Below are 117,972 nucleotides of genomic sequence, written 5' to 3'. Positions count from 1 at the left end.
AGAGAGAGAGAGAGAGAGAGAGAGAGAATCAGCCAATGAGGGAATGTGGTGTGAGAGAGAGAGAGAGAGAGAGAGAGAGGGAGAGAGAGAGAGAGAGAGAGAGAGAGAGAGAGAGAGAGAGAGAGAGAAAGAGAGAGGGAGAGAAAGAGAGAGGAGAGAGAGGGAGAGAGAGAGAGAGAGAGAGAGAGAGAGAGAGAGAGAGAGGGAGAGAGAGAGAGAGAGGGGAGAAACAGAGAGAGACAGATGAGTGAATGTGGTGTGAGAGAGAGAGAGAGAGAGGGGAGAGAGAGAGAGAGGGAGAGAAACAGCAGATGAGTGAATGTGGTGTGAGAGAGAGAGAGAGAGAGAGAGAGAGAGAGAGAGGAGAGGAGAGGAGAGGAGAAGAGAGGAGAGGATGTGGTGAGAGACACAACACCCTGAGTGCTGAAACACAGGCAGGATGATGAGAAACAACGAACGTGTACCCTTCCATCTCACCACAACCCAAACCACCCCTCTGCTCTGCTCAGGTTTCTGCAAACACAACCGTTTGTCACAGGGCTGTTTGACGCGGGAGAATGTTCCATTTCTATCTGTGTCACACCTGTTGTCACAGTCACATACACAGCTGTTCCTGTTGGATCTGGTGCAAAGAAATGACAAGTAGTGTAGCCTATCTAGTTTAGTATAGTGCCCAATGCACATACTGTGTCGTATCTCTCCTGGGTCATGTCTCTATGTTCTATGAATGTGGTTGTACATTATATACAGCTCCCTATACTGTTCTGAAATCAAGGAGTTTCTGAGACTCACGTCTCCAGTAATGTTACTGTGAGTCCCTGGGAATATAGTGTTCTGGCTACAGCAACGGTCATGATGCCATCTGTTGATGAGTCCCTGGGAATATAGTGTTCTGGCTACAGCAACGGTCATGATGCCATCTGTTGATGAGTCCCTGGGAATATAGTGTTCTAGCTACAGCAACGGTCATGATGCCATCTGTTGATGAGTCCCTGGGAATATAGTGTTCTGGCTACAGCAACGGTCATGATGCCATCTGTTGATGAGTCCCTGGGAATATAGTGTTCTGGCTACAGCAACGGTCATGATGCCATCTGTTGATGAGTCCCTGGGAATATAGTGTTCTAGCTACAGCAACGGTCATGATGCCATCTGTTGATGAGTCCCTGGGAATATAGTGTTCTAGCTACAGCAACGGTCATGATGCCATCTGTTGATGAGTCCCTGGGAATATAGTGTTCTGGCTACAGCAACGGTCATGATGCCATCTGTTGATGAGTCCCTGGGAATATAGTGTTCTGGCTACAGCAACGGTCATGATGCCATCTGTTGATGAGTCCCTGGGAATATAGTGTTCTAGCTACAGCAACGGTCATGATGCCATCTGTTGATGAGTCCCTGGGAATATAGTGTTCTGGCTACAGCAACGGTCATGATGCCATCTGTTGATGAGTCCCTGGGAATATAGTGTTCTGGCTACAGCAACGGTCATGATGCCATCTGTTGATGAGTCCCTGGGAATATAGTGTTCTGGCTACAGCAACGGTCATGATGCCATCTGTTGATGAGTCCATGGGAATATAGTGTTCTAGCTACAGCAACGGTCATGATGCCATCTGTTGATGAGTCCCTGGGAATATAGTGTTCTAGCTACAGCAACGGTCATGATGCCATCTGTTGATGAGTCCCTGGGAATATAGTGTTCTAGCTACAGCAACGGTCATGATGCCATCTGTTGATGAGTCCCTGGGAATATAGTGTTCTGGCTACAGCAACGGTCATGATGCCATCTGTTGATGAGTCCCTGGGAATATAGTGTTCTAGCTACAGCAACGGTCATGATGCCATCTGTTGATGAGTCCCTGGGAATATAGTGTTCTGGCTACAGCAACGGTCATGATGCCATCTGTTGATGAGTCCCTGGGAATATAGTGTTCTGGCTACAGCAACGGTCATGATGCCATCTGTTGATGAGTCCCTGGGAATATAGTGTTCTAGCTACAGCAACGGTCATGATGCCATCTGTTGATGAGTCCCTGGGAATATAGTGTTCTAGCTACAGCAACGGTCATGATGCCATCTGTTGATGAGTCCCTGGGAATATAGTGTTCTAGCTACAGCAACGGTCATGATGCCATCTGTTGATGAGTCCCTGGGAATATAGTGTTCTGGCTACAGCAACGGTCATGATGCCATCTGTTGATGAGTCCCTGGGAATATAGTGTTCTAGCTACAGCAACGGTCATGATGCCATCTGTTGATGAGTCCCTGGGAATATAGTGTTCTAGCTACAGCAACGGTCATGATGCCATCTGTTGATGAGTCCCTGGGAATATAGTGTTCTGGCTACAGCAACGGTCATGATGCCATCTGTTGATGAGTCCCTGGGAATATAGTGTTCTAGCTACAGCAACGGTCATGATGCCATCTGTTGATGAGTCCCTGGGAATATAGTGTTCTAGCTACAGCAACGGTCATGATGCCATCTGTTGATGAGTCCCTGGGAATATAGTGTTCTAGCTACAGCAACGGTCATGATGCCATCTGTTGATGAGTCCCTGGGAATATAGTGTTCTGGCTACAGCAACGGTCATGATGCCATCTGTTGATGAGTCCCTGGGAATATAGTGTTCTGGCTACAGCAACGGTCATGATGCCATCTGTTGATGAGTCCCTGGGAATATAGTGTTCTAGCTACAGCAACGGTCATGATGCCATCTGTTGATGAGTCCCTGGGAATATAGTGTTCTAGCTACAGCAACGGTCATGATGCCATCTGTTGATGAGTCCCTGGGAATATAGTGTTCTGGCTACAGCAACGGTCATGATGCCATCTGTTGATGAGTCCCTGGGAATATAGTGTTCTAGCTACAGCAACGGTCATGATGCCATCTGTTGATGAGTCCCTGGGAATATAGTGTTCTAGCTACAGCAACGGTCATGATGCCATCTGTTGATGAGTCCCTGGGAATATAGTGTTCTGGCTACAGCAACGGTCATGATGCCATCTGTTGATGAGTCCCTGGGAATATAGTGTTCTAGCTACAGCAACGGTCATGATGCCATCTGTTGATGAGTCCCTGGGAATATAGTGTTCTGGCTACAGCAACGGTCATGATGCCATCTGTTGATGAGTCCCTGGGAATATAGTGTTCTGGCTACAGCAACGGTCATGATGCCATCTGTTGATGAGTCCCTGGGAATATAGTGTTCTGGCTACAGCAACGGTCATGATGCCATCTGTTGATGAGTCCCTGGGAATATAGTGTTCTGGCTACAGCAACGGTCATGATGCCATCTGTTGATGAGTCCCTGGGAATATAGTGTTCTGGCTACAGCAACGGTCATGATGCCATCTGTTGATGAGTCCCTGGGAATATAGTGTTCTGGCTACAGCAACGGTCATGATGCCATCTGTTGAAGAGTCCCTGGGAATATAGTGTTCTAGCTACAGCAACGGTCATGATGCCATCTGTTGATGAGTCCCTGGGAATATAGTGTTCTGGCTACAGCAACGGTCATGATGCCATCTGTTGATGAGTCCCTGGGAATATAGTGTTCTAGCTACAGCAACGGTCATGATGCCATCTGTTGATGAGTCCCTGGGAATATAGTGTTCTAGCTACAGCAACGGTCATGATGCCATCTGTTGATGAGTCCCTGGGAATATAGTGTTCTGGCTACAGCAACGGTCATGATGCCATCTGTTGATGAGTCCCTGGGAATATAGTGTTCTAGCTACAGCAACGGTCATGATGCCATCTGTTGATGAGTCCCTGGGAATATAGTGTTCTGGCTACAGCAACGGTCATGATGCCATCTGTTGATGAGTCCCTGGGAATATAGTGTTCTGGCTACAGCAACGGTCATGATGCCATCTGTTGATGAGTCCCTGGGAATATAGTGTTCTGGCTACAGCAACGGTCATGATGCCATCTGTTGATGAGTCCCTGGGAATATAGTGTTCTGGCTACAGCAACGGTCATGATGCCATCTGTTGATGAGTCCCTGGGAATATAGTGTTCTGGCTACAGCAACGGTCATGATGCCATCTGTTGATGAGTCCCTGGGAATATAGTGTTCTGGCTACAGCAACGGTCATGATGCCATCTGTTGATGAGTCCCTGGGAATATAGTGTTCTGGCTACAGCAACGGTCATGATGCCATCTGTTGATGAGTCCCTGGGAATATAGTGTTCTAGCTACAGCAACGGTCATGATGCCATCTGTTGATGAGTCCCTGGGAATATAGTGTTCTGGCTACAGCAACGGTCATGATGCCATCTGTTGATGAGTCCCTGGGAATATAGTGTTCTGGCTACAGCAACGGTCATGATGCCATCTGTTGATGAGTCCCTGGGAATATAGTGTTCTAGCTACAGCAACGGTCATGATGCCATCTGTTGATGAGTCCCTGGGAATATAGTGTTCTGGCTACAGCAACGGTCATGATGCCATCTGCTGATTTGGAAAGTGGAGAAGATAATGATTCCTGTAATCAACTCACTGTAAATAGCAGCACCACATTTAAACACGTGCTGTAACATTTAGTCCCTGTGAGAGTTAATGACTCTTAATGATAGTGTGTGTTTGTGATGGTTGGTTTTCGTACAGCGCCCTTTGCTGATCTGTCATAGTGTGGGAGCTGGCAGCACAGTACTAGACAGACCATACAGTACTAGACAGACCAGACAGACCACACAGTACCAGGCAGACTAGACAGACCAGACAGACCATACAGTACCAGGCAGACTAGACAGTACTAGACAGAATAGACAGACCAGACAGACCAGACAGTACCAGACAGACTAGACAGACTAGACAGACTAGACAGACCATACAGTACTAGACAGACCAGACAGACCACACAGTACCAGGCAGACTAGACAGACCAGACAGACCAGACAGTACCAGGCAGACCAGACAGTACTAGACAGACCAGACAGACTATACAGTACTAGACAGACCAGACAGAACATACAGTACCAGGCAGACTAGACAGACAGTACTAGACAGACCAGACAGACAATACAGTACCAGACAGACCAGACAGTACTAGACAGTACCAGACAGACTAGACAGACCAGACAGTACCAGACAGACCAGACGGACCAGACAGTACCAGACAGACCAGACAGACCAGACAGACCAGACAATACCAGACAGACCAGAAAGTACCAGACAGACCAGAAAGTACCAGACAGACCAGACAATACCAGACAGTACTAGACAGACCAGACAATACCAGACAGACCAGACAGTACCAGACAGACCGGACAGTACCAGACAGAACAGAGGGTACCAGACAGACCAGACAGACAGTACCAGACAGACAAGACAGTACCAGACAGATCAGACAGTACTAGACAGACCAGAGGGTACCAGACAGTACCAGACAGTACCAGACAGACCAGACAGTACCAGACAGCGCCAGACAGACCAGAGAATAGTATACAGACCAGACAGTACTAGACAGACCAGACAGTGCCAGACAGTACTAGACAGACCAGACAGACCAGACAGTACCAGACAGACCAGACAGTACTAGACAGACCAGACAGACCAGACAGTACCAGACAGACTAGACAGACCAGACAGACCATACAGACCAGACAGTACCAGACAGACCAGACAGTACTAGACAGACCAGACAGTACCAGACAGACCAGACAGTACCAGACAGACCGGACAGTACCAGACAGACCAGAGGGTACTAGACAGACCAGACAGTACCAGACAGACCAGAGAGTACTAGACAGACCAGACAGTACTAGACAGACCAGACAGTACTAGGCAGACCAGACAGTACCAGACAGACCAGGCAGACCAGACAGTACCAGACAGTACCAGGCAGACCAGACAGACCAGACAATAGTATACAGACCAGACAGTACTAGACAGACCAGACAGTACTAGACAGACCAGACAGACCAGACAATACTAGACAGACCAGACAGTACTACACAGACCAGACAGTACCAGACAGTACTAGACAGACCAGACAATACTAGACAGACCAGACAGTACTAGACAGACCAGACAGTACCAGACAGTACAGACAGACCATACAGACCGGACAGTTCCAGACAAACCAGACAGACAGTACCAGACAGACAAGACAGTACCAGACAGATCAGACAGTACTAGACAGACCAGAGGGTACCAGACAGTACCAGACAGTACCAGACAGACCAGACAGTACCAGACAGCGCCAGACAGACCAGAGAATAGTATACAGACCAGACAGTACTAGACAGACCAGACAGTGCCAGACAGTACTAGACAGACCAGACAGACCAGACAGTACCAGACAGACCAGACAGTACTAGACAGACCAGACAGACCAGACAGACCAGACAGTACCAGACAGACCAGACGGACCAGACAGTACCAGACAGACCAGACAGTACCAGACAGACCAGACAGACCAGACAATACCAGACAGACCAGAAAGTACCAGACAGACCAGAAAATACCAGACAGACCAGACAATATCAGACAGTAATAGACAGACCAGACAATATCAGACAGTACTAGACAGACCAGACAATATCAGACAGTACCAGACAGACCAGACAGTACCAGACAGACCATACAGACCAGACAGTACCAGACAGACCAGACAGTACTAGACAGACCAGACAGTACTAGGCAGACCAGACAGTACCAGACAGACCAGGCAGACCAGACAGTACCAGGCAGACTAGACAGACAGTACTAGACAGACCAGACAGACAATACAGTACCAGACAGACCAGACAGTACTAGACAGTACCAGACAGACTAGACAGACCAGACAGTACCAGACAGACCAGACGGACCAGACAGTACCAGACAGACCAGACAGTACCAGACAGACCAGACAGACCAGACAATACCAGACAGACCAGAAAGTACCAGACAGACCAGAAAGTACCAGACAGACCAGACAATACTAGACAGACCAGACAGTACTAGACAGACCAGACAGTACCAGACAGAACAGAGGGTACCAGACAGACCAGACAGACAGTACCAGACAGACAAGACAGTACCAGACAGATCAGACAGTACTAGACAGACCAGACAGTACCAGACAGACCAGACAGTACCAGACAGCGCCAGACAGACCAGAGAATAGTATACAGACCAGACAGTACTAGACAGACCAGACAGTGCCAGACAGTACTAGACAGACCAGACAGACCAGACAGTACCAGACAGACCAGACAGTACTAGACAGACCAGACAGACCAGACAGTACCAGACAGACTAGACAGACCAGACAGACCATACAGACCAGACAGTACCAGACAGACCAGACAGTACTAGACAGACCAGACAGTACCAGACAGACCAGACGGACCAGACAGTACCAGACAGACCAGACAGTACCAGACAGACCAGACAGACCAGACAATACCAGACAGACCAGAAAGTACCAGACAGACCAGAAAGTACCAGACAGACCAGACAATATCAGACAGTAATAGACAGACCAGACAATATCAGACAGTACTAGACAGACCAGACAATATCAGACAGTACCAGACAGACCAGACAGTACCAGACAGACCATACAGACCAGACAGTACCAGACAGACCAGACAGTACTAGACAGACCAGACAGTACTAGGCAGACCAGACAGTACCAGACAGACCAGGCAGACCAGACAGTACCAGGCAGACTAGACAGACAGTACTAGACAGACCAGACAGACAATACAGTACCAGACAGACCAGACAGTACTAGACAGTACCAGACAGACTAGACAGACCAGACAGTACCAGACAGACCAGACGGACCAGACAGTACCAGACAGACCAGACAGTACCAGACAGACCAGACAGACCAGACAATACCAGACAGACCAGAAAGTACCAGACAGACCAGAAAGTACCAGACAGACCAGACAATACTAGACAGACCAGACAGTACTAGACAGACCAGACAGTACCAGACAGAACAGAGGGTACCAGACAGACCAGACAGACAGTACCAGACAGACAAGACAGTACCAGACAGATCAGACAGTACTAGACAGACCAGACAGTACCAGACAGACCAGACAGTACCAGACAGCGCCAGACAGACCAGAGAATAGTATACAGACCAGACAGTACTAGACAGACCAGACAGTGCCAGACAGTACTAGACAGACCAGACAGACCAGACAGTACCAGACAGACCAGACAGTACTAGACAGACCAGACAGACCAGACAGTACCAGACAGACTAGACAGACCAGACAGACCATACAGACCAGACAGTACCAGACAGACCAGACAGTACTAGACAGACCAGACAGTACCAGACAGACCAGACGGACCAGACAGTACCAGACAGACCAGACAGTACCAGACAGACCAGACAGACCAGACAATACCAGACAGACCAGAAAGTACCAGACAGACCAGAAAGTACCAGACAGACCAGACAATATCAGACAGTAATAGACAGACCAGACAATATCAGACAGTACTAGACAGACCAGACAATATCAGACAGTACCAGACAGACCAGACAGTACCAGACAGACCAGACAGTACTAGACAGACCAGACAGTACTAGGCAGACCAGACAGTACCAGACAGTACCAGGCAGACCAGACAGACCAGGCAGACCAGACAGTACCAGACAGACCAGGCAGTTCCAGACAGACCAGACAATAGTATACAGACCAGACAGTACTAGACAGACCAGACAGTACCAGACAGACTAGACAGACCAGACAGACCAGACAATACTAGACAGACCAGACAGTACCAGACAGTACCAGACAGTACTAAACAGACCAGACAGTTTCAGACAAACCAGACAGTACTAGACAATACCAGATAGTTCCAGACAGAAGAGAGGGTACCAGACAGACCAGACAGACAGTACCAGACAGACAAGACAGTACCAGACAGGTCAGACAGTACTAGACAGACCAGAGGGTACCAGACAGTACTAGACAGACCAGACAGACCAGACAATACTAGACAGACCAGACAGTACCAGACAGACCAGACAGTACTAGACAGACCAGACAGACCAGACAATACTAGACAGACCAGAATGTACTAGACAGACCAGACAGTACCAGACAGACCAGACAGTACAGACAGACCAGACAGTTCCAGACAAACCAGACAGTACCAGACAGTACCAGACAGAACAGAAGGTACCAGACAGACAGTACCAGACAGATCAGACAGTACTAGACAGACCAGAGGGTACTAGACAGACCAGACAGTACCAGACAGACCAGACAGACCATACAGACCAGACAGTACCAGACAGACCAGACAGTACTAGACAGACCAGACAGTACCAGACAGACCAGACAGTACAGACAGACCAGACAGACCAGACAGTTCCAGACAGTACCAGACAGAACAGAGGGTACCAGACAGACAGTACCAGACAGATCAGACAGTACTAGACAGACCAGAGGGTACTAGACAGACCAGACAGTACCAGGCAGACCAGGCAGTTCCAGACAGACCAGACAATAGTATACAGACCAGACAGTACTAGACAGACCAGACAGTACTAGACAGACCAGACAGTACCAGACAGTACAGACAGAACTAAACAGACCAGACAGTTCCAGACAAACCAGACAGTACCAGACAGAACAGAGGGTACCAGACAGACCAGACAGACAGACAAGAAAGTACCAGACAGATCAGACAGACAGTACCAGACAGACAAGACAGTACCAGACAGACTAGACAGACTAGACAGACTAGACAGACCATACAGTACTAGACAGACCAGACAGACCACACAGTACCAGGCAGACTAGACAGACCAGACAGACCAGACAGTACCAGGCAGACCAGACAGTACTAGACAGACCAGACAGACCATACAGTACTAGACAGACCAGACAGTACTAGACAGTACCAGACAGACTAGACAGACCAGACAGTACCAGACAGACCAGACGGACCAGACAGTACCAGACAGACCAGACAGTACCAGACAGACCAGACAGACCAGACAATACCAGACAGACCAGAAAGTACCAGACAGACCAGAAAGTACCAGACAGACCAGACAATACCAGACAGTACTAGACAGACCAGACAATACCAGACAGACCAGACAGTACCAGACAGACCGGACAGTACCAGACAGACCAGAGGGTACTAGACAGACCAGACAGTACCAGACAGACCAGGCAGACCAGACAGTACCAGACAGTACCAGGCAGACCAGACAGACCAGACAGTACCAGACAGTACTGACAGACCAGACAATACTAGACAGACCAGACAGACCAAACAGTACCAGACAGACCAGGCAGTTCCAGACAGACCAGACAATAGTATACAGACCAGACAGTACTAGACAGACCAGACAGTACTAGACAGACCAGACAGACCAGACAATACTAGACAGACCAGACAGTACTAGACAGACCAGACAGTACCAGACAGTACCAGACAGACCAGACAGTACTAAACAGACCAGACAGTTCCAGACAAACCAGACAGTACTAGACAGTACCAGACAGTACCAGACAGAACAGAGGGTACCAGACAGACCAGACAGACAGTACCAGACAGACAAGACAATACCAGACAGATCAGACAGTACTAGACAGACCAGAGGGTACCAGACAGTACCAGACAGTACCAGACAGACCAGACAGTACCAGACAGCGCCAGACAGACCAGAGAATAGTATACAGACCAGACAGTACTAGACAGACCAGACAGTGCCAGACAGTACTAGACAGACCAGACAGACCAGACAGTACCAGACAGACCAGACAGTACTAGACAGACCAGACAGACCAGACAGACCAGACAGTACCAGACAGACCAGACGAACCAGACAGTACCAGACAGACCAGACAGTACCAGACAGACCAGACAGACCAGACAATACCAGACAGACCAGAAAGTACCAGACAGACCAGAAAGTACCAGACAGACCAGACAATATCAGACAGTAATAGACAGACCAGACAATATCAGACAGTACTAGACAGACCAGACAATATCAGACAGTACCAGACAGACCAGACAGTACCAGACAGACCATACAGACCAGACAGTACCAGACAGACCAGACAGTACTAGACAGACCAGACAGTACTAGGCAGACCAGACAGTACCAGACAGACCAGGCAGACCAGACAGTACCAGGCAGACTAGACAGACAGTACTAGACAGACCAGACAGACAATACAGTACCAGACAGACCAGACAGTACTAGACAGTACCAGACAGACTAGACAGACCAGACAGTACCAGACAGACCAGACGGACCAGACAGTACCAGACAGACCAGACAGTACCAGACAGACCAGACAGACCAGACAATACCAGACAGACCAGAAAGTACCAGACAGACCAGAAAGTACCAGACAGACCAGACAATACTAGACAGACCAGACAGTACTAGACAGACCAGACAGTACCAGACAGTACCAGACAGTACTAAACAGACCAGACAGTTCCAGACAAACCAGACAGTACTAGACAGTACCAGACAGTACCAGACAGAACAGAGGGTACCAGACAGACCAGACAGACAGTACCAGACAGACAAGACAGTACCAGACAGATCAGACAGTACTAGACAGACAAGAGGGTACCAGACAGTACCAGACAGTACCAGACAGACCAGACAGTACCAGACAGCGCCAGACAGACCAGAGAATAGTATACAGACCAGACAGTACTAGACAGACCAGACAGTGCCAGACAGTACTAGACAGACCAGACAGACCAGACAGTACCAGACAGACCAGACAGTACTAGACAGACCAGACAGACCAGACAGTATCAGACAGACTAGACAGACCAGACAGACCATACAGACCAGACAGTACCAGACAGACCAGACAGTACTAGACAGACCAGACAGTACCAGACAGACCAGACAGTACCAGACAGACCGGACAGTACCAGACAGACCAGAGGGTACTAGACAGACCAGACAGTACCAGACAGACCAGAGAGTACTAGACAGACCAGACAGTACTAGACAGACCAGACAGTACTAGGCAGACCAGACAGTACCAGACAGTACTAGGCAGACCAGACAGTACCAGACAGACCAGGCAGACCAGACAGTACCAGACAGTACCAGGCAGACCAGACAGACCAGACAGTACCAGACAGTACTAGACAGACCAGACAATACTAGACAGACCAGACAGACCAAACAGTACCAGACAGACCAGGCAGTTCCAGACAGACCAGACAATAGTATACAGACCAGACAGTACTAGACAGACCAGACAGTACTAGACAGACCAGACAGACCAGACAATACTAGACAGACCAGACAGTACTAGACAGACCAGACAGTACCAGACAGTACCAGACAGACCAGACAGTACTAAACAGACCAGACAGTTCCAGACAAACCAGACAGTACTAGACAGTACCAGACAGTACCAGACAGAACAGAGGGTACCAGACAGACCAGACAGACAGTACCAGACAGACAAGACAATACCAGACAGATCAGACAGTACTAGACAGACCAGAGGGTACCAGACAGTACCAGACAGTACCAGACAGACCAGACAGTACCAGACAGCGCCAGACAGACCAGAGAATAGTATACAGACCAGACAGTACTAGACAGACCAGACAGTTCCAGACAGTACTAGACAGACCAGACAGACCAGACAGTACCAGACAGACCAGACAGTACTAGACAGACCAGACAGACCAGACAGACCAGACAGTACCAGACAGACCAGACGGACCAGACAGTACCAGACAGACCAGACAGTACCAGACAGACCAGACAGACCAGACAATACCAGACAGACCAGAAAGTACCAGACAGACCAGAAAGTACCAGACAGACCAGACAATATCAGACAGTAATAGACAGACCAGACAATATCAGACAGTACTAGACAGACCAGACAATATCAGACAGTACCAGACAGACCAGACAGTACCAGACAGACCATACAGACCAGACAGTACCAGACAGACCAGACAGTACTAGACAGACCAGACAGTACTAGGCAGACCAGACAGTACCAGACAGACCAGGCAGACCAGACAGTACCAGGCAGACTAGACAGACAGTACTAGACAGACCAGACAGACAATACAGTACCAGACAGACCAGACAGTACTAGACAGTACCAGACAGACTAGACAGACCAGACAGTACCAGACAGACCAGACGGACCAGACAGTACCAGACAGACCAGACAGTACCAGACAGACCAGACAGACCAGACAATACCAGACAGACCAGAAAGTACCAGACAGACCAGAAAGTACCAGACAGACCAGACAGTACCAGACAGTACCAGACAGTACTAAACAGACCAGACAGTTCCAGACAAACCAGACAGTACTAGACAGTACCAGACAGTACCAGACAGAACAGAGGGTACCAGACAGACCAGACAAACAGTACCAGACAGACAAGACAGTACCAGACAGATCAGACAGTACTAGACAGACCAGAGGGTACCAGACAGTACCAGACAGTACCAGACAGACCAGACAGTACCAGACAGCGCCAGACAGACCAGAGAATAGTATACAGACCAGACAGTACTAGACAGACCAGACAGTTCCAGACAGTACTAGACAGACCAGACAGACCAGACAGTACCAGACAGACCAGACAGTACTAGACAGACCAGACAGACCAGACAGACCAGACAGTACCAGACAGACCAGACGGACCAGACAGTACCAGACAGACCAGACAGTACCAGACAGACCAGACAGACCAGACAATACCAGACAGACCAGAAAGTACCAGACAGACCAGAAAGTACCAGACAGACCAGACAATATCAGACAGTAATAGACAGACCAGACAATATCAGACAGTACTAGACAGACCAGACAATATCAGACAGTACCAGACAGACCAGACAGTACCAGACAGACCATACAGACCAGACAGTACCAGACAGACCAGACAGTACTAGACAGACCAGACAGTACTAGGCAGACCAGACAGTACCAGACAGACCAGGCAGACCAGACAGTACCAGGCAGACTAGACAGACAGTACTAGACAGACCAGACAGACAATACAGTACCAGACAGACCAGACAGTACTAGACAGTACCAGACAGACTAGACAGACCAGACAGTACCAGACAGACCAGACGGACCAGACAGTACCAGACAGACCAGACAGTACCAGACAGACCAGACAGACCAGACAATACCAGACAGACCAGAAAGTACCGGACAGACCAGAAAGTACCAGACAGACCAGACAATACTAGACAGACCAGACAGTACTAGACAGACCAGACAGTACCAGACAGAACAGAGGGTACCAGACAGACCAGACAGACAGTACCAGACAGACAAGACAGTACCAGACAGATCAGACAGTACTAGACAGACCAGACAGTACCAGACAGACCAGACAGTACCAGACAGCGCCAGACAGACCAGAGAATAGTATACAGACCAGACAGTACTAGACAGACCAGACAGTGCCAGACAGTACTAGACAGACCAGACAGACCAGACAGTACCAGACAGACCAGACAGTACTAGACAGACCAGACAGACCAGACAGTACCAGACAGACTAGACAGACCAGACAGACCATACAGACCAGACAGTACCAGACAGACCAGACAGTACTAGACAGACCAGACAGTACCAGACAGACCAGACGGACCAGACAGTACCAGACAGACCAGACAGTACCAGACAGACCAGACAGACCAGACAATACCAGACAGACCAGAAAGTACCAGACAGACCAGAAAGTACCAGACAGACCAGACAATATCAGACAGTAATAGACAGACCAGACAATATCAGACAGTACTAGACAGACCAGACAATATCAGACAGTACCAGACAGACCAGACAGTACCAGACAGACCAGACAGTACTAGACAGACCAGACAGTACTAGGCAGACCAGACAGTACCAGACAGTACCAGGCAGACCAGACAGACCAGACAGACCAGACAGTACTAGACAGACCAGACAGTACTAGACAGACCAGACAGTACTAGGCAGACCAGACAGTACCAGACAGTACCAGACAGTACTAGACAGACCAGACAGACCAGACAATACTAGACAGACCAGACAGTACCAGACAGTACAGACAGACCAGACAGTACTAAACAGACCAGACAGTTTCAGACAAACCAGACAGTACTAGACAATACCAGATAGTTCCAGACAGAAGAGAGGGTACCAGACAGACCAGACAGACAGTACCAGACAGACAAGACAGTACCAGACAGGTCAGACAGTACTAGACAGACCAGAGGGTACCAGACAGTACTAGACAGACCAGACAGACCAGACAATACTAGACAGACCAGACAGTACCAGACAGACCAGACAGTACTAGACAGACCAGACAGACCAGACAATACTAGACAGACCAGAATGTACTAGACAGACCAGACAGTACCAGACAGACCAGACAGTACAGACAGACCAGACAGTTCCAGACAAACCAGACAGTACCAGACAGTACCAGACAGAACAGAAGGTACCAGACAGACAGTACCAGACAGATCAGACAGTACTAGACAGACCAGAGGGTACTAGACAGACCAGACAGTACCAGACAGACCAGACAGACCATACAGACCAGACAGTACCAGACAGACCAGACAGTACTAGACAGACCAGACAGTACCAGACAGACCAGACAGTACAGACAGACCAGACAGACCAGACAGTTCCAGACAGTACCAGACAGAACAGAGGGTACCAGACAGACAGTACCAGACAGATCAGACAGTACTAGACAGACCAGAGGGTACTAGACAGACCAGACAGTACCAGGCAGACCAGGCAGTTCCAGACAGACCAGACAATAGTATACAGACCAGACAGTACTAGACAGACCAGACAGTACTAGACAGACCAGACAGTACCAGACAGTACAGACAGAACTAAACAGACCAGACAGTTCCAGACAAACCAGACAGTACCAGACAGAACAGAGGGTACCAGACAGACCAGACAGACAGACAAGAAAGTACCAGACAGATCAGACAGACAGTACCAGACAGACAAGACAGTACCAGACAGACTAGACAGACTAGACAGACTAGACAGACCATACAGTACTAGACAGACCAGACAGACCACACAGTACCAGGCAGACTAGACAGACCAGACAGACCAGACAGTACCAGGCAGACCAGACAGTACTAGACAGACCAGACAGACCATACAGTACTAGACAGACCAGACAGTACTAGACAGTACCAGACAGACTAGACAGACCAGACAGTACCAGACAGACCAGACGGACCAGACAGTACCAGACAGACCAGACAGTACCAGACAGACCAGACAGACCAGACAATACCAGACAGACCAGAAAGTACCAGACAGACCAGAAAGTACCAGACAGACCAGACAATACCAGACAGTACTAGACAGACCAGACAATACCAGACAGACCAGACAGTACCAGACAGACCGGACAGTACCAGACAGACCAGAGGGTACTAGACAGACCAGACAGTACCAGACAGACCAGGCAGACCAGACAGTACCAGACAGTACCAGGCAGACCAGACAGACCAGACAGTACCAGACAGTACTAGACAGACCAGACAATACTAGACAGACCAGACAGACCAAACAGTACCAGACAGACCAGGCAGTTCCAGACAGACCAGACAATAGTATACAGACCAGACAGTACTAGACAGACCAGACAGTACTAGACAGACCAGACAGACCAGACAATACTAGACAGACCAGACAGTACTAGACAGACCAGACAGTACCAGACAGTACCAGACAGACCAGACAGTACTAAACAGACCAGACAGTTTCAGACAAACCAGACAGTACTAGACAATACCAGATAGTTCCAGACAGAAGAGAGGGTACCAGACAGACCAGACAGACAGTACCAGACAGACAAGACAATACCAGACAGATCAGACAGTACTAGACAGACCAGAGGGTACCAGACAGTACCAGAAAGTACCAGACAGACCAGACAGTACCAGACAGCGCCAGACAGACCAGAGAATAGTATACAGACCAGACAGTACTAGACAGACCAGACAGTACCAGACAGACTAGACAGACCAGACAGACCAGACAGTACCAGACAGACCAGACAGTACTAGACAGACCAGACAGACCAGACAGACCAGACAGTACCAGACAGACCAGACGAACCAGACAGTACCAGACAGACCAGACAGTACCAGACAGACCAGACAGACCAGACAATACCAGACAGACCAGAAAGTACCAGACAGACCAGAAAGTACCAGACAGACCAGACAATATCAGACAGTAATAGACAGACCAGACAATATCAGACAGTACTAGACAGACCAGACAATATCAGACAGTACCAGACAGACCAGACAGTACCAGACAGACCATACAGACCAGACAGTACCAGACAGACCAGACAGTACTAGACAGACCAGACAGTACTAGGCAGACCAGACAGTACCAGACAGACCAGGCAGACCAGACAGTACCAGGCAGACTAGACAGACAGTACTAGACAGACCAGACAGACAATACAGTACCAGACAGACCAGACAGTACTAGACAGTACCAGACAGACTAGACAGACCAGACAGTACCAGACAGACCAGACGGACCAGACAGTACCAGACAGACCAGACAGTACCAGACAGACCAGACAGACCAGACAATACCAGACAGACCAGAAAGTACCAGACAGACCAGAAAGTACCAGACAGACCAGACAATACTAGACAGACCAGACAGTACTAGACAGACCAGACAGTACCAGACAGTACCAGACAGTACTAAACAGACCAGACAGTTCCAGACAAACCAGACAGTACTAGACAGTACCAGACAGTACCAGACAGAACAGAGGGTACCAGACAGACCAGACAGACAGTACCAGACAGACAAGACAGTACCAGACAGATCAGACAGTACTAGACAGACCAGAGGGTACCAGACAGTACCAGACAGTACCAGACAGACCAGACAGTACCAGACAGCGCCAGACAGACCAGAGAATAGTATACAGACCAGACAGTACTAGACAGACCAGACAGTGCCAGACAGTACTAGACAGACCAGACAGACCAGACAGTACCAGACAGACCAGACAGTACTAGACAGACCAGACAGACCAGACAGTATCAGACAGACTAGACAGACCAGACAGACCATACAGACCAGACAGTACCAGACAGACCAGACAGTACTAGACAGACCAGACAGTACCAGACAGACCAGACAGTACCAGACAGACCGGACAGTACCAGACAGACCAGAGGGTACTAGACAGACCAGACAGTACCAGACAGACCAGAGAGTACTAGACAGACCAGACAGTACTAGACAGACCAGACAGTACTAGGCAGACCAGACAGTACCAGACAGTACTAGACAGACCAGACAGTACTAGGCAGACCAGACAGTACCAGACAGACCAGGCAGACCAGACAGTACCAGACAGTACCAGGCAGACCAGACAGACCAGACAGTACCAGACAGTACTAGACAGACCAGACAATACTAGACAGACCAGACAGACCAAACAGTACCAGACAGACCAGGCAGTTCCAGACAGACCAGACAATAGTATACAGACCAGACAGTACTAGACAGACCAGACAGTACTAGACAGACCAGACAGACCAGACAATACTAGACAGACCAGACAGTACTAGACAGACCAGACAGTACCAGACAGTACCAGACAGACCAGACAGTACTAAACAGACCAGACAGTTCCAGACAAACCAGACAGTACTAGACAGTACCAGACAGTACCAGACAGAACAGAGGGTACCAGACAGACCAGACAGACAGTACCAGACAGACAAGACAATACCAGACAGATCAGACAGTACTAGACAGACCAGAGGGTACCAGACAGTACCAGACAGTACCAGACAGACCAGACAGTACCAGACAGCGCCAGACAGACCAGAGAATAGTATACAGACCAGACAGTACTAGACAGACCAGACAGTTCCAGACAGTACTAGACAGACCAGACAGACCAGACAGTACCAGACAGACCAGACAGTACTAGACAGACCAGACAGACCAGACAGACCAGACAGTACCAGACAGACCAGACGGACCAGACAGTACCAGACAGACCAGACAGTACCAGACAGACCAGACAGACCAGACAATACCAGACAGACCAGAAAGTACCAGACAGACCAGAAAGTACCAGACAGACCAGACAATATCAGACAGTAATAGACAGACCAGACAATATCAGACAGTACTAGACAGACCAGACAATATCAGACAGTACCAGACAGACCAGACAGTACCAGACAGACCATACAGACCAGACAGTACCAGACAGACCAGACAGTACTAGACAGACCAGACAGTACTAGGCAGACCAGACAGTACCAGACAGTACCAGGCAGACCAGACAGACCAGACAGACCAAACAGTACCAGACAGACCAGGCAGTTCCAGACAGACCAGACAATAGTATACAGACCAGACAGTACTAGACAGACCAGACAGTACCAGACAGTACTAGACAGACCAGACAGACCAGACAATACTAGACAGACCAGACAGTACCAGACAGTACAGACAGACCAGACAGTACTAAACAGACCAGACAGTTCCAGACAAACCAGACAGTACTAGACAATACCAGATAGTACCAGACAGAAGAGAGGGTACCAGACAGACCAGACAGACAGTACCAGACAGACAAGACAGTACCAGACAGGTCAGACAGTACTAGACAGACCAGAGGGTACCAGACAGTACTAGACAGACCAGACAGACCAGACAATACTAGACAGACCAGACAGTACCAGACAGACCAGACAGTACTAGACAGACCAGACAGACCAGACAATACTAGACAGACCAGAATGTACTAGACAGACCAGACAGTACCAGACAGACCAGACAGTACAGACAGACCAGACAGTTCCAGACAAACCAGACAGTACCAGACAGTACCAGACAGAACAGAAGGTACCAGACAGACAGTACCAGACAGATCAGACAGTACTAGACAGACCAGAGGGTACTAGACAGACCAGACAGACCATACAGACCAGACAGTACCAGACAGACCAGACAGTACTAGACAGACCAGACAGTACCAGACAGACCAGACAGTACCAGACAGAACAGAGGGTACCAGACAGACAGTACCAGACAGATCAGACAGTACTAGACAGACCAGAGGGTACTAGACAGACCAGACAGTACCAGGCAGACCAGACAGTACCAGACAGTACCAGACAGACCAGACAATACTAAACAGACCAGACAGACCAAACAGTACCAGACAGACCAGGCAGTTCCAGACAGACCAGACAATAGTATACAGACCAGACAGTACTAGACAGACCAGACAGTACTAGACAGACCAGACAGTACCAGACAGTACAGACAGAACTAAACAGACCAGACAGTTCCAGACAAACCAGACAGTACCAGACAGAACAGAGGGTACCAGACAGACCAGACAGACAGACAAGAAAGTACCAGACAGATCAGACAGACAGTACCAGACAGACAAGACAGTACCAGACAGGTCAGACAGTACTAGACAGACCAGAGGGTACCAGACAGTACCAGACAGTGCCAGACAGACCAGAGAATAGTATACAGACCAGACAGTACTAGACAGACCAGACAGTACCAGACAGTACTAGACAGACCAGACAGACCAGACAATACTAGACAGACCAGACAGTACCAGACAGACCAGACAGTACTAGACAGACCAGACTGTACTAGACAGTACCAGACGGACCAGACAGACCAGACAGTACAGACAGACCAGACAGACCAGACAGTTCCAGACAAACCAGACAGTACCAGACAGTACCAGACAGAACAGAGGGTACCAGACAGACAGTACTAGACAGACCAGAGGGTACTAGACAGACCAGACAGTACTAGGCAGACCAGACAGACCAGACAGTACCAGGCAGACCAGACAGTACAAGACAGTACCAGACAGACCAGACAATACTAGACAGACCAGACAGACCAAACTGTACCAGACAGACCAGGCAGTTCCAGACAGACCAGACAATAGTATACAGACCAGACAGTACTAGACAGACCAGACAGTACTAGACAGACCAGACAGTACCAGACAGTACAGACAGAACTAAACAGACCAGACAGTTCCAGACAAACCAGACAGTACCAGACAGAACAGAGGGTACCAGACAGACCAGACAGACAGACAAGACAGTACTAGACAGACCAGACAGTACTAGACAGACCAGACAGTACCAGACAGTACAGACAGAACTAAACAGACCAGACAGTTCCAGACAAACCAGACAGTACTAGACAGACCAGACAGTACCAGACAGACCAGACAGTACTAGACAGACCAGAGGGTACTAGACAGACCAGACAGGACCAGGCAGACCAGACATTACCAGACAGTACCAGACAGACCAGACAATACTAGACAGACCAGACAGACCAAACAGTACCAGACAGACCAGGCAGTTCCAGACAGACCAGACAATAGTATACACACCAGACAGTACTAGACAGACCAGACAGTTCCAGACAAACCAGACAGTACCAGACAGAACAGAGGGTACCAGACAGACCAGACAGACAGACAGACAAGACAGTACCAGACAGATCAGACAGTACCAGACAGACCAGACAGTACCAGACAGTGCCAGACAGACCAGAAAATACTAGACAGACCAGACAGTACTAGACAGACCAGACAGTACCAGACAGACCAGACAGTACTAGACAGACCAGAGGGTACTAGACAGACCAGACAGGACCAGGCAGACCAGACATTACCAGACAGTACCAGACAGACCAGACAATACTAGACAGACCAGACAGACCAAACAGTACCAGACAGACCAGGCAGTTCCAGACAGACCAGACAATAGTATACACACCAGACAGTACTAGACAGACCAGACAGTACTAGACAGACCAGACAGTACCAGACAGTACAGACAGAACTAAACAGACCAGACAGTTCCAGACAAACCAGACAGTACCAGACAGAACAGAGGGTACCAGACAGACCAGACAGACAGACAGACAAGACAGTACCAGACAGATCAGACAGTACCAGACAGACCAGACAGTACCAGACAGTGCCAGACAGACCAGAAAATACTAGACAGACCAGACAGTACTAGACAGACCAGACAGTACCAGGCAGACTAGACAGACCAGACAGACTAGACAGTACCAGACAGACTAGACAGTACCAGACAGACCAGACAGTACCAGACAGTACCAGACAGACTAGACAGTACCAGACAGACTAGACAGTATCAGAGAGTACCAGACAGACTAGACAGTACCAGAGAGTACCAGACAGACCAGACAGACCAGAGGGTACCATACAGACTAGACAGACCAGACAGTACAAGACAGACCAGACAGTACCAGACAGGTTAGACAGACCAGACAGACTAGACAGACCAGACAGTATCAGACAGACTAGACAGTACAAACAGACCAGACAAACTAGACAGTACCAGACAGACTAGACAGTACCAGACAGACCAGACAGAATAGACAGACTAGACAGTACCAGACAGACTAGACAGACAAGACAGACCAGACAGTACCAGACAGACTAGACAGACCAGACAGTACCAGACAGACTAGACAGACCAGACAGTACCAGACAGACTACACAGACCAGACAGTACCAGACAGACCAGACAGTACCAGACAGACTAGACAGACCAGACAGACTAGACAGTACCAGACAGACTAGACAGTACCAGACAGACCAGACAGTACCAGGCAGACTAGACAGACCAGACAGACTAGACAGTACCAGACAGACTAGACAGTACCAGACAGACCAGACAGTACCAGACAGACTAGACAGACCAGACAGACTAAGACAGTACCAGAGAGTACCAGACAGTACCAGACAGTACCAGACAGACCAGATAGTACCAGACAGACTAGACAGACTAGACAGTACCAGACAGACCAGACAGTACCAGACAGACCAGACAGTACCAGACAGACTAGACAGTACCAGACAGTACCAGACAGTGCCAGACAGACCAGAGGGTACCAGGCAGACCAGACAGACCAGAGGGTACCAGACAGACCAGACAGACCAGACAGACTAGACAGTACCAGACAGACTAGACAGTACCAGACAGACCAGACAGACTAGACAGTACCAGACAGACTAGACAGTACCAGACAGACTAGACAGTACCAGACAGACCAGACAGTACCAGACAGACCAGACAGACTAGACAGTACCAGACAGACTAGACAGTACCAGACAGACTAGACAGACCAGAAAGTCTGCTGCTCCTCCAGACCTACTGTCTTCTCCAGGCTTATTTTTGTTGTGTTTTATATAACTATGAAATGCTCAAAGGCTAATTTCTTTAACATTTATAAAACAAGCATTATCCCTTAGGACTAGCACAGCAGATACTTCCATTGTTTAAGAACAGTGGTGTTGACAACAATTGACCAAATCTCCAGGCTCATCTTTTCAGAATCACAATTTTGAGATAAATATTCTTTAAAGTCACAGAGAGCTATTGTAAGAAACTACATCAGATAATTTTTCAGTTAATATCCATTATTGACATGTTTATATATATATATATATATATATATATATATATATATATATATATATATATATATATATATATATACTTTTAGAGAGTTTGAAATTGGGATCCTTTGCTCCAAACAAGGGCATTTCCAGACTGACATGGAAATAAATAACATTCTATGTATTTAGAAAATTCCCAAAACAAGTATATTCTCTATAAAAAAACATTTTCCATGCCAGACAAGGGTTGTCTTGACTTTCAAGATTCTCTGATCTAATTTCCTGCTATTCTACACATTTTGAAATGAGAAAATCTGCAGTTTTAATGTTAATTTCCTGTTATTCTAAATATTTATTTCATGACTTATGGCGTGTTAATGTGCTATCTGGGGGACCCGATGGAGGGTTAAACTTACACTGGAAGAAAAGAAGAGTGGGCAACTTCATGATTGGTTCCTGTAGAAATGACTGAAAAAGTGGAAACTACAGGTGTCACCACGTTTAAAAACCCCATCTCAAAGTAATACTAAAGTGGGTGTACACACACACGTAACAGATCCAGTGTTAACACCAGTCTCAGGTTTAGCATGTCCTCTAGTGGTTATGAGTGGTAGTACACCAGTCAGGTTCATAGCCTGACCTCTAGTGGTTATGAGTGGTAGTACACCAGTCTCAGGTTCATAGCCTGACCTCTAGTGATTATGAGTGGTAGTACACCCGTCTCAGGTTCATAGCCTGACCTCTAGTGATTATGAGTGGTAGTACACCCGTCCCAGGTTCATAGCCTGACCACTAGTGGTTATGAGTGGTAGTACACCAGCCTCAGGTTTAGCCTGACCTCTAGTGGTTATGAGTGGTAGTACACCCGTCTCAGGTTCATAGCCTGACGTCTGGTGGTTATGAGTGGTAGTACACCCGTCTCAGGTTCATTGCCTGACCTCTAGTGGTTATGAGTGGTAGTACACCCGTCTCAGGTTCATAGCCTGACCACTAGTGGTTATGAGTGGTAGTACACCCGTCTCAGGTTCATAGCCTGACCTCTAGTGGTTATGAGTGGTACGGCCTATTTTCTTTACTGCCAATGCTTCCTATGGAGCATCTTGAGTTCTTCAAGCTGATGACTATTCTGTAGGGACTTGGTGAGAGTCAAGAGGCATTGTTCAAGAGGTTCTGATAGACTCAACCACAACATATTTAATCAAAATCACATTTTTTTATTCATCACAATAATTACAAACAGTAGAATGAAACAAAAATTAATGAAATGAGTCGATACGATACAGCAGCAACATTGATTAATAGTGGAGTTTATCTGGTACAGCAGGAAGACAATTTGTCAGTGGAAGAACAATGGAGTGGCTGTTGAATTGAATTGAATCTACCTGTAGCTGACTACAAGGAAAGAAGAACCCTGACCTCACAGATACATGTGTCTCTGTGGGAGGGAAGGGGGTCCCTCTTAGTTCCACAGCAACCAGTCCCTCTTAGTTCCACAGCAACCAGTCCCTCTTAGTTCCACAACAACCAGTCCCTCTTAGTTCCACAGCAACCAGTCCCTCTTAGTTCCACAGCAACCAGTCCCTCTTAGTTCCACAGCAACCAGTCCCTCTTAGTTCCACAACTACCAGTCCCTCTTAGTTCCACAGCAACCAGTCCCTCTTCACTCCACAACAACCAGTCCCTCTTAGTTTCACAGCAACCAGTCCCTCTTAGTTCCTGTCACGACTTCTACCGAAGGTAACTCCTCTCCCTGTTCGGGTGGCGCTCGGCGTCGCCGGTCTACTAGCCGCTACTGATCCCTTTTTCTGGTTGTTTTGTCTGTGTTCCTTTCCACACCTGGTTTTCAGTTGCTTTGATTTCTGTGGGTATATAGGGCACCTGTTACCTGCCGTAATTCGTGCAGGATTAGACTTGTGTGCATTGCGCTCGATTGTATTTGATGTTTGTTGTTTTTTCACTATTACGCACGTGTATGTAAAGTGTCGGAACTGTGTTTGTTCCTCCGTGCGTTTGCACGAGTTTCTGATTATTCGAGAGCGTAGTTTTGGGATTTTTGTCTGTGCCGTTTTGTATTGATGGACTATATTATTAAACACGCTTCTCAGACATCCCGGCTCTCTCCTGCGCCTGACTCCTACACCTCTCACCAAGACGCATGTTATCACAGTTCCACAGCAACCAGTCCCTCTTAGTTCCACAACAACCAGTCCCTCTTAGCTCAACAACAACCAGTCCCTCTTAGTTCCACAGCAACCAGTCCCTCTTAGTTCCTCAACAACCAGTCCCTCTTAGTTCCACAACAACCAGTCCCTCTTAGTTCCACAACAACCAGTCCCTCTTAGTTCCACAACAACCAGTCCCTCTTAGTTCCACAACAACCAGTCCCTCTTAGTTCCACAACAACCAGTCCCTCTTAGTTCCACAGCAACCAGTCCCTCTTAGCTCAACAACAACCAGTCCCTCTTAGCTCAACAACAACCAGTCCCTCTTAGCTCAACAACAACCAGTCCCTCTTAGTTGTAGAGTGGTTCAACTTGACATAGATTGTACAGTATAGTACATTCCCTGAACAAAAGCAGGATCTAGATTATACAGCTCTATCTGAACAGATGCTGGCAAACATACAGTCCCTTTGATTCATGATGACAGTCCCTTTGATTCATGATGACAGTCCCATTGATTCATGACGACAGTCCCTTTGATTCATGATGACAGTCCCTTTGATTCATGATGACAGTCCCATTGATTCATGATGACAGTCCCTTTGATTCATGATGACAGTCCCTTTGATTCTTGATGACAGTCCCATTGATTCATGATGACAGTCCCTTTGATTCATGATGACAGTCCCTTTGATTCATGACGACAGTCCCATTGATTCATGATGACAGTCCCTTTGATTCATGGTGACAGTCCCTTTGATTCATGATGACAGTCCCATTGATTCATGATGACAGTCCCTTTGATTCATGACGACAGCCCCTTTGATTCCTAAACAGTGAATGATTGAGACATGACGACAGTCCTTTTCCATAGATGCTGAAGACCTAAGGGCTGTTTGGCGGTTCAGAGTTAAGGGGCCAGTTTCCCAGACCCAGGTTAATTAAGACCAATCCTGGACTGAAAAAGAGATTATAAATTGAAAATGTTTTTAGTCCACGCAGCACTGGGCTTTTAATCTGAATGCCGGAAACTGGCTCCAAATGTTCCAGGTTTTATACTAGTGCCCTTCCACAGGGCCCCCACCAAAACCCTTCCCCTCCACAGGGCCCCAACCTCAACCCTTCCACCCCACAGGGCCCCAACCTGCACCCTTCCCTTCCCTCCCACAGGGCCCCAACCAGGACCCCAACCTGGACCCTTCCCATCCACAGAGCCAAACCTGAACCCTTCCCCTCCACAGGGCCCCAACCAGGACCCCCCACACACAGGGCCCCAACCAGGACCCTAACCTGAAACCTTCCACCCCACAGGGACCCAACCAGGACCCTTCCCCTCCACAGGGCCCCAACCAGGACCCTTCCCCACCACAGAGCCCCAACCTGGACCCTTCCCCTCCACAGAGCCCCATCCTGGACCCTTCCCCTCCACAGGGCCCCAACCAGGACCCTTCCCCTCCAAAGGGCCCCAACCAGGACCTTAACCAGGACCCTTCCCTCCACAGAGCCCCAACCAGGACCCTTCCCCTCCACAGGGCCCCAACCAGGACCCTTCCCCTCCACAGGGCCCCAACCAGGACACTTCCCCTCCACAGAGCCCCAACCAGGACCCTTCCCTCCACAGAGCCCCAACCAGGACCCTTCCCTCCACAGAGCCCCAACCTGGACCCTTCCCCTCCACAGGGCACCAACCTGGACCCTTCCCCTCCACAGGGCCCCAACCTGGACCCTTCCCCTCCACAGGGCCCCAACCTGGACCCTTCCCCTCCACAGGGCACCAACCTGGACCATTCCCCTCCACAGGGCCCCAACCAGGACACTTCCCCTCCACAGAGCCCCAACCTGGACCCTTCCCTCCACAGGGCACCAACCTGGACCCTTCCCCTCCACAGGGCCCCAACCTGGACCCTTCCCCTCCACAGGGCCCCAACCTGGACCCTTCCCCTCCAAAGGGCCCCAACCTGGACCATTCCCTCCACAGGGCCCCAACCAGGACCCTTCCCTCCACAGGGCCCCAACCTGGACCCTTCCCCTCCACAGGGCCCCAACCTGGACCCTTCCCCTCCACAGGGCCCCAACCTGGACCCTTCCCCTCCACAGGGCCCCAACCTGGACCATTCCCCTCCACAGGGCCCCAACCAGGACCCTTCCCCTCCAAAGGGCCCCAACCTGGACCCTTCCCCTCCACAGGGCCCCAACCTGGACCCTTCCCCTCCACAGGGCCCCAACCTGGACCCTTCCCCTCCACAGGGCCCCAACCTGGACCCTTCCCCTCCACAGGGCCCCAACCTGGACCCTTCCCCTCCACAGGGCCCCAACCTGGACCCTTCCCTCCACAGGGCCCCAACCTGGACCCTTCCCCTCCACAGGGCCCCAACCTGGACCATTCCCCTCCACAGAGCCCCAACCTGGACCCTTCCCCTCCACAGGGCCCCAACCTGGACCCTTCCCCTCCAGAGCCCCAACCTGGACCCTTCCCCTCCACAGGGCCCCAACCTGGACCCTTCCCCTCCACAGGGCCACAACCTGGACCCTTCCCCTCCACAGGGCCACAACTTGGACCCCTTGTTTGTAAACAACATAATTATAAATGCTGTGTAGACGGTCAACACAGACACTAACAACATGATATTGGGTGGTGGTCTGTTTCCCTGTCTTTCTAATCAAAAAGCACAGAACAGCGCCCCCTTCTGGACGACAGAATTCTCCTCCCTGGATTATACATCATTATACACCATGATCACAGGGGACAGTGTTTATTTTATTCCTCATGTTTGTGAAACTACTGATGGTCAGTGTTCAATAAATGTGTTTCAAACAGTGAATTCTACTCTTTATTATATATAAGAAAGTGAATATAGAGTTATATGTCTTATGTTGTTTATGTTCAGTACTGTCTGGTATGCTTCTGTTTCAGTGTGTTTGAAAGCTTGCACGTGCGTGACCTATATTATGAACCGTTAGTAGTGGCCGGGGGGGGGGACTCAGACTGGCAAATGGAAACTGCATCTCTAGTCCCTGTAGACAGGGTTTAAACACCTCGTGATCTTTAGTCCCTGTAGACAGGGTTTAAACACCTCGTGATCTTTAGTCCCTGTAGACAGGGTTTAAACACCTCGTGATCTTTAGTCCCTGTAGACAGGGTTTAAACACCTCGTGATCTTTAGTCCCCCGTAGACAGGGTTTAAACACTGTGATCTTTAGTCCCTGTAGACAGGGTTTAAACACTGTGATCTTTATTCTCAAACAGTCGTGAAATAACGCTGCATTTGAATCATCACAGAGACTTCAGATTGTCAGAGAGGCGTAATTAAGAGTACGTAACTAGGGTATTGGAGTCATTAAGGGTACGTAACTAGGGTATTGGAGTAATTAAGGGTACGTAACTAGGGTATTGGAGTAGTTAAGGGAACGTAACTAGGGTATTGGAGTAATTAAGGGTACATAACTAGGGTATTGAAGTCATTGGAGTCATTAAGGGTACGTAACTAGGGTACATAACTAGGGTATTGGAGTCATTAAGGGTACGTAACTGGGGTATTGGAGTCATTAAGAGTACATAACTACGGTATTGGGAGTAATTAAGGGTACATAACTAGGGTATTGGAGTCATTAAGGGATATGTAACTAGGGTATTGGAGTAATTAAGGGTACGTAACTAGGGTATTGGAGTCATTAAGGGTACGTAACTAGGGTATTGAGTCATTGGAGTCATTAAGGGTACGTAACTAGGGTACATAACTAGGGTATTGGAGTAATTAAGGGTACGTAACTAGGGTACGTAACTAGGGTATTGGGGTAATTAAGGGTACATAACCAGGGTATTGGAGTCATTAAGGGTACGTAACTAGGGTATTGAGTCATTGGAGTCATTAAGGGTACGTAACTATGGTATTGGAGTAATTAGGGGTACATAACTAGGGTACGTACCTGGGGTATTGGAGCAATTAAGGGTACATAACTAGGGTACATAACAAGGATACTTGAGTAATTAAGGGTACATAACTAGGGTATTGGAGTAATTAAAGGTACCAGGGTATTGAAGTCATTGGAGTCATTAGGGGTACGTAACTAGGGTACATAACTAGGGTATTGGGGTCATTAAGTGTACATAGCCAGGGTATTGGAGAAAATAAGGGTACATAACATGGGTATTGGAGTCATTAAGGGTACGTAACTAGGGTATTGGAGTCATTAAGGGTACGTAACTAGGGTATTGGAGTAATTAAGGGTACGTAACTAGGGTATTGGAGTAGTTAAGGGAACGTAACTAGGGTATTGGAGTAATTAAGGGTACATAACTAGGGTATTGAAGTCATTGGAGTCATTAAGGGTACGTAACTTGGGTATTGGAGTAATTAAGGGTACATAACTAGGGTATTGGAGTCATTGGAGTCATTAAGGGTACGTAACTAGGGTACATAACTAGGGTATTGGAGTCATTAAGGGTACGTAACTGGGGTATTGGAGTCATTAAGAGTACATAACTACGGTATTGGGAGTAATTAAGGGTACATAACTAGGGTATTGGAGTCATTAAGGGATATGTAACTAGGGTATTGGAGTAATTAAGGGTACGTAACTAGGGTATTGGAGTCATTAAGGGTACATAACTAGGGTATTGGGGTAATTAAGGGTACATAACTAGGGTATTGAGTCATTGGAGTCATTAAGGGTACGTAACTAGGGTACATAACTAGGGTATTGGAGTAATTAAGGGTACGTAACTAGGGTACGTAACTAGGGTATTGGGGTAATTAAGGGTATGTAGCTAGGGTATTGGAGTCATTAAGGGTACGTAACTATGGTATTGGAGTAATTAGGGGTACATAACTAGGGTACGTACCTGGGGTATTGGAGCAATTAAGGGTACATAACTAGGGTACATAACAAGGATACTTGAGTAATTAAAGGTACATAACCAGGGTATTGAAGTCATTGGAGTCATTAGGGGTACGTAACTAGGGTACATAACTAGGGTATTGGGGTCATTAAGTGTACATAGCCAGGGTATTGGAGAAAATAAGGGTACATAACATGGGTATTGGAGTCATTAAGGGTACGTAAATAGGGTATTGGGAGTCATTAAGGGTACATAGCTAGGGTATTGGGGTCATTAAGGGCACATAACTAGGGTACGTAACTAGGGTATTGGAGTCATTAAGGGTACGGAACTAGGGTATTGGAGTCATTAAGGGTACATAACTAGGGTATTGGAGTCATCAAGGGTACATAACTAGGGTATTGGAGTCATTGGAGTCATTAAGGGTATGTAACTAGGGTATTGGAGTCATTGGAGTCATTAAGGGTGCGTAACTAGGGTACATAACTACGGTATTGGAGTCATTAAGGGTACGTAACTAGGGTATTGGAGTCATTAGGGTACGTAACTAGGGTATTGGCGTCATTAAGGGTACGTAACTAGGGTACATAACTAGGGTATAGGCTGTCATTACGAGTACATAACTAGGGTACGTAACTAGGGTATTGGAGTCATTAAGGGTACATAACTAGGGTATTGGAGTAATTAAGGGTACATAACTAGGGTATTGGAGTCATTAAGGGTACGTAACTAGGGTACGTAACTAGGTATTGGAGTAATATTGGGTACGTAACTAGGGTATTGAAGTAATATTGGGTATGTAACTAGGGTATTGGAGTCATTAAGGGTACATAACTAGGGTACGTAACTAGGGTATTGGAGTCATTAAGAGTACATAACTAGGGTACGTAACTAGGGTATTGGAGTCATTAAGGGTACATAACTAGGGTATTGGAGTAGTTAAGGGTACGTAACTAGAGTATTGGAGTCATTAAGGGTACGTAACTAGGGTATTGGAGTAGTTAAGGGTACGTAACTAGGGTATTGGAGTAGTTAAGGGTAACTAGGGTATTGGAGTAGTTAAGGGTAACTAGGGTATTGGAGTTATTGGAGTCATTAAGGGTACATAACAAGGGCATTGTAGTCATTAAGGGTACGTAACTAGGGTATTGGAGTCATTAAGGGTACGTAACTAGGGTACGTAACTAGGGTATTGGAGTCATTAAGGGCACGTAACCAGGGTACGTAACTAGGGTATTAGAGTCATTAAGGGTATGTAACTAGAGTATTGGAGTCATTAAGGGTACGTAACTAGGGTATTGGAGTCATTAAGAGTACGTAACTAGGGTATTGGAGTCATTAAGGGTACGTAACTAGGGTATTGGAGTCATTAAGGGTACATAACTAGGGTATTGGAGTCATTAAGGGTACGTAACTAGGGTATTGGAGTCATTAAGGGTACGTAACCAGGGTATTGGAGTCATTAAGGGTACGTAACTAGGGTATTGGAGTCATTAAGGGTACATAACTAGGGTATTAGGGTCATTAAGGGTACGTAACCAGGGTATTGGAGTCATTAAGGGTACGTAACTAGGGTATTGGAGTCATTAAGGGTACATAACTAGGGTATTGGTGTAATGTTACAAGGTTCATTCCCAACTCATTAAGTGAAAAACAGAAAACTTCTTATTTCTACATGTTCAGCTTGAACAAAACTGCACCACTTCAATTTTTTTTCCATTTTTTTTTAAAAGCTTCTTTAATTTCATCATTAGATCACACAGTGGAGCGAATCCTCCAATCAGACGGTACCGACGAGATAAGATACCTTCCTGACAATACTAAACCATAAAGCCCAACGTGTCAGTGAGACGCAGCGGAGCAGACAAAATAATTATGGATAAAAACACACAGCTGAGCTGGCTTTGACAGGCTCTCTCTCACACCAGCTTAGAAACAAACTATTTGGATACCATGCAGTAAGCTTGTGGGCACTTTCACATTCAACACAGTCAAGCTCTCTCTTACAGACACACACACAGCAGCTGTTGTTCTTTACTGATGGAATGGGGTTTTGGGGAGCGGTAGAGGGGGATGAGTGGTAGAGGGGGTGAGTGGTAGAGGGGGTTGAGTGGTAGAGGGGGATGAGTGGTAGAGGGGGATGAGTGGTAGAGGGGGTTTGGTGTGTGGTAGAGGGGGATGAGTGGTAGAGGGGGTATGGTGTGTGGTAGAGGGGGTATGGTGCGTGGTAGAGGGGTTTGGTGCGTGGTAGAGGGGGTTTGGGGAGCGGTAGAGGGGTTTGGGGAGCGGTAGAGGGGGTTGGGGAGCGGTAGAGGGGTTTGGGGAGCGGTAGAGGGGGTCAGTAATAGAGGGGTTTGGGGAGCGGTAGGGGGTTGGGGAGCGGTAAAGGGGTTTGGGAAGCGGTAGAGGGGTTGGGGAGCGGTCAGTAATAGAGGGGGTCAGTAATAGAGGGGTTTGGGGAGTGGTAGGGGGTTGGGGAGCGGTAGAGGGGTTGGGGAGTGGTAGAGGGGGTCAGTAATAGAGGGGTTTGGGGAGCGGTAGGGGGTTGGGGAGCGGTAGAGGGGGTTTGGGGAGCGGTAGACGGGGTCGGAGCGGTGGAGGGGGTTTGGGGAGCAGTAGAGAGGGGGTAGACGGGGTCGGGGAGCGGTAGAGGGGGTAGACGGGGTCGGGGAGCGGTAGAGGGGTTTGGGGAGCGGTAGAGAGGGGGTAGAGGGGGTCGGGGAGCGGTAGAGGGGGTTTGGGGAGCGGTAGAGAGGGGGTAGAGGGGGTCGGGGAGCGGTAGAGGGGGTTTGGGGAGCGGTAGAGAGGGGGTAGAGGGGGTCGGGGAGTGGTAGAGGGGGTTTGGGGAGCTGTAGAGGGGTTTGGGGAGCGGTAGAAAGGGTTTGGGGAGCAGTAGAGGGGTGTTGAGGGGGATTGGGGTAGAGGGGTTGGGGAGCGGTAGAGAGGGGGTAGAGTGGTCGGGGAGCGGTAGAGGGGGTAGGGGGATTGGGGTAGAGGGGGTTGGGGAGCGGTAGAGGGGGTTTGGGGAGCAGTAGAGGGGTGTTGAGGGGAATTGGGGTAGAGGGGGTAGGGGAGCGGTAGAGAGGGGGTAGAGGGGGTCGGGGAGCGGTAGAGAGGGGGTCGGGGAGCGGTAGAGAGGGGGTAGAGAGGGTTGGGGAGCGGTAGAGGGGGTAGGGGGATTGGGGTAGAGGGGGTTTGGAGGCGGTAGAGAGGGGGTTTGGGAGCGGTAAAGGGGGGATGTAGAGGGGGATTGGGAGCGGTAAAGGGGGGTGTAGAGGGGGATTGGGAGCGGTAAAGGGGGGTAGAGGGGGATTGGGGAAGAGGGGGCCGGGGAGCGGTAGAGGTTGTGGGGTAGAGGACTGGTAACAGGCCCATGTTCATAGTCTCGACCCCCTACTGAGTGAGAGGTGTCCGTGTGATCAGTCGATCAGTCAGAGACATAAAGAGACTTGAAGCCGGAGGGAAAAAACTGTCCCTGACAGCAGTAATACTGTAGTAGTACTAGATAGTAGTACTGTAGTAGTACTACTCTTCATTTCCCCAGACCAATCTTCTTGGCCTCCGTTTCGTAGATCAACAGCCTCCACATTTTAACTATGAACACCTCGGCCTCTTCGTCCAGAACCTGCAGGTACAATACATCATTCAGTCAAGTTAGTTAGTGATCTCGTCTCTTAACACTTTTATAACCAACTCAAATGTAGATTTTACATTCATACATTTTTACATTCCATGTTAGTCCTTTAGCAGACTCTTGTCCAGAGCGACAGTTAAGTACATTCATCTTAAAAATAACTGAGGTGAGACAACAACTACACATCTCAGTCGTAGAAAGTCTGAGCGAGTGGAACAAGCTAGAAGTAGCTCATCCGTGTGAACACACGATCACTATTAGTGGTTCAGCCTTGAAGATCGTTCCAATGACCATGTTTAATGATTGGCTAATGATCTACTCACCATGGCAACATCATCCAAGATCCCCTGCGGTGTGCCGTGAGACATGACCTTCAGGAGATAACATAACAAGCTGGTCAGACATCACACCGTGAGACATGACCACTACAGTAGTGAGTCATTTAGCAGACTCTCTGATCCACAACAGTAGTGAGTCATTTAGCAGACTCTCTGATCCAGAGCCACTACAGTAGTGAGTCATTTAACAGACTCTCTGATCCAGAGCCACTACAGTAGTGAGTCATTTAACAGACTCTCTGATCCAGAGCCACTACAGTAGTGAGTCATTTAACAGACTCTCTGAGCCAGAGCCACTACAGTAGTGAGTCATTTAGCAGACTCTCTGATCCACTACAGTAGTGAGTCATTTAACAGACTCTCTGATCCAGAGCCACTACAGTAGTGAGTCATTTAACAGACTCTCTGATCCAGAGCCACTACAGTAGTGAGTCATTTAACAGACTCTCTGATCCAGAGCCACTACAGTAGTGAGTCATTTAACAGACTCTCTGAGCCAGAGCCACTACAGTAGTGAGTCATTTAGCAGACTCTCTGATCCACTACAGTAGTGAGTCATTTAACAGACTCTCTGATCCAGAGCCACTACAGTAGAGTCATTTAACAGACTCTCTGATCCAGAGCCACTACAGTAGTGAGTCATTTAACAGACTCTCTGATCCAGAGCCACTACAGTAGTGAGTCATTTAACAGACTCTCTGATCCAGAGCCACTACAGTAGTCATTTAACAGACTCTCTGATCCAGAGCCACTACAGTAGTGAGTCATTTAACAGACTCTCTGATCCAGAGCCACTACAGTAGTGAGTCATTTAACAGACTCTCTGATCCAGAGCCACTACAGTAGTGAGTCATTTAGCAGACTCTCTTATCCAGAGTCACTACAGTAGTGAGTCATTTAACAGACTCTCTTATCCAGAGTCACTACAGTAGTGAGTCATTTAACAGACTCTCTGATCCAGAGCCACTACAGTAGTGAGTCATTTAACAGACTCTCTGATCCAGAGCCACTACAGTAGTGAGTCATTTAACAGACTCTCTGATCCAGAGCCACTACAGTAGTGAGTCATTTAACAGACTCTATGATCCACTACAGTAGTGAGTCATTTAACAGATTCTCTGATCCAGAGCCACTACAGTAGTGAGTCATTTAGCAGACTCTCTGATCCAGAGCCACTACAGTGGTGAGTCATTTAACAGACTCTCTGATCCAGAGTTACTACAGTAGTGAGTCATTGAACAGACTCTCTGATCCAGAGTCACTACAGTAGTGAGTCATTTAGCAGACTCTGATCCAGAGCCACTACAGTAGTGAGTCATTTAACAGACTCTCTGATCCAGAGCCACTACAGTAGTGAGTCATTTAACAGACTCTCTGATCCAGAGCCACTACAGTAGTGAGTCATTTAACAGACTCTCTGATCCACTACAGTAGTGAGTCATTTAACAGACTCTCTGATCCAGAGTCACTACAGCAGTGAGTCATTTAGCAGACTCTCTGATCCAGAGCCACTACAGTAGTGAGTCATTTAACAGACTCCCAGAGCCACTACAGTAGTGAGTCATTTAACAGACTCTCTGATCCAGAGCCACTACAGTAGTGAGTCATTTAACAGACTCTATGATCCACTACAGTAGTGAGTCATTTAACAGACTCTCTGATCCAGAGCCAATACAGTAGTGAGTCATTTAACAGACTCTCTGATCCAGAGCCACTACAGTAGTGAGTCATTTAACAGACTCTCTGATCCAGAGCCACTACAGTAGTGAGTCATTCAACAGACTCTATGATCCACTACAGTAGTGAGTCATTTAACAGACTCTCTGATCCAGAGCCACTACAGTAGTGAGTCATTTAACAGACTCTCTGATCCAGAGTCACTACAGTAGTGAGTCATTGAACAGACTCTCTGATCCAGAGTCACTACAGTAGTGAGTCATTTAGCAGACTCTGATCCAGAGCCACTACAGTAGTGAGTCATTTAACAGACTCTCTGATCCAGAGCCACTACAGTAGTGAGTCATTTAACAGACTCTCTGATCCACTACAGTAGTGAGTCATTTAACAGACTCTCTGATCCAGAGTCACTACAGTAGTGAGTCATTTAACAGACTCTCTGATCCAGAGCCACTACAGTAGTGAGTCATTTAACAGACTCTCTGATCCAGAGCCACTACAGTAGTGAGTCATTTAACAGACTCTCTGATCCACTACAGTAGTGAGTCATTTAGCAGACTCTCAGGTACAACTCACCTTCGAACAGACAAAGTCCACTAGCGTAGCTTCCTCCTCTCCGATATATTCTATAATCTTCTTGTTGATCCAGGGTCTGATGCGACGGTCCATCAGAGTCTGAGGAGAAGAAGGAGAAGAACAAAAAGGTGGCAGATTTGGTGTTTTAAAAGAGACACGGGAACGACAGTCCCAACTCCGACAACTTTTTTTAATTTTTTATTTTACCCCCCTTATAAAACTTACACACACACACACACACACACACACACACACACACACACACACACACACACACACACACACACACACACACACACACACACACACACACACACACACACACACACACACACACACACACACACACACACGCCCAAATTCATACCGGCGCGATTAAACGGTTAGCCACGGCGCCTCAGAAATATAAAAGGAAGAAATCACATCAACAAGATTCCCCGGGACAAGATGAAAAAAAATTAATGAAAAGGTTTGTGGCTCATTCCGACTGCAACCGAACTCTAATTTACAAAACAAGAGACTTTATTCCAGACCTCGGGACGACTAAGTACAAATCCCCTCCTACAAAGCATAGCTAATAGAGATTATAACACAACATTCAGGTTCTACTTCTCTATCGAACAAGCTGAGTCGACAAAAACATGTTTACAATAGTGGTGGTATATGTACCCCACTTTGGGTGGAGTCTCCTCCTCCTCCCCCTCCTCGCTAAATCACTGCATCTTTATTGCTAGGCAGGAAACTAAAGTGATACGGACAACAAACTGTTCCTTCTCCCTTAAACATGACCTGACCTCGACCCCGCCCCTTAATTAAACGTGACCTGACCTCAACCCCGCCCCTTAATTAAACGTGACCTGACCTCGACCCCGCCCCTTATTTAAACGTGACCTGACCTCGACCCCGCCCCTTAATTAAACGTGGCCTGACCTCGACCCCGCCCCCCAATTAAACGTGGCCTGACCTCGACCCCGCCCCTTAATTAAACGTGGCCTGACCTCGACCCCGCCCCTTAATTAAACGTGGCCTGACCTCGACCCCGCCCCTCTTCATCACTAATACATGACTCTCTCCCCTTATCAATGCCTGCCACATGTGATCGTCCTCTCTAACACTCAGTACATCCTAAGCTTAATTGCACACACTATATACCTTCCTCCTACAGATACCCCATTAACCTCTGGTGTACACTCTCTAAACCATAGCACTCAATATTTCAATAGAATACCTGATAATTCACCCTATTTCAAGTGTAGGAGTTAGAATCCATCACTCTATATTTAGAGAAGAGAGCTCTAGCCTGGGTACCAGTCTGTTTGTGCTATCATCTATTGGGAGTTGAAATGAAACATATCAGGGACCAGGCTAGAAGAGCTCATCCTAAATGAGTCCACAACAGTCTGTTTGATGTAAATCTCAGTAATCTATCCATAAGACCAGGTCCTATAGTCTCTCCACAACCCCTCTTCATCCTTAATGAGTCCACAACAGTCTGTTTGATGTAAATCTCAGTAATCTATCCATAAGACCAGGTCCTATAGTCTCTCCACAACCCCTCTTCATCCTAAATGAGTCCACAACAGTCTGTTTGATGTAAATCTCAGTAATCTATCCATAAGACCAGGTCCTATAGTCTCTCCACAACCCCTCTTCATCCTAAATGAGTCCACAGCAGTCTGTTGATGTAAATCTCAGTAATCTATCCATAAGACCAGGTCCTATAGTCTCTCCACAACCCCTCTTCATCCTAAATGAGTCCACAGCAGTCTGTTGATGTAAATCTCAGTAATCTATCCATAAGACCAGGTCCTATAGTCTCTCCACAACCCCTCTTCATCCTTAATGAGTCCACAACAGTCTGTTTGATGTAAATCTCAGTAATCTATCCATAAGACCAGGTCCTATAGTCTCTCCACAACCCCTCTTCATCCTAAATGAGTCCACAGCAGTCTGTTGATGTAAATCTCAGTAATCTATCCATAAGACCAGGTCCTATAGTCTCTCCACAACCCCTCTTCATCCTAAATGAGTCCACAGCAGTCTGTTGATGTAAATCTCAGTAATCTATCCATAAGACCAGGTCCTATAGTCTCTCCACAACCCCTCTTCATCCTTACCGAGTCCACAGCAGTCTGTTGATTTAAATCTCAGTAATCTATCCATAAGACCAGGTCCTATAGTCTCTCCACAACCCCTCTTCATCCTAAACGAGTCCACAGCAGTCTGTTGATTTAAATCTCAGTAATCTATCCATAAGACCAGGTCCTATAGTCTCTCCACAACCCCTCTTCATCCTAAATGAGTCCACAGCAGTCTGTTGATGTAAATCTCAGTAATCTATCCATAAGACCAGGTCCTATAGTCTCTCCACAACCCCTCTTCATCCTTACCGAGTCCACAGCAGTCCAGTCCAGAGGGTAGTTAAACAGCTCCGGCCTGGCTGTAGGGATCTTCTCAATGAGACTCCTGATGTGTTTCCGTTTCTCCTCTGTGTTTTGTCCTCCCTTCCCTCCAGGTACCTCTGCCCCGTCCAGACCCAAGCTCTTATCATCCTCGCCGTAGTCCAGTGGAACCAGCTTACGTTTACGAGGCGCCTCGTCGGCCTCCTCCTCTCCGAACTTGTTGAAGACGCTGTCGACGTTGGCCAGCTTCTTACGTTTACTCCCAGTGTGGATCTGATGGCTGGGGCTGGCGCCGGCTCCTGGGGACGGGAGAGGGGGAACAAGAGAGAAACAGTGGGTTATAGTGGGGAAGGAGAGAGAGAGAGTGAGAGGGAAGGAAAGCGAGAGAGAGAGAGGGAAGGAAAGCGAGAGAGAGAGAGGGAAGGAAAGCGAGAGAGAGAGGGAAGGAGAGCGAGAGCGAGAGCGAGGGAAGGAGAGCAAGAGCGAGAGCGAGGGAAGGAGAGCAAGAGAGAGAGCGAGAGGGAAGGAGAGCGAGAGAGGGGGAAGGAGAGCGAGAGGGAAGGAATGCGAGAGAGAGAGAAAGAGGGAAGGAGAGCGAGAGAGAGAGAAAGGGGGAAGGAGAGCGAGAGAGAGAGAGAGAAAGGGGGAAGGAGAGCGAGAGAGAGAGAGAGAGAGAGGGAAGGAGAGCGAGAGAGAGAGAGAGAGGGAAGGAAAGCGAGAGAGAGAGAGGGAAGGAAAGCGAGAGAGGGAAGGAGAGCGAGAGCGAGAGAGAGCGAGGGAAGGAGAGCAAGAGAGAGAGCGAGAGGGGAGGAGAGCGAGAGAGGGGGAAGGAGAGCGAGAGGGAAGGAATGCGAGAGAGAGAGAGAGAGAAAGAGGGAAGGAGAGCGAGAGAGAGAGAGAGAGAAAGGGGGAAGGAGAGCGAGAGAGAGAGAGAGAGAAAGGGGGAAGGAGAGCGAGAGAGAGAGAGAGAAAGGGGGAAGGAGAGCGAGAGAGAAAGGGGGAAGGAGAGCGAGAGAGAGAGAGAGAAAGGGGGAAGGAGAGCGAGCGAGAAAGGGGGAAGGAGAGCGAGCGAGAAAGGGGAAGGAGAGCGAGAGAGAAAGGGGGAAGGAAAGCGAGAGAGAAAGGGGGAAGGAAAGCGAGAGAGAAAGGGGGAAGGAGAGCGAGAAGACAAGCGAGAGAGAGAGAGGGAAGGAGAGCGATAGAGAGCGAGAAGGAGAGAGAGGGAAGGAGAGCGAGAGAGAGAGAGGGAAGGAGAGCGAGAGAGAGAGAGGGAAGGAGAGCGAGAGAGAGAGAGGGAAGGAGAGCGAGAGAGAGAGGGAAGGAGAGTGAGAGAGAGAGAGGGAAGGAGAGCGAGAGAGAGAGAGGGAAGGAGAGCGAGAGAGAGAGAGGGAAGGAGAGCGAGAGAGAGAGAGGGAAGGAGAGCGAGAGAGAGAGAGGGAAGGAGAGCGAGAGAGAGAGAGGGAAGGAGAGCGAGAGAGAGAGAGGGAAGGAGAGCGAGAGAGAGAGAGGAAAGGAGAGCGAGAGAGAGAGAGGGAAGGAGAGCGAGAGAGAGAGAGGGAAGGAGAGCGAGAGAGAGAGGGAAGGAGAGCGAGAGAGAGAGAGAGAGGGAAGGAGAGCGAGAGAGAGAGAGAGAGGGAAGGAGAGCGAGAGAGAGAGAGAGAGGGAAGGAGAGCGAGAGAGAGAGAGGGAAGGAGAGCGAGAGAGAGGAGAGAGAGAGAGGGAAGGAGAGAGAGAGAGAGCGAGTTAGTGGGGAAGGAGAGAGAGAGAGAGAGACAGAATGAAAGTGTGTTATAGTGAATGAAGGGCCAAATCGATAAGGCCAGGCGGAGAAATGAAGATGACAACTATTAACTTTTAAATCTATTAGAAGAAAAGTGATGTATCCTTTAACATAAAATGTTCAACTTCTTCAGAAAGTAGTGACACCACTTGACTTTTTCCACATTTTGTTGTGTTACAGCTTGATATTAAAGATCGGGTCACACACACACACACACACACACACACACACACACACACACACACACAATACTTTACAAATTAAAAGCTGAAATGTCTTGAGTCAATAAGTATTCAACCCCTTTCGTTATGGCAAGGAGCCTAAACACATTCAGGAGTAGAAATCTCCTTAATCTGATCACATACTAAGTTGGAGCATGGACAGCGTATGCAATGAGTGTGTTTGACATGATTTTTGAATGACTACCTCATCTCTGTACCCCACATATACAAGCTCCGTGCGTTGACACTTTGGCATCAGTGGTCGGGAAGGAGGGGGGAAAAAGATCGCTCCTTCGGCTCTTTGTGGAGAACTATCAGTTGGCAGTTCGACAGTTTGTGCAACTCTGTAGAAGTCTTGTTAATTTTCAGCGTGTTTCGCTTGTGAAACGCTTACGTCGATGGCCCTGCGTTAGCGCTCTAGCTCGTGGTTATCTGTTGGGACCGCTCCGGGTCATCGATCGCATGGAGTGGTAGCAACATCGTTGTGAAGCTATGACAAACAAACCACCAGGTGTATCCGACGGACAGTCAGTGAAACTACAAGGCAGGATGTCAACAGGGCAGGAAGTCAACAGGTGAAACTACAAGTCAGGAAGTCAACAGGGCAGGAAGTCAACAGGTGAAACTACAAGGCAGGAAGTGAACAGGGCAGGAAGTCAACAGGTGAAACTACAAGGCAGGAAGTGAACAGGGCAGGATGTCAACAGGTGAAACTACAAGTCAGGATGTCAACAGGTGAAACTACAAGGCAGGATGTCAACAGGTGAAACTACAAGGCAGGATGTCAACAGGTGAAACTACAAGGCAGGAAGTCAACAGGTGAAACTACAAGGCAGGATGTCAACAGGTGAAACTACAAGGCAGGAAGTCAACAGGGCAGGAAGTCAACAGGTGAAACTACAAGGCAGGAAGTCAACAGGGCAGGATGTCAACAGGGGAAACTACAAGGCAGGACGTCAACAGGTGAAACTACAAGGCAGGAAGTCAACAGGGCAGGATGTCAACAGGTGAAACTACAAGGCAGGAAGTCAACAGGTGAAACTACAAGGCAGGAAGTCAACAGGGCAGGAAGTCAACAGGTGAAACTACAAGGCAGGATGTCAACAGGTGAAACTACAAGGCAGGATGTCAACAGGTGAAACTACAAGGCAGGATGTCAACAGGGCAGGATGTCAACAGGTGAAACTACAAGGCAGGATGTGAACAGGGCAGGATGTCAACAGGTGAAACTACAAGGCAGGATGTCAACAGGTGAAACTACAAGGCAGGATGTCAACAGGTGAAACTACAAGGCAGGATGTCAACAGGTGAAACTACAAGGCAGGATGTCAACAGGTGAAACTACAAGGCAGGAAGTCAACAGGTGAAACTACAAGGCAGGAAGTCAACAGGGCAGGATGTCAACAGGTGAAACTACAAGGCAGGAAGTCAACAGGGCAGGAAGTCAACAGGTGAAACTACAAGGCAGGAAGTCAACAGGGCAGGAAGTCAACAGGTGAAACTACAAGGCAGGAAGTGAACAGGGCAGGATGTCAACAGGTGAAACTACAAGGCAGGAAGTCAACAGGGCAGGATGTCAACAGGTGAAACTACAAGGCAGGAAGTCAACAGGGCAGGAAGTCAACAGGTGAAACTACAAGGCAGGAAGTCAACAGGTGAAACTACAAGGCAGGATATCAACAGGTGGAACTACAAGGCAGGAAATCAACAGGGCAAGAAGTCAACAGGTGAAACTACAAGGCAAGAAGTCAACAGGTGAAACTACAAGGCAGGAAGTCAACAGGTGAAACTACAAGGCAGGAAGTCAACAGGGCAGGATGTCAACAGGTGGAACTACAAGGCAGGAAGTAAACAGGTGGAATTACAAGGCAGGAAGTCAACAGGTGAAACTACAAGGCAGGAAGTCAACAGGTGAAACTACAAGGCAGGATATCAACAGGTGGAACTACAAGGCAGGAAATCAACAGGGCAAGAAGTCAACAGGTGAAACTACAAGGCAAGAAGTCAACAGGTGAAACTACAAGGCAGGAAGTCAACAGGTGAAACTACAAGGCAGGAAGTCAACAGGGCAGGATGTCAACAGGTGGAACTACAAGGCAGGAAGTAAACAGGTGGAATTACAAGGCAGGAAGTCAACAGGTGAAACTACAAGGCAGGAAGTCAACAGGTGAAACTACAAGGCAGGAAGTCAACAGGTGGAACTACAAGGCAGGAAGTCAACAGGTAAGACATCGTTTTCTCACCGACATTCATTTTCTCTCAATCGTTCCAGTGCTTTACACTGCAGCAGACTGTGTCTCCCCCCCCTGTGATTAGAAGTCGACCGATTAATCGGAATGGCCAATTAATTAGGGCCGATTTCAAGTTTCATAATAATCGGAAATCGTTATTTTTGGACACCAATTTTGCCGATTAAAAAGAAATGACACCTTTAATCTTTATTTAACTAGGCAATTCTTATTCTTAATGCAATTCTTACATTCTTATTTTCAATGACGGCCTCGGAACAGTGGGTTAACTGCCTCGTTCAGGTGCAGAACGAGAGGTTTTCACCTTGTCAGCTCGGGGGATCCAATCTTGCAACCTTACAGTTAACTAGTCCAACGCTCTAACGACCTGCTTCTCTATCATTGCACTCCACAAGACTGCTTGTTACGCGAATGCAGTAAGCCAAGGTAAATTGCTAGCTAGCATTAAATTTATCTTTAAATAAACAATCAATCATAAATCACTAGTTAACTACACATGGTTGATGATATTACTTGATATTATCTAGCGTGTCCTGTGTTGCATATAATCTGACTGAGCATACAAGCATACAAGTATCTGACTGAGCGGTGGTAGGCAGAAGGAGGCGCGTAAATCTTCATTCAAACAGCACCTTCGTGCGTTTTGCCTTCAGCTCTTTGTTGTGCGTGAAGCATTGCGCTGTTTATGACTTCAAGCCTCTCAACTCCCGAGATGAGGCTGGTGGAACCGAAATGAAATGGCTGGCTAGTTAGCGCGCGCTAATAGCGTTTCAAACGTCACTCGCTCTGAGCCTTGGAGTAGTTGTTCCCCTTGCCCTGCATGGGTAACGCTGCTTCGATGGTGGCTGTTGTCGTTGTGTTGCTGGTTCGAGCCCAGGGAGGAGCGAGGAGAGGGACGGAAGCTATACTGTTACACTGGCAATACTATAGTGCCTATAAGAACATCCAATAGTCAAAGGTTAATGAAATACAAATGGTATAGAGAGAAATAGTCCTATAATTCCTATAATAACTACAACCTAAAACTTCTTACCTTGGAATATTGAAGTCTCATGTTAAAAGGAACCACCAACTTTCACATGTTCTCATGTTCTGAGCAAGGAACTGAAACGTTATCTTTCTTACATAGCACATATTGCACTTTTACTTTCTTCTCCAACACTTTGTTTTTGCATTATTTAAACCAAATTGAACATGTTTCATTATTTATTTGAGGCTAAATTGATTTTTATTGATGTATTATATTAAGTTAAAATAAGTGTTCATTCAGTATTGTTGTAATTGTCATTATTACAAATTTTTAAAAATATATTATTATTATTTTTTTTTTTCATCGGCGATGTAACACCCATTCCTACCCACCACCACACACCCATTCCTACCCTCCCCCAATCACTCCTCCCACACCCCAGTAGGCTAGTTGAGAACAAGTTCTCATTTACAATTGCGACCTCCCCCACACCCATTACCTTACTGTAATAGATTTCCATTACAATCACCAAAGAGCCATTTCTCAAGGAAGAATTTAGCTAGGACTGTCTGGTTGGGTAGTGGAATACTGAAAACTAGTTGTTATTGGCAGAGAGGTTTGGAATTCTATCATTGGTCTATTAACCAATTTACCGCATGGTGATGTAGTATAGGCTTTGACAGCAGCTACAGGCCAGTTCTACCCGGCCCGGTCGGACCGGTTCTACCCGGCCCGGTCAGACCGGTTCTACCCGGCCCAGTCAGACCAGTTCTACCCGGCCCAGTCAGAATAGTTCTAACCGGCCCAGTCAGAATAGTTCTAACTCACCCAGTTTGAGGCTGAGGCCTATCTTGGGCCGGTGTTCATCTGTGGGCTGGGCGTCTGGAGAGTTCTCATGAGGAATGATGATGCCACACGGAGACTCGTTGCCAGGGGAGTTGGGCGTGGCGCCGCCGCTGCCCGACGACACAGAGGGTGCCGACGTGATTGGCCGCAGTGTGGGCTTGAGGTGTGGGTGTGTCCTGGCGTCTGACGAGTCGTCCCCGTAACGATCGTCGGGCTCCTCTCCATCCTCCACGTCATCGTCTGATTGGGACTGAGGGTGTTCGGGAGGAGGCCTGTCTGCACCTCCTCCTCCTCCTCTCCTGTGGTGCTCCCTCTCTCGGTGCTCCCTGTGCTCCCTCTCCCTGTGTGGTTTCTCCTGCTGCACCTCCTCCTCCGGCTTCACTGGGGGCTGCCGCCTCCGCTCTGCCTCCTCCTCCATCTTGATTTAAAATCAAATCACTATTTATTTAAAGTCTCAACACACTTTTACAAATTAAAATAAAGAAAAACAAAATGTCATGAATGTGCCTCGTTGATCAGTGTGTATTGTCCCCATTTGACAGGTACAGTACACACTGATCAATATTTCTCATTTCTGTTACTGTGCCAAAGTTAACCAGCTGGCTGATTTTACTCTGTAGTACAGGAGGCGCACAGGAGGCGCACAGGAGACAGACAGGAGGCGCACGAGAGACAGACAGGAGACAGACAGGAGGCGCACAGGAGACAGACAGGAGGCGCACAGGAGACAGACAGGAGGCGCACAGGAGGCGCACAGGAGACAGACAGGAGGCGTACAGGAGACAGACAGGAGGCGCACGAGAGACAGACAGGAGGCGCACGAGAGACAGACAGGAGACAGACAGGAGGCGCACGAGAGACAGACAGGAGACAGACAGGAGGCGCACGAGAGACAGACAGGAGGCGCACGAGAGACAGACAGGAGACAGACAGGAGGCGCACAGGAGACAGACAGGAGGCGCACAGGAGACAGACAGGAGGCGCACAGGAGACAGACAGGAGGCGCACAGGAGACAGACAGGAGGCGTACAGGAGACAGACAGGAGGCGCACGAGAGACAGACAGGAGGCGCACGAGAGACAGACAGGAGACAGACAGGAGGCGCACAGGAGACAGACAGGAGGCGCACAGGAGACAGACAGGAGGCGCACAGGAGACAGACAGGAGGCGCACAGGAGACAGACAGGAGGCGCACAGGAGACAGACAGGAGGCGCACAGGAGACAGACAGGAGGCGCACAGGAGACAGACAGGAGGCGCACAGGAGACAGACAGGAGGCGCACAGGAGACAGACAGGAGACAGACAGGAGGCGCACAGGAGACAGACAGGAGGCGCAAAGGAGACAGACAGGAGACAGACAGGAGACAGACAGGAGACAGACAGGAGACAGACAGGAGGCGCACAGGAGACAGACAGGAGGCGCACGAGAGACAGACAGGAGACAGACAGGAGACAGACAGGAGGCGCACGAGAGACAGACAGGAGACAGACAGGAGACACACAGGAGACAGACAGGAGACAGACAGGAGGCGCACAGGAGACAGACAGGAGGCGCACAGGAGACAGACACGAGGCGCACAGGAGACAGACAGGAGACGCACAGGAGACAGACAGGAGGCGCACAGGAGACAGACAGGAGGCGCACAGGAGACAGACAGGAGGCGCACAGGAGACAGACAGGAGACACACAGGAGACAGACAGGAGGCACACAGGAGACAGACAGGAGGCACACAGGAGACAGACAGGAGGCGCACGAGAGACAGACAGGAGGCGTACAGGAGGCACACAGGAGGCGCACAGGAGGCACACAGGAGATAGACAGGAGGCGCACAGGAGACAGACAGGAGACACACAGGAGACAGACAGGAGGCGCACAGGAGGCGCACAGGAGGCGCACAGGAGACAGACAGGAGACAGACAGGAGGCGCACAGGAGGCACACAGGAGACAGACAGGAGGCGCACAGGAGACAGACAGGAGGCACACAGGAGACAGACAGGAGACAGACAGGAGACACACAGGAGACACACAGGAGACAGACAGGAGGCGCACAGGAGGCGCACAGGAGGCGCACAGGAGACACACTGGAGGCACACAGGAGGCACACAGGAGGCACACAGGAGGCGTTTTCCCTTGCAAAACACATTGTTACAATGAGCCCTTCTGAACACGACCTTGGTCATATAGGAGCTCCACAACAGCCAGACAGACAGACAGACATACCCTCTGCAGCTCCTGTTCTACAACAGACAGACATACCCTCTGCAGCTCCTGTTCCACAACAGACAGACAGACATACCCTCTGCAGGTCCTGTTCCACAACAGACAGACATACCCTCTGCAGCACCTGTTCCACAACAGACAGACAGACAGACCCTCTGCAGCTCCTGTTCTACAACAGACAGACAGACCCTCTGCAGCTCCTGTTCTACAACAGACAGAGACAGACCCTATGCAGCTCCTGTTCTACAACAGACAGACAGAGACCCTCTGCAGCTTCTGTTCTACAACAGACAGAGACATACCCTCTGCAGCTCCTGTTCCACAACAGACAGAGACATACCCTCTGCAGCTCCTGTTCTACAACAGACAGACAGACATACCCTCTGCAGCTCCTGTTCTACAACAGACAGACAGACATACCCTCTGCAGCTCCTGTTCTACAACAGACAGACAGACATACCCTCTGCAGCTCCTGTTTTACAACAGACAGACAGACATACCCACTGCAGCTCCTGTTCCACAACAGACAGACATACCCTCTGCAGCTCCTGTTCCACAACAGACAGACATACCCTCTGCAGCTCCTGTTCTACAACAGACAGACAGACATACCCTCTGCAGCTCCTGTTCTACAACAGACAGACAGACCTTCCTTCTGGCTCCTGTTCTACAACAGACAGACATACCCTCTGCAGCTCCTGTTCTACAACAGACAGACAGACATACCCTCTGCAGCTCCTGCTCCACAACAGACAGTCAGACAGACCCTCTGCAGCTCCTGTTCTACAACAGACAGACATACATACGCTCCGCAGCTCCTGCTCCACAACAGACAGACAGACATACCCTCTGCAGCTCCTGTTCTACAACAGACAGACAGAGACCCTCTGCAGCTCCTGTTCTACAACAGACAGAGACATACCCTCTGCAGCTCCTGTTCCACAACAGACAGAGACATACCCTCTGCAGCTCCTGTTATACAACAGACAGACAGACCTTCCTTCTGGCTCCTGTTCTACAACAGACAGACAGACATACCCTCTGCAGTTCCTGTTCTACAACAGACATACCCTCTGCAGCTCCTGTTCCACAACAGACAGACAGACATACCCTTTGCAGCTCCTGTTCTACAACAAACAGACAGACATACCCTCTGCAGCTCCTGTTCCACAACAGACAGACATACCCTCTGCAGCTTCTGTTCTACAACAGACAGACATACATACCCTCTGCAGCTCCTGTTCTACGACAGACATACCCTCTGCAGCTCCTGTTCTACAACAGACAGACAGACATACCCTCTGCAGCTCCTGTTCTACAACAGACAGAGACAGACCCTCTGCAGCTCCTGTTCTACAACAGACAGACAGACATACCCTCTGCAGCTCCTGTTCTACAACAGACAGACAGACCCTCTGCAGCTCCTGTTCTACGACAGACAGACATACCCTCTGCAGCTCCTGTTCTACAACAGACAGACAGACAGACCCTCTGCAGCTCCTGTTCCACAACAGACAGACAGACCTTCCTTCTGGCTCCTGTTCTACAACGGACAGACATACCCTCTGCAGCTCCTGCTCCACAACAGACAGTCAGACAGACCCTCTGCAGCTCCTGTTCTACAACAGACAGACATACCCTCTGCAGCTCCTGTTCTACAACAGACAGACAGACCTTCCTTCTGGCTCCTGTTCTACAACAGACAGACAGACATACCCTCTGCAGCTCCTGTTCTACAACAGACAGACATACCCTCTGCAGCTCCTGTTCCACAACAGACAGACAGACCTTCCTTCTGGCTCCTGTTCTACAACAGACAGACATACCCTCTGCAGCTCCTGTTCTACAACAGACAGAGATACCCTCTGCAGCTCCTGTTCTACAACAGACAGACAGACATACCCTCTGCAGCTCCTGTTCTACAACAGACAGACAGACCCTCTGCAGCTCCTGTTCTACGACAGACAGACATACCCTCTGCAGCTCCTGTTCCACAACAGACAGACATACCCTCTGCAGCTCCTGTTCAACAACAGACAGACATACCCTCTGCAGCTCCTGTTCCACAACAGACAGACATACCCTCTGCAGCTCCTGTTCCACAACAGACAGACATACCCTCTGCAGCTCCTGTTCTACAACAGACAGACAGACCCTCTGCAGCTCCTGTTCAACAACAGACAGACAGACATACCCTCTGCAGCTCCTGTTCTACAACAGACAGACAGACATACCCTCTGCAGCTCCTGTTCTACAACAGACAGACAGACATACCCTCTGCAGCTCCTGTTCTACAACAGACAGACAGACATACCCTCTGCAGCTCCTGTTCTACAACAGACAGACATACATACCCTCTGCAGCTCCTGTTCTACAACAGACAGACAGACATACCCTCTGCAGCTCCTGTTCTACAACAGACAGAGACATACCCTCTGCAGCTCCTGTTCTACAACAGACAGACATACCTCTGCAGCTCCTGTTCTACAACAGACAGACATACCCTCTGCAGCTCCTGTTCCACAACAGACAGACATACCCTCTGCAGCTTCTGTTCTACAACAGACAGACATACAGACCCTCTGCAGCTCCTGTTCTATGACAGACATACCCTCTGCAGCTCCTGTTCTACAACAGACAGACAGACATACCCTCTGCAGCTCCTGTTCTACAACAGACAGACAGACAGACCCTCTGCAGCTCCTGTTCTACAACAGACAGACATACCCTCTGTAGCTCCTGTTCTACAACAGACAGAGACAGACCCTCTGCAGCTCCTGTTCTACAACAGACTGACAGACAGACAGACCCTCTGCAGCTCCTGTTCTACAACAGACAGACATACCCTCTGCAGCTCCTGTTCCACAACAGACAGACAGACCTTCCTTCTGGCTCCTGTTCTACAACAGTCAGACATACCCTCTGCAGCTCCTGTTCTACAACAGACAGACAGACATACCCTCTGCAGCTCCTTTTCTACAACAGACAGACCCTCTGCAGCTCCTGTTCTACGACAGACAGACAGACCCTCTGCAGCTCCTGTTCAACAACAGACAGACAGACATACCCTCTGCAGCTCCTGTTCTACAACAGACAGACAGACATACCCTCTGCAGCTCCTGTTCTACAACAGACAGACATACCCTCTGCAGCTCCTGTTCTACAACAGACAGACAGACAGACCCTCTGCAGCTCCTGTTCTACAACAGACAGACAGACATACCCTCTGCAGCTCCTGTTCTACAACAGACAGACAGACATACCCTCTGCAGCTCCTGTTCCACAACAGACAGACAGACCTTCCTTCTGGCTCCTGTTCTACAACAGTCAGACATACCCTCTGCAGCTCCTTTTCTACAACAGACAGACCCTCTGCAGCTCCTGTTCTACGACAGACAGACAGACCCTCTGCAGCTCCTGTTCTACAACAGATAGATAGACATACCCTCTGCAGCTCCTGTTCTACAACAGACAGACAGACATACCCTCTGCAGCTCCTGTTCTACAACAGACAGACATACACTCTGCAGCTCCTGTTCTACAACAGACAGACAGACATACCCTCTGCAGCTCCTGTTCAACAACAGACAGACAGACATACCCTCTGCAGCTCCTGTTCTACAACAGACAGACCCTCTGCAGCTCCTGTTCTACGACAGACAGACAGACCCTCTGCAGCTCCTGTTCAACAACAGACAGACAGACATACCCTCTGCAGCTCCTGTTCTACAACAGACAGACATACCCTCTGCAGCTCCTGTTCCACAACAGACAGACAGACAGACATACCCTCTGCAGCTCCTGTTCAACAACAGACAGACATACCCTCTGCAGCTCCTGTTCCACAACAGACAGACATATCCTCTGCAGCTCCTGTTCCACAACAGACAGACAGACAGATATACCCTCTGCAGCTTCTGTTCTACAACAGACAGACATACATACCCTCTGCAGCTCCTGTTCAACAACAGACAGACATACCCTCTGCAGCTCCTGTTCTACAACAGACAGACATACCGTCTGCAGCTCCTGTTCCACAACAGACAGACATACCGTCTGCAGCTCCTGTTCCACAACAGACAGACATACATACCCTCTGCAGCTCCTGTTCTACAACAGACAGACAGACAGACATACCCTCAGCAGCTCCTGTTCTACGACAGACAGACATACATACCCTCTGCAGCTCCTGTTCTACGACAGACAGACATACATACCCTCTGCAGCTCCTGTTCTACGACAGACAGACATACCCTCTGCAGCTCCTGTTCCACAACAGACAGACATACCCTCTGCAGCTTCTGTTCTACAACAGACAGACATACATACCCTCTGCAGCTCCTGTTCTACGACAGACAGGCATACCCTCTGCAGCTCCTGTTCTACAACAGATAGATAGACATACCCTCTGCAGCTCCTGTTCTACAACAGACAGACAGACATACCCTCTGCAGCTCCTGTTCTACAACAGACAGACAGACATACCCTCTGCAGCTCCTGTTCCACAACAGACAGACATACCCTCTGCAGCTCCTGTTCTACAACAGACAGACAGACATACCCTCTGCAGCTCCTGTTCTACAACAGACCGACAGAGACCCTCTGCAGCTCTGTTCTACAACAGACAGACAGAGACCCTCTGCAGCTCCTGTTCTACAACAGACAGACATACCCTCTGCAGCTCCTGTTCTACAACAGACAGACAGACATACCCTCTGCAGGTCCTGTTCTACAACAGACAGACAGAGACCCTCTGCAGCTCCTGTTCTACAACAGACAGACATACCCTCTGCAGCTCCTGTTCCACAACAGACAGACATACCCTCTGCAGCTCGGCCTCAGGGTCTGGGTGTCCCTCAGCTAACAGTCTCTGTCTGATCTGATCATGCTCCTCCTTCTCCCTCTTCCTGTCTCTATCATCCAGCTCCGTCTCCTTCTCACGGTCTCTCAGACGCTTCTGTAATGCACTACCCCTGAGGGGAGGGGGACAGAGAGACAGTCAGTCATACAGATTAACACTACAGACCCGGGTTCAAATACTGTTTGTAATCATTCAAATAATTAGCATTTGCTTTAGGCTGCCTATAGCGCCACATGGGCGGGGTTTGCTATTTTTTTTTTACACCACACAAACTCAAATCAATCCCAACTTGAGCTTATGAAATGATTTTAAAATAGTGTCATCTCACCTGTGGTATTTGGACTCATCTCACCTGTAGTATTTGGACTCATCTCACCTGTAGTATTTGGACTCATCTCACCTGTGGTATTTGGACTCATCTCACCTGTGGTATTTGGACTCATCTCACCTGTAGTATTTGGACTCATCTCACCTGTAGTATTTGGACTCATCTCACCTGTAGTATTTGGACTCATCTCACCTGTAGTATTTGGACTCATCTCACCTGTGGTATTTGGACTCATCTCACCTGTAGTATTTGGACTCATCTCACCTGTAGTATTTGGACTCATCTCACCTGTAGTATTTGGACTCATGTCACCTGTAGTATTTGGACTCATCTCACCTGTGGTATTTGGACTCATCTCACCTGTGGTATTTGGACTCATCTCACCTGTAGTATTTGGACTCATCTCACCTGTAGTATTTGGACTCATCTCACCTGTGGTATTTGGACTCATCTCACCTGTAGTATTTGGACTCATCTCACCTGTAGTATTTGGACTCATCTCACCTGTAGTATTTGGACTCATGTCACCTGTAGTATTTGGACTCATCTCACCTGTGGTATTTGGACTCATCTCACCTGTAGTATTTGGACTCATCTCACCTGTAGTATTTGGACTCATCTCACCTGTAGTATTTGGACTCATCTCACCTGTAGTATTTGGACTCATCTCACCTGTGGTATTTGGACTCATCTCACCTGTAGTATTTGGACTCATCTCACCTGTAGTATTTGGACTCATCTCACCTGTAGTATTTGGACTCATCTCACCTGTAGTATTTGGACTCATCTCACCTGTAGTATTTGGACTCATCTCTGTTATAAACGGTGTCATCTCACCTGTAGTATTTGGACTCATCTCTGTTATAAACGGTGTCATCTCACCTGTAGTATTTGGACTCATCTCTGTTATAAACGGTGTCATCTCACCTGTAGTATTTGGACTCATCTCTGTTATAAACGGTGTCATCTCACCTGTGGTATTTGGACTCATCTCACCTGTAGTATTTGGACTCATCTCTGTTATAAACGGTGTCATCTCACCTGTGGTATTTGGACTCATCTCTGTTATAAACGGTGTCATCTCACCTGTAGTATTTGGACTCATCTCTGTCATCGTCATAATCTTCCAGGAACTCTTTCAGACGCTTGCCTTCTTTGGTCTGGAGGAAGAGGAAGAACACTGGATTACATACTAACTCTAAGTCTCCACACATCACAGACAGAATCAGAGGCCAGGACAACTAAACTAAACGGATGGCATGCACATGGCATTACTGTCACGTTCGTTAGTATAGACGGACCAAGGTCGCAGCGTACATCGAGTTCCACATTATTTATTAGAGAGTGAAACTTAGAAAAACCAAAACAATAAACGATGAACGAACCGTGACGACAATGCAGAGCGAACAGGCAACTAAACAAACTATATCCCATCACCCACAGGTGAAAAAAAAAAAATGCTACTTAAGTATGATCCCCAATTAGAGACAACGATAACCAGCTGCCTCTAATTGGGAATCATACAAATCACCAACGTAGAAAATCAAACCTAGAACCCCACATAGAAAATATAAACTAGAACACCCCCCCAAGTCACGCCCCTGACCTACTCTACCATAGAAAATATAAACTAGAACACCCCCCCCAAGTCACGCCCTGACCTACTCTACCATAAAAAAATATAAACTAGAACAACCTCCCCCAAAGTCACGCCCTGACCTACTCTACCATAGAAAATATAAACTAGAACAACCCCCATCACGCCTTGACCTACTCTACCATAGAAAATATAAACTAGAACAACTCCCCCAAGTCACGCCCTGACCTACTCTACCATAGAAAATATAAACTAGAACAACCCCCAAGTCACGCCCTGACCTACTCTACCATAGAAAATATAAACTAGAACAACCTCCCCCAAAGTCACGCCCTGACCTACTCTACCATAGAAAATATAAACTAGAACCCCCCCCCAAATCACACCCTGACCTACTCTAACATAGAAAATAAAACCTTTCTATGGTCAGGACGTGACAATTACAGGTTGACAGAATCAGGAAGATTGTATACTTATAGAAGGCATATACAGTGGGGCAAAAAAAGTATTTAGTCAGCCACCAATTGTGCAAGTTCTCCCACTTAAAAAGATGAGAGAGGCCTGTAATTTTCATCATAGGTACACTTCAACTATGACAGACAAAATGAGAAGAAAAATAAAATCCAGAAAATCACATTGTAGGATTTTTTACCTCTTGAGATGAGCAAACCCGTATCCGGGAGCGTAACCATACCCTCAAGTCATTAGCATAACGCAACTTTTCCTATTCATGAAAATCGCAAATTAAATAAAATAAATTTATTCAAACACAAGCTTAGCCACAATTGGTGGCTGACTAAATACTTTTTTGCCCCACTGTATAGAATCATCTCTCTGACCATCTCATGGCGTCTCTCCTCCTCTCTCTGGTTCTCTTTATCGTAGTCCCGAGCCTTCTTCCTCTCCCTGATCTCCCAGTTCTTCAGACGCTGAGAAGAAGAGAAACAGCATCTGATATATACACACACACACACACACACACACAGAATGCTGTTTCAGCCAATCAGCATCCAAAACCAACTGTAATTTGCATCTATACATAGACAGGTGTTCAATTGAGTTGTCTGAAGACAGAGCTAGTGTGAGCACAGTGTCTGTGTCTCAAAAATAACCCTGCTCTGGTCTAAAGTAGTGCACTATATAGGGAATAGGGCTCTGGTCTAAAGTAGTGCACTATATATGGAATAGGGCTCTGGTCTAAAGTAGTGCACTATATAGGGAATAGGGCTCTGGTCTAAAGTAGTGAACTATATAGGGAATAGGGCTCTGGTCTAAAGTAGTGCACTATATAGGGAATAGGGTGGCATAGGGCCCTGGTCTAAAGTAGTGCACTATATAGGGAATAGGGTGGCATAGGGCCCTGGTCTAAAGTATTGCACTATATAGGGAATAGGGCTCTGGTCTAAAGTAGTGCACTACATAGGGAATAGGGCTCTGGTCTAAAGTAGTGCACTACATAGGGAATAGGGTGGCATAGGGCCCTGGTCTAAAGTATTGCACTATATAGGGAATAGGGCTCTGGTCTAAAGTAGTGCACAATATAGGGAATAGGGCTCTGGTCTAAAGTAGTGCACTATATAGGGAATAGGGCTCTGGTCTAAAGTAGTGCACTATATAGGGAATAGGGTGCCATAGGGCCCTGGTCTAAAGTAGTGCACTATATAGGGAATAGGGTGGCATAGGGCTCTGGTCTAAAGTAGTGCACTATATAGGGAATAGGGCTCTGGTCTAAAGTAGTGCACTACATAGGGAATAGGGTGGCATAGGGCCCTGGTCTAAAGTATTGCACTATATAGGGAATAGGGCTCTGGTCTAAAGTAGTGCACAATATAGGGAATAGGGCTCTGGTCTAAAGTAGTGCACTATATAGGGAATAGGGCTCTGGTCTAAAGTAGTGCACTATATAGGGAATAGGGCTCTGGTCTAAAGTAGTACACTACATAGGGAATAGGGTGGCATAGGGCCCTGGTCTAAAGTAGTGCACTATATAGGGAATAGGACCCTGGTCTAAAGTAGTGCACTATATAGGGAATAGGGTGCCATAGGGCTCTGGTCTAAAGTAGTGCACTATATAGGGAATAGGGCTCTGGTCTAAAGTAGTTGACTATATAGGGAATAGGGCTCTGGTCTAAAGTAGTGCACTATATAGGGAATAGGGCTCTGGTCTAAAGTAGTGCACAATATAGGGAATAGGGCTCTGGTCTAAAGTAGTGCACTATATAGGGAATAGGGCTCTGGTCTAAAGTAGTGCACTATATAGGGAATAGGGCTCTGGTCTAAAGTAGTGACCTATATAGGGAATAGGGCTCTGGTCTAAAGTAGTGACCTATATAGGGAATAGGGCTCTGGTCTAAAGTAGTGCACTATATAGGGAATAGGGCTCTGGTCTAAAGTAGTGCACTACATAGGGAATAGGTCTCTGGTCTAAAGTAGTGCACTATATAGGGAATAGGGTTCTATAGGGCCCTGGTCTAAATTAGTGCACTATATAGGGAATAGGGCTCTGGTGTAAAGTAGTGCACTATATAGGAAACAGGGTGCCATTTGGAACAGATGCCTAAGTGCCTTAATTAAGCCTGAGGGAATCAGAAAGAGTTGTCAGACTGGTTGTGTTCTCATGCTACGACAGTATATTGCAGTAGTGCCTAAAGTAAAGCCTAATTACCCCTACACACGTATGTAATGCAAGAAAGCTGTTAGCAAATAAGAATGTTAATTGTGTATGGAGTTGCATGTTTGTGTATTTTTGCAACGTCACAGATCTAACACCATTCCTCCGTGGGTAATGTAGTTTTTACGTTGTGTACTTGCGTAGGGTATAAATTCAGCCTCGTCAAACATGGACTACATGTCAAACTTACTTCCTGGTAAGCAGTCTCCTTGTCCCTCATCTTCCTCTCCAGTTTCCTGCGTTCGTACGCCTCCTCCTGATCTTCCTCGCGGTCGTGTTTCTTCTCATCGCGGCTCCGTTCTCTACAGGCAGAGACGTGAGTTTAAATACTCGCCACTTGGACAGCTGACCAGCGCCTCAGAGTGCTGAACTAGAGACCTCATACCAACCTGGATTTACTGCGGTCTTTGCTGACTTCTCGACTCTGCTCCTTCACGCGTTCCCTCTCTCCTCGTTCCCTCTCTCCTCGCTCCCTCTCTCCCCGTTCCCTCTCTCCCCGTTCCCTCTCTCCTCGCTCCCTCTCTCCTCGCTCCCTCTCTCCCCTCTCCCTTTCTCTCTCCTTCGTCCGTTCACGTTCCCGATCGATCCGGTCCCGGTCTCTGTCCCGCTCTCTTTCCTTGATGTTGTCGTTTCTCTCCTTCTCCTTCTCCCTCTCGCGGTCCCGGCGCTCCCTCTCTCGCTCCCTCTCTTTGTCCCGCTCCCTCCTGTCCTTATCGATCTCTTGTCGTTCCTGTTCTTTCTTTCCCTTCTCCTCCTCCAGTTTCTACGGGAAGAAGAGGAGTATCCCGTGTTAGTCACTCTACTGCTGTATCCTCCTCCTCCAGTTTCTACAGGAAGAAGAGGAGTATCCCGTGTTAGTCACTCTACTGCTGTATCCACCTCCTCCAGTTTCTACGGGAAGAAGAGGAGTATCCCGTGTTAGTCACTCTACTGCTGTATCCTCCTCCTCCAGTTTCTACGGGAAGAAGAGGAGTATCCCGTGTTAGTCACTCTACTGCTGTATCCTCCTCCTCCAGTTTCTACGGGAAGAAGAGGAGTATCCCGTGTTAGTCACTCTACTGCTGTATCCTCCTCCTCCAGTTTCTACAGGAAGAAGAGGAGTATCCCGTGTTAGTCACTCTACTGCTGTATCCTCCTCCTCCTCCAGTTTCTACAGGAAGAAGAGGAGTATCCCGTGTTAGTCACTCTACTGCTGTATCCTCCTCCAGTTTCTACAGGAAGAAGAGGAGTATCCCGTGTTAGTCACTCTACTGCTGTATCCTCCTCCTCCAGTTTCTACAGGAAGAAGAGGAGTATCCTGTGTTATCATTCTACCGCTGTATCCTCCTCCTCCAGTTTCTACAGGAAGAAGAGGAGTATCCTGTGTTATCATTCTACCGCTGTATCCTCCTCCTCCAGTTTCTACAGGAAGAAGAGGAGTATCCTGTGTTATCATTCTACCGCTGTATCCTCCTCCTCCAGTTTCTACGGGAAGAAGAGGAGTATCCCGTGTTAGTCACTCTACTGCTGTATCCTCCTCCTCCAGTTTCTACAGGAAGAAGAGGAGTATCCTGTGTTAGTCACTCTACTGCTGTATCCTCCTCCTCCAGTTTCTACAGGAAGAAGAGGAGTATCCTGTGTTAGTCACTCTACTGCTGTATCCTCCTCCTCCAGTTTCTACAGGAAGAAGAGGAGTATCCTGTGTTAGTCACTCTACTGCTGTATCCTCCTCCTCCAGTTTCTACAGGAAGAAGAGGAGTATCCTGTGTTAGTCACTCTACTGCTGTATCCTCCTCCTCCAGTTTCTACGGGAAGAAGAGGAGTATCCCGTGTTAGTCACTCTACTGCTGTATCCTCCTCCTCCAGTTTCTACGGGAAGAAGAGGAGTATCCCGTGTTAGTCACTCTACTGCTGTATCCTCCTCCTCCAGTTTCTACAGGAAGAAGAGGAGTATCCTGTGTTAGTCACTCTACTGCTGTATCCTCCTCCTCCAGTTTCTACGGGAAGAAGAGGAGTATCCTGTGTTAGTCACTCTACTGCTGTATCCCCCATAGACGACACAGTCAACACAGTCAACACAGCAATCAGAGAGAACAAGCTACCTGAACCATGGAAAAACAGCCCTAGACCATTATTTCTCCTGCACCAAACTTTACAGTTGGCATTATGCATTGGGGCAGGTAGCGTTCTCCCGGCATCCGCCAAACCTAGATTAGTCCGCCGGACTACCAGATGGTGAAGCGTGATTCATCACCTCAGAGAAAGCGTTTCCACTGCTCCGTTGTCCAATGGCGGCGAGCTTTACACCACTCCAGCTGACGCTTGGCATTGAGCATGGTGATCTTAGGCTCGTGTGCGGCTGCTCGGCCATGGAAACCCAATTCATGAAGCTCCCGACAAAAAGGTATTGTGCTGAAGTTGCTTCCAGAGGCCCACGTGACACCTGAACTGGACTCGCATGTAAAGAATGCATGCATTGGGGTCTAGGAAACTGTGCAGTATCCCAACATCCCTACGGACGATGCCCACTACCCACCTGGACAAAAGGAATGCATTAGTGAGGATGCTGTACATCGACTTACCAAACTCACCACAATGCTCACAGCCCTGGGACTGAACTCCTCCCGACACAACAGCTCCTATCTCAAGGCCATCAGACTGTTAAATAGCCATCCCTAGCCGGCATCCACCGTGCACCTTAAGAGGCTGCTGCCCTACATACATAGACATGGTATCACCAGTCACTTCAATAATGTTTACATACTGCTTTACTCATCTCATATGTACATACTGTATTTTAGTTAATCCATTGCTCGATTTAATATTTATATATTCATTAATTCCATTATTTTGACTTTTAGATGTGTGAATTGTTAGATATTACTGCACTGTTGGAGCTAGGAACACAAGCATTTAGTTAGATATTACTGCACTGTTGGAGCTAGAAACACAAGCATTTCACTACACCCGCAATAACATCTGTTAAATATGGACCAATAACATCTGTTAAATATGGACCAATAACATCTGTTAAATATGGACCAATAACATCTGTTAAATATGTGTATGGACCAATAACATCTGTTAAATATGGACCAATAACATCTGTTAAATATGGACCAATAACATCTGTTAAATATGGACCAATAACATCTGTTAAATATGTGTATGGACCAATAACATCTGTTAAATATTGACCAATAACATCTGTTAAATATGGACCAATAACATCTGTTAAATATGTGACCAATAACATCTGTTAAATATGGACCAATAACATCTGTTAAATAAGGACCAATAACATCTGTTAAATATGGACCAATAACATCTGTTAAATATGTGTATGGACCAATAACATCTGTTAAATATGTGTATGGACCAATAACATCTGTTAAATATGGACCAATAACATCTATTAAATATGGACCAATAACATCTGTTAAATATGGACCAATAACATCTGTTAAATATGGACCAATAACATCTGATAAATATGGACCAATAACATCTGTTAAATATGGACCAATAACATCTGTTAAATATGGACCAATAACATCTGTTAAATATGGACCAATAACATCTGTTAAATATGGACCAATAACATCTGTTAAATATGGACCAATAACATCTGTTAAATATGGACCAATAACATCTGTTAAATATGGACCAATAACATCTGATAAATATGGACCAATAACATCTGTTAAATATGGACCAATAACATCTGTTAAATATGGACCAATAACATCTGTTAAATATGGACCAATAACATCTGTTAAATATGTGTATGGACCAATAACATCTGTTAAATATGGACCAATAACATCTGATAAATATGGACCAATAACATCTGTTAAATATGTGTATGGACCAATAACATCTGATAAATATGGACCAATAACATCTGTTAAATATGTGTATGGACCAATAACATCTGTTAAATATGGACCAATAACATCTGTTAAATATGTGTATGGACCAATAACATCTGTTAAATATGGACCAATAACATCTGTTAAATATGTGTATGGACCAATAACATCTGTTAAATATGGACCAATAACATCTGTTAAATAAGGACCAATAACATCTGTTAAATAAGGACCAATAACATCTGTTAAATATGGACCAATAACATCTGTTAAATATGTGTATGTGACCAATAACATTGTTAAATATGTGACCAATAACATCTGTTAAATATGGACCAATAACATCTGTTAAATATGGACCAATAACATCTGTTAAATATGGACCAATAACATCTGATAAATATGGACCAATAACATCTGTTAAATATGTGTATGGACCAATAACATCTGTTAAATATGGACCAATAACATCTGTTAAATATGGACCAATAACATCTGTTAAATAAGGACCAATAACATCTGTTAAATAAGGACCAATAACATCTGTTAAATATGGACCAATAACATCTGTTAAATATGGACCAATAACATCTGTTAAATATGTGTATGTGACCAACACAATGGGATTAGATTATTAGTGAATTTGGAAAGTATTCAGACCCCTCCCCTGTGTTACGTTACAGCCTTATTCTAAAATGGATTGAATTTTTAAAAATGGTCCTCAATCTACACAAAATACCCCACAATGACTCAATACCCCGCAATGACTCAATACCCCACATTGCCTCAATACCCCACATTGACACAATACCCCACATTGACACAAACCCCACATTGACTCAATACCCCACATTGACACAAACCCCACATAGACTCAATACCCCACATTGACTCAATACCCCACATTGACTCAATACCCCATAATGACTCAATACCCCACATTGACCCAATACCCCACAATACCCCACATTGACTCAATACCCCACAATGACTCAATACCCCACAATGACTCAATACCCCACAATACCCCACATTGACTCAATACCCCACATTGACTCAATACCCCACATTGACTCAATACCCCACAATACCCCACATTGACTCAATACCCCACATTGACTCAATACCCCACAATACCCCACATTGACTCAATACCCCACAATACCCCACATTGACTCAATACCCCACATTGTCTCAATACCCCACATTGCCTCAATACCCCACATTGCCTCAATACCCCACATTGACTCAATACCCCACATTGACTCAATACCCCACATTGACTCAATACCCCACATTGACTCAATACCCCACATTGACTCAATACCCCACAATACCCCACATTGACTTCAATACCCCACATTGACTCAATACCCCACAATACCCCACATTGACTCAATACCCCACATTGACTCAATACCCCACAATACCCCACATTGACTCAATACCCCACATTGACTCAATACCCCACAATACCTCACATTGACTCAATACCCCACATTGACTCAATACCCCACAATACCCCACATTGACTCAATACCCCACATTGACTCAATACCCCACATTGACTCAATGCCCCACATTGACTCAATACCCCACATTGACCCAATACCCCACAATACCCCACATTGACTCAATGCCCCACATTGACTCAATGCCCCGCATTGACTCAATGCCCCGCATTGACTCAATACCCCGCATTGACTCAATACCCCACAATGACTCAATACCCCACAATGACTCAATACCCCACAATACCCCACATTGACCCAATACCCCACAATACCCCACATTGACTCAATACCCCACATTGACTCAATGCCCCGCATTGACTCAATACCCCATAATGACTCAATACCCCGCATTGACTCAATACCCCACATTGACTCAATACCCCATAATGACTCAATACCCCACATTGACTCAATGCCCCACTATGACTCAATACCCCACAATACCCCACATTGACTCAATACCACATAATGACTCAATACCCCACATTGACCCAATACCCCACAATACCCCACATTGACTCAATACCCCGCATTGACGCAATACCCCGCATTGACTCAATACCCCACATTGACTCAATGCCCCACAATGACTCAATACCCCACATTGACTCAATACCCCACAATGACTCAATACCCCACATTGACTCAATACCCCACAATACCCTGCATTGACTCAATACCCCACAATGACTCAATACCCCACAATACCCCACATTGACCCAATACCCCACAATACCCCGCATTGACTCAATACCCCGCATTGACTCAATACCCCGCATTGACTCAATGCCCCACAATGACTCAATACCCCACAATACCCCACATTGACTCAATACCACATAATGACTCAATACCCCGCATTGACTCAATACCCCGCATTGACTCAATGCCCCACAATGACTCAATGCCCCACAATGACTCAATGCCCCACAATGACTCAATGCCCCACAATACCCCACATTGACTCAGTACCCCATAATGACTCAATACCCCACATTGACCCAATACCCCACAATACCCCACATTGACTCAATACCCCACATTGACTCAATACCCCACAATGACTCAATACCCCACAATGACTCAATACCCCACAATACCCCACATTGACTCAATACCACATAATGACTCAATACCCCGCATTGACTCAATACCCCGCATTGACTCAATGCCCCACAATGACTCAATGCCCCACAATGACTCAATGCCCCACAATGACTCAATGCCCCACAATACCCCACATTGACTCAGTACCCCATAATGACTCAATACCCCACATTGACCCAATACCCCACAATACCCCACATTGACTCAATACCCCACATTGACTCAATACCCCACAATGACTCAATACCCCACAATGACTCAATACCCCACAATACCCCACATTGACTCAATACCACATAATGACTCAATACCCCGCATTGACTCAATGCCCCGCATTGACTCAATGCCCCACAATGACTCAATGCCCCACAATGACTCAATGCCCCACAATACCCCACATTGACTCAGTACCCCATAATGACTCAATGCCCCACATTGACCCAATACCCCACAATACCCCACATTGACTCAATACCCCACATTGTCTCAATACCCCACAATGACTCAATACCCCACAATGACTCAATACCCCACATTGACTCAATACCACACATTGACTCAATGCCCCACAATGACTCAATACCCCATAATGACTCATTACCCCACATTGACTCAATACCCCACAATACCCCACATTGACTCAATACCCCACAATGACTCAATACCCCACATTGACTCAATACCCCACATTGACTCAATACCCCACATTGACTCAATACCCCACATTGACTCAATACCCCACATTGACTCAATACCCCACATTGACTCAATACCCCACATTGACTCAATACCCCACAATGACTCAATACCCCACAATGACTCAATACCCCACAATGACTCATTACCCCACATTGACTCAATACCCCACAATACCCCACATTGACTCAATACCCCACATTGACTCAATACCCCACATTGACTCAATACCCCACATTGACTCAATACCCCACATTGACTCAATACCCCACATTGACTCAATACCCCATAATGACTCAATACCCCATAATGACTCAATACCCCACATTGACTCAATACCCCATAATGACTCATTACCCCACATTGACTCAATACCCCACAATACCCCACATTGACTCAATACCCCACATTGACTCAATACCCCACATTGACTCAATACCCCACATTGACTCAATACCCCACATTGACTCAATACCCCACATTGACTCAATACCCCATAATGACTCAATACCCCACATTGACTCAATACCCCACAATACCCCACATTGACTCAATACCCCACAATACCCCACATTGACTCAATACCCCATAATGACAAAGCAAAAATAGGTTTTTGCAAATGTATTAAAACAGAAATACCTTATTTGCATAATATATATATAATATAAGTATTCAGACCCTTTGCTATCAGTCTCGAATTTGAGCTCAGGTGCATCCCGTTTCCATTGATCATCCTTGAGATGTTTCTACAACTTGATTGGAATTGTGGTAAATTCAATTGATTGAACATGATTTGGAAAGGCACACCTGTCTATATAAGGTCCCACAGTTCACAGTGCATGTCAGAGCAAAAACCAAACCATGAGGTCGAAGGAATTGTCCGTAGAGCTCCGAGATAGGATTGAGTCAAGGCACAGATCTGGGGAAGTGTACCAAACAAATGTCTGCAGCATTGAAGGTCCCCAAGAACACAGCGGCCTCCATCATTCTTAAATGAAAGAAGTTTAGAACCACCAAGACTCTTCCTAGAGCTGGCCACCCGGCCAAACTGAACAATCGGGGGAGAAGGGCCTTGGTCAGGGAGGTGACCAAGAACCCGATGGTCACTCTGACATCTCTGTGGAGATGGGAGGACCTTCCAGAAGGACAACCATCTGTGCCACACTCCACCAATCAGGCCTTTATTGTAGAGTGGCCAGATGGAAGCCACTCCTCAGTAAAAGGCCCATGACGGCCCACTTGGAGTTTTCCAAAAGGCACCTAAAGGACTCTCAGACAATGAGAAACAAGATTCTCTGGTCTGATGAAACCAAGATTTAACTCTTTGGCCTGAATGCCAAGCGTCACGTCTGGAGGAAACCTGGCAGCATCCCTACGGTGAAGCGTGGTGGTGGCAGGATCATGCTGTGGGGAGGTTTTTCAGCTGCAGGGACTTGGAGACTAGTCAGGATCAAGGGGAAGATGAACAGAGCAAAGTACAGAGAGATCCTTGATGAAAACCAAGGATCCAGAGCGCTCAGGACCTCAGACTGGGGTGAAGGTTCACATTCCTATCTCCTACATGGGGGCGGCAGGGTAGCCTAGTGGTTAGAGCGTTGGGCTAGTAACGTGTATATATATATATATATATATATATATATAGTGCAGTAACAGTCTCAGAGCCAGCTGCCCCTATGCAAGTCCTCCAGAAAGGAACGCCCGAGACGTAGAGAGAAGAAATTAAAAGATGATGCTTACATCATCCCCAAAGCTCTGAGATTCATCAATATATCGTCTACCATAATGGTTGGGGTTTTATAATCAATAGATTTAAAAGAACCATAACATTACATCCACCCTACTCTCTTGCTGGTAGTTCTGCTGCGTAGTTTCATCCCAAGTCACTATTAGTTAACAGTTGATCCTACGATGCTGAAATAGCAAGGGCATTGTCGACTGATGGATACATATTGTTTATAAAATATTACATTTTTATCAAGTTCAATTGATCAAATGCACAAAATGAGGAAATATCAACTAATGTTGTTGACAATATGAATGAATGATCTTAGGAAGGATGTTCAATACATGAATTTGAAGTCTAATAGGTAACAGGATGTTGAAACTACACTAGGTGTAGTGTAGATGTGGGTATTGTAGTTCTTTTCTCTCCAAAGCCTAATGAGTGAGTGGTAAGGTAAGAGAACAGTGGGCTGTGTTACCTTGTGAGTGTCCCGGAACTTAGAGATCTCTCTGGATATCAGGTCTCTTTTGTCATCCTCCATCTCCATCACATTGATGTCCTCCTGGAAAACACAAGTCACGAAACAGGTTATCCAATGGCTGGAGGTAATACAGTACAGGAAGACAAGTCACGAAACAGACTACTGTACATACACTAACATTACCAAAAGTACGTGGCCACCTGACAGATTCGTCCTGCAGAACGCCAGATGGTGAAGTGTGATTCATCACTCCAGAGAGCGTGTTTCCACTGCTCCGGAGTCCAATAGCGGCGAGCTTTACACCACTCCAGCTGACGCTTGGCATTGAGCGTGGTGATCTGAGGCTTGTGTGCGGCTGCTCGGCCATGGAAACCCATTTCATGAAGCTCCTGAAGAACAGTTCTTGTGCCGACGTTGCTTCCAGAGGCAGTTTGGAACTCGGTAGTGAGTGTTGCAACCAAGGACAGAAGATTTTTACGCACTTCAGCACTCGGCGGTCCCGTTCTGTGAGCTTGTGTGGCCTACCACTTCACGGCTGAGCCGTTGTTGCTCCTAGATGTTTCCACTTCACAATAACAGCACTTACAGTTGATCCGAGGCAGATCTAGAAGGGCAGACATTTTACGAACTGACTCGTTGGAAAGGTGACTACCTACGACGGTGCCACGTTGAAAGTCCCTGAGCTCGTCAGTAAAGAGCCATTCTACTGACAATGTTTGTCTATGGAGATTGCATGGCTGTGTGCTCGATTTTATACACCTCTCAGCAACGGGTGTGGCTGAAATAGCCGAATCCACTATTTTGAATGAGTGTCCGGTAAATGTATGTAAATTAGTTTGATAAGATGGCATTCTCTCGCCACAAAATGGCAACTTGCTAGTATTTAAATATGACCAATGGGGTGAGAACACATTTATGATTTCAGGTCTATTTTTGGGGGAGGATGTATCATTTGATTTACACAACATGCCTACCACTTTGAAGATGCAAAACATTTTTTTTGTGAAACAAAACAAATAAGACAAAAAAAAAACTGAAATCTTGAGCATAACTATTTACCCCAAGTCAATGCTTTGTAGAGCAATTACAGCTGCAAATCTCTTGGAAGTCTCTATACTGTTTCAAACTTCACTCGCTTTTAGATTTGGAGATTTGGAGTAGTAGTTCCCCTTGCTCTGCAAGGGCTGCGGCTTTTGTGGAGCGATGGGTAACGATGCTTCGAGTGTGGCCGTTGTCGATGTGTTCCTGGTTCGAGCCCAGGTAGGAGAGAGGAGAGGGATGGAAGCTATACACTGGCAATACTCTACTCTCCAGCTGAACGGACGCTACTACCTCCTCTGTTCAGCGGAACGGACGCTACTACCTCCTCTGTTCAGCGGAACGGACGCTACTACCTCCTCTCTCTCCAGCTGAACGGACGCTACTACCTCCTCTGTTCAGCGGAACGGACGCTACTACTTCCTCTGTTCAGCGAAACGGACGCTACTACTTCCTCTGTTCAGCGGAACGGACGCTACTACCTCCTCTCTCCAGAGGAAGGGACGCTACTACCTCCTCTCTCCAGAGGAAGGGACGCTACTACCTCCTCTCTCCAGAGGAACGGACGCTACTACCTCCTCTCTCCAGCTGAACGGACGCTACTACCTCCTCTCTCTCCAGCTGAACGGACGCTACTACCTCCTCTCTTCAGCGGAACGGACGCTACTACTTCCTCTGTTCAGCGAAACGGACGCTACTACTTCCTCTGTTCAGCGGAACGGACGCTACTACCTCCTCTCTCCAGAGGAACGGACGCTACTGCCTCCTCTCTCCGGCTGAACGGACGCTACTGCCTCCTCTCTCTCCGGCTGGACGGACGCTACTGCCTCCTCTCTCTCCGGCTGGACGGACGCTACTGCCTCCTCTCTCTCTCGGCTGGACGGACGCTACTGCCTCCTCTCTCTCGGCTGGACGGACGCTACTGCCTCCTCTCTCTCCGGCTGGACGGACGCTACTGCCTCCTCTCTCTCCGGCTGGACGGACGCTACTGCCTCCTCTCTCTCCGGCTGGACGGACGCTACTGCCTCCTCTCTCTCCGGCTGGACGGACGCTACTGCCTCCTCTCTCTCCGGCTGGACGGACGCTACTGCCTCCCTCTCTCTCTCCGGCTGGACGGACGCTACTGCCTCCTCTCTCTCCGGCTGGACGGACGCTACTGCCTCCTCTCTCTCCGGCTGGACGGACGCTACTGCCTCCTCTCTCTCCGGCTGGACGGACGCTACTGCCTCCTCTCTCTCCGGCTGGACGGACGCTACTGCCTCCTCTCTCTCCGGCTGGACGGACGCTACTGCCTCCTCTCTCTCCGGCTGGACGGACGCTACTGCCTCCTCTCTCTCCGGCTGGACGGACGCTACTGCCTCCTCTCTCTCCGGCTGGACGGACGCTACTGCCTCCTCTCTCTCCGGCTGGACGGACGCTACTGCCTCCTCTCTCTCCGGCTGGACGGACGCTACTGCCTCCTCTCTCTCCGGCTGGACGGACGCTACTGCCTCCTCTCTCTCCGGCTGGACGGACGCAACTGCCTCCTCTCTCTCGGCTGGACGGACGCTACTGCCTCCTCTCTCTCCCGGCTGGACGGACGCTACTGCCTCCTCTCTCTCCGGCTGGACGGACGCTACTGCCTCCTCTCTCTCTCCGGCTGGACGGACGCTACTGCCTCCTCTCTCTCCCGGCTGGACGGACGCTACTGCCTCCTCTCTCTCCCGGCTGGACGGACGCTACTGCCTCCTCTCTCTCCGGCTGGACGGACGCTACTGCCTCCTCTCTCTCCCGGCTGGACGGACGCTACTGCCTCCTCTCTCTCCCGGCTGGACGGACGCTACTGCCTCCTCTCTCTCCCGGCTGGACGGACGCTACTGCCTCCTCTCTCTCCCGGCTGAACGGACGCTACTGCCTCCTCTCTCTCCGGCTGAACGGACGCTACTACCTCCTCTCTCTCCGGCGGAACGGACGCTACTACCTCCTCTCTCCGGCGGAACGGACGCTACTACCTCCTCTCTCTCCGGCGGAACGGACGCTACTACCTCCTCTCTCCGGCGGAACGGACGCTACTACCTCCTCTCTCCGGCGGAACGGACGCTACTACCTCCTCTCTCCAGCGGAACGGACGCTACTACCTCCTCTCTCCCGGGGAACGGACGCTACTACCTCCTCTCTCCGGCGGAACGGACGCTACTACCTCCTCTCTCCGGCGGAACGGACGCTACTACCTCCTCTCTCCGGCGGAACGGACGCTACTACCTCCTCTCTCCGGCGGAACGGACGCTACTACCTCCTCTCTCTCCGGCGGAACGGACGCTACTACCTCCTCTCTCCGGCGGAACGGACGCTACTACCTCCTCTCTCCGGCGGAACGGACGGACGCTACTACCTCCTCTCTCCGGCGGAACGGACGGACGCTACTACCTCCTCTCTCCGGCGGAACGGACGCTACTACCTCCTCTCTCCAGAGGAACGGAAGCTACTACCTCCTCTCTCCGGCGGAACGGACGCTACTACCTCCTCTCTCCGGCGGAACGGACGCTACTACCTCCTCTCTCCAGAGGAACGGACGCTACTACCTCCTCTCTCCAGAGGAACGGACGCTACTACCTCCTCTCTCCAGAGGAACGGAAGCTACTACCTCCTCTCTCCAGAGGAACGGAAGCTACTACCTCCTCTCTCCAGAGGAACGGAAGCTACTACCTCCTCTCTCCAGAGGAACGGAAGCTACTACCTCCTCTCTCCAGAGGAACGGAAGCTACTACCTCCTCTCTCCAGAGGAACGGAAGCTACTACCTCCTCTCTCCAGAGGAACGGAAGCTACTACCTCCTCTCTCCAGAGGAACAGACACTACTACCTCCTCTCTCCTGGGGAACGGACGCTACTACCTCCTCTTTCTTCTCTCTCTTCTTCTTGCGGGGCAGGTTGTCTCCGTCCTGAGAAGGGGCGTTGAGCTCACTGCCGTACTCCCGGATCAACCCCTCGATCGCCCCCTTCACTATCTGGTCACGGCGCTTTGTGTCCTCATCAAGATCCTCCTCCTCCTCCTCCTCCTCTTCCTTGAGCCCGTCCTCTGACATGGCTCCCTATGAGACAGAAACAGAAAGCGGAGACGGAGGTTCTTATTATGACTTTTTGGATATGATATTGACCTTGGCTGTAAATGGAATCATAGGTTGTATCCCGAGTGGTGCAGCGGTCTAATGCACTCCATCTCAGTGCTAGAGACGTCCCTACAGACATCCTGGTTCAAATCCAGGCTGTATCACAACCGGCATAGGGCGGCACACAATTGGCCCAGCGTCGTCCGGGGGTAGGCCGTCATTGTAAATAAGAATGTGTTCTTAAGTGACTTGCCTTGTTAAATAACAGGTTAAATTAAAAATTAAATTAAATCTGAGTCTGTCCTTCATCACCTCTCATGATAGACAGGACATAGGTCTACTGATCACCCCATGTTCTGTGTGTGTGTGTGTGTGTGTGTGTGTTCACCCCGTTGGCGTTCCTCTTCCTAGCCTTCCATTCTTCAAGCTGGGCCTTGGTCTTAGCATCCACCTTAACCAGCAGCTTCTTGTCTCCCAGCAACAGCTCATGTAGCAGACGCAGGGAACGCAGGGTGGACTCTGGCTCCTTGTACTCACAGAAACCAAACGCTACAGAGACACAGACAGAGAGGAAGGGAGCGAGGGAGATAGAGAGCGCGATAGAGAGAGGAAGGGAGTGAGGGAGGAAGAGCGCGATAGAGAGAGGAAGGGAGTGAGGGAGATAGAGAGCGAGATAGAGAGAGGAAGGGAGCGAGGGAGGAAGAGCGCGATAGAGAGAGGAAGGGAGTGAGGGAGATAGAGAGAGTGAAAGAGAGAGAGGGGGAAGGGAAGATGGAGACGGATAGAGAGAGAAGGAGACATGGAAGATGTCACTCACGTTACAAACAGAGAGTGGTTACTAGTGAACGCTCAGGTGGGGGAAAAGACAGGACAAGAGTTAGTACCGAGCTGACAGAGAAAGACAAACTCTGTTCTCTTTAAAATCTTATTTTGAATAAATTAACTGTGATTTACATCAGCGATCAAAAACAAAAGTGCATTTGTTTCTGAAAACCCATCTGTTGTACAGAACTAGAGCCAACTCCTTAACATAACATGAAGCTGGTCTCATCTGACTCCTTGCTGTCCCCAGTCCACCTGGCCATGCTGCTGTTCCAGTTTCAACTGACCTGCCTTATTATTATTCGACCATGCTGGTCATTTATGAACATTTGAACATCTTGGCCATGTTCTGTTATAATCTCCACCCGGCACAGCCAGAAGAGGACTGGCCACCCCTCATAGCCTGGTTCCTCTCGAGGTTTCTTCCTAGGTTTTGGCCTTTCTAGGGAGTTTTTCCTAGCCACCGTGCTTCTACACTTGCATTGCTTGCTGTTTGGGGTTTTATGCTGGGTTTCTGTACAGCACTTTGAGATATCAGCTGATGAAAGAAGGGCTATATAAATAAATTTGGTTTGATCACCTCACCTTAACATAACATGAAGCTGACTATGTAAACAGTCATCATGAGGCTGGTCAACCATGACATTCCAGAGACGTGGCCGTAACCCCACGGTAACAACATGGGCTTGGCGGTAACAACACGGTAACAACATGGGCTTGGCGGTAACAACACGGGCTTGGCGGTAACAACACGGGCTTGGCGGTAACAACACGCTAACAACACGGTAACAACACGGGCTTGAAGGTAACAACACGGTAACAACACGGGCTTGGAGGTAACACGCTAACACGCTAACAACACGCTAACAACACGCTAACAACACGCTAACAACACGCTAACAACACGGTAACAACACGCTAACAACACGCTAACAACACGCTAACAACACGCTAAAAACACAACAAGGAAAGGAAGGAAAGTATAGTAGAAGTGTTGTACCTGTTTTGTTTTTACCTTGCAGTTTCCCAGAAGCCCCTTGGACCCTCTTCCAGCTCAGGACCAGGCCACATTTCTACAGGATGGTGGAAAGAAGGGGACCTCATCTGAGACTAAACACCAATGTCAGAGTGATCCATCATCATTCAATCACATTACTTAATAGTAGAGGTCGACCTCTACTTAATATATGCCCTTTTTTATGTAGACCAGACCCCAAAGAACAGGCAGAAGAAGAGTGCCCAAAGGAAAAATAAAACGCAAGAAGAACCGGATCAAACTAGAAAGGTCATTTTCCTGAAGATGCATTATGTGTTTACAGTAATATGACTGAAACTTATATTGATCTCAGATGGATTGTCTGGGGCCAAAGTTAACCTGCCCTTTCATGTCAGAAAGTCATGACCATCAAGTTTTTAGGGAAAGAGGATCATTTTGTACACTTTGTGAGTTTCACCAATTCCAGTCCCTTTGCTGAAGGACTCCGGGGGATTCTCTACTCTATAATGAATTTATTTTATTTATTATGCCGACATCATCGAAACTATCATTTTCACCTCTAGAAATGAGCCCAATAACATATTGGTAAAAATTATTTTGAAATATTGGACCATGGATATGGGGTTCCCGAGTGGCGCAGGGGTCTAAGGCACGGCATCTCAGTGCTAGAGGCGCCACTACAGACATCCTGGTTAGAATCCAGGCTGTATCACAACCGGCCGTGATCGGGAGTCCCATAGGGCTGCGCACAATTGGCAAAGCGTCGTCCGGGTTTGGCCAGTGTAGGGTGTCATTGTAAATAAGAATTTGATCTTAACCAACTTGCCTAATTAAATAAAGATTAAATTAAATTAAAATAATATAGCCCAGGGTTCTGCAATCTTGTACCTGGAGAGCTACCGTTCTGTAGGTTTTTGCTCCAACCCTAATCTAGTGCACCTGATTCTAATAATTAGCTGGTTGACAAGATTAAATCAGGTTTGTAACAACTGGGGTTGGCCCGAAAACATACAGGAGGGTCTCTCTCCAGGAACAAGGTTGGAGAGCCCTGGACTAGATAGATGTAAACCTACAGTAGGTATCTCTCCAGGAACAGGGTTGGAGAGCCCTGGACTAGATAGATGTAAACCTACAGTAGGTATCTCTCCAGAAACAGGGTTGGAGAGCCCTGGACTAGATAGATGTCAACCTACTGTAGGTATCTCTCCAGAAACAGGGTTGAGGAGCCCTGGACTAGATAGATGTAAACCTACTGTAGGTATCTCTCCAGGAACAGGGTTGGAGAGCCCTGGATTAGATAGATGTAAACCTACAGTAGGTATCTCTCCAGAAACAGGGTTGAGGAGCCCTGGACTAGATAGATGTAAACCTACTGTAGGTATCTCTCCAGGAACAGGGTTGGAGAGCCCTGGATTAGATAGATGTAAACCTACAGTAGGTATCTCTCCAGGAACAGGGTTGGCTTTTGCAACTTCAATGCGCCTCGATAGGAATATTTATCTGGCATTGAACAAGTCGACTAAGTAAACAGGCCAACTATTCTATAGGGTTGTCCGAGTTTGTTCTTAATAACAACATTACATGCAAAAACATTTCGACTGGAAAGGTACATCCTGAGACCTGAGTGATAAAGTAGAGGCTTTGAATGACTTTACCAACAGGCTACATTAGGCTACACACCTCTGTCTGAGTTGAGCGCCGCGTGGTAAGCATTACAGACGGTTTAATTCCATCTGAACATCGGAGTGTCAGCAACAATCATGCATGTCAGTGCCGTGCACACAGCGTAACAGAGAAAATGTCATATTTGAGAACACATTAGGGAATATATTTAATAAAGGGAATACATTTATTCAGGAATATATTTAATAAAGGGAATATATTCATTTTGGGAATATATTTAATAAAGGGAATATATTTAATAAAGGGAATATATTTATTTCAGGAATATATTTAATAAAGGGAATATATTTAATAAAGGGAATATATTTATTCAGGAATATATTTAATAAAGGGAATATATTTATTTCAGGAATATATTTAATAAAGGAAATATATTTATTCAGGAATATATTTAATAAAGGGAATATATTTATTTCAGGAATATATTTAATAAAGGGAATATATTTATTCAGGAATATATTTAATAAAGGGAATATATTTATTTCAGGAATATATTTAATAAAGGGAATATATTTATTCAGGAATATATTTAATAAAGGGAATATATTTATTTCAGGAATATATTTAATAAAGGGAATATATTTATTCAGGAATATATTTAATAAAGGGAATATATTTATTTCAGGAATATATTTAATAAAGGGAATATATTTATTCAAGAATATATTTAATAAAGGGAATATATTTATTTCAGGAATATATTTAATAAAGGGAATATATTTATTCAGGAATATATTTAATAAAGGGAATATATTTATTTCAGGAATATATTTAATAAAGGGAATATATTTATTCAAGAATATATTTAATAAAGGGAATATATTTATTTCAGGAATATATTTAATAAAGGGAATATATTTATTCAGGAATATATTTAATAAAGGGAATATATTTATTCAAGAATATATTTAATAAAGGGAATATATTTATTTCAGGAATATATTTAATAAAGGGAATATATTTATTCAGGAATATATTTAATAAAGGGAATATATTTATTCGGGAATATATTTAGTAGAACAGACATGCTTCTGTATTGACCTCTCCAGAATCCATATGACGGAAATCCGCCACAGTGACTGAGAACTTTAACCCCCCTCTGTGTGATCTCCATACCCCCTCGGTGTGATCTCCATACCCCCCCCCTCTGTGTGATCTCCATACCCCCCTGTGTGATCTCCATACCCCCTCTGTGTGATCTCCATACCCCCCTGTGTGATCTCCATACCCCCTCTGTGTGATCTCCATACCCCCTCTGTGTGATCTCCATACCCCCTCCGTGTGATCTCCATACCCCCTCCGTGTGATCTCCATACCCCCTCCGTGTGATCTCCATACCCCCTCTGTGTGATCTCCATACCCCCTCTGTGTGATCTCCATACCCCCTCCGTGTGATCTCCATACCCCCCCTCTGTGTGATCTCCATACCCCCTCTGTGTGATCTCCATACCCCCCTCCGTGTGACTTGGTTAAACTGAATAAAAGTATTTCTATATAAAATTCCAACCCGTGTTTCCAATCCCAGACTTGCTTTACCGCTAGCAGCTGTCTGACCAGCATGTCTGAAGCCTTCTCGGAGATGTTCCCTACAAACACTGTAGTGGTGGGACCACTGCCCCCCTCCTGGTTCTCCTTGGCTCTGACTGGGTTCAGCTCTTTCCTCTGAGCAGGAGGCTTCTGGACCATAGACACTGTGGTAGGAACCAGGACCTGCAATACAACACAATACACATTAGGAAATAGAGTTGTCCACCAGCCAGTGTGATGAACGTATACCTGTGTGTGTGTGTGTGTGTGTGTTAATAACAGTTCAAGATCACCGTAGGTGCAGAGGTCATTATCCCCATGTGGACTGGAATCATGGGCGTACCTGGAAGAAAACCGAGAGACATCATCATAATCTATCACCTTCAAACTCTCCACTCGGTAGAGCTGAATATCAATATCCCTTAAAGTGGACGAAGAATGTTCTGATATTTAATGAAATATGTTTGCTAATATGGGTGATTGTTAATGGGACACTGTTCCTAGGCCGTCATTGAAAAATAAGAATTTGTTCTTAACTGACTTGCCTAGTTAAATAAAGGTAAAATAAATGACTACAACAAACTAATTGTTTGAAATATCTTTTTTTTTTTTACGGTGGTGCACATTAATGTTATAAACGTTCGTTATCGCATCAATTGAGGCTATTTTTTGCGATATGGATATTTGTCCATATTGCCCAGCTCTACTAGACTTTAACCCACCTGCTGGGACTCCCTGGGGGAACCCTGCGAAGTGGGGAGGGCGAATCCCGGGGGGCAACTGGGGGAGGCGGTTCAGGTGAGGGGGGTACGACATCTTGGGAGGTGGAGTGACCTGGGGGAACAAGAAGAGACGCACAGGTTTAGGGACTACCATGGGGGTACCAATGGATAGATTCTGGCCTGCGGGGATAAACTAGCTAGGCTGGCTATACCGGTTAGCTTAGGTTACTGCTATCCTTAGATATTTGGTTAGCCTACACAACCTAAAAATAAATTTTAAAAAAGCCATGCAATTTAAAGCCATGCAATTTAAACATTCCACATAGGTTAAATTATATATACTGGCTGGTTAGCTAATCAATGCAACAACATTGATGTCACATTCCCTGCTGGCTGGTAGATACCACCGCTACCACGCAAGTTAGCTAGCTAGCTAACGTTATGGACTATTTACTAAAATAGTTTAGTGTTAACATACCTGAAAACAGGCGGCGTGCACACAATGTACTCTTGTGATCAACGTATTATATCTGTTTTCATATAAGTCAGTCTAAATTACTATATGAACGATATTTGATCGGTCTTTCAATAGCTAACTTGCTAGCTACGTTATGCATCTAACAAGGACCTGTGTTTTTTTGCAATGCATTCTGGGATATGAAACATAAATTTAAAAGTTTACCATTTTTCAACACTTGGGGGCGACAGGGGTACATACCGGTCCAAAATACCCCTGTTTATTATCGTACCACCGTTTTGGTTTGTTTTTTCAGGTTTTTGCTCCATAACATGTCAACAGAACAGACACAAACCACTGTATTTAGGTGAAGAGAAGCTGGGCAACGTTCTGTTACATTATGTTCTTCAATAACAACAACACAATTCATCTAAGTTATTGTGTTTTCCACAAAATGAAACAATGGTTGACTTTTACTCTTGGCATAATAAAAATTTACCTATTTGCTATTTTAATAAGCCTATCCTAGCCCCCCAAAAAAAAAAAAAAAAAAAACCACAGGCTTATTGACAGAGCAAATTGGTATATGGTCAATCGGTCGCACTCCACTGCAAGTAAACAGAGGGTACAGACTGATATCTAATATGTTTTTCACAATTATGGAAAGCAGACATCGAGGTCAAGCAACATGTTTGTCAACCGCAGTTTGCTGTGTTGGTGGAAATTTCCGCCCCTGCGAAATTGCGGGATCTTGGGTGCGTTTCAGAAACACAAGACACTCCTTCGGAACAAACCCATCTATTGGACTCATCTCATTGGCTTGTGCGAAGGTGTGGCATGTGGTATTGACGCACGTTCCCCAATGAGGTTTGTCCTGTGTATGCCGTCATTGTAAATAATAATTTGTTCTTAATTAACTGACGTGCCTAATTAAATAAAGGTTCCATCAAAAATAAAATAATCTGATTTTGGGTTTAAAAAAATAAATAATTATAATTATAATTATACGGCCCAGTGATGCTTAGAAACAAATGAAGGGTTACACATTTCAGTTGATCGTGCTCTTGGCATCCTCTCATGAATATTAATGAGATCAAAGGGGAGCATAAGACCAGCCCCCGGTAGAGCATCAACATCATAAGAGAGAAGGGGGATCTTACGGAAGACCTTTTGAATCGCAGCCTTGGTCGTTAAACGGCTGTTATCAATCGTTTCGAAGTTAACGGATAAATTAAATAGGATTTAAACATGACTTTAAGAGGGCCACTGTGTCGTCTCCTACGGACGCAACTCAACAATACCTGTCAGAGCAGAGCGCATTCTGTGGCTGTTTTAGGAGCACCATTCTCAAAAGGACAGGTAAGGAAAAAGCTCATATACTATTAGGATTCATTTATTTAATATGATTATTTGATTAGGCTATTTCGTTTACCAGAATTATTGAACGTTGTCGTTTTTTCTTTTAGAAAAGGGGAGGGGTGGAAAATGGACCCAAAGCCATCAGAGATGCTGGTCTGATCGAGAGACTTTCACATCTGGGTAAGTGATGGAAAATCTTAAAATTATAAAACAAACTTAGAAATGTACTGGTGGATTAAAATAATTGTGTATAAAACGTATTCTAACGTTGAAATAGGTTAATGGTTCATGTGAGAGTTGCTTCCTCTTTTCCTTCTATTACGGGAAGTAAAAGCTTTATGTATTACATCAGTCTTTTACAATAAATGGGTCTAAGCTAATGTTGCCAAAGAAAACAATCATATTTAGGATATTGTTTAGACCTTGAATGCTGGCGATATAAACAGATTTATTTATTTATTTTAATCTTAAACTATTATTATCTCGTAAATAAAACGGTAAAAGAGCGGTTTCATTGGGCCACATGGGCGAGAAAGAATGGGCAAGTCTCTGCTGTCGTCATGCCTTACGCACATACAGAACCTTCCCCGACAAAGCGCACTCTCTCCTCCCATGTAGTACTACAGCTCTCCCTTTGTACGCTCGCGCCTATAATAGATTAATTGAAGGCCCTATCGCTGTCTTGAAAGATGAAAATAAAAAAATAGTTTGTGTAAACCTAACAGTGAGATTGTATCACCCATCCGGCTCCACGTGACTGCATACTGTAACGTTGCTGTCTTTGGTAATATACAGACTGTGTTCAAATCCAGAGTAAACCATGGGCTTGTTTCAGACGGTGGACCAATCTGAGCAAGGAGGCGCATAAACTGCGTCAGACAATATTCTTACACTTCCAAATACTTAATAATTAAATAATTAAAAGGGTCAGATCTTAATTGTGAAAAGATAAAATAATCTACATAGGCTAGGCTAGGGATGCCACACAGAACGAGTTTTTCTCAGCAAAACGGGTCGCATTAGTTGGTAAATCGTAGAACATTGTCCATGTGTGAGGCTACTTGTCTGCCTAAGGACCGGGTCTTAGCAGAGGCTCATTCATTTCCTCAGACAAGATGATTCCACTTCTAAACCAATGGGATTATTGTCAGGTCATAAATAGTGAGTCCTATGATGTCCCAGAGAATGGCAAGTTCTCAGCACACACAACACATCTGAATGAAGTGAGTGTAAACGTTCAAGTGAGACACAAATGTTCCAGTGTAGAGAACGCCAGGTTCAGTTCTGGAATGTGCAAGTCATTTCCTGTAATCTTAGCTTCATCTCATCCCTGAGCACTCAGCGGTGGGACAGATCAACAGCATGCACTCATGGCACGACAAGGTGCTTTTTTTTGGAGGGCAGTTACCCAATCAACCGTCCCACCCAGTCAACCATTCCCAGGGACGGTCTGTGGTGTAATATGAGAAGCCTATCTTTAGATGGTGTTTTTTTTTCTCTCTCTGTTGTCGGATGTGAACCACTGGCATACTTTTAACAAGACATCAAACCCCATAAGAAACACCAACATTTTTAAATACACGAATCCAAGGGGATTTTATGGCATTTAAGTGCTTTTATTTTTAGTTTTATATGAGCCCAGACTACTGGTACATTTATAAGTATTTGTGACCTCTGTTGTAACTTGCAGCTCATTGGGAAGAAAAATGTTCCGTTTACTCTGACTAAAGGCCTTTAGTCAATCTTTGAGATCAATGCTTTGCTCATCTCCTGCTGTGTCCAAGCACGTGCCTTGTTGATATGACTCATGATCTCTTGTAAAATCATTCACTTGGTTTGTAATATATTTCAGTTGTTTGAAAAAGTGGACTTAAACTGCTGAGATGAGAAGTTAAAAAAAAAAAAAAAAAATTAAATATGAAAAGTAAATAACTTTTTTCTGATGCTAATTTGGCAACAATGAGACTAAAAATGATATCCTCCTTTTAATATCTAGAAGACTGAGATGTTCAGTCATTGTGCACTTTTCAAGAAACATCCCTTTGAACTGCATCAAATATCACTGGCGTTGCCTCAAGTGTAAATACATACTGTATTAGATCATGATTGCATGAACAGAGATGCCCCCCCACCCCCCCTCCCGAGTACCGGATTCAGCTATTCCTGTCCAGCGGTCTAAGATGGTAACATGGGGGTGTGTTAGACATAACGAGGTACCACATTGGTCTTGATCAGCAAAGTAACTCTACACCCACCAATCCAGTGGAATATTGTCACCCACAGATGTTGTTTCAAATCCCTTGTTTACTTCAACTCTTAAGTCATTAGTCCGAGGTGCCGATACTAGTAGATTGGGTGCATTGCAACTCAATTTCGTCGCAGTGGTAGCAGGAGGTGATCTTGTCTTGGAGAAACCTGAGAGGACACACGTAGGAAATGGGACACGTGGAAAGTAGTGCCCAGTCAGACATACAGGGGTTCCAGTGACAGCTTGAATGACTCCGTCTCGGCAATCAGAGATGCTATGAGAGGGGGGTGTAAAAGAGAGCAAGGGTAGAGGGGGTTGGACATCAGAGCCTGGAGAAAGACCCTTTGGGGTGGCGAGTAGCCTAGTGGTTAACGCGTTGGGCCAGTAACCCTGGTTGCTGGATCGAATCCCTGAGCTGACAAGGTAAAAATCTATCATTCTTCCCCTGAGCAAGGCAGTTAACCCACTGTTCCTAGGCTGTCATTGTAAATAAGAATTTGTTCTTAACTGACTTGCCTAGTTAAATAAAGGTTTAAAAAAATATACAGTTGAAGTCGGAAGTTTACATACACCTTAGCCAAGTACATTTAATCTCCGTTTTTCACAATTCCTGACATTTAATCCGAGTAAAAATTAATTGCCTGTCTTAGGTCAGTTAGGATCACCAATTTATTTTAAGAATGTGAAATGTCAGAATAATATAGTAGAGAGAATTATTTATTTATTTCTTTCATCACATTCCCAGTGGGTCAGAAGTTTACATACACTCAATTAGTATTTGGTAGCATTGCCTTTAAATTGTTTAACTTGGGTCAAACATTTGGGGTAGCCTTCCACAAGTTTCCCACAATAAGTTGGGTGATTTTTGGCCCATTCCTCCTGACAGAGCTGGTGTAACTGAGTCGGGTTTGTAGGCCTCCTTGCTCACACACGCTTTTTCAGTTCTGCCCACACATTTTCTATAAGATTGAGGTCAGGGCTTTGTGATGGCCACTCCAATACCTTGACTTTGTTGTCCTTAAGCCATTTTACCACAACTTTGGAAGTATGCTCGGGGTCATTGTCCATTTGGAAGACCCATTTGCGACCAAGCTTTAACTTCCGGACTGATGTCTTGAGATGTTGCTTCAATGTATCCACATAATTTTCCGCCTCATGATGCCATCTATTTTGTGAAGTGCACCAGACCCTCCTGCAGCAAAGCACCCCCACAACATGATGCTGCCACCCCCGTGCTTCACGGTTGGGATGGTGTTCTTCGGCTTGCAAGCCTCCACCTTTTTCCTCCAAACATAACGATGGTCATTATGGGCAAACAGTTCTATTTCTGTTTCATCAGACCAGAGGACATTTCTCCAAAAAGTACGATCTTTGTCCCAAACCGTAGTCTGGCTTTTTTATGGCGGTTTTGGAGCAGAGGCTTCTTCCTTGCTGAGCGGCCTTTCAGGTTATGTCGATATAGGACTCATTTTACTGTGGATATAGATACTTTTGTACCCGTTTCCTCCAGCATCTTCACAAGGTCCTTTGCTGTTGTTCTGGGATGGATTTGCACTTTTCACACCAAAGTACGTTCATCTCTAGGAGACAGAACGCGTCTCCTTCCTGAGCGGTATGATGGCTGCGTGGTCCCATGGTGTTTATACTTGCGTACTATTGTTTGTACAGATGAATGTTGTACCTTCAGGCGTTTAGAAATTGCTCCGAAGTAGGAACCAGACTTGTGGAGGTCTACATTTTTTTTCTGAGGTCTTGGCTGATTTATTTTGATTTCCCCATGATGTCAAGCAAAGAGGCACTGAGTTGGAAGGTAGGCCTTTAAATACATCCACAGGTACACCTCCAGTTGACTCAAATGATGTCAATTAGCCAGAAGCTTCTAAAGCCATGACATAATTTTCTGGAATTTTCCAAGCTGTTTTAAGGCACAGTCAACTTAGTGTATGTAAACTTCTGACCCACTGGAATTGAAATAATCTGTCTGTAAACAAGTGTAGGAAAAATGACTTGTGTCGTGCACAAAGTAGATGTCCTAACCGACTTACCAAAACTATAGTTTGTTAACAAGACATTTGTGGAGTGGTTGAAAAACCTTCGACTGTGTGTGTGTGTGTAGCTTAATGTGACAGTGAAAATACTGCCACAACCGTCTGGGCCACAAACTCACATCCCTTCAACACAACAAGCTCTAGAAGCAGCTTCCATCCAACAAATCCAGAAAAGCCAAGGCTGTTTCTCCATCTGGGATCTAGATCCTTCTAGGTCTCAGGAATCCATCAGTTATGCACTTAGCCATGAACAAAATTCCTCCATTTGCTGTTAATAAATTAATCCAGTTTTTATTTTTTTTAACAATAATGAATGTAAAAAATACCTTTTAATTTCCTCATGCAGTGCATGACAGTTATTTGATTTCATTGTGCAGATTACCCAGTGCATGACATTTATTTGATTTCATTGTGCAGATTACCCAGTGCATGACTTTGGAGACCTGAGCTTCCAGCATCTGGAGAAGGACGAGCCCTACATGCACGTCCCCTTCCCTCGCACTGTGGGCAGAGCTAACAAACTGCTGTCAGGGGCCGTCAGCAACGCTGTGGGAGCCGGACACACTACCATCATGCTGGGAGGAGACCACAGGTACATACCACAACAACAACCCTTTATGTTCTCGAAGAACACTGTGGTTATTTTACCAACAGCGACTTATAGAACTGTCAACGTTGACAGTGTTAGGAAATGAAGTATTAGGCTTAGGACCCTAGACACAGCGAGAGTAACCTGGGTAACCAGCTTCTTTATGATAGGTCATTGTTCCCAGGGAATAATGGTGATTGGATACTAACTCACTTCCTGATCTCTCTCCTCGCAGCCTGGCCATTGGTTCAGTGGAAGGCCATGCCAAGCAGCGTCCTGACCTGTGTCTGATCTGGGTCGACGCCCACGCTGACATAAACACGCCCTTCACCTCTCCCTCAGGCAACCTCCACGGACAGTCGGTGGCCTTCATGCTCAAAGAGCTGCAGAACAAGGTCAGAGAACGGGGCCTTGGGGCATTCTCACTAGCCTAGTTCTTCCGCTGAGACATGCCTGTAGACTATTATATCTATCTGCCTGGTCCCAGATCTGTTCGTGCTGCATAACCTTCTTTTAGATACCATAGGAGTCTACAACCATGTCTCAGGACAAGCCTGTTCCCAGATCTGTTTGTGCTGTATAACCTTCTTTTAGATACCATAGGAGTCTACAACCATGTCTCAGGACAAGCCTGTTCCCAGATCTGTTTGTGCTGTATAACCTACTCCTATTGGCATGTCATGTTCTGAGAGCAGTCTATATTCTCACTACAACAAGGCTACACTTTACGACAGTAAAACTCCTCTGCCCTGATACTCACCTCTTGTTATTGTTGTCTGTAGATGCCAGAGCTCCCAGGCTTCTCCTGGGTGAAGCCCTTCCTGTCGGCTAAAGACCTGGTCTACATTGGCCTAAGAGACGTAGACCCGGGAGAGTAGTAAGTACACTTCTCTGTACACTACTAAGTACAATAATCTGGATTATAACACACAGTTAAAACCCTTGGTTTAAGTAGTAGTATAGTAGTATAGTAGTAGTAGCTGAGTACAACAGGTGTAGAACGTACAGTGAAATGCTTACTGAAAAGCCCCTAACCAACAAATGCATTTAAAAAAAATATGGACAAGAATAAGAGATAAAAGTAACAAGTAATTAGAGGAGCAGTAAAATAACAATAGCGAGACTATATACAGGGGGTACCGGTACAGAGTCAATGTGGAGGCTATATACAGGGGGTACCGGTACAGAGTCAATGTGGAGGCTATATACAGGGGGTACTGGGGGTACCGGTACAGAGTCAATGTGGAGGCTATATACAGGGGGTACCGGTACAGAGTCAATGTGGAGGCTATATACAGGGGGTACCGGTACAGAGTCAATGTGGAGGCTATATACAGGGGTACCGGTACAGAGTCAATGTGGAGGCTATATACAGGGGGTACCGGTACAGAGTCAATGTGGAGGCTATATACAGGGTGTTACGGTACAGAGTCAATGTGGAGGCTATATACAGGGTGTTACGGTACAGAGTCAATGTGGAGGCTATATACAGGGGGTACCGGTACAGAGTCAATGTGGAGGCTATATACGGGGGGTACCGGTACAGAGTCAATGTGGAGGCTATATACAGGGGTACTGGTACAGAGTCAATGTGGAGGCTATATACAGGGGGTACCGGTACAGAGTCAATGTGGAGACTATAAACAGGGGTACTGGTACAGAGTCAATGTGTGGAGGCACCGGTTAGTTGAGGTAATATGTACATGTAGGTAGAGTTATTAAAGTGACTGCATAGATGATAACAACAGAGAGTGGTGTAAAATAGGGGGGAAAATAGTCAACCTGTCAGGATGCTCTCAATGGTGCAGCTGTAGAACCTTTTGAGGATCTGAGGACTGTTGTGTTGTGTCATCTGCAAACTTAATGATGGTGTTGGAGTCGTGCCTGGCTGTGCAGTCATGAGTGAACAGGGAGTACAGGAGGGGACTGAGCACGCACCCCTGAGGGTTCCCCTGTGTTGAGGATCAGCGTGGCGGTTGTGTTGTGTTGTTACCTACCCTTACCACCTGGGGGCGGCCCGTCAGGAAGTCCAGGATCCAGTTGTAGAGGGAGGTGTTTAGTCCCAGGGTCTTTAGCTTATTGATGAGCTTTGAGGGCACTATGGTGTTGAACGCTGAGCTGTAGTCAATGAATAGCATTCTGACATAGGTGTTCCTTTTGTCCAGGTGGGGAAGGATGGTGCAGTAGAGATTGCATCATCTGTGGATCTGTTAGGGCGGTATGCAAAATGGAGTGGGTCTAGGGTTTCTGGGATAATGGTGTTGATGTGAGCCATTACCAGCCTTTCAAAGCACTTCATGGCAATGGATGTGAGTTCTACAGGTCTGTAGTCATTTAGACAGGTTACCTTTGTGTTCTTGGGCACAGGGACTATGGTGGTCTGCTTGAAACATGTTGGTATTACAGACTCAATCAGGGACATGTTGAAAATGTCAGTGAAGACACCTGCCAGTTGGTCAGCACATGCCCGGAGCACACGTCCTGGTAATCCGTCTGGCCCTGCGGTGTTGTAACTTTAATGGGTTACAGAGTTGATGTTTACAGTTAATTCATTGAGCTGTATCTACAACCAATGATGGTTTTCCACCTCTGGATGGGCGTTTTCTTGTTTGCTTATGGCGGAATACAGCTCATTCAATGCTGTCTTAGTGCCAACCTCAGTCTGTGGTGGTATGTAGACAGCTACAAAAAACACAGATGAAAACTCTCTCTAGGTAGATAGACCACACTAAAGCTTATCATGAGAAACTCTACCTCAGGCGAGCAATAGCTCGAGACTTCCTTAGATATGGTGCACCAGCTGTTATTTACAAAAATACATAGTCCGTCGCCTCCCCTTGTCTTACCAGACGCCGCTGTTCTATCCAGCCGGTACAGCGTATAACCAGCCAGCTGTATGTTGATAGTGTCGTCGTTCAGCAACGACTCCGGGAAGCATAAGATATTACAGTTTTGAATGTCCCGTTGGTAATTTAATCTTCCGCGTAGGTCATCTATTTTATTCTCCAAAGATTGAACGTTTGCTAGCAAAACGGAAGGAAGTGGAGGTTTATTCAATCGCCTAGGAATTCTCAGATGGCAGCCTTTTTCTCTTTCTCCTCTTCACGCAAATCACGGGGATCTTGGCCTGTTCCTGAGAAAGCGGTATATCATTTGCGTCGGGCTCGTCAGACTCATTAAAGGCAAAAAATGATTCTGCTAGTCCATGCTGAGTAATCGCAGTCCTGATGTCTAGAAGTTATTTTCGGTCATAAGAGACGGTAGTGGCAAAATTATGTACAAAATAAGTTTTAAAAAACAATAAGTTACAAACAATGCAAATAAACAAACAAACTTATATCTCTAGTGTATTGTAGCAGTAGTTTACACTTCCATTACATTTTAGTCATTAGCAGATACTCTTATCCAGAGTGATTCACAGTGCATTCAACTTAAGGTAGCTAGGTGGGACAACCACATACCAGTCATACCACAGTCTTGGTTTCGTCTTTGTGTTTCTGTATTCTATTGATCTGGATAAGATTGTCTGCTAACTGACTCAAATATGAATTGACTTGTTTGAAAAAAAAAAAAAATTGTACACAAAATTGACATCCAAATATACTTCCAGACATGATACTAATGACATTCTACTCTCCTTTCTCCTCACAGCGACATCCTGAAGGACTTGGGTGTCCAGTACTTCACAATGAGAGACATCGACAGGCTCGGCATCCAGAGAGTCATGGAAGTCACTTTCGACCACCTCTTGTCAAGGTCATTGAATTACACCATACCATTGTGGTCGATAGCTTGGATGTATTTAGTCATTGTGGTCGATAGCTTGGATGTATTTAGTCATTGTGGTCGATAGCTTGGATGTATTTAGCCATTGTGGTCGATAGCTTGGATGTATTTAGTTGACAATTTGGATGCATTCAGTTGACAGTTGAATTTGAGTTGAAAGTTGATTCGCCGAACTGTATTCTCAACCCATTTTCTTCTTCTCTTGTCCAACAGGAAGCAGCGGCCGATCCATCTGAGTTTTGACATTGATGCGATGGACCCGTCTTTGGCCCCAGCCACAGGAACACCAGTGAACGGAGGTCTGACTTACAGAGAAGGAATCTGGATCACAGAGGAGATCCACAACACAGGTATGTTAGGGCTATAATTATTCTGTTTTGAGAAGAGGGAGTTTAAAAAATATATATATTCACATGGCCATACATAGCCGATGTGAAATTGCTAGCTAGTTAGCGGTGTTTCAATCGGTGACGTCACTCGCTCTGAGACCTTGAAGTAGGGCCGCAGCTTTTGTGGAGCGATGGGTAATGATGCTTCGAGGGTGACTGTTGACGTGTGCAGAGCGTCCCTGGTTCGCGCCCAGGTCGGGGCGAGGGGACGGACGTAAAGTCTCTACTGTTACACATAGATACTGAAATACATGGATAATGATCAGAAATTTGCCTTCAAACAAAGAAACTGTCACACGAACATATTCAGAAGAAATAAGGAGGGAAGGTCTGTCGTTAAACTTGGAGAAGTTTCTTCAAGTAGGAATGAAGGATGTAGGTAATGTTGTCAGTCTGGTGTAGAAGGATTGTTCTACTCGGTTATATCACCAGCTGGGTGTTCTGTGTGCAGGGAGTTTTGAATGTTTGTTTTAGTTCCTCTAAGTTATGGCCGACTCTTGGTAGGATGAGAATAGTGGGTACGTAACCTTTATTATATTTATACTTATGGTACGATGAGAATATAAACGTTGTCTATGAAGTAACATTTCGATCTGAAACATTGTTTGACGTCCAGTTTCTTTGTTTGAAGTAAAATTTCTGTCTGCAACGTTCTACCAAAGGAACTGAAACTAATAGATTGTACTTGTGTTTAATCTCCAGGGTTGTTGTCAGTGATGGACCTTGTTGAGGTCAACCCAGACCTGGGGGCGAGTCGTGAGGCGGTGGAGAGCACTGCTTCCATGGCGGTGGACGTCATCGCATCCGCCCTAGGGCAGACCCGTGAGGGAGGTCCCATCACCCAGGAGTCACAAACGCTTAAAGAGGACACGGAACAGCTCCGGCTCTAGAACACACAGCTTCTAGAACACACAGCTTCTAGAACACACAGCTTCTAGAACACACAGCTTCTAGAAGACTAAGAACTTTCAACATGTGACCACTTGGCATTCCTGAATTCTAAAAGACTTTACCTACACACACTGATGCAGTAGTTGGAAAGCCTTCTGTGTGTGTGGTGCTGTATGGCAACCTGTTCAACAGACAGTCAAACTTCAACCATGACTGAACTTGTAATAACCAATAAGCCCCAATTAAAGGCTTTATACGCCTTATTTACTAAGATGACTTGAAAAACTTAGCCTGGGCCCAGATCTTTGCTATCATATCATCTGTTTGGCAGGACAAGGAATCACACAAAATAGTCACACAAACAGACTGGTACCCAGGCTATAGAAAGCTCTCATCTAAAATGTCAACTGTAATTGATGTGATCAGCTGGTCTCCCTGGCCTTTGGAAAGACAGCCTCCCTAGCTCCACTAGGGAAATGTTGACTGTATTTGACCGTGATCAGCAGTGTGCCATAGACATAGTGATCAGCAGTGTGCCATAGACATAGTGATCAGCGGTATGCCATAGACATAGTGATCAGCAGTGTGCCATAGACATAGTGATCAGCAGTGTGCCATAGACATAGTGATCAGCGGTATGCCATAGACATAGTGATCAGCAGTATGCCATAGACATAGTGATCAGCAGTGTGCCATACACTTTATTTAACCAGGCAAGTCAGTTAAGAACAAATTATTATTTTCAATGACGGCCTAGGAACAGTGGTTTAACTGCCTGTTCAGGGGCAGAACGATAGATTTGTACCTTGTCAGCTCGGGGGTATGAACTTGCAATCTTTACAGTTGCTAGTCCAACACTCTAACCACTAGGCTACCCTACCTCCTCTACACTCTAACCACTAGGCTACCCTGCCGCCTCTACACTCTAACCACTAGGCTACCCTACCTCCTCTACACTCTAACCACTAGGCTACCCTACCTCCTCTACACTCTAACCACTAGGCTACCCTACCTCCTCTACACTCTAACCACTAGGCTACCCTACCTCCTCTACACTCTAACCACTAGGCTACCCTACCTCCTCTACACTCTAACCACTAGGCTACCCTACCTCCTCTACACTCTAACCACTAAGCTACCCTACCTCCTCTACACTCTAACCGCTAGGCTACCCTACCTCCTCTACACTCTAACCACTAGGCTACCCTGCCGCCCCTCCACTCTAACCACTAGGCTACCTACCTCCTCTACACTCTAACCACTAGGCTACCCTACCTCCTCTACACTCTAACCACTAGGCTACCCTACCTCCTCTACACTCTAACCACTAGGCTACCCTACCTCCTCTACACTCTAACCACTAGGCTACCCTACCACCTCTACACTCTAACCACTAGGCTACCCTACCTCCTCTACACTCTAACCACTAGGCTACCCTGCCTCCTCTACACTCTAACCACTAGGCTACCCTACCTCCTCTACACTCTAACCACTAGGCTACCCTACCTCCTCTACACTCTAACCACTAGGCTACCCTACCTCCTCTACACTCTAACCACTAGGCTACCCTACCTCCTCTACACTCTAACCACTAGGCTACCCTGCCTCCTCTACACTCTAACCACTAGGCTACCCTACCTCCTCTACACTCTAACCACTAGGCTACCCTACCTCCTCTACACTCTAACCACTAGGCTACCCGTTTTAGGTGCAGACTGTTATTATTATTCTACTAATGTGTACACTGTTTGGTTTGGACATATACCTCAGCTAAATACGAAGTGGCTGTGCCAGTTGAGTTGTCGTAGGGATGCTGTGCCAGTTGGTAGGGATGCTTTTGCACTTTTGGACCAGATGTGATTTTGACACATTTTATTAGAAGTATTGTGTTTTACATTGAATAATCACTATTATGAATCCATGTTTATGTATTCACTGTATGTTTTACATTTGTCCGTTTTAAATGACTAGGTAACGCTTTTCTCCAGTAAATCTATATAAGTTAAAAGTGGTGTACGTAATGGATATGGTAAATGCTGATAAGAGTGAAGTTTATTTTATTTACTAAATGTAAAAACATGCCTTTTGATGTGACCACTAAATCTGTATTTTAAATAAAGTAATTTAGTCTTCCACAACGACGTCATTCTGTGTTTATTACTAGTTACCACGGAGATGTGTGTTCATTACTAGTTACCGCGGAGATGTGTGTTCATTACTAGTTACCGCGGAGATGTGTGTTCATTACTAGTTACCGCGGAGATGTGTGTTCATTACTAGTTACCGCGGAGACGCGTGGCTTATGACTGGCAGAGCAAATCTAGTTGGATTTACTCTATTATATAATGTTCAGTCTTATATAACCAGGTCTATATATGGAGTGTTCAGTGTGCCCAGTCTGGTTTCGTGAGGCTACAAGGCACCGATATGTTCTGTAATAATCACATACTCTAAAGGCTGTCACTATATAGTCTTTCCATCTGTCCTCACCCTGCATTTCTCTCTCAACTTCAGTAGGAAGCAAGGAGAGGATTTCAAGTAAAGGACACAAGGAATCGTGAGAAGACCATGGTAAAAATCCTTGTCGCCTCTTCAAAACCCATCGGATGAGAACGGTTCCTCCCCTCTCGGACCTTCTCATCCAATGGGTTTTTGAGAAGGAGGCGAGGAGAGAGGAAGTGAGGAATCAAGGAAATGCAATTGCGAATTTTTTTTTTTTTTTTTTTTTTCCCCCAGGAGGTTGGTGGCACCTTAATTGGGGAGAACAGGCTTGTGGTAATGGCTCAACATTCTGACTATATATAGAGAAAGAAGTTGTCTATTGCACATACGTTTTCCACAATACTTCTCCCAGGCATTTAAACACGATACCATTTGGATGCACTTTCTTGCTAGGTTTAGGACCTCATATTGAAGCTTATAGCCTAACTGATGTATAGAACAATCTTTAAATGATCTACTTTGGTTATAGAGACAAGCATCACAAAACCTCTGACACAATATGTTCATTTGACTTGGTGAAAATCGGTTGTTTTTTTTCCCACCCAACTTGTTTACTACTTTTTCCATGTGGTTTCTTTATTCACAGACTCCATGAAATGATGACCGACCTCTTCCTAAATATTTAGTCCAATTATATATTTTCTGTATGGTTTCCTAGAAACAAGGGTGGCTTAACTTAACCCCTTTGGTTCAATTTACCCCCACTCTCCCCTAAACAAAATATATTTCTCTGAGCAATTGTATTCGTATAAAATAATATCATTTGCCAAATATTTTGAGCATACAGTATAGCTCCGTATTTGAATTACTTCCTAAATACAGTCATTAATGTTCATATTTATTAAAGGGAGTTAGTTAGTATCTCTAAACTATATTTCCCTGGGAGTGACACTGAATGAAAAAACACTTCTCTCAGTAGAACAGAGTACGAAAATAACAACAGCCACGTGTGGGAAGTCATTGGATAGCACCAGGTGTTAACAACAGCCACGTGTGGGAAGTCATTGGATAGTACCAGGTGTTAACAGCCACGTGTGGGAAGTCATTGGATAGTACCAGGTGTTAACAACAGCCACGTGTGGGAAGTCATTGGATAGTACCAGGTGTTAACAGCCACGTGTGGGAAGTCATTGGATAGCACCAGGTGTTAACAACAGCCACGTGTGGGAAGTCATTGGATAGTACCAGGTGTTAACAACAGCCACGTGTGGGAAGTCATTGGATAGCACCAGGTGTTAACAACAGCCACGTGTGGGAAGTCATTGGATAGTACCAGGTGTTGTTAACACAACGTGTGGGAAGTCATTGGATAGCACCAGGTGTTGTTAACAGCCACGTGTGGGAAGTCATTGGATAGTACCAGGTGTTGTTAACACAACGTGTGGGAAGTCATTGGATAGTACCAGGTGTTGTTAACACAACGTGTGGGAAGTCATTGGATAGCACCAGGTGTTGTTAACACAACGTGTGGGAAGTCATTGGATAGTACCAGGTGTTAACAACAGCCACGTGTGGGAAGTCATTGGATAGTACCAGGTGTTGTTAACACAACTTGCTGTTATCTACACCACGTCCCTGTTCTATTTTAAAACCACTACTCGGTACGATTCAATTATTTCATTGTTCATTTACATGGAATGTACCACACCACACCCCTGTTGTATTTGTAACCACGATACAATGACTTTGTTGGAGGAGGTTTAGCTAGACAGATATAACCAGTGTTGTGGAGGAGGTCTAGGTAGACAGATATAACCAGTGTTGTGGAGGAGGTCTAGGTAGACAGATATAACCAGTGTTGTGGAGGAGGTCTAGGTAGACAGATATAACCAGGTGTTGTGGAGGAGGTCGAGGTAGACAGATATAACCAGTGTTGGGGAGGAGGTCTAGGTAGACAGATATAACCAGTGTTGTGGAGGAGGTCGAGGTAGACAGATATAACCAGTGTTGGGGAGGAGGTTTAGGTAGACAGATATAACCAGTGTTGTGGAGGAGGTCTAGGTAGACAGATATAACCAGTGTTGTGGAGGAGGTCTAGGTAGACAGATATAACCAGTGTTGTGGAGGAGGTCTAGGTAGACAGATATAACCAGGTGTTGTGGAGGAGGTCGAGGTAGACAGATATAACCAGTGTTGGGGAGGAGGTCTAGGTAGACAGATATAACCAGTGTTGTGGAGGAGGTCGAGGTAGACAGATATAACCAGTGTTGGGGAGGAGGTTTAGGTAGACAGATATAACCAGTGTTGTGGAGGAGGTCTAGGTAGACAGATATAACCAGTGTTGTGGAGGAGGTCTAGGTAGACAGATATAACCAGTGTTGTGGAGGAGGTCTAGGTAGACAGATATAACCAGTGTTGTGGAGGAGGTCTAGGTAGACAGATATAACCAGGTGTTGTGGAGGAGGTCGAGGTAGACAGATATAACCAATGTTGTGGATGAGGTCTAGATAGACAGATATAACCAGTGTTGTGGAGGAGGTTGAGGTAGACAGATATAACCAGTGTTGTGGAGGAGGTTGAGGTAGACAGATATAACCAGTGTTGTGGAGGAGGTCTAGATTGATATGCATAAATGACATTTGTAATGTCTTTATTCTTTTGAATCTTCTGTATGTGTAATGTTAACTGTTCATTTTTATTGTTTATTTCAATTTTGTATATTATCTACCTCACTTACTTTGGCAATGTTAACATATGTTTCCCATGCCAATAAAGCCCCTTGAATTGTATTGAATTGATAGACAGATATAATTGTCAGTCCTGCTCCCGCTCTTCCCCCCTGGTGCTCGAGGGCGCCATTCTACCCAGCATTGCGCCCTCCTGCCATCATTACCCATAACTGCCTTCCCCTCGTCATGCACATCAGCGATTATTGGATTCACCTGGACTCAATAACGTCTGTCATTATCTCCTCTATATCTGTCTGGTTCCCTGTTCTGTTCCCTGCTGCAGCATTGATTGTCTTATGTCCTTGTTTTCCTGTGTACTGACATTGTTCCTGTCTTGTTTTATGTCTGTTCCTGATTAAATGTTTGACTCTCCGTACCTGCTTCTCATCGCCGGCGTCGGTCCTTACAATAACCAGTGTTGTGGAGGAGGTCTAGATAGACAGATAGTGTAGTGGAGGAGGCTGGGAGGGACTCGGGACCAGGCTGGGAGAGACTCGGGACCAGGCTGTGAGAGACTCGGGACCAGGCTGGGAGGGACTCGGGACCAGGCTGGGAGAGACTCGGGACCAGGCTGGGAGGGACTCGGGACCAGGCTGGGAGGGACTCGGGACCAGGCTGGGAGAGACTCGGGACCAGGCTGTGAGAGACTCGGGACCAGGCTGGGAGAGACTCGGGACCAGGCTGGGAGGGACTCGGGACCAGGCTGGGAGGGACTCGGGACCAGGCTGGGAGAGACTCAGGACCAGGCTAGGAGAGACTCGGGACCAGGCTAGGAGAGACTCGGGACCAGGCTGGGAGAGACTCGGGACCAGGCTGGGAGAGACTCGGGACCAGGCTGGGAGGGACTCGGGACCAGGCTGGGAGAGACTCGGGACCAGGCTGTGAGAGACTCGGGACCAGGCTAGGAGAGACTAGGGACCAGGCTGTGAGAGACTCGGGACCAGGCTGGGAGGGACTCGGGACCAGGCTGGGAGAGACTCGGGACCAGGCTGTGAGAGACTCGGGACCAGGCTAGGAGAGACTCGGGACCAGGCTGTGAGAGACTCGGGACCAGGCTAGGAGAGACTCGGGACCAGGCTGGGAGAGACTAGGGACCAGGCTGGGAGGGACTCGGGACCAGGCTGGGAGAGACTCGGGACCAGGCTGTGAGAGACTCGGGACCAGGCTGGGAGGGACTCAGGACCAGGCTAGGAGAGACTCGGGACCAGGCTGGGAGAGACTCGGGACCAGGCTAGGAGAGACTCGGGACCAGGCTGGGAGAGACTCGGGACCAGGCTGGGAGAGACTCGGGACCAGGCTGGGAGAGACTCGGGACCAGGCTGGGAGAGACTAGGGACCAGGCTGGGAGAGACTCGGGACCAGGCTGGGAGAGACTAGGGACCAGGCTGGGAGAGACTCGGGACCAGGCTGGGAGAGACTAGGGACCAGGCTGGGAGAGACTCGGGACCAGGCTGCCATAGTTCTGACACCACGGCCCATGTCCACAAAGCATCTCAAAGTAAGAGTGCTGATCTAGGATCTGTCCATATCATCTCATTCATTCTGATCTAGGATCTGTCCATATCATCTCATTCATTATGATCTACAATACAAAACTGATCCTAGATCAGAACTCCTATCAGGAGAAGCTTCCCCATTACCTTCCCACTCAGAGCCTTATGTCTCCAGACTCTTCCTACTGACTCACTCTGTCTCTGATGCGGTTTCGGCTGTTCTCTCTGATTACCCAGCTCTTGGATGATGTCCGCGCCGATCTGGTCTGTCTCAGTGGCGATCTGGTCTGTCTCAGTGGCGATCTGGTCTGTCTCGGCGACAATCTGGTCTGTCTCAGTGGCGATCTGGTCTGTCTCGGCAGCGATCTGGTCTGTCTCAGTGGCGATCTGGTCTGTCTCGGCAGCGATCTGGTCTGTCTCGGCGACGATCTGGTCTGTCTCAGTGGTGATCTGGTCTGTCTCGGCGACGATCTGGTCTGTCTCAGTGGTGATCTGGTCTGTCTCGGCGACGATCTGGTCTGTCTCAGTGGTGATCTGGTCTGTCTCGGCGACGATCTGGTCTGTCTCAGTGGCGATCTGGTCTGTCTCGGCAGCGATCTGGTCTGTCTCAGTGGTGATCTGGTCTGTCTCGGCGACAATCTGGTCTGTCTCAGTGGCGATCTGGTCTGTCTCGGCAGCGATCTGGTCTGTCTCAGTGGTGATCTGGTCTGTCTCGGCAGCGATCTGGTCTGTCTCAGTGGTGATCTGGTCTGTCTCGGCAGCGATCTGGTCTGTCTCAGTGGTGATCTGGTCTGTCTCGGCGGTCAATCTGGTCTGTCTCGGCGGCGATCTGGTCTGTCTCGGCGGCGATCTGGTCTGTCTCAGTGGTGATCTGGTCTGTCTCGGCGGCGATCTGGTCTGTCTCGGCGGTCAATCTGGTCTGTCTCGGCGCCGATCTGGTCTGTCTCGGCGCCGATCTGGTCTGTCTCGGCGCCGATCTGGTCTGTCTCGGCGCTGATCTGGTCTGTCTCGGCGGCGATGCTCTAACTCCTCTCTGTACTCTGACTGGCGTTGTTCAGGTGCTCGTGAATGTCTGAAACCAAACAGATAATATAAATCAATCAATTAATAATCAATCAATACCTGCATAGAAAGTGCAATATGCTGTCAGGTGAACGTAAGCCCTGAATATGTTCTTTATTGGGTCCCCTTTCAGGAACGTTGTCTTGTATCTCAAAATCTCCACAGCATCACCACATATCAGGACTGTAATCGTCTTACCACTACCAGTTGTAAACTACACTACTCATCGTACTGTAGGGTTAAGGTGAATGGTGTATGTACGTTACTCCTCGGTACAGATCTAGGATCAACTTCCCCTTTCCCCAATTGTAATCTTAACCATTATTGGGGGGAAAATTGCAAAACTGACCCCTCAGATGAGCGTCTAGGGGCAACCTCCCAATACACCATGTAAAGTCAGTAGACTCACACGTGTGTTCGTTCTGAGAGGAGGAAATGCTGTGGACACATCATCTACATACAGTACAATACAGATATGGAGATTGACCAATGAGAAACACGTCATAGACACATCATCTACATACAGTACAATACAAATATGGAGATTGACCAATGAGAAACACGTCATAGACACATCATCTACATACAGTACAATACAGATATGGAGATTGACCAATGAGAAACACGTCATAGACACATCATCTACATACAGTACAATACAGATATGGAGATTGACCAATGAGAAACACGTCATAGACACATCATCTACATACAGTACAATACAGATATGGAGATTGACCAATGAGAAACACGTCATAGACACATCATCTACATACAGTACAATACAGATATGGAGATTGACCAATGAGAAACACGTGCCATTTAAACAAATTATAAGTGAAATGTCTACTCAGTTCAATGGTAGTATAGGTTAGAGGTGAATTTAACCTGTCTGCCAGTAGCAGGTCTATGTAATTCAGGTTAAATCAGTGAACCGTTACAGCTCACTAGTGCCCCCTGGTGTAGAAAATTAATGATTACGTGCTAAAAAAATTTATTTGGATATTAACCTATTATTTTATATTTATTTCACCTTTATTTAACCAGGTAGGCTGGTTGAGAATAAGTTCTAATTTACAACTGCGACCTGGCCAAGAATAAAGCAAAGCAGTTCGACACAAACAACAACACAGAGTTACACATGGAGTAAAATAAGCATACAGTCAATAATACAGTAGAAAAATAAGTCTATATACAATGTGAGCAAATGAGGTGAGATAAGGGAGGTAAAGGCAATAAATTGGCTACAGTGGAGAAGCTATTACAATATAGCAATTAAACACGGGAATGGTAGATGTGCAGATGAGTGTGCAAGTAGAGATACTGGGGTGCAAAGGAGCAAAACAAATAACAGTATGGGGATGAAGTAGTTGGATGGGCTGTTTACAGGTGCAGTGATCTGTGAGCTGCTCTGACAGCTGGTGCTTAAAATTAGTGAGGGAGATATGAGTCTCCAGCTTCAGTGATTTTTGCAGTTCGTTCCAGTCATTGACTACATGACTGTCATAGTCCTTACCACTTCCTCTGCTTCTTGTCTTTCATCAAAATATCTCACCAATCTCTTATTCTCTTCTGAAAACAGGAACACTGATGTTACTATCAAAAGATGATTGACTTTTAAAGGTTGAGCTGTTGGGCTTGGAAGAGGAAGATGGCTCTGACAGAGAGGGTCGCCTCACTTCAGGTCCTTAGAAAACGATGCAGTTATTTGTTTTTTAATGTATTATTTCTTACATTGTTAGCCCAGAAAATCTCAAGTGTTATTAGATACAGCCGGGGAAGAACTATTGGATGTAAAAGTGATGTCAACTTACCATCATTATGACCAGGAATATGACTAACCATCATTATGACCAGGAATACATCTTACCATCATTACGACCAGGAATACATCTTACCATCATTACGACCAGGAATACATCTTACCATCATTACGACCAGGAATACATCTTACCATCATTATGACCAGGAATACATCTTACCATCATTACGACCAGGAATACATCTTACCATCATTACGACCAGGAATACATCTTACCATCATTACGACCAGGAATACATCTTACCATCATTACGACCAGGAATACATCTTACCATCATTACGACCAGGAATACATCTTACCATCATTACGACCAGGAATACATCTTACCATCATTACGACCAGGAATACATCTTACCATCATTACGACCAGGAATACATCTTACCATCATTACGACCAGGAATACATCTTACCATCATTACGACCAGGAATACATCTTACCATCATTACGACCAGGAATACATCTTACCATCATTATGACCAGGAATACATCTTACCATCATTATGACCATACATCTTACCATCATTATGACCAGGAATACATCTTACCATCATTACGACCAGGAATACATCTTACCATCATTACGACCAGGAATACATCTTACCATCATTACGACCAGGAATACATCTTACCATCATTATGACCAGGAATACATCTTACCATCATTACGACCAGGAATACATCTTACCATCATTACGACCAGGAATACATCTTACCATCATTACGACCAGGAATACATCTTACCATCATTACGACCAGGAATACATCTTACCATCATTACGACCAGGAATACATCTTACCATCATTATGACCAGGAATACATCTTACCATCATTATGACCAGGAATACATCTTACCATCATTACGACCAGGAATACATCTTACCATCATTACGACCAGGAATACATCTTACCATCATTACGACCAGGAATACAACTAACCATCATTATGACCAGGAATACAACTAACCATCATTATGACCAGGAATACAACTAACCATCATTATGACCAGGAATACGACTAACCATCATTCTGGATCATTGCTACTCTAACTTCCGCGATGCATACAAAGCCCTCCCCCGCCCTGCCTTCAGCAAGTCTGACCACGACTCCATTTTGTTGCTCCCAGCCTATAGACAGAAACTGAAACAGGAAACGCCTGTGCTCAGGTCAATACAACGCTGACTCGGTGAGCGCGTTTTTTAGCAAGTGCATCGGAGATGTCATACCCTCTGTGACTATTAAAACCTCCCCTAACCAGAAACCGTAGATTAATGGCAGATGATCGTGGACTTGAGGAAACAGCAGAGGGAGCATCGCCCCTATCCACATCGACGGGACAGTAGTGGAGAAGGTGGGAAGTTTTAAGTTCCCATCACGGACACATCACAGACAAACTGAAATAGTCCACCCACACAGACAGCGTGGTGAAGAAGGCGCATTAGCGCCAATTCAACCTAAGGAGGCTGAAGAAATTTGGCTTGTCATCTAAAACACTCAAAAACTTTTACAGATGCAAAATCAAGAGCATCGTGTCAGGCTGTATCACCGCCTGGTATTGCACCGCAAGGCTCTCCAGAGGGTAGTGCGGTCTGCACAACGCATCACCGGGGGCAAACTACCTGCCCTCCAGGACACCTACACCACCCGATGTCACAGGAAGTCCAAAAAGATCATCAAGGACAACAACCACCCAAGCCACTGCCTGTTCACCCCGCTATCATCCAGAAGGCGAGGTCAGTACAGGTGCATCAAAGCTGGGAGAGAGACTGAAAAACAGCTTCTATCTCAAGGCCATCAGACTGTTAAACAGCCACCACTAACATAGAGAGGCTTCTGCCAACATACTGACTCAAATCTCTGGCCACTTTAATAAATGGACTTAATAAAAGGTATCACTAGTCACTTTAAATAAAGTCTACATACATAAGTATATACTGTACTCTACACCATCTACTGCATCTTGCCCATGCCGCTCACCCATATATTTATATATACATATTCTATTCATCCCTTTACACTTGTGTGTATAAGGTAGTTGTTGTGAATTTGCTAGGTGACTTGTTCGTTATTACTGCATAGTCGGAACTAGAAGCACAAGAATTTCGTTACACTCGCATCCACATCTGCTAACCATGTGTATGTGACGAATAACATTTGATTTGGTGTGGGCTTATTTCAATGCATTATATGCTTGTTTAGCTAGTGTCACAGGAAGGGATCTGATATATGTGTGCTTCAGGTGTGTTGCGCAAGCAGAGCAGGAACGTGCCACTACTAGTTCACTGATGTAGCTGGCAAGGTAACTGCTGTTTAGATTCTCCCTTCTCCCTGTTTTTGTTCGCTTGTAAATGTTGATACTGGAGACTGTTATCAAACAACACACGTGTTACCTAGCATCTAAGAAACGCATTGATACTGGAGACTGTTATCAAACAACACACGTGTTACCTAGCATCTAAGAAACGCATTGATACTGGAGACTGTTATCAAACAACACACGTGTCACCTAGCATCTAAGAAACGCATTGATACTGGAGACTGTTATCAAACAACACACGTGTCACCTAGCATCTAAGAAACGCATTGATACTGGAGACTGTTATCAAACAACACACGTGTTACCTAGCATCTAAGAAACGCATTGATACTGGAGACTGTTATCAAACAACACACGTGTCACCTAGCATCTAAGAAACGCATTGATACTGGAGACTGTTATCAAACAACACACGTGTTACCTAGCATCTAAGAAACGCATTGATACTGGAGACTGTTATCAAACAACACACGTGTCACCTAGCATCTAAGAAACGCATTGATACTGGAGACTGTTATCAAACAACACACGTGTCACCTAGCATCTAAGAAACGCATTGATACTGGAGACTGTTATCAAACAACACACGTGTTACCTAGCATCTAAGAAACGCATTGATACTGGAGACTGTTATCAAACAACACACGTGTCACCTAGCATCTAAGAAACGCATTGATACTGGAGACTGTTATCAAACAACACACGTGTCACCTAGCATCTAAGAAACGTATTGATACTGGAGACTGTTATCAAACAACACACGTGTTACCTAGCATCTAAGAAACGCATTGATACTGGAGACTGTTATCAAACAACACACGTGTCACCTAGCATCTAAGAAACGCATTGATACTGGAGACTGTTATCAAACAACACACGTGTCACCTAGCATCTAAGAAACGCATTGATACTGGAGACTGTTATCAAACAACACACGTGTTACCTAGCATCTAAGAAACGCATTGATACTGGAGACTGTTATCAAACAACACACGTGTTACCTAGCATCTAAGAAACGCATTGATACTGGAGACTGTTATCAAACAACACACGTGTTACCTAGCATCTAAGAAACGCATTGATACTGGAGACTGTTATCAAACAACACACGTGTTACCTAGCATCTAAGAAACGCATTGATACTGGAGACTGTTATCAAACAACACACGTGTTACCTAGCATCTAAGAAACGCATTGATACTGGAGACTGTTATCAAACAACACACGTGTCACCTAGCATCTAAGAAACGCATTGATACTGGAGACTGTTATCAAACAACACACGTGTCACCTAGCATCTAAGAAACGCATTGATACTGGAGACTGTTATCAAACAACACACGTGTCACCTAGCATCTAAGAAACGCATTGATACTGGAGACTGTTATCAAACAACACACGTGTCACCTAGCATCTAAGAAACGCATTGATACTGGAGACTGTTATCAAACAACACACGTGTCACCTAGCATCTAAGAAACGCATTCTTAGATGCTAGGTGACGAGGTGACCCAGCTATATTGTGTGCTTCTGTGTGTTCATGTACAGCGTGTATGACCTACACTCCCCAAAGAGCAAAAGGGTTTAAGTAATACCCTTGGAAATGACCATTTAGTCCATCACAAATAATTTTGTATAATTCATTATTTGCATTATTGTTTTAAAAAGGAAAACGGTCATCAAATTATTTGCAGCTGAAAAGATCGTCTGAGAGACCAGCAATTGACCTGAAAGCAACGCAGGGACTTAAACATCACAACATTTTTTCATTATAACAATGGTTGCCAGCTGAAGCCTCATTTACAGGTAAAATTGACACATGTTAGCTTTGATGTTACATTAGATCATGTATTCAATATTTAACCACCACGGTAGTAAATCATTCACAAACTGCTTGATACGTTTTAATGAACTGCTTGATACGTTTTAATGAACTGCTTGATACGTTTTAATGAACTGCTTGATACGTTTTAATGAACTGCTTGATACTTTTTTATGAACTGCTTGATACGTTTTAATGAACTGCTTGATACGGATTTATGAACTGCTTGATATGTTTTAATGAACTGCTTGATACTTTTTTATGAACTGCTTGATACGTTTTAATGAACTGCTTGATACGGATTTATAAACTGCTTGATATGTTTTAATGAACTGCTTGATACGGATTTATAAACTGCTTGATATGTTTTAATGAACTGCTTGATACGTTTGAATGAACTGCTTGATACGTTTGAATGAACTGCTTGATACGTTTTAATGAACTGCTTGATTCGTTTTAATGAACTGCTTGATACGTTTTAATGAACTGCTTGATACGTTTTAATGAACTGCTTGATACGTTTTAATGAACTGCTTGATACGGATTTCTCCATACCCAATTTGAAGTAATGTTTTATAACAAAAATGCCTCTTTACACAGACATGTTTTGACAGTTCGAAGACCAGTCCCGATCTGATTGTGGACACCACATGTGCAGTGCCTGCCTTTCACGCCTATACCCATGATGCTGACTGACAGATAATGAATGCACTTTTTCTCTTTATCATTTATTCTGTTAATTAAACACTAATTCTTTGTATTTGCAGACAGTGGCCCTAACATTATTAAGAAACAGCTCGTTGTAATTTGTCCATTAATGAATCACCATCACCCATTGTAATGCTCACTATGGTTTATGATTGTACTTTACATTTCAGGTCGGGCCTCCCGAGTGGCGCAGCGGTCTAAGGTACTGCATCGCAGTTGCAGCGCTGGGACAAGATTGTAACTACCAATTGTATATCAATAAATTGGGGAGGAGAAAAAGGGGTCAAAAGCCCCCCCCCCAAACCCCTAAACAAACAAACAAATTCAGGTCACTGATAGGACCAGATATGTGACTGGTAGCGAGCTTGTTGACGGAGAACAAATGGAGGTTGTGGTCTTTCTGACTAAAGTTTGGGAAGATCCCAAAAGAGATGACACCATCTCATGGTGTAGCAACTGATGCCCTCCTCTATTGAGCAGTCAGAGTCAGTGCAGGGTAAGAATGTATCACTGGAAACCAGTTAAGTATTGAGATGACACATTGATCAGGATTGTGTTGATATCGCATCATTTAGCACACAATAAAACGGCAGGTCAGGCTGTCCGTACATGGTGTGGCAAAGAAGGGGGTCGAGTGATAAGTGGCAGATATGTGAGAGCAGAACTAATAAACGGGCTCTGCCCGATCACTAAAATGGCCACCCCTGTCAGAACTACAGATCACAAAATGGCCGACCGCCAAAACTACAAGTCCCAGAAGCAAGGGGAACCCTCAGAAGGTGGAGCCGACTCACAGATAAAGGGTCAAGAAAAACCAGGAAGAGGAAGAGAGAGTGCTGGAAGGAGCTATGAACAATAGAGAAAGAGATTATAGAGATTGGCTGGATTTACCGTGTATGAGCTGGATTGTTTTGGACTTACCTGTTGGCGTTTGGACCTGGACCTACCGAGAACCCGATTCGTGTACCGAACCCTGCTATCCTTGACCTCGCCTACGGCCTGGGTGGACCAGGACGGAGAAACAAACACACAGGTACTGTCCTGTTGTAACCACTGTACTTGAAAGATCAATAAACAAACATATGTGCAGGGTGAAGGTTGAAGGGAAAGAGGTTGAAGCACTGCTGGATTCCGGCAGTATGCTAACCCTGGTCGTTGCAGGCCTAGTGCCGACTCATAAACTGGATACAAGACAGGATATCAGTGTTACATGCATTCATGGGGATACCCGTCTGTACCCCACGGCCTTAGTGAGCATACAAACAGAGGACTGTCTGCTGGATTATGAGGTCGGCGTGGTCCCAAAGATGCCATATGATGTAATATTGGGTAGAGACTTTCCTAACTTTGCGAAGTTAGGCCACAAGAATGGCATAGTTGAGAAGCCAACAACCCCGACCAAGCAGGAAGAAGCATGGGGCCTTCAACCAAAGCCAAGAAAAGAGGTCTCCCAGGGGACAACATCACAGGTGCTTGTAGGGGAGGAGGAGGATGAAGTGGCAAACCTCGCTGATAACGAACAGCCCGGTACTAGTGGGGCTGGGGTCGATCTGAATCCAGAGGACGACGATCTAGAACCAGCAGACCTGGCAGGGTCCTTGACTAATTTTGGGACGGCCCAAAACCAGGATCCAACCCTGCAGCAAGCCAGAGCAGATGTGCAGGTCGTAGATGGTACTCCCATAAATGGTGGGATGATGCCTAATAGTTTTCCCCACTTCATCATGAAAAAGGGTTTGGTGTACAGAGTCTCGAAAATAGGGGTTGATGTGGTGGAACAGTTGTTGGTTCCCACTCGGTACCGGAGGACAGTACTGGATCTAGCTCATGGGCACATTCTGGGGGACACCTTGGTATCGATAAAACCCGAGACCGGATTGTAAGGAGGTTTTACTGGCCAGGAATTCAAGCTGAAGTGGCTCGGCATTGTGGAGAGTGCCCGGAGTGCCAGTTAACAGCTCCCCGACCAGCTTTTAGAAGCCCGTTAGTGCCACTCCCCATAATCGAAACGCCATTTGAGGGGATAGCGATGGATTTAGTGGGCCCACTACCCAAATCCGCCAGAGGGCACCAATACATTCTGGTCATTCTAGATTATGCCACTCGCTACCCAGAAGCCATTCCCCTTCGGACGATGACTTCCAAAAATATCGCAAAGGAATTAGTGCTCTTGTTCACCAGGGTAGGGGTTCCAAAGGAGATCCTTACCGACCAGGGGACCCCCTTTATGGCCCGCCTTATGGTGGACCTTTGTAAACTGTGGCAGGTGAAACAGTTGAGGACATCGGTTTACCATCCTCAGACGGACGGGCTGGTTGAGAGATTCAACCGAACCCTGAAGTCAATGCTCAGGAAGGTAATCGAAAAGGATGGGAAAAACTGGGATTGCATGTTGCCGTATCTGATGTTTGCCATTAGAGAGGTTCCTCAAGCCTCGCTGGGGTTTTCTCCCTTTGAGCTGGTATAGTGGAGGCATCCCCGGGGAATCTTAGACATCGCCCGGGAAACCTGGGAGCACCAATCCACCCCGTATACTAGTGTCATAGAGCACGTCACGGCAATGCAAGACAGGATAGCGACAGTCATGCCCATCGTCAGAGAGCACATGAGACAAACACAAGAACACCAGCGGCACACTTATAACCGGCAGGCTACCCTGAGGGAATTTCAACCGGGAGATAAGGTGTTAGTGCTGATCCCCACGGTAGAGTGTAAACTACTAGCCACATGGAAAGGACCATATGAAGTACTGGAGAGAATAGGAGAAGTCAATTATCGGATCCGACAGCCAGGTCGACGGCCCCAGGAACAGATTTATCACATAAACCTGTTAAAAGCATGGAGAGAGAGAGAAACACTAAGGGTCACATACCCCACACACATTCAGGAGACAGCCGAAGTAAATATTTCACCCACTCTGTCCCCAGCGCAAGTACAGGAAGTAAAGACCCTTGATCTGACAAAAGGGTACTGGCAAATTCCTCTGACCCCCAGGGCCAAAGAAAAGACAGCCTTTGCAACACCTGACGGTTTGTTTCAATACACCGTCATGCCATTCGGCTTACACGGGGCCCCAGCCACCTTTCAACGGCTCATGGACAAAGTCCTAAAACCGCATAAAGCATACGCCGCAGCTTATTTAGATGACGTGGGGATCTACAGCCCAGATTGGGAATCCCACTTACCCCGGGTACAGGCAGTGTTAGATGCCCTTAGAAAGGCAGGGCTCACGGCAAACCCTGCCAAGTGTTATGTGGGGTTAGAGGAAACAGAGTATCTGGGATACACTGTGGGAAGAGGGTTAATCAAACCCCAACATAAGAAGGTGAAGGCAATTAGAGAATGGCCGAAACCAGTAAATAAGAAGCAGGTCCGAGCCTTCCTAGGGCTGACCGGTTACTACCGGAAGTTCATCCCAAGTTATGCCACAGTGGCCGCCCCACTTACCGACATGACTAGAGCCAGAGGGCCAAACATGGTCAAATGGGATGAAAGGGCCACCAAAGCATTTAGGACATTACAGGAGGCTCTCTGCTGTAACCCAGTGCTGGTGGTACCAGACTTTGAGAAAGAGTTTGTGGTTCAGACGGATGCCTCAGAGGTCGGCTTGGGAGCAGTGCTATCCCAAGAGGTAGAAGGGGTAGAACACCCCATCCTGTTTTTAAGCAGGAAGCTGGAACCACGGGAAACCAACTACTCAGTCGTTGAGAAAGAGGCGCTGGCAGTAAAGTGGGCTCTAGAAAGCCTGAAGTACTACCTGCTGGGGCGCCACTTCACCCTCATCAGTGACCATGCCCCACTCACCTGGATGCATAGGGCTAAAGAGAAGAACGCTCGGGTGATGCGGTGGTTTTTGAGTCTCCAACCGTTTCATTTTGACTTGAAACACAGAGCAGGGAAGGAAATGGGAAACGTGGATGGGTTATCCCGCATGCATGCATATTTTGCTGCGGTAGCCCGACCTAGGGGGTCGGATCTAGGGGAGAGATATGTGGCAAAGAAGGGGGTCGAGTGATAAGTGGCAGATATGTGAGAGCAGAACTAATAAACGGGCTCTGCCCGATCACTAAAATGGCCACCCCTGTCAGAACTACAGATCACAAAATGGCCGACCGCCAAAACTACAAGTCCCAGAAGCAAGGGGAACCCTCAGAAGGTGGAGCCGACTCACAGATAAAGGGTCAAGAAAAACCAGGAAGAGGAAGAGAGAGTGCTGGAAGGAGCTATGAACAATAGAGAAAGAGACTATAGAGATTGGCTGGATTTACCGTGTATGAGCTGGATTGTTTTGGACTTACCTGTTGGCGTTTGGACCTGGACCTACCGAGAACCCGATTCGTGTACCGAACCCTGCTATCCTTGACCTCGCCTACGGCCTGGGTGGACCAGGACGGAGAAACAAACATACAGGTACTGTCCTGTTTGAAAGAACTCTCATTCTTGGGTGATTTGGTGACAGTTTACCACTTAGTTTGTGACAAACGCTCCTAACCTTGAAGAGGTTTGCCACAATGGAAAAGTAGTTGCTTCATCTCTGACCTAAGATATTGTCTTTATATATATATATATCATCTCTGACCTAAGGTTTAATCCCAATCTATAGACACACCTTTTGTCTGGTTTAGCCCTGACAGTCATGATGGACACGTTCCTATATATATTATTTTTATTTAAGCAAGTTAGTTAAGAACAAATTCTTATTTACAATGACGGCCTACCCCGGGCCAAACCTGGACGACGCTGGGCCCATTGTGATGCGATGCAGCCTGGATTCGAACCAGGGTCTGTAGTGACGCCTCCCGAACGCTGCGCCACTCGGGAGCCCCTATATCTTACTGTGTGCTGGTCCCACCACCTCCTGGATCTGCAAAGCTACTTCCTGTTCATTTGTACTCCTATCACCACCACCTGAATCTGCATAGCTACTTCCTGTTCATTTATACTCCTATCACCACCTCCTGAATCTGCATAGCTACTTCCTGTTAATTTATACTCCTATCACCACCTCCTGTGTCTGCATAGCTACTTCCTGTTCCTTTATACTCCTATCACCACCTCCTGAATCTGCATTGCTACTTCCTGTTACTTTATACTCTTATCACCACCTCCTGAATCTGCATAGCTACTTCCTGTTACTTTATACTCTCATCACCACCTCCTATGTCACGCCCTGACCTTAGTTATCTCTGTTTACTTTATTATTTTGGTTAGGTCAAGGTGTGACGAGGGTGGTATGTGTGTTTTATGTCTTGTCTAGGGTTTTTATACTTCCATAGGGTTTTGGTATTGTTTATAGCGGCATGTTCGTTTTGTTAGTTTGTTTAAGTGTTCTTCGTTTTAATAAAAGAAGAATGTACCTTGGTCTCCTCGTTACAACGAACGTGACACCCTGAATCTGCATAGCTACTTCCTGTTACTTTATACTCTTTTATCGCTGTGTCCTGGTCCCACAACCACCTGCTGTCACCTGCCTTTCCAATACATATCCCAGAAACACGAGTGCCGCCTTCTCTGCTTAACCCTTTACACTCATACCCGTACACAGATTGAAAATGGCTGTCCAGTAACATGCTATACATCAGGTCAGGCTGTCCAGTAACATGTTTTACATCAGGTCAGGCTGTCCAGTAACATGCTATACATCAGGTCAGGCTGTCCAGTAACATGCTATACATCAGGTCAGGCTGTCCAGTAACATGTTATACATCAGGTCAGGCTGTCCAGTAACATGCTATACATCAGGTCAGGCTGTCCAGTAACATGCTATACATCAGGTCAGGCTGTCCAGTAACATGTTATACATCAGGTCAGGCTGTCCAGTAACATGTTATACATCAGGTCAGGCTGTCCAGTAACATGCTATACATCAGGTCAGGCTGTCCAGTAACATACTATACATCAGGTCAGGCTGTCCAGTAACATGCTATACATCAGGTCAGGCTGTCCAGTAACATGCTATACATCAGGTCAGGCTATCCAGTAACATGCTATACATTAGGTCAGGCTGTCCAGTAATACATCAGGTCAGGCTGTCCAGTAACATGTTATACATCAGGTCAGGCTGTCCAGTAATACATCAGGTCAGGCTGTCCAGTAACATGCTATACATCAGGTCAGGCTGTCCAGTAACATGCTATACATCAGGTCAGGCTGTCCAGTAACATGCTATACATCAGGTCAGGCTGTCCAGTAATACATCAGGTCAGGCTGTCCAGTAATACATCAGGTCAGGCTGTCGAGTAACATGCTATACATCAGGTCAGGCTGTCCAGTAACATGCTATACATCAGGTCAGGCTGTCCAGTAATACATCAGGTCAGGCTGTCCAGTAACATGCTATACATCAGGTCAGGCTGTCCAGTAATACATCAGGTCAGGCTGTCCAGTAACATACTATACATCAGGTCAGGCTGTCCAGTAACATGTTATACATCAGGTCAGGCTGTCCAGTAATACATCAGGTCAGGCTGTCCAGTAACATGTTATACATCAGGTCAGGCTGTCCAGTAATACATCAGGTCAGGCTGTCCAGTAACATACTATACATCAGGTCAGGCTGTCCAGTAACATGCTATACATCAGGTCAGGCTGTCCAGTAACATGCTATACATCAGGTCAGGCTGTCCAGTAACATGTTATACATCAGGTCAGGCTGTCCAGTAACACATCAGGTCAGGCTGTCCAGTAACATGCTATACATCAGGTCAGGCTGTCCAGTAATGCATCAGGTCAGGCTGTCCAGTAACATGCTGTACATCAGGTCAGGCTGTCCAGTAACATGCTATACATCAGGTCAGGCTGTCCAGTAATACATCAGGTCAGGCTGTCCAGTAACATGCTATACATCAGGTCAGGCTGTCCAGTAACATGCTATACATCAGGTCAGGCTGTCCAGTAACATGCTATACATCAGGTCAGGCTGTACAGTAATACATCAGGTCAGGCTGTCCAGTAATACATCAGGTCAGGCTGTCCAGTAACATGCTATACATCAGGTCAGGCTGTCCAGTAACATGCTATACATCAGGTCAGGCTGTCCAGTAATACATCAGGTCAGGCTGTCCAGTAACATGCTATACATCAGGTCAGGCTGTCCAGTAACATGCTATACATCAGGTCAGGCTGTCCAGTAACATGCTATACATCAGGTCAGGCTGTACAGTAATACATCAGGTCAGGCTGTCCAGTAATACATCAGGTCAGGCTGTCCAGTAACATGCTATACATCAGGTCAGGCTGTCCAGTAATACATCAGGTCAGGCTGTCCAGTAACATGCTATACATTAGGTCAGGCTGTCCAGTAATACATCAGGTCAGGCTGTCCAGTAATACATCAGGTCAGGCTGTCCAGTAACATGCCATACATCAGGTCAGGCTGTCCAGTAACATGTTATACATCAGGTCAGGCTGTCCAGTAACACATCAGGTCAGGCTGTCCAGTAACATGCTATACATCAGGTCAGGCTGTCCAGTAACATGTTATACATCAGGTCAGGCTGTCCAGTAACACATCAGGTCAGGCTGTCCAGTAACATGCTATACATCAGGTCAGGCTGTCCAGTAATGCATCAGGTCAGGCTGTCCAGTAACATGCTGTACATCAGGTCAGGCTGTCCAGTAACATGCTATACATCAGGTCAGGCTGTCCAGTAATACATCAGGTCAGGCTGTCCAGTAACATGCTATACATCAGGTCAGGCTGTCCAGTAATATGCTATACATCAGGTCATCAGGTCAACACACACACACACACACACTTTATTTGTACTCATGTGGTAGCCAACTTGACTTTTATAGGAATTATTTTCTAATAAAAAGATACGTGTCATCTACCCCCCCTGTTATAGCCTCCACATTGACTCTGTACCGGTACCCCCTGTATATAGCCTCCACATTGACTCTGTACCGGTACCCCCGTACATAGCCTCCACATTGACTCTGTACCGGTATCCCCTGTACATAGCCTCCACATTGACTCTGTACCGGTACCCCTGTATATAGCCTCCACATTGACTCTGTACCGGTACCCCCTGTATATAGCCTCCACATTGTCTCTGTGCCGGTACCCCTGTATATAGCCTCCACATTGACTCTGTACCATAATACCCTGCATATAGCCTCCACATTGACTCTGTACCGGTACCCCCTGTATATAGCCTCCACATTAACTCTGTACCGGTACCCCCTGTATATAGCCTCCACATTGTCTCTGTGCCGGTACCCCCTGTATATAGCCTCCACATTGACTCTGTACCATAATACCCTGCATATAGCCTCCACATTGACTCTGTACCGGTACCCCTGTATATAGCCTCCACATTAACTCTGTACCGGTACCCCCTGTATATAGCCTCTATATTCACTCTGTACCGGTACCCCTGTATATAGCCTCCACATTGACTCTGTACCGGTACCCCTGTATATAGCCTCCACATTGACTCTGTACCGGTACATAGCCTCCACATTGACTCTGTACCGATACCCCCTGTATATAGCCTCCACATTGACTCTGTACCGGTACCCCCTGTATATAACCTCCACATTGACTCTGTACCGGTACCCCCTGTATATAGCCTCCACATTGACTCTGTACCGGTACCCCCTGTATATAGCCTCCACATTGACTCTGTACCGGTACCCCTGTATATAGCCTCCACATTGACTCTGTACCGATACCCCCTGTATATAGCCTCCACATTGACTCTGTACTGGTACCCCCTGTATATAGCCTCCACATTGACTCTGTACCGGTACCCCCTGTATATAGCCTCCACATTGACTCTGTACCGGTACCCCTGTATATAGTCTCCACATTGACTCTGTACTGGTACCCCGTGTATATAGCCTCCACATTGACTCTGTACTGGTACCCCTGTATATAGCCTCCACATTGACTCTGTACCGGTACCCCCTGTATATAACCTCCACATTGACTCTGTACCGGTACCCCCTGTATATAGCCTCCACATTGACTCTGTACCAGCACCACCTGTATATAGCCTCCACATTGACTCTGTACCGGTACCCCATGTATATAGCCTCCACATTGACTCTGTACCGGTACCCCATGTATATAGCCTCCACATTGACTCTGTACCGGTACCCCCTGTATATAGCCTCCACATTGACTCTGTACCTGTACCCCCTGTATATAGCCTCCACATTGACTCTGTACCGCTAACCCCTGTATATAGCCTCCACATTGACTCTGTACCGCTACCCCTGTATATAGCCTCCACATTGACTCTGTACCGGTACCCCATGTATATAGCATCCACATTGACTCTGTACCCCCTGTATATAGCCTCCACATTGACTCTGTACTGGTACCCCCTGTATATAGCCTCCACATTGACTCTGTACCGGGACCCCCTGTATATAGCCTCCACATTGACTCTGTACCGGTACCCCTGTATATAGCCTCCACATTGACTCTGTACCGATACCCCTGTATATAGCCTCCACATTGACTCTGTACCGGTACCCCTGTATATAGCCTCCACATTGACTCTGTACCGGTACCCCCTGTATATAGCCTCCACATTGACTCTGTACCGGTACCCCCTGTATATAGCCTCCACATTGACTCTGTATTGGTACCCCCTGTATATAGCCTCCACATTGACTCTGTACTGTAATACCCTGTATATAACCTCCACATGGACTCTGTACCGTAATACCCTGTATATAGCCTCCACATTGACTCTGTACCGTAATACCCTGTATATAGCCTCCACATTGACTCTGTACCGGTACCCCTGTATATAGCCTCCACATTGACTCTGTACCGGTACCCCCCTGTATATAGCCTCCACATTGACTCTGTACCGGTACCCCCTGTATATAGCCTCCACATTGACTCTGTACCGCTACCCCCTGTATATAGCCTCCACATTGACTCTGTACCGCTACCCCCTGTATATAGCCTCCACATTGACTCTGTACCGGTACCCCATGTATATAGCATCCACATTGACTCTGTACCGGTACCCCATGTATATAGCCTCCACATTGACTCTGTACCGTAATACCCTGTATATAGCCTCCACATTGACTCTGTACCGTAATACCCTATACATAGCCTCCACATTGACTCTGTACCGGTACCCCCCTGTATATAGCCTCCACATTTACTCTCTACCGTAATACCCTGTATATAGCCTCCACATTGACTCTGTACCGTAATACCCTGTATATAGCCTCCACATTGACTCTGTACCGTAATACCCTGTATATAGCCTCCACATTGACTCTGTACTGTAATACCCTGTATATCGCCTCCACATTGACTCTGTACCGGTACCCCCTGTATGTAGCCTCCACATTGACTCTGTACCGGTACCCCCTGTATATAGCCTCCACATTGACTCTGTACCGGTACCCCCTGTATATAGCCTCCACATTGACTCTGTACCGTAATACCCTGTATATAGCCTCCACATTGACTCTGTAACGGCACCCCCTGTAGAAAGCCTCCACATTGACTCTGTACTGGTACCCCCTGTATATAGCCTCCACATTGACTCTGTACTGTAATACCCTGTATATAGCCTCCACATTGAATCTGTACCGGTACCCCCTGTATATAGCCTCCACATTGACTCTGTACCTGTACCCCCTGTATATAGCCTCCACATTCACTCTGTACCGGTACCCCCTGTATATAACCTCCACATTGACTCTGTACCGGTACCCCCCTGTATATAGCCTCCACATTGACTCTGTACTGTAATACCCTGTATATAACCTCCACATGGACTCTGTACCGTAATACCCTGTATATAGCCTCCACATTGACTCTGTACCGTAATACCCTGTATATAGCCTCCACATTGACTCTGTACTGGTACCCCTGTATATAGCCTCCACATTGACTCTGTACCGGTACCCCCTGTATATAACCTCTACATTGACTCTGTACCGGTACCCCCTGTAAATAGCCTCCACATTGACTCTGTACCAGCACCCCCTGTATATAGCTTCCACATTGACTCTGTACCGGTACCCCATGTATATAGCCTCCACATTGACTCTGTACCGTAATACCCTGTATATAGCCTCCACATTTACTCTCTACCGTAATACCCTGTATCTAGCCTCCACATTGACTCTGTACCGTAATACCCTGTATATAGCCTCCACATTGACTCTGTACCGTAATACCCTGTATATAGCCTCCACATTGACTCAGTACTGTAATACCCTGTATATCGCCTCCACATTGACTCTGTACCGGTACCCCTGTATGTAGCCTCCACATTGACTCTGTACCGGTACCCCTGTATATAGCCTCCACATTGACTCTGTACCGGTACCCCTGTATATAGCCTCCACATTGACTCTGTACCGTAATACCCTGTATATAGCCTCCACATTGACTCTGTACCGGCACCCCTGTAGAAAGCCTCCACATTGACTCTGTACTGGTACCCCCTGTATATAGCCTCCACATTGACTCTGTACCGTAATATCCTGTATATAGCCTCCACATTGACTCTGTACCGTAATACCCTGTATATAGCCTCCACATTGACTCTGTACCGTAATACCCTGTATATAGCCTCCACATTGACTCTGTACCGGCACCCCCTGTATATAGCCTCCACATTGACTCTGTTCTGGTACCCTCTGTATATAGCCTCCACATTGACTCTGTACCGGTACCCCATGTATATAGCCTCCACATTGACTCTGTACCGTAATATCCTGTATATAGCCTCCACATTGACTCTGTACCGGTACCCCCCTGTATATAGCCTCCACATTGACTCTGTACCGGTACCCCCTGTATATAGCCTCCACATTGACTCTGTACCGGTACCCCCTGTATATAGCCTCCACATTGACTCTGTACCGGTACCCCATGTATATAGCCTCCACATTGACTCTGTACTGGTACCCCCTGTATATAGCCTCCACATTGACTCTGTACCGATACCCCATGTATATAGCCTCCACATTGACTCTGTACCGGTACCCCCCTGTATATAGCCTCCACATTTACTCTGTACCGTAATACCCTGTATATAGCCTCCACATTGACTCTGTACCGTAATACCCTGTATATAGCCTCCACATTGACTCTGAACCGTAATACCCTGTATATAGCCTCCACATTGACTCTGTACCAGTACCCCGTGTATATAACCTCCACATTGACTCTATACCGGTACAGAGGTTCACAGGACCACCCAAACGTTAGGTTGACCTGTTGACTACGTTCACCTGACCACCCAAGCGTTAGGTTGACCTGTTGACTACGTTCACTGGACTACGTTCGCTGCCTCCCCTTCACCATGTAGACCTCTGGTCTGCTTCTATCTTCACCGTGTAGACCTCTGGTCTGCTTCCACCTTCACCATGTAGACCTCTGGTCTGCTTCCACCTTCACCATGTAGACCTCTGGTCTGCTTCCACCTTCACCATGTAGACCTCTGGTCTGCTTCCACCTTCACCGTGTAGACCTCTGATCTGCTTCCACCTTCACCGTGTAGACCTCTGGTCTGCCTCCACCTTCACCGTGTAGACCTCTGGTCTGCTTCTATCTTCACCGTGTAGACCTCTGGTCTGCTTCTATCTTCACCGTGTAGACCTCTGGTCTGCTTCTATCTTCACCATGTAGACCTCTGGTCTGCTTCCACCTTCACCATGTAGACCTCTGGTCTGCTTCCACCTTCACCATGTAGACCTTTGGTCTGCTTCCACCTTCACCATGTAGACCTCTGGTCTGCTTCCACCTTCACCGTGTAGACCTCTGGTCTGCCTCTATCTTCACCATGTAGACCTCTGATCTGCTTCCACCTTCACCATGTAGACCTCTGGTCTGCCTCCACCTTCACCGTGTAGACCTCTGGTCTGCTTCTATCTTCACCATGTAGACCTCTGGTCTGCTTCCACCTTCACCATGTAGACCTCTGGTCTGCTTCCACCTTCACCGTGTAGACCTCTGGTCTGCTTCTATCTTCACCATCCCCTTGTGGCGTCAAGCGGAGGTTATTTTTTCCATGCATGTCAGTTGTTTCCACTCTGGACAGCTGGGCAAGCTGTTTGGACAGGGGAAAAGAGTTCCTGGTTCAAATGCGGATCGGTGGCCATCCGGCTCCTCGACAGCAGCAACTTTCTGGCAGACATCTGGCCTGGATCCAGGTCCGTTTAGTCTTTGCATCCTGGAAAAGGGTTACGTACGGCTCTCAGGCACATTAAACAGGGTGTTCCTGCAAGAGTTAATGACATTTAAGAGTAGTGGAGCAGTTCATCTTTGGTCATTAATACTCACAATTCATCTACTAGGGCTCTGTACACCATTTACCTCAAAGTCCATCACTGCAAAGCCTTCATATTCATTTATTCAGGGACTCTCCTGTGTCCATGGAACCAGCAGGGACATTTTGATCAAATACACACTGTCTCATCATTGGCACTTGTGAGCCTGTGTCTAAGAGCCCCTCGAAAGGCATCTTGTTAATCAAAACTTTGACAGTAGGGCAGTTTCCTATAAAAGGTAGATCCAGTATTTTGCAAAATCAAATCAAATCAAATCAAAATCAAATTTTATTTGTCACATACACATGGTTAGCAGATGTTAATGCGAGTGTAGCGAAATGCTTGTGCTTCGGCCCAGTACATCAATGGGGCCGCACATTGACTCTGTACCTGTACCCCCCTGTATATATTGCTATTTTTTTACTGCTGCTCTTTAATATCGTGTTACTTGTATTTCTTATTCTTATCCATATTTTTTAAACTGCATTGTTGGTTAGGGGCTCGTAAGTAAACATTTCACTGTGAGGTCTACACCAGTTGTATTTGGCGCATGTGACTAGTACAATTTGATTTGATTTGTTCTACATTTTGTTCTATGACATAATCTTCCTCAGCTAATGTCACTTTGAATTTTGGGGCATTTATGTAATCCAAAGTGCACGTGAAGTAAAATAAAGGCAGATGACACAACAGTGGTAGGCCTGATCACCGACAACACCGAGACAGCCTATAGGGAGGAGGTCAGAGGCCTGGCCATGTGGTGCCAGGACAACAACCTCTCCCTCAACGTGATCAAGACATATGAGATGATTGTGGACTACAGGAAAAAGAGGACCGAGCACGCCCCCATTCTCATCGACGGGGCTGTAGTGGAGCAAGTTGAGAGCTTCATGTTCCTTGGTGTCCACATCAACAACAACCTAAGTACACCAAGACAGTCTTGAAGAGGGCACGACAAAACCTATTCCCCCTCAGGATACTGAAAAGATTTGGCATGGGTCCTCAGATCCTCAAAAGGTTCTACAGCTGCACCAGTCACCTTCCTGACTGGTTGCATCACTACCTGGTATAGCAGCTGCTCGACCTCCGACCACAAGGCACTACAGAGGGTAGTGCGAACGGCCCAGTACATCAATGGGGCCACACATTTTTTTATTTTTTATTTTTTATTTCACCTTTATTTAACCAGGTAGGCTAGTTGAGAACAAGTTCTCATTTACAACTGCGACCTGGCCAAGATAAAGCATAGCAGTGTGAGCAGACAACACAGAGTTACACATGGAATAAACAAATTAACAAGTCAATAACACAGTAGAAAACAAAGGGGGAGTCTATATACAATGTGTGCAAAAGGCATAAGGAGGTAGACGAATAGTTACAATTTAGCAGATTAACACCGGAGTGATAAATGATCAGATGGTCATGTACAGGTAGAGATATTGGTGTGCAAAAGAGCAGAAAAGTAAATAAATAAAAACAGTATGGGGATGAGGTAGGTGAAAATGGGTGGGCTATTTACCAATAGACTATGTACTATTGACTCTGTACCCCCCTGTATATATTGCTATTTTTTACTGCTGCTCTTTAATATCGTGTTACTTTTATATCTTATTCTTATCCATATTTTTTAAACTGCATTGTTGGTTAGGGGCTCGTAAGTAAACATTTCACTGTGAGGTCCACACCTGATTTATTTGGCGAGTGTGACTAATACAATTTGAGTACATTTTGTTCTATGACATAATCTTCATCAGCTAATGTCACTTTGAATTTTGGGGCATTTATGTAATCCAAAGTGCACGTGAAGTAAAATAAAGGCTTCATAATTCATAAAGGTCATGTTAACTGACGGTTATTATATCATAGAACAAAACGTATAAGATCTCCTAAACTTGTGTTAACCTCAGACCTTATTTTCGGTGTTTACCCCAAAACCCATTTTTTTCCCGTAGGAATGGCTGAATGATCCAAAGGCAACTAATTTCCGGTTTTTAGGACTACAAACTGGCGATCTTTACCTTCTTTCGGATTAATATATATTTTTTTCATCTGAGGATTAGGATATAGACTAGTATATTTCAAACCAAATAGAAGTTTGTAAAAATTGTAGAATTTTCTGTGAATTACAAAATAGGCCTATTGTTTTTACAAAATAAATAAATATGCAACGGAACTGTCTTTCAATACAACTTCAAATACAATAGGCAAGTGGAAGTAGTAGGGCGTTTGTTTCGAATGTATTGGAGGACTACAATCCCAGGATTCCATTGAACGAGCATCACTGTGACAACCCGTGATGTATAATAACTCCTCCTCCGACACCTCCCCCATAACGCTTTGACATCTTGGATCAGCTGTTGGTCAGGTGAACATAGAACGGCGCTATGAATGAAGAGCAGTGAAGAAGGGGCTACAATAGAGAGACAGCGAAAGGATCCG

At 46.6% G+C, this 117,972-nt stretch overlaps 4 protein-coding genes and 1 long non-coding RNA gene across 9 annotated transcripts in view; 3 read left to right on the top strand and 2 right to left on the bottom strand.

Annotated features, from left to right (window-relative positions):
• The first annotated feature begins 26,665 nt into the window (after positions 1–26,665).
• Positions 26,666–28,242, top strand: LOC112241238 (proline-rich protein 2). The gene is made up of 2 exons (XM_042330441.1): positions 26,666–26,815; positions 26,956–28,242. The coding sequence occupies exons 1-2, from the start codon at positions 26,666–26,668 to the stop codon at positions 28,240–28,242; spliced, it is 1,437 nt and encodes a 478-aa protein (XP_042186375.1).
• A 5,770-nt stretch (positions 28,243–34,012) lies between these two features.
• Positions 34,013–76,760, bottom strand: LOC112236123 (RNA-binding protein 25). 4 transcript variants are annotated; one of them, XM_042330338.1, is made up of 18 exons: positions 76,585–76,760; positions 76,107–76,218; positions 75,678–75,727; positions 75,394–75,567; positions 72,178–72,250; positions 70,744–70,904; positions 70,137–70,337; positions 66,228–66,311; positions 57,248–57,621; positions 57,049–57,160; positions 55,027–55,116; positions 53,677–53,750; positions 52,224–52,374; positions 45,160–45,595; positions 39,100–39,410; positions 36,710–36,808; positions 34,442–34,489; positions 34,013–34,109 (listed from the first exon to the last, which is right to left on the bottom strand). In XM_042330338.1, exons 2-18 carry the CDS (start codon positions 76,198–76,200, stop codon positions 34,017–34,019), a joined length of 2,625 nt encoding a protein of 874 aa, XP_042186272.1. In that variant the 5' UTR covers positions 76,201–76,218; positions 76,585–76,760; the 3' UTR covers positions 34,013–34,016. The 4 variants fall into 4 exon arrangements, with proteins under 4 accessions (XP_042186272.1, XP_042186274.1, XP_042186275.1 ...); XM_042330340.1 differs by having other exon boundaries at positions 72,193–72,250; XM_042330341.1 differs by having other exon boundaries at positions 70,140–70,337; positions 72,193–72,250.
• Positions 76,761–77,684: 924 nt separating this feature from the next.
• LOC112236124 (arginase-2, mitochondrial) lies at positions 77,685–88,562 on the top strand. 2 transcript variants are annotated; one of them, XM_024404702.2, is made up of 9 exons: positions 77,685–77,922; positions 78,030–78,102; positions 82,636–82,810; positions 83,043–83,202; positions 83,590–83,684; positions 86,459–86,563; positions 86,807–86,943; positions 87,685–87,867; positions 87,900–88,562. In XM_024404702.2, exons 1-9 carry the CDS (start codon positions 77,812–77,814, stop codon positions 87,902–87,904), a joined length of 1,044 nt encoding a protein of 347 aa, XP_024260470.1. In that variant the 5' UTR covers positions 77,685–77,811; the 3' UTR covers positions 87,905–88,562. The 2 variants fall into 2 exon arrangements, with proteins under 2 accessions (XP_024260470.1, XP_024260469.1); XM_024404701.2 differs by having other exon boundaries at positions 87,685–88,562.
• On the bottom strand, positions 83,303–83,509 carry LOC121847755. The gene is made up of 2 exons (XR_006084660.1): positions 83,469–83,509; positions 83,303–83,391 (listed from the first exon to the last, which is right to left on the bottom strand). It is a non-coding gene; the product is annotated as an uncharacterized LOC121847755 (long non-coding RNA).
• A 29,292-nt stretch (positions 88,563–117,854) lies between the features above and the next one.
• Positions 117,855–117,972, top strand: part of rdh12 (retinol dehydrogenase 12) — a 14,168-nt gene continuing 14,050 nt past the window's right edge. The window contains exon 1 of the mRNA XM_024404703.2: positions 117,855–117,972. This exon is cut by the window's right edge and continues 81 nt beyond it. The gene's annotated coding sequence lies outside the window, so the exon portion shown is untranslated.

This window comes from Oncorhynchus tshawytscha, linkage group LG11, assembly GCF_018296145.1.
Source record: "Oncorhynchus tshawytscha isolate Ot180627B linkage group LG11, Otsh_v2.0, whole genome shotgun sequence".
NCBI classification, from domain to species: Eukaryota; Metazoa; Chordata; class Actinopteri; order Salmoniformes; family Salmonidae; genus Oncorhynchus; species Oncorhynchus tshawytscha.
Note: the sequence above shows the minus strand (reverse complement) of the source record. Positions and strands in the feature narration are given on the sequence as shown.

Excerpts from the sequence above, each read along its gene's own strand:
- LOC112241238 (XM_042330441.1), top strand. The coding sequence starts at position 26,666 with ATGCCGGAAACTGGCTCCAAATGTTCCAGGTTTTATACTAGTGCCCTT. Across the intron at positions 26,816-26,955 it reads CTTCCCTTCCCTCCCACAGG|GGACCCAACCAGGACCCTTC; the intron begins GCCCCAACCAGG and ends TCCACCCCACAG.
- LOC112236123 (XM_042330338.1), bottom strand. The coding sequence starts at position 76,200 with ATGTCGTACCCCCCTCACCTGAACCGCCTCCCCCAGTTGCCCCCCGGG. Across the intron at positions 57,161-57,247 it reads AAAGACCGCAGTAAATCCAG|AGAACGGAGCCGCGATGAGA; the intron begins GTTGGTATGAGG and ends CTCTGCCTGTAG. Across the intron at positions 34,490-36,709 it reads TGGACTTTGTCTGTTCGAAG|GTCATGTCTCACGGCACACC; the intron begins GTGAGTTGTACC and ends TATCTCCTGAAG.
- LOC112236124 (XM_024404702.2), top strand. The coding sequence starts at position 77,812 with ATGACTTTAAGAGGGCCACTGTGTCGTCTCCTACGGACGCAACTCAAC. Across the intron at positions 83,685-86,458 it reads GACGTAGACCCGGGAGAGTA|CGACATCCTGAAGGACTTGG; the intron begins GTAAGTACACTT and ends TTCTCCTCACAG. Across the intron at positions 86,564-86,806 it reads TTCGACCACCTCTTGTCAAG|GAAGCAGCGGCCGATCCATC; the intron begins GTCATTGAATTA and ends CTTGTCCAACAG.